Source organism: Dromiciops gliroides, chromosome 5 (assembly GCF_019393635.1).
Source record: "Dromiciops gliroides isolate mDroGli1 chromosome 5, mDroGli1.pri, whole genome shotgun sequence".
Classification (NCBI taxonomy): domain Eukaryota; kingdom Metazoa; phylum Chordata; class Mammalia; order Microbiotheria; family Microbiotheriidae; genus Dromiciops; species Dromiciops gliroides.
The window spans coordinates 216,507,983-216,618,477 of NC_057865.1; the positions used below are offsets into that span (position 1 = coordinate 216,507,983).

At 44.2% G+C, this 110,495-nt stretch overlaps 4 protein-coding genes across 7 annotated transcripts; all 4 read left to right on the forward strand.

The window, feature by feature from the left end:
• The first annotated feature begins 31,798 nt into the window (after positions 1 to 31,798).
• Positions 31,799 to 66,518, forward strand: ASIC1 (acid sensing ion channel subunit 1). Of its 2 annotated transcripts, XM_043967839.1 has the most exons (12): positions 31,799 to 32,446; positions 33,335 to 33,713; positions 34,910 to 35,105; positions 59,125 to 59,275; positions 60,060 to 60,187; positions 60,545 to 60,695; positions 61,264 to 61,320; positions 62,237 to 62,390; positions 62,720 to 62,811; positions 63,324 to 63,403; positions 63,558 to 63,662; positions 64,277 to 66,518. In XM_043967839.1, exons 2-12 carry the CDS (start codon positions 33,352 to 33,354, stop codon positions 64,379 to 64,381), a joined length of 1,581 nt encoding a protein of 526 aa, XP_043823774.1. In that variant the 5' UTR covers positions 31,799 to 32,446; positions 33,335 to 33,351; the 3' UTR covers positions 64,382 to 66,518. The 2 variants fall into 2 exon arrangements, with proteins under 2 accessions (XP_043823774.1, XP_043823773.1); XM_043967838.1 differs by lacking the exons at positions 31,799 to 32,446; positions 33,335 to 33,713; positions 34,910 to 35,105 and adding an exon at positions 53,291 to 55,012.
• A 1,669-nt stretch (positions 66,519 to 68,187) lies between these two features.
• Positions 68,188 to 78,561, forward strand: SMARCD1 (SWI/SNF related, matrix associated, actin dependent regulator of chromatin, subfamily d, member 1). 2 transcript variants are annotated; one of them, XM_043968916.1, is made up of 13 exons: positions 68,188 to 68,384; positions 69,596 to 69,783; positions 70,076 to 70,118; positions 70,227 to 70,349; positions 70,770 to 70,892; positions 72,024 to 72,140; positions 73,797 to 73,898; positions 74,074 to 74,235; positions 74,318 to 74,415; positions 74,853 to 74,988; positions 75,500 to 75,622; positions 76,588 to 76,689; positions 76,830 to 78,561. In XM_043968916.1, exons 1-13 carry the CDS (start codon positions 68,208 to 68,210, stop codon positions 76,881 to 76,883), a joined length of 1,548 nt encoding a protein of 515 aa, XP_043824851.1. In that variant the 5' UTR covers positions 68,188 to 68,207; the 3' UTR covers positions 76,884 to 78,561. The 2 variants fall into 2 exon arrangements, with proteins under 2 accessions (XP_043824851.1, XP_043824852.1); XM_043968917.1 differs by lacking the exon at positions 72,024 to 72,140.
• Positions 78,562 to 81,660: 3,099 nt separating this feature from the next.
• GPD1 (glycerol-3-phosphate dehydrogenase 1) lies at positions 81,661 to 86,869 on the forward strand. The gene is made up of 8 exons (XM_043967924.1): positions 81,661 to 81,803; positions 82,334 to 82,511; positions 83,227 to 83,367; positions 83,658 to 83,796; positions 83,972 to 84,084; positions 85,163 to 85,396; positions 85,698 to 85,804; positions 86,351 to 86,869. The coding sequence occupies exons 1-8, from the start codon at positions 81,691 to 81,693 to the stop codon at positions 86,445 to 86,447; spliced, it is 1,122 nt and encodes a 373-aa protein (XP_043823859.1). The 5' UTR covers positions 81,661 to 81,690; the 3' UTR covers positions 86,448 to 86,869.
• A 2,957-nt stretch (positions 86,870 to 89,826) lies between these two features.
• On the forward strand, positions 89,827 to 108,087 carry LOC122728443 (cytochrome c oxidase assembly protein COX14). 2 transcript variants are annotated; one of them, XM_043967083.1, is made up of 2 exons: positions 89,827 to 90,013; positions 107,573 to 108,087. In XM_043967083.1, exon 2 carries the CDS (start codon positions 107,581 to 107,583, stop codon positions 107,758 to 107,760), a length of 180 nt encoding a protein of 59 aa, XP_043823018.1. In that variant the 5' UTR covers positions 89,827 to 90,013; positions 107,573 to 107,580; the 3' UTR covers positions 107,761 to 108,087. The 2 variants fall into 2 exon arrangements, with proteins under 2 accessions (XP_043823018.1, XP_043823017.1); XM_043967082.1 differs by having other exon boundaries at positions 89,839 to 90,024.
• Positions 108,088 to 110,495: the final 2,408 nt, after the last annotated feature.

Consider the following 110,495-nt stretch of genomic DNA (forward strand, 5'->3'; position numbering starts at 1 on the left):
AATGAGGTCAGAAAGAATAGGACATGACTGAAGCAACTGAACAGCCATAACTACAAGAAAAATAAGGAAATTCAATTAAAGTATCTAGCCCTTAGTCTCCTAGTTCTAATATTCTATGGTTCAATGATTTGTCTATAGCAAAAGTCACTCCTAAGCACAATTATTCAGTCCCCATTCCAAACCAACTTCTAGACAGTCCTATCCTAGGATTCTAGGTACCTCCTGACCTAGGAGTTTCCCAGTCTAATAGAAGAGATACAACAAGTGCCAACATTGACCATGAAATACAAAAAGCAAAAATTAGAAACACAAGTTACAAACAGAAAGAAGCAATGGAGGAAAGGGTTGGGAAGAAAGAAGTAGAGAGGAGTGGAAGTTACTGTAATAAAGGATTAATGGAGTAACCAGGAACCCTCTGATGACAGGCTTCCTCGAAGGGGTGAGTCTTGGGGAAAATGCTGGGTACTGGTAAGGAGATAATTTGACAGAGAGTAGTGGTGTCAGGGAATTAGGGATGAAGTGGGTGAATAATAACCTGTATGAATGGGTAGAGCTTTAAAATGACAATTTAATAATGAATCCAATGAGAAATATTCTTCCACTACCATCCTGCACCCCCCACACCCCCAAAACAAAACATTTGCTTTTGGAACAACTCAGGGGTAGAAAAAAGGAAGATCTTTTCATAAGCAAAACTACTGCATGGACACATCTGAAGTCACCTTTATCCCAGGCAAGTCCCACTTAACTTTCTATACCAACCATTCAGCCTTCTAAGGAAAGAGTCAAGACAAGGGTGGGAGGTTTCTGACATCGTTTCCTCCAAGCCTCCAGATTGATGGGATGGGATCCAGAGGTACAAACCTCCCAACATTTCCAGGAGGAGCTTGGCAGGATGAGGAAAGAAAACCTTGGAAAGAAAACCTCCATCCCGTTATTGTAGTCATCATTTGCCGGGCTTGTGCCCCTACTCATCTCCTCCCCCTCAACCGGACTCTGAGCTTCTGCCAGGAAACTGCTAATGGGATTTATGCTAATGGAGCCGATGCAGGTGATTGCCTGAGTGTGCCAGTGGCTGCCGCTCTGCCTGGCTGCTTCCTGGGCCTCCTAGACCCTTTTGTCTACTAGGCTTTCCTGGTTGCCAGCAGCCTCAGGCTTCACCTTTTGACACGGAGCGACAAACTTCATCTACCCTTTCCTCCAAGGAAAGGATACCAATTAGCACCCAGAGATTTCCTGGCCCACTCTGGGGCCAAATCTCATTTCTTCTGTGGTCTCACCTGCTTCTTCTTTTCTGGTTTCTCTCTTGCTTATTGACTTCTGCAGCTGTTCTTTGCCTTTCTCTGCTTTGTTGTTCTTTTTCTGGTCTCTTACTGTCTTTCTGCCTCCTTCCCTCAATTCACAGAATTATAGGATCATAAATTTAGAAATGGAAGGGACCTTATTGGCCATCAAATCCAACTCTTTTCATTTTACAGATGAGTAAACAGGCTCATGGCCCAGGATCACAGAATTAGTGCGTGAGGCAGGATTTGAATCCGGGGCAGCATTGACTATTCAGCCTCAGATACCAGTTCTTCCTGAAGCCTTAGTCTCCCTCTCCTATCACAGACTCTCTGTGAATCTCCTGGAAATACCTTCAGTATGGGAGCCAAACTAATAGAGTTTAAGTTTGTATTTCATTCGTACTAGGACATGGTGAAGTAGGGGCAAGTAGGCGTATCCAGCAAATGTTTGTTGATTGAGTATTTAGGAGAAATTCCTTTAAAGCTATCCTTGAGGTTCATCTTAGCCAAATGACTCCTGAATATAAATGTCATACTACAGACATGATGAACCATACAGTGTGATTTGCTGTGGTCCTGCACCCTTCCCCTTTCTCTCATCCCCTGCTCTCCCATGGGCCATAATGGAAAGAGTGACAGATTTGGCATCAGGGGGCCTGGGTTTACATCCTGGCTCTGCTACTTAACACCTGTATGAACTGCCTGAGTCACAGTATCCTCATCTGTAAAATGAGGGGGTTGAAACAGCTCTAAATCCTATGATCCTATGAGCTTCCTCCCTCTTTAAGCCCTTGAAGATCCAGTGAGGCTGAGATTGAAACAACATTTTTGGCAGAGCTTTCATCCCCACCCCAGCTTGCAAAATAAACTGGAAACGAGTCTTATTTCACCAAAGGATTTTAGGAGAACTTAAAACCCAGGAGGGTGTTACCCCGGGTTGCATAAAGTATAATATTCCAGCTTTGTTGTCTCCCTTTTTAAATAATGGAATTTTAAAGCTAGAAAAAAAATTTTTTTAGAGATAATCCGGTACAACTGAGGAAACTGAGGTGCAGGAAAGAGAAATAACCTGCTCAGATTCACACAGATAGTAATGCCTGGTAAAGTTGGGACTTAGAGACAGATTATCACTGTCAGAAAACAGACATGAATTGTGCACCTACTTTGTGTATGGAACAGAGTGTAAGAAACAAAGAATTGTAAAATGTAGGTCATGGCCCCTGTCCTAGAGGAACTTACAGTTCCAGTTGGGGGAAGATCATAACAATGCAAAGCAGTATAGGTTAAGTACTACATGAAGACAGATAAGTGCTACAGGAGAAGTTCAGGGAAATGGAAAACAAGTAACCTATTCAGGGTTCTAGTGGTGTGGAATAGGCTTCAACACGCCTTTGCAGATAACTCCCAAATCTTTAACTCCACCTCAAGTCCTATACTTCCAACTAAATGCCGGATGTGTGCATTAGGATGTCCTACTAGCTCTTCAAATTTATCATGTCTAAAACTGGCTCATCGTCTTCCCCTCACAATGTGCCCTCCTCCAACTTCTATTTCTCAGCCTCTCAGATCTTCAGCCTCTCCCTATCTATTGATTCCTTCCTTACTCTCTTCAAACATACCTAAATCCTTAGATATTCTTCATTACCATTCCCTCAGACTATTGTCCTATATCTTTCCTCCCTTAACCAGTCAAACTCCTCAAAAAAGTCTTCTGTATGGCTTCTACTTCCTCTCAGTCCTCAACACTTTGAAATTTGGTTTCTTGGCCTCATTACTCAACTGAACCCACTCTTTCCAAAGGCACTGATGATCTCCTAATGGCCAAATCCAATCATCTTTTCTCAGGCCTTATCCTTCTCAACCTCTCTGCTGTATTAGATACTTATGATCACTCCCTCCTCCTCGTTACTCTTTCCTTTCTCCTCTAGGTTTTCATGACCCTACTTTTTCCTCACTTTCCTCCTACCCATTTAACCATTTTTTCTTAGACTCCTTTATTGGCTCATCCTCTATATCATAACCCCTAACTGTTCATGTTACCCAAAATTCTGTCCTAGGTCCTTTTCCTCTTCCTCCTCCTCCTCCTCTTCCTTCTCCTCCTCTTCCTCCTTCTTCTCTCTCTCTCTCTCCTGAGCTCCTATGGGTTTTTAACTACCATCTCTATGTTGTTTTTCATCCTTCATTCTCAAAAGAGGCCAATGACATCAGGAAGGTGATGACTTTCTTGACTTGGATTTCAGTGAGGCAGGGCTGTGCAAAGTATCACCTTCTCCTCCTGAGCCATTGGAATCCAGTGACAAGACTACTGGTGATGGCCCCCACCATCTCTATGTAGATGATTCACAGATACATAAATATCCAATCCCAGTCTCTGCCCTGAACTTCAGTCCTACATCACCAATTACCTCATGGACATTTCAGATTGGATGTCCCAAAGATATAGTAAACTCAAACATTTCCAGAACTAAACTGAGTATCTTTCCCCCACCTCTCCAAACCTTCCCATCTTTCAAACTGCTCTGTTTATGTTGAAAGCACCAACATGTCTTCAGGTCATAACCTCAGCATTATCCTCAACTCTGTATTCACCCTCTCCCCATATATGAAATCACTTCAGCAAATCTTTTCATTTCTTCCTCCACATCTCTCATATCTGACCCCTTTCCTTCACTCACTTCACACCTCCTTAATTCAAGCCTTATCACTTCTCCCCTAGATTATTGCAACAGCCTCCTAATTGAGCTCCTAACCTGAAGACTCTCTAATCTTTCTAACCACTGCTGCCAAAGTAATTTTCCTTGAGTGCAAATATGACCATGTGATTCCTCACTCCATCAACTCCAGCAGTTCTCTATTGCCACTATAAACTCCTTTGTTTAGCTTTAAAAGCCCTTTATGACCTGGTTCCAACCTATCTGTCCAGCCTCATAGGATATTCCTCACCTTTTTCTCTACCACCACCCTTACTCTGCATATAGCAAAATTGTGCTTGTCTCTCTCTATTCTGCACACAGATATTCTATCTCCTGTCTGTATATTTTTGCACTGACTACTCCCCTTCCTAGAATGAACAACCTCCTCGGAAGCAGCTGTATGGTTTGGTGGATAGAGCTATCGGCTTAGAAAACCTAAATTCAAACCCAGTCTCAGACTCTTAACTAACTGTATGACCCTGGGCAAGTCACTTAACTCTGCTTTCCTTAATCCACTGGATCAGGAAATGGCAAACCATTCTAGTATCTTTGTTAAGAAAACCCCATGGACAGCATTGGCATGCTATAGTCATGGGACATGAAAAGTCAGACATGCCTGAAAAACAACATCCTTATTTCTGCCTCTTAGAGTCCCTCTGCATGAAGCTTTTCCTGATGTCCTCAACTGGAAGTGCCCTTCCTCCCAAACTACCATGTAACTGTGTACTTTGTATTTATTTGTGTTTATTCACTGTATAGTTATTCTGTACAAATTTTAATATGTATTAATTGTAACTCTCATTAGAATGTGAACTCCCCATGAGTAGGGATTATTTCATTTCTTTGTTTTGTATCCCCAGTGCTTAGCACAATGCCAGACACTGCTTAATAAATGCTTTTTTGATTGTCTGTTAATGGTACCACTGTTCTTTGAGTCCCCCAAAGTTGTAACTTTAGAATTGACTCTTTCCCTTTTCCTACATATTATGCAATCATTTGCCGTGTTTTAGTATTTCTTTCTATTAGACCCAGCCTCTCCTCTCTATTCCTACTATATCCATCCTGGTTCAGCCCTTCATTTCTTTTTCTATAAATTATTGTATTAGCCTTCCTAAAAGCCCACCTACCTTTGCTTTTCTCCTCCAATTCATCCTTTGCATTGCTACCTGAGTACTTTTTCCTAATGAGCTGCTATGTTCATGTCACCACTGTACTCAGAAACCTTCAGAGGTGGCATAGTGGATATAGCACCGACTTGGATTCAGGAGGATTTGAGTTCAAATCTGGGCCTCAGACACTTGACACTTACTAGCTGTGTGACCTTGGGCAAGTCACTTAACCCTCATTGCCCCACCAAAAAAAAGAAAGGAAGAAAGAAAGGAAGAAAGAAAGAAAGGAAGGAAGGAAGGAAGGAAGGAAGGAAGGAAGGAAGGAAGGAAGGAAGGAAGGAAGAAGGAAGGAAGGAAGGAAGGAAGGAAGGAAAGAAAGAAAGAAAGAAAGAAAGAAAGAAAGAAAGAAAGAAAGAAAGAAAGAAAGAAAGAAAGAAAGAAAGAAAGAAAGAAGAAAGAGAGAAAGAAAGAAAGAAGAAACCTTCAGAGGCTGCCTATCATCCACCAAACCAAATATAAACCAATGACTCCAGCCTTCAAGGCCCTTCACAATCTGACTCTGACATACTTGACCAGCCTTATGTCATGCTACTTGCTTTTCATATACAGGTATACCTTATTTTGTTGCACTTCATTTTATTGTGCTTCACAGATATAAAGAGGGATTTTTTGTTTTGTTTTTGTTTTTTACAAATTGAAGGTTTGTGGCAACCTTGCATCAAGCAATTCTGTTGGTACCATTTTTCCAATAGCAAGTGCTCACATCTTGTCTCTGTCACATTTTAGTAATTCTTGCAATAGTTCAGACTTTTATTATTATTATTATTATATTTGTTATGTTTATGGTCAGTGATCTTTGATATTACTATTATAATTGTTTTGGTGGGTCATGAACCACACCCATATAAGACAGAAAACTTAATTGATAAATGTATGTGTTCTGACTGCTCCACCAACTGGCAATTCCATCTCTCTGCCTCTCCTCTGGCCTCACTATTCCCTGAGACACAACAGTATTGAAATTAGACCAATTAATAACCCTACAATGGTCTCTAAATGTTCAAGTGAAAGGAAGAGTCAATCGATGCAACAAACTTCACTGTTGTCTTTTTTTTTGTGTGTGTGAGGCAATTGGGGTTAAGTGACTTGCCCAGGGTCACACAGCCAGTAAGTGTTAAGTGTCTGAGGCCGGATTTGAACTCAGGTACTCCTGACTCCAGGGCCAGTGCTCTATCCACAGTGCCATCTAGCTGCCCCTTACTGTTGTCTTATTTTAAGAAATTGCCACAACCACCTCAACCTTCAGCAACCACCACCTTGATCAGTCATCAGTTATTAATATTGAATTTTTATTGAAATTTTATTAATATCGAACCATTTATGAGTTACTAAAGGCATAGGTGATAACATTTTTAGCAATAAAGTATTTTTTAAATTAAGGTATATATAGATATGTTTTTAGACATAATACTATTACACACCTATAGTATAGTATAAATGTAACTCTTACATGCACTGGGAAACCAAAAAGTTCACGTGACTCATTTTATTTTGATATTTGCTTTATTGTGGTGGTCTGGAACCCAAACCGCAATATCTCTGAGGTATACTTATATTCTATATTGCAATCAAACCCACCTATCCCTCATCTCCCATTCTCATTCTGCCCATCCTGTATAGATGTCTAGAATGAAGCCTTTTCCCACCTTCAAGGTCCAATTCTGATGTACAACTCCATGAAGCATTTTCTGACCTTCCCAGGTGAAAATCATCTTTTCTTTCTCAAATTCATCATAAGACTTAACCCAGACCTGTTCATTACACTTATTCCACCTACTTTTCCTTGTATAATATTTACCTGTATACCTATCCTTTCTCTTCTGTGAGAAGGCCTATGTCATGTCTATCTTTGTATCTCTAGAGTCTAGCATAATTCCTTGCACACTTAATTTCCTTGCACTGCATTGAATTTAAGCTGGGAATTGAAGGAAAAGTAAGATGTTAGGTAAATGGAAAGGAGGGTGAGGCAGCGTTCTAGGTAGGGGGACAGTTTGTGCAAAGGTGGGGAAGAGGGAATGTTAATAGTGTGTCTGGGGGGGCAGCTAGGTAGTTCAGTGGATAATGCACTGGCCCTGCATTCAGTTCAAATCTGGCCTCAGACACATGACACTTACTAGCTGTGTGACCCTGGGCAAATCACTTAACCCTCATTACCCCACCAAAAATCTAGGGACCAGTCTGTGGGGAGTGAACATACATTCATTTCAATTAATTTCAGAATATTGCTTTAGGTGAACAGTGGGAATTAGGTTGGAGACAGGTAAATAGGAAACAAAGGAAATGCCTGAGGACCAGGTTCAGTTGACTGATATGATGTACATTGAGATTAAGAAGTGGAGTCTCTGGTTTGTGCCCACAGAGAGACCCAATACCTGGGACAGAAGTCCTCCATCCCTACCCCAAGAAGAATATCTAACCACTCTTGGTTGATCTTTTCAAGGCACGTGGGGACACATCGTTAAGATAAAGCCCCCAAGAGATAGAGTATATTATAAAATGCAAAATGGATGATTTTGATTACATTAAATTAAAAACTTTTTGTACAAACAGAAGCAATACATCCAAAATTAGAAGGGAGGCAGAAAGCTGGGAAACAATTTTTGTGGCCAGTACTTCTGATAAAGGCCTCATATCTAAAATATATAGGGAACTAAATCAAATTTATAAGAATTCAGGTCATTCCCCAATTGAGAAATGGTCAAAGGATATGAACAGGTAGTTTTCTGATGAAGAAACCAAAGCTATCTATTTCCATATGAAAAAATGCTCTAAATCTCTAATGATTAGAGAGATGCAAATTAAAACAACTCTGAGGTACCACCTGACACCTATCAGATTGGCTAAAATGACAAAAAAGGAAAATAATAAATGTTGGAGAAGCTGTGGGAAAATTGGAACACTAATTCATTGTTGGTGGAGCTGTGAACTGATCCAACCATTCTGGGAGCAATTTGGAATTATGCCCAAAGGGCAATAAAGCTGTGCATACCCTTTGACCCAGCACTACCACTTTTAGGTCTTTTTCCCAAAGAAATCATGGAAAGGGGAAAGGGACCCACATGTACAAAAATATTTATAGCTGCTCTTTACGTGGTAGCAAGGAATTGCAAGTTGAGGGGGTGCCCATCAATTGGGGAATGGCTGCACAAGTTGTGGTATATGAATACAATGGAATACTATTGTGCTGTAAGAAATGATGAGCAGGAGGAGTTCAGAGAAACCTGGAGTGTCTTTCGTGGGCTGATGATGAGTGAGATGAGCAGAACCAGAAGAACATTGTACACAGTATCATCAACATTGTGTGTTGATCTACTGTGATGGACTATATTCTTCTCACCAATGCAATGGTACAGAAGAGTTCCAGGGAACTCGTGATGGAAGAGGATCTCCAAATCCAAGAGAAAAAAAAAAAGAACTGTGGAGTATAGATGCTGAATGAACCATACTATTTCTTTTGTTTTTTGGTGCTGTTGTTTTTTTCTATTTTGAGGTTTTTCATCATTGCTCTGATTTTTTCTCTTATAACACGACTAATGCAGAAATAGGATTAATGTTATTATGTGTATATATATATATGTATATCTATCGATCTATCTATCGATCTATCTAGATCGATAGATAGATAGATATAACCTATATCAGATCACCTGCTGTCTAGGGAAGGGGGGAGGGAGGGGAGGCAGGGAGAAAAATCTGAAATTGTAAAGCTTGTATAAACAAAAGTTGAGAACTATCTTTACATGTAATGGGAAAAAAAATAAAATACTTTATTAATTAAAAAAAAAAAGATAAACCCCCAAACCCTGGGGCAGATGCCTCATTGCCCTCTAGGATGCCCTCTGTCCTGTTTCCTCACCTAGCCCAAGATCTGACCTCTCCATTCTTTCTTTTTAATTAGACACACTGGGTCTGGAGAGTTTCTGCCCTTTCTCCTTTTCTGTCCCTTCTTCCCTTTTTTGCACTTTCTCCCCCTGCTGTAGGTTTTGTTAAGAACAATCACTATCACCCAGGCTCAAGACTTGCTTTGTTCCCATTCGCTCTCTCCATCTAACTTGAATAAGTGCCTTTCTGAATCCTGCTAGTGCTGACTGCCTAATCTAGGCAGTGCTTAAAGCCCCCATTGAGCATTAGATTCCCCGATTAATCTAGAGGTTTTTAGAACAACCAGGGAAGCCTAGAAAGGGGGCCAGGGGTTCAGGTGAATGTCCTCTGGGTAGTATTGATGATGGCTAATAGTTGATCCACAGATCTAAGGTCAGGCAGACATCAGAAAGGAAAAATAATTAATCACTTTCCTCATGTACTCTGATTTTCCAGCATAGTAACTCTGTTTCACTGAGGTAACTTGCTGTCTCCATTGTCTGTTTCTCCTTTGTCACATTATCACACAAGTATTCCCCGCTATTGCCCTATGATATGCTTCCTCCTCCTCAACTCCTCTTTGACTTTTTCTGCTTACGAAACTATAAAGCCTCCTCCAAGAAGTTTTCCTCAACTGAACACATGCAGGTTCACTTCCTGCCATCTTTCCCCTGCCTACCCCATCACCACCACACACAGTACTAATGGCAGTTGCGGGTAGGGGTGGGGTGACTGGGCTGTCCAGCTGCCTCTGGTTCTGTCCTCCTTTCTTTGTGTCTCTGTACAGAATGTATATGCCACCTTCCCATTCAGACCTGTAGTTCCCCAAGAACAGGAAACCATATCTATTCCTCCCTCAGGGTGAATTCCCCAGGGAAATACCCGGCCTTAAAGAGAATGGCTGTGAGAGGAACTAGAGATTTTGTCCTCTGGTCTTGTTACCCAGAAAGAGGCAGAGCCATACAGGAGAATGCAGGCACCCCAATTACTCCGAAACACCACCCTCCAGGAAATACAGGGTTCCTCTTTCTAGGTTTCCCTTCTCTGCAGGCCCAAGTTTCTCTTCCCTAGCTTCCTTTGAATCAGTCACCAAACCCTTCACCTCCCTCCTCTTTTCCCCACTACCTCCCTTCTTATCCCTCTTCTGTGCCTCTGTAAAAACCTTTAAAGCTATTAAGGAGGTCAGAATGGAGCCTATCCCAGCAAAATGAGAAAAGATTACAGCAATACATTTACTGTCAATGGCAATAAGGCTGCATGAACAGGGGAGTGGAAATATTTGATTTTAGTCTCTCTGGGTGGGGGCTTGATGGAAGAGAGCTGTCAGTTTGAGGGTCCCAGTCAGCATATGTCGGGAAGACTAAGACTACAGCTATTTGGGGACCCAGGAATCCCAACTCTCAAAACTCCTGCATCCATCATATCTCCTCCAACCTGAATGCCAAACCTATGTTTGCCTAAAAGACTATTTTGTGGAGAACTCACACAAGGCAAGTGCTTACATGGAGGTCACAAGAAGTGATACAAGGACACTCTGAAGGTCTCTCTGAAGAACTCTGGAATCGATTAGGAGACATGGGAGACACTAGCAAAGGACTGTCATCCAGCATGGCATACCCACATCAAAGAAGACACTGTGCTCTATGAGCAAAGCAGAATTGTAGTAGCTCAAAAGAAACATGAGATGAGCAAATTCCAAATTTTCATATGGACTATTTGTATCCAACTTGTGATAGAGCCTTCTGAGCTTGTATTGGTCTGATCAGCCACAGTAGGACACTGAACACTGGCCCTGATAGAGTGATGTCATTTTGATCCTCTGCTATCACGAAGGACGACAATCAACCTCCTTGCAAAAATCATCTCATTAGAGGCTATTTCTACTTCCTTGCTAATCACTATGCTTCTTTACTTCCTCCTCATGCCAAAGTCAATATTGTCTCCACTTATTTGTGTGAATCACAGTGTGGTGAGAGGGAAAGAACAAAAGGGTGAACATAGTGTCCTGTTCCCCTCCCTCATCATATACTTTCTGCATATAATCCACATCTCTATTGAGTTTAGATGGGCTAAGGTTCAATATGAGAGACTTGAGGATAATAATATAATATTCATGGTTCCACCAAAGGTTCTTGTCTCAGAATCTTTAGTTTCCTTGCCAGAACCAAGTCAACAAAGCATGAACAATGAACAATATCTATTATACACAGCAAAGGATACCCAAAGGGTTTGTATCTGAGCCCATAATTATCTATGGGAAATTTTCTCCTTTGGGTGGTTCCACCTTTCCTAGAGGCCAACATAATCCCTCCAAATTTATGGTGCCCCTCAAGTAGGGGAAAACTTTAAGGAGATAATCTGCCCACCTCTGCCTTGTTTGTAATGTAAATGTTTTTCTGTCTCTATTTCTGTTTTGCTATGTATATGTCCTCTCCATATCTGTGTATGTTCATCTCATATTGGGAGCTCCCTGAAAATACCGTGTTTTCCCTTATTTTTATCTCTTTCTTTCCTGCCTCCCATAAACCTGAAAGCAGGGTAAGGCAGGTGGTGAGAGAAAGAAGAGGGGGGGAATGTGGACATAGACTAAACTTGTTAATAGTGCAGTAGATTTTCACTCCCTTCTGACACTCTTGTCCCTCTTCTCTTTTCCTGTGATTTGGGTCATTGTCTTTTATCATTCCCTCTCTTTTTCTTAGCCAGGTTCCTCCACCTACCACAAAATAAATGCACCCCCCACTCAGCTCCTGTCCTCCAAAACTGCTGGACAAAGCTAAAGTCAAAGAAAGCAGAGGGACACTTACTCCAAATTCTTATATGCTCTTATTTCCTAACTTCATCTCATTTTTCAGGAGAGAATAAGGGAAATGGAATGACAAAGTCAGGAGAAGTGAAAAGTGAAGATCAGAGTTACAGGATTATGTTTTGGATATATTATTCCCCTATCCTTTATGTTAGTCCCCAGAATCAGTAATCTCTGCCCAGCCAACTGAGTTAATGTCCAAGGACCAAGTTCACAGAGCTTCTGAGAATGGGCTAGGAATAAGGAGATCTGGGTTCTACTCCTGACTATCACTAACATATTATCCATTCCATTCTAAACCTAGACCCCTGTCCCTTAAACCAAATCTTCTTAAAACTGTGGGTCATGAACCCATATGGGGTCACATAATTGAATGTGGGGGGATCACAAAAATTTTGGCAACAGTAAAAGGTTATGTATACCTATTTTATATACCTATATACCCAGGTCATGTAAAAATTTCTCAGATGAAAAGGGATCTGGAGTGGAAGAAGTTGAAGTCCTGCCTTAAACCACAAGTTACTTTTATTACCAAATAGAGTCAAGCAAAATTCACCTCCTAACCCTAATCCATGAAGATTTGCTTTGCATTTCCTAGGATAATGCCTTTACATATAGTATGTGTTTAATAAATGCTGAATGGATGGATTGTTTTTTTGTTTTCAGGGGGCAATGAGGGTTAAGTCACTTGCCCAGGGTCACACAGCTAGTAAATGTCAAGCTTCTGAGGCTGGATTTGAACTCAGGTCCTCCTGAATCCAAGGCCAGTGCTTTATCCACTACACCACCTAGCTGCCCCCCAATGGATGGATTTAATAAATTCTGGTTTTAATAAATGTTGGACTGAATTAGACTGGAGTACTCCTAAAACACATCATTTGATCCTTTGCATGAACCAATTAAACTAAATAATAAATAATTTCAAATGGTAGGCGATTAGGAGGAAAAAACAAAGGAAAAAAGCAAAGAAGAAAGAATAAGAGAAAGCCCAAGAGATAAAGGGATTTTTTATATGGTGTTTATCTTAGAGAGAAATGAAGTATAAGAAAAAGGGTGTGGAGAGGCAAAGCCAACTTCTCTGAACTCTCCCAACATTCCTCTCCAAACAACTTTAAAACAATGTCTCAAATAAAATTTTGGTATGGCAGACAACAAAGAGTCAGAGGGAGGCATTTTTCTATCCTAAGACAACTTAGTGGGTCCACAGGTGAGATCTGTAACACCAGAGTAGGCACAGGCCAGAAACAAGAGAGGAGCAATTGTGGTGGGCCTTGAAGGTAGTGACAGTAGCAGGATCTTTGGGTATTGTCAGCCCAGAGACAAAAAGGGGGTAAGTAAAACAGGAAGGAGGTCAGGAAGAAATACTGAGGACCCTTTGCTGGCACTGGGTATAGCTGGTACTAACTGGCAACTCTATTGGGTTATGGGTTGCAGTTCCAAGGTGGATAGGAGCTTTTATGGTTTGTCACAAGGGAGCAGGGGACCTGGTCTCAGTTCCAGAGCCAAGAGGAGCTTTAGTACTCCTGGAACCTAATACAGGAGCAGGAAAATTGAAGGCTTAGAAAACAACAATGTGAAAACGGCTATAAGCAAAGCCTGAAAGAAAAATGCTGATTAGATCCTAGGCCAACAAGAATTCCTGGAAGCATTAAAGAAAGATAAGAGTGGTAGAGGAAAAATGGAGAAAAAAATGAAAGTGATGCAAGACAATAATGAAAAGAATTAACAGTTTGGTAAGAGAGGCACAAAAGAAAATACTGAAGGAAATAACACCTTAAAAATAGATATGGTCTAATGATAAATGGGGCTCAAAATTCACTGAAGAAAAGGACTCTTTTTAAAGCATAATAGGCCCAATGGGAAAAGAGGTACAAAAATTCACTGAAGAAAATAATTCCATGGGGCAGCCAGGTGGCACAGTGGATAAAGCACCAGTCCTGGATTCAGGAGGACCCGAGTTCAAATCTGACCTCAGGCACTTGACACTTACTAGCTGTGTAACCCTAGGCAAGTCACTTAACCCTTATTGCCCTGCAAATAAACCCCCCCCAAAAAAAAGAAAGAAAAAGAAAAAAGAAAAACCCATGCAATAAAAATTTAGTATAATTCTTCCAGGGTAAAAATACATACTAAATGAAATAGAGTCCTTCCAATTATTCCTGATGAAAAGACCAGAGTTGAATAGAAAATTTGACATTCAAACCAATGAATCAAGAGAAACAAACAAACAAACAAAAAAGGATAAACATGAAAGAGTAATCATAAAGGACTCAATAAAGTTAAACTATTTATTCCTATAACATTACATTCCTATACGGAAAGATGGTACATCTAACTCCTAAGAACTTTAACATTATTAGGGCAGTTAGAAATAAGGCATGGATGTGATTTGATTATGTTGGGAAACCATCCCTCCCTCAAAAAATAATGTAGGAGTGACGAAGAGGATGTACTGAGAGAAGGGGTAAGGGAGAGGTAGAATAGGGGAAAATTCTTCATGTAAAAGAGGCCCACCAGGAAGAGCTTTTATAGTGGAGAGGAAAATCAGGGGTGGGGGTGGGGGGTAGCAGGCAATGTTTGAACCTCACTGTTTTTTGTGTGTGAGGCAATTGGGGTTAAGCCCAGGGTCACACAGCTAGTAAGTGTCAAGTGTCTGAGGCTGGATTTGAGCTCAGGTCCTCCGGACTCCAGGGTCAGTGCTCTATCCACTGCACCACCTAGCTACCCCTTGAACCTCACTCTTATGAGAATTGGTTCAAAGAGGGAATACACACACACACACACACACACACACACACACACACACACGCTTACACACACTCAGTTGAGCATAGAAATCTATTTTACCCAATAGGCAAATAGGAGGGGAAGGTGATAACAGATAAAGGGGAGTGGGGTTGGGGAGGTGGGGGTGAGGAGAAATGATGAAAGGGAAAGCAGATTAAGGGAGGTAGTGGTCAAAAGCAAAACAGACTTTTGAGGAAGGACGAGATAAAAAGATAAAAGGATAAACACAAGAATATAGGATGAAGGGAAATACACAATTAGTAATCATAACTGTGAATATGAATGGCATGAGCTAACCCATAAAATGGAAGTGGATAGCTGAATGGATTAGAAACCAGAATCCAACAACATGTTTGAAATAAAAAGATACACACAGAGTAAAATAAAGGCTGGAGCAGACTTTATTATGCTTCAGCTGAACTAAAAAAGGCAGGGGTAGGAATCATGATCTCAAACTAAGAAAAACCAAAAATAGACCTCAGGGGCAGCTAGGTGGTGCAGTGGATAGAGCACCGGCCCTGGAGTCAGGAGTACCTTAGTTCAAATCTGGCCTCAGACACTTAACACTTACTAGTTGTGTGACCCAGGGCAAGTCACTTAACCCCAATTGCCTCACTAAAAAAAAAAAAAAAGATATAATCAAAGAAACTTCATTTTGCTAAAAAGGTACCATACACAATAAAGCAATGTCAAAAAATTTTACAGCAAGTTTCTCTAATAAAGACCTCGTTTCTCAAATATATACTGAGTATAGAACTGAGTCAAATTTATAAAAATAAGAGCTAATCCCCAATTGATAAATAGTAAAAGGATATCAACAATCAGTTTTCAGAAGAAGAAACAAAAGCTATCTACTATAGTCATATGAAAAAAATGCTGTAGATCACGATTGATCATATCACTTGAGGCCACACATACTTGATAGATAAGGGTGTATTTGCCACAAAAAAATTTTGAGATAGTTAATTTTCTTATGCAAAAAGCCTTTTTAATTTTATGTAGCTAAAATTTTAAATAATAATTAGCATTTTATAGCACTTAAGCTTTTGAAAAGCACTTTACATATGTTGTATCTCATTTAATTCTTACAATAACCCTGTAAGGTAGGTGCTGTTATTATCCTCACTTTATAGATGAGGAAACTGAGGCTGAGAGAGGTTAAGTGACTTGTTAAAGATTACACATACAGCATGTATCTGGGGCAGAATCTGACTTAAGGTGTTTTATTCCAAATACAGCATAGTAAACACTACACTATCTACTTGCTTTTGTCCATTTTTGTCTTTTATGATCATCTGTATCACTTACTTGATAATTCTTTCCCTTCCATAGTTGTGAAAGGTAGCTCTTTAAAAAAAAAAAAGAATATATTTTTCTCACTTGTTTATGATATGACCTTTTCTAATTTATGTCATGTATTCCTCTAAAGCTTATTGCAGTATATGGTGTGAGATGCTGTTCTAAACTCTAAAACTAATTTCTGCTTTCCAAAAATCTGATTTCCCAAGAAGTTTTTAGCAAGTACAGAGTCCTTACTCCAGTAGTTGCTGGGTATCTTGGAGTATATTGATCACTATGTTACTATGTGCAATTGCTTCAGGATTTTGTTTACCTTACCTGCCCCATTGGTCTACTTTTCTTTTTATTTTTAAAGACATCAAATAGCTTTCATGATTCAGACTTTGTAGTATTGTTCAAGATCTGCTTACACTAGGCTCCCTTCATTCCTACTATTTTTATTTCTCTTGAGATTCATGGCTATTTGTTCTTCCAAATGAACTTTATTATTGGTCTAATTTCATAAAGTAACTCCTTGAATGTTTGATTTTTATGGCACCAAATCTTTACATTAATTTACATAGTATTATCACATTATGTCATTGCCACTAACCAATTATGAGCAATTAATGTCTTACCAATATTTAAGTCATCCTTTATTTCTCTAAATACTATTTTGTAGATAAATTCTTGGTGAGTGGATTTCCAGATATTTTATGTAGATTATGTAGATATTTTGAATGGAATTTTTTTTCTTTCATTCCCAGCTGCATCTTCTTAGTAAAATACAGAAAGACTGATGATTTTTGTGGGTTTATTTTATGTGCTATTACTTTTCTGAAGTTTTAGTCTCAATTAATTTTTAGATGAATCTCTAGGGTTCTCTAAATAGACTATCTTATCACGTGCCAATGGTGATAATTCTGTTTCTTCTTTGCCCATACTTATTCACTCATTTTCTTTATCTTTTCTTATTGCAATATTGCTAGAATTTTATCAGATAATAGTGGTGATAATGGATATCCTTGCTTTACCCTTAATCTCACTGAAAACTCCTCTAGCATTTGTTCATAACAGATAATGCTAGCTCTTAGATTCAGATAGATACTTTTTACCATTTTAAGAAAAGAACCAATTATTCTTATACTTTTTTCTTTGTTTGGTTTGGTTTTGCAGGGCAATAAGGGTTAAGTGATTTGCCCAGGGTCACACAGCTAGTAAATGTCATGTGTCTTAGGCCGCATTTGAACTCAGGTCCTCCTGAATCCAGGGCTGGTGCTTTATCCACTGCACCACCTAGCTACTCCCCTTCCTTTTTCCTTTTTGATTTTTGTAATGTGGTTTTCCTTTCTTTAAAAAAATTAAATGAGCTAATGATTTGTCCATTTTTTGGTTTCCTAGTTTTATTTATCAATTCAGAGTTTTTTGTTTTCAATTTTTATTTTTTATATCTATTCTTTGAGTTTCAGAATTTCTTCTTTTTTTTGCATATACATGTTGTTTTTTGATGTGCTGCTTTTTTAGGTGTTTTTGTTGTTGTTATTGTTGTTGTCATATGTCCATTCCATTCTTTGTCTCTTTTGTTGGTGAAAGTATATATATGTGTATACAACTTACCAGTGTCACACACACACACACACACATATACTTTTTCCTAAAGAGTGATGTTATCCCAAAGGTTTTGACATGTTTCTTACTCATATTTTAAAACAATAAAATGGGGCAGCTAGGTGGCACAGTGGATAGAGCACTGGCCCTGGATTCAGGAGTACCTGAGTTCGAATCTGGCCTCAAACACTTAACACTTACTAGCTGTGTGACCCTGGGCAAGTCACTTAACCCCAATTGCCTCACTAAAACAAACAAACAAAAAAACCAATAAAATTATCTGTTGTTTCTATAATTTGTTCTTTAACCCATCAATTCTTTTTTTTTTTTGCGGGGCAATGAGGGTTAAGTGACTTTCCCAGGGTCACACAGCTAGTAAGTGTCAAGTGTCTGAGGCTGGATTTGAACTCAGGTCCTCCTGAATCCAAGGCCAGTGCTTTATCCTAACCCATCAATTCTTTAGGATTTTTTTTTAGTCTTCATTTAAGTTTGAATCCATTCTTCAAATACCCTTTATTGATTATAATTTTTGCTGTCCTGTGGTCAGTAAAGAATGTGCTTCACTTTTCTACTTTTCTGCATTTGTTTATGTGTTTATTTTTTGCTCTAGAACATTAGTGTCAAACTAAACCTTGCCTAACTGTGCCTGCCACCATATATCAACTTAAAAAACCACATTCACATTATCTACGTTCTATTGTATTATATTTTTATTTATTTTCTAGGTATTTCCTAATTAGATTTTAATCTGGTTCAGGCCATACTGGAGAGTGTTGCTGATTGGTTAATGTGTTTTACATTTCTGTGGTCTTTTTTTGTAAAGATGCTCAAGCAAAGGTAACATATATACTCTTCAATTTGCATTAAGTAACTGCCAGAAATCAAATATATCTAATTTTTTAAAAATGCTATTCAGGTCTTTAACTTCTTTTTTGCTTATTTTTTATCATTCTTTTTTTTTTTTTTTTTTTTTAGGCAATGGGGGTTAAGTGACTTGCCCAGGGTCACACAGCTAGTAAGTGTCAAGTGTCTGAGGCCAGATTTGAACTCAGGTACTCCTGAATCCAGGGCCGGTGCTTTAACCACTGCGCCATCTAGCTGCCCCCTTTTTTGCTTATTTTTTAAAAAAATATTGGGTTATATTTGAAAGGGGGAAGTCTTATAATTTTGTGGTCTATTTCTCCCTTTAGTTCAATTAGCTTTTCCTTTAATTATTTAGATGAAATGCCATTTGGTGTACATGTATTAAGTAATGATATTAGTTCATTATCCATAGTGCCTTTAAGCATAATACAATTTTCTGGCTTAACTCTTTTTACCATGTATATTTTTATTGTTGCTTTTTCATAGATCATGACTGCTACCTCTGCTTTTTTTTTTAAATTCACCTGAGGCATAATAAATTCTGTCCCAGCCCCTCATTTTAACTCTGTCTGAATCTTTATATTTCAAATATATTTCTTGTAAACAATATATTATTGGATTCTGCTTTCTAGTACATTCTGCTATCCTCTATTTAATAGGTTATTTTAATCTTGTTCTTGTTGATGGTTACATTTATTAATTGTGGTTTAATAATATATGTGACCTATAATATCTTATTACAATTTTCTCTTTCTTTGCCTCCTCTTTGAAAATAAAAAGAAGCTGATGAAAGAAAGGGAATGGGAACAACAGTAATCTATAATCCAAATGGTCTGATCCTACTTCTTTAGTCTTTCTCACTTTGTCCAAGACAGACCCAAATTGCTCATTCTCATGCTTCCTTTTCTCCTTTCAATTTCTCCATTATGGTCAGCCCTCCTGAGCCCAAGTTTGTTTTCCTTGTTACTATTCTTTTTTTTTTTTCCGCGGGGCAATAGGGGTTAAGTGACTTGCCCAGGGCCACACAGCTATTAAGTGTCAAGTGTCTGAGGCTGGATTTGAACTCAGGTACTCCTGAATCCAGGGCCAGTGCTTTATCCACTGTGCCACCTAGCTGCCCCCCCTTGTTACTATTCTTTATCCAAATTTACCCTTTCTTTCAGACTCATTTCTTTTCTTTCCCTGCCCCCACATATTTCTCTGTTGTTTAATATCTTTCTATACTAAATTCATTGTGTATGTTTGACTCTCTTTTGCCCAGTTCAAGTAAGATTAAGGTTCATGAAACATGCATTCCTCCCACCTCATCTCTATGTTCATATACTTTTCAACTCTATTCCAATTATGAAAGACAAAGTTACTCCATCATCTTCCTCACTTCTCTTCTAATGCATTCCTTTTTTCTTCTTTTTTCATTCTTCTTTTAAAACCAACAAAATAAAACAAAATTACACCTGAGGCCTGCATTTGTCTTTCTTTACTCCCTCTATCATACCTGAAGACGGTGAAATTATGAAGAGATAATTGTCTCTTCCTTCCCTATTAGAAGATAAGCCTTCAGTTGCCTGGACAAGTTCATCAGTATTGTATGTCAGTTTCAGGACAGCATGCTTGCCTGGGTCCTGGATAATGGATGATGCTATTGCTTTCCCAGTCACCAATGTAGTGAATTAGGGCTGTGTGCCCATGCCCATGCTTTTTAGTGTGATGTTTTCTGAGATGTTGTTGGATGCCTTCAACAAGGATGAAAATGGCATCAAGGTCAGCTACTGTACTTACAGTAAATGATTTAACTTGAAAAGGCTACAAGCTAAGACTAAAGTAGAGGGAGAATTGGTACATAACTTTTTGTTTACAGATTGTATACTCAATGTAGCCTCTGAGGGTGAGATGCTACAAATTATGGATTGAGTGTCTGTTGCTTGTGCTAATTTTGGCCTAACAATTAACACCAAGAAAACACAGATTCAACACCAGACAGCACCATACCATCTGTACATGAAACCACTGATTACAGGAAATGGAGAAATTTTGAATACTTGGATAAGTTCACTTACCTTGGCAGTATCCATTTCAGGGTATACACATAGATGATGAGGTTGACGTGCATTTCCAGAGCTAGCTCATTGTTTGGGAGGCTCCACAGGAAAGTGTGGGACGGAAGAGGTATTAGATTTTCTATCAAACTGGTCTACAGACCCTCACTGTTATATGCTTGTGAAGCCTGGACAGTATCCTAGCACCATACCAAGAAACTGAATAGCTTCCAATTTGAATTGTTTCAGGAAAATTCTGAAGATCATTTAGAAAGATAGGGCACCAGAAACTGATGTCCTTTCTCCTGCTGGACTGCCAAGCATTAAAACTGTACCGCATAGGGGCAGTTAGGTGGCACAGTGGATAAAGCACCAGCCCTGGATTCAGGAGGACCTGAGTTCAAATCTGGCCTCAGACACTTGACACTTACTAGCTGTGTGACCCTGGGCAAGTCACTTAACCGTCATTGCCCTGCAAAACAAAACAAAACAAAAAACATTCTACTGCATAGAGTGCAACTCCAGTGGGCTGGTCATGCTGTTTGAATGCTAAAATTATGTTTGCCTAAAAGATTATTTTGTGGAGAACTCACACAAGGCAAACGCTCACATGGAGGTCAGAAGAAATGATACAATGACACTCTCAAGGTCTCTCTGAAGAACTTTGGAATCAATTGTGAGACAAGGGAGACACCAACAAAGGACCCCCCAGCATGACATACCCGTAGCAAAGAAGACGATGTGCTCTATGAGTAAAGAATTGTAGTAGCTCAAAAGAAATATGAAGGGGTGGCTAGGTGGCACAGTAGATAAAGCATTGGCCCTGGATTCAGGAGGACCTGAGTTCAAATCCAGCCTCAGACACTTGACACTTATGAGCTGTGTGACCCTGGGTAAGTCACCTAACCCTCATTGCCCTGCAGAAGAAGAAGAAGAAGAAGAAGAAGAAGAAGAAGAAGAAGAAGAAGAAGAAGAAGAAGAAGAAGAAGAAGAAGAAGAAGAAGAAGAAGAAGAAGAAGAAGAAGAAGAAAGAAAGAAAGAAAAAGAAGAGGAAAACATAGAAAGAAAAAGAAGAGGAAAACAGCAAAATCAATTGATACCTCCCCAAATCCGACAATAGAGGTACTATTCCATATTCAAGGACATAGGACTTTTCCCCCTCCCCTACTCCTGCAAAATTGTTTAGGGAAGTATCTTATCAGAGTTCTTCTTTGGGACCTTCTCAAATCTCTTCTTGTAGTTTTGTAGCATTCATTTTCAGTTGCTTTGTGTGACTGTTCTTTCATTTACTTTGTTATAATCACTGTGTATATTGTCTTCTTGGCTCTACTTCACTTCACATCAGTTTGCGTAAGTGATTCCATGCTTTTCTGTATTCATTGTTTCTTACAACTCAGTAATATTCCATTCTGTTTATGTACCAGAATTTGTTTAGCTATTCTCCAATTGGTGGCCTGCTATTTTATTTCCAGTTCTTTGCTACCACAAAAAGTGCCGCTATAAATATTTTGGTGTATGTAGGACCTTTCTTTTTTTTACCAATAACTTCCTTGGAGTATATGTTTAGCAGTGGAATCTTTGGCTCAAAGGGTATAGGCATTTTACCCACTTTATTCACATAATTCCAAATTCTTTTCCAGAATGGTTATATTAATTTACAACTTCACCAACCAAGCATTTGTATTCCAGTTTTTTTCCACAACGACTATTCCTGTCTTTTGTCATCTTCTCCAATTTGCTGGGCAGGAGGTGAAATTTAGGGTTGTTTTGATTTGTATTTCTCATTATTATCAACTTGGAACATTCTTTGATATGGTTTTAGTTGTTTGCAAATATCTGTTAGAATTATTTGTTTATATTCTTTGATGATTTGTTCTTAATATGTTCTAATTTTTCAATATTTTAACCTTTTCCCCCTAATATTTCTTGTTTTCTCACTGAATCACTGAGTTCTGCTACTTTTTCTTTTTCCGAATGTCTGCTACTTGGGTAAGGCTATCTACCTTCTGTTCCAATCTGTTTACTATCCTTCAATTTTTTTTCCCTCAAGTACTCTAATTTTATTTTTCATCTTTCTTCATTTATTTCAGTCTTCATCCTTCCTGATGTCTCTGTCTGTGGAAAGGGTAATAATGCTTCTACTCTCACAACTTTGTTACATCCCCTTCTTTTTTCTCACACAGATATCACCGTAGTTAAAAGTCCTCATCCTCTTGCCTGGATCATTGCAATGACCTTCTAATTGGTCTTCCTGCTTCAGGTTTCTCCCCATTCTCCACACAGGTATATAAGTGATTTTCTTTAAACGAAGACATGACCACAGCGCTTATCTCCTCCATAAGGTCTCATGGCTCTCTATTTCCTTTAGGATAAAATATAAAGTCTTCTCTCTGACTTTTAGAGTGGTTCTATCCTATCTTTTCAGCCTCATTATACATTACTCCCTTCCTGAGGCAGCTGGTGGCATCAAGAATAGAGCACTGGGCCTGGAATCAGGAAGACCTGAGTTCAAATTTGGCTTCAGACACTTACTAGCTGTATGACCATGGACAAGTCATTTAACCTGTTTGCCTCAGTTTCCTCAACTGTAAAATGGGGATAATAATAGCAATTATTTTCCAACCCTTCCCTTCTCTCACTTGAAGACCAAGTCAAATTGTCCTACTGCCTGTTCCTCACATAAGTCACTCTATCTCCCATCTCCTTGCCTGTGAACTGGCCATCTCTTCTGCCTGAAATTCAGTCTCTCCTCATCTCTACCCAATAGTCCTTTTCTTCCATTGAGACTTGGCTCAAGTGTCTCCTTCTATGTGAAAACTTTCCTGCAGAAACTGGTCTTTCCAAAGCCTTATGCCTTTCCTCCCCAACCAATTTGTATTTAATTATTTCATGATGATTTTTGTATTTATTCTGGATATATTCATTCTATATATGCATTCACGCACATGCATGTTATCTCTCCCAAAAGGATGCCAGTGATTATTTGCTTCCCCTCCCTCCCTCCCTCCCTCCCTTCCTTCCTTCCTTCCTTCCTTCCTTCCTTCCTTCCTTCCTTTCTCTCTCTCTCTCTTGTCTCTCTATCTCTGTCTCTTTCTGCCTGTCTGTCTGTCTGTCTGTCGCCATCTCTCTGTGTCTCTCTGTCTCTTTCTCACTCTCTCTCTGTCTCTTTCCTCTTGTCTTTGTATCCCCTGATACAAACCTTGCACAGAATCTGGCACATAGTAGGTGCTTACTCTTGGAGTCCTTATATCAAGTCATTCTTGTAATAATCCAGTAAAGAAGTGATAAGTGTTTGAACTGATGTGGGAGCTGTGTGAGTAGAGAGAATGGGTCAGATGGCTGAGATGTTGGAGAGGTAGAAATAACAAGATTTAGCAAGTGACTAGATATGTGGGAAGAAGGACAATAATTTCTTTTTTTATAATTCTTTTTTTAAAACTGTTTTATTTTATTTTATTTTTTTAGGCAATGGGGGTTAAGTGACTTGCCCACAGTCACACAGCTAGTAAGTGTCAAGTGTCTGAGGTCGGATCTGAACTCAGGTACTCCTGAATTCAGGGCTGGTGCTTTAACCACTGCGCCATCTAGCTGCCCCCATTTTATTTTATTTTTGAGGGGCAATGAGGGTCAAGTGACTTGCCCAGGGTCACACAGCCAGTAAGTGTCAAGTATCTGAGGTCAGATTTGAATTCAGGTCCTCCTGAATCCAGGGCTGGTGCTTTATCTGCTGCACCACCTAGCTGCCCCCTCTTTTTTTTTTTTTTAAAGAAAATTAAATCATAGGATTTACTGGGAAGGGATAGAGATAGGAGAGAAACAGAGGCATCACTCTTCAGTATACCAATCAGTATCAAGGCTGGGATAATGGGGGGGGGGGAAGCACTTTTCTTTCTTACAACCCAAACCTACTTTGACTACTGGACTTCTTCAGGTATTGGTTTTCATACCCCTAAATACACCTACACACCCATAATACCCTCCACACCCTCTCCCCACACCAAACACACCCATATGCTCCATCCCCAACATCCTCCACAAGACAATTTAATTCTACTTTAGAAAGCCTCTAGGAAAAAGTGGCTACTTGGTTACAATGATTGAGTCTGAAGATTCAGGCTGGAACCTAAAAGGTTAGAAAAGGATTTTTTCCCTTTTTTTGGGTTTGTTTTTACTTTTATGTTTTGCAGTTAAAAAAAAAAAAGACACAGAACAGAATCTTAATTTCATGCATTTCCAAAAAAAAAATGCATTTTGTCTATCCTGCCAGTTCTTAGAGCATGTAGTTATGGGACAAGAGGAAGAGAAAATTAAATTGGAAGAATCATCTAGAAAATATTAACAACCTTTTTGAAAGAAATATAAAAGTAGAATTTTAGGATTCCAGTTGCCAAGGCAAAGAATAGGGCCTTTTTACTCCTGCCTACAGATGAGTAGTTTTCCAAGGCCAGAGGACCCTAGCACTCATGACCATGGAGTCAAGCTTGTTTCCTCATTCCCAGTCACTCAAAAAAATGCTAAGATCACAAGCCTAGGAGACTGGACATAGCTTGTATTTATTGTGGAATTACTCACTTCTGGATTTGTCTTTTGTGCTTCTCTTACCCCCTAGTATTTCTTCATTGTACTAGGAATTATCTTGTTTACTCATGTTTTCAACCTCATTTCCTCACTGGGACTTTGAGCTAGGAGCAGGCTCTCTCTTCCCACACACTCTTAGATAGGGAGGCTAGACCTTAGTTATACCTGCCCATAGATGGGGGTGTCCAGTTTCTTGTCCTCCTTCCCACTTTCTTTCATCATACTATCCTGGAATCAGGAGCTGAATTCCTAATCTGGGGCCATGCCCTGCCCTCTGCCTTAATCCTTGGCAATCTCTGTCTCCTGGTGGCCTGATGTACCTTCTGTCTTCTGCCCCATATTTTTCTTTTTTTGTAGTCATTGATCAGAACTTTGGCCTCCTGGTGTGGCCCTGACCAGACAGTGGACATTGAGCTGGCTTCAAGCTCCCTGGAGCAATTCAATGGGCTTCTGCTCCATCTCAGTCTCCTTGGGCAATCATCTACTGAGAACTGGCTTTGTCGCCTTCTGTGTCTGGGACCAAAATCCTTTTAACACCAGGCCCCATTAATTGCAGATCATGCTGGCTTCAGATCCTCCTGAAGGGCTTTCCAATCCAAAATACCTGTAGTTCTTCCAGACTCCTTCTTATGTAGTCCTGGACGAAATGAGTTTACTGCGCTCTCTCTCTCTCTCTCTCTCTCTCTCTCTCTCTCTCTCTCTCTCTCTCTCGCTCTCTCGCTCTCTCGCTCTCTCGCTCGCTCTCGCTCTCTCTCTCTCTCTCTCTCTCTCTCTCTCTCTCTCTCGCTCATTTATTTGTTTGTTTGTTTATTATTAAATCCTTGCTTCATCTGGTACACCTTTCTGTCTTTGTTGGGGTGTTTCTCAAAGGAGCTAGACTTACCTACGACCTTTCACATCATCAGACTTGGCAGAAATGTGCCCTCTAATTTGTTCAGACACATGTTCTCCTGTTTTGTTTGAGCATAGGTATCCCACCCAGCAAAACTCCTCCATGGAGCTATGCATCCCCCACTCCTGGATCTGAATAACCCATTTGCTCTACACTGTCACATTTCCATAAGGAGCCATGTGGTGTAGTTGAAAGAACCTCAGGACTAGAGCCAGGACATGTAGGCTTAAAATCTGCTTCTATGGGTACTAGCTTCATGACCTTGGACAAGTTTTAGTTTCTGTCTCTTGTATTTTAGTCTTGATATTTCCCTTTCTCATGCTCTCACCTTGCCCCTACCCCACAGAAACTACTAAAGCCCACGTGAAATGTGAGTCTACAAAATCACAGAATGTGACATGAGAAAGAAAATCATCTGTCCTGGCTAAAGGGGAGGGAGCAGCGTGAATGTGCACACAGAACTAGAGATCACTATATAAATCAAGTAAATTATTATGTACACACAGATGCACTGTTGTGTGTAGAAACATGGCTAACTGCATAAATATGTAGGGCATAATTGGTGATAAAATGATCCTAGCCATCTCTTCTCAGCATGTATAAAAATGCATGCATATTCATGCATGTAAATCTGGACATACCTGTATGTGGGAATGCAAGTCATGTTTAAGATTACATATGGGTTCAGTCCCAAAGACTGCATGCATGATCCTATGCCTGAGTTGAGAGGATCTGGTAGCCCTGTATTCAAGTGCATCTCCCCTACGGAGAAGCATCTAAACAGCCTCTCGTGCCTGTGCAGCCTTCACCTCCCTTCCTCTGTTGGGGCTTCCGTTGATGATGAAATTTGGCTTCAAACACTGTCTTCCTCTCTTTTCTGTAGACCTGGGAAAGGATTAAGCAGCTGAAGTCTGAAATCAGAAAGATCCCAGTTTCTGCAGCCCACCACCTCCCCGTTGCTCCCTTCTCCTTACTTCACTACTCTCCCCCCACCCATCCCATGCAAAACCAGAAAATTAATCTCCCCAACTGCCTGTGATATGGCGGGCTGCATTACAAGCTGGGCTCGGAGATAAAGCATGGAGCCGAGGGAGGCGAGGCGGGGATGGCAGCCTAGCCCAGGGGCCCTGTGTGGGACTCAGCAGAGGAGATAACAGGCCTCCCAGCCCCATGAATTATTCACTGGATGCAGCCTCCTCTGGCTCTAGAGTCTGGCCGAGGGCACTGAGATTGCTTGCCTTCTAAAGAGGGAAGGTAGGGGGTCGGGATGGGGAGAAAACTGGTGAAAGACCAGCAGGTTTCTCAGAGGGTTCACCTTCACATATGTGTTGGCTGGAAGAGATCTAGCTAGTGGAATAGGTTATGAGGTATAGCTAAGCAAAAGACAGGTAGATATGGGTGAATGCTTGGGGTTGGTATGTGAAATAATGTGTATGTATGTCTTAGGGACAGTGAATGTGGGGAGAAGGCAGAATTCTCAGGCCTAAAGGGTTCCCAGGACCAACCATATCCTCCAGGAGTCCTGTCATCATCATCAAATATTGACTTAGTACCTACTATGTTCAAGGAAGGGCCTGTGCAGAGCTAATCCAATCAGTCTATTTGTGGAATATCTTTAACTTCTCTAAATGCAAAATCCTTTCCTCCTATACACTGTCACACGCCCCCCCCCCCATCTCTTGTTCAGAGAGACACAGTTCCTGCAATGGGTAGGCGCTCAGTTTTATAGGGGAGATGGACTATATTTCCAAGAAAGATGCAGACCAGCAGAGAAAAGAGAATTAGGTGGTACTGGATAAAGCTGTAGGTACCTGGGCCATGAACGGAGAAGGGGGTAGTGATGGTGAATAGATGGTATCCAGGGGGACGCAGGGAAAAAATAGTCTGCAGGAAAGACTTCCTGGAGTAGAGTCTGACCCAAATTCTCTGTCTCTGTGTTTCTTGCCCCATCCCTCTCCCTGACCTTATATCTTTCATTTCCCCCTGTATCTCATCCCTTTTCCCTCTTGTTTATTTTCTGTTCTTTTTAGCCTATTTCTCTATCTCTTATTTTCAGACTATTTTTCTTTCTCTTGTTCCTTGCCCCAATCTCTGCCCACTATCTCTTTTGGCCTCTGTCTCTGTATTATAATCTCTCTCTATTCCCTTCTTTGCTGTTCCATCCCCCCACCTTCCCTCTACCCCACCCCAGAAGCTGTTGTAATACAAATGATATGTTGAGGCCACAAATCAGAGAATGTGGCATGAGAAAGATAACCATCTGTCTCCACTTGGTGGTTGGGGAAGAGGACACGACTGCCGTGGATAGACCCTGAAAGAGAGAGACACAGATGCATAAAGAAATACAGACACTGAAACCAGGAGCACAGAAAATAGAGAGAGATTACACAGAAACACAGCAACCAATGGAAACATATGCAAATACATAGAAAGAGCTTCTATAACACAATTAGATGCACAGAGAACATGGACATAACACTGCACAGATACATGCAGGGGTACTGATATATAGTCACCCACTTGTTGACCAATTTGCAAAGCAAATTTACTGAGACCAAAATTAGAGGTAGGGAGGTGTGGGAGGATGTAGGAGATTAGGGAGAAAGAAAAGAGACTGAAGAGGGGCACTAAATGGAAGAGAAAAGGCAGAGAGGGGAAAGGCATATGGAATTTGAAGAGAGAAGAGAAGAAAAGTAGAGTTAGAGAGAGCTGGGGGAGAAGGGAGAGAGGAAAGAACAGGATACAGAAGAAGGAGAAAGGAAGAGCAGCAAATAGAGGATTGAGGGGGGATAGAAAAAGGTTAAGAGTAAAGTTGAAGGGCAACGGGATTCAGAGATTCTAGATGGGGAAATATAGAAAAGGAAAAGATGGATGGAAATGAGAGAAGAGGGAGAGAAGGGTCATAGGCATTAATCTGGTTTTAGTTCACCCAGGCTCGAGGAGAATAACAGAGGCTTCTTCCAGTCCCCATAATCCTGCTTCTACTACCCTTTGTCACTGGAAGGTGGTATATGTGGGATGACTGAGGCAGAACTGGTGTGCCCATCATAACTAATGCTGTTCCTTGATCCTGCAGCCCCCTCCTAACAGCCCACTAATTAACTCCTTAATAGTCTCTGCATTTGCTGAGCTGGCACATTAAGTCATTGCAGACAGATTGGGGAGCCTGTGATTTCACGCTTGGGGGGAGCGGAACCATTGACGAAGGAGGGGGAGGAGAATTAGAAATCAGAACTGGGGAGGGCATATCAAATCTGGGTAACTGGTGTTTCCCTTTCTCCCTGTTTCTGAGGTCCTAAATACCTAATTTCTGGGAAATGTTAGAAGAACTCCTGGGTCCAGAGTAGATGGAGACCTAGGAATGTAGTTTAGAAATAAACCCACCCAATTTTTCAGGAATAATAATAGTAATAGCTCACATTTATGTAATGATTTATTGAATTAAAAAGAACCTGGTGAGGAAGGAAAAAATAGCTGCTTCACATCCCAACTATAATTCCACCTACGAGAAGCCTTTCCTGATTTCCCCTCGTCCTAGCACCTCTCTTCTGTTGATCATTTCCAATTTATCCTGTAAATATCTTATTTGTACATAACTGTTTGCATGTTGTCTCCCATTAGACTGTGAGTTTTTGAGACCAAGGACTGTCTTTTTACCTTTCTTTACATCCCCAGCACTTAGCACAATGCCTTGCACATAGTAGGCATTTAATAAATATATATATTGATTGACTGACTCTAGGTCACCTCTAGGTTCATCCTCCTACCCATAAGGGGATTGGGGTGAAATGGGAACATCAAATTCAAGGGAATGAACTGGCACAGAATTGGGGTGCTGTGGAATGGTAGCAATTAGGGAAGTTCAAGAAGTTAGGGATCCTTCAGCCTGGAAGAGACTTCTTTCTTCTTCTGCCTGGGGCAGAAGGGGAGGGAGGAAGGAGGAAAGGTCCCTGAATAGTCACTTGTTTTTTGTGCTCCAAAAGTCAGGACAGGATTCATTTCAGTGAGGACCGTACAGGAAATTGCCTTAAAATGCTGTATGAGGGATTTAGGTAAGACATAAAAAAGACCTTCGTAAGAGCTGAGGTTATGAAATTGAAAATCTGCCACAGGCCAAGGCCCTGGATTTTTCTCTAGAGATCTCTAGAAGAGACTCTTGCCTGGCTAGAGCGGGTGAGAGGTGGTCTTACTGGGATTCATACTAAGGGTGCTAAGTGCCTTGTGCCTCCTCACACACCCTCACTTCACCATTCCTCTCTCCCATTATTGCTTTCTGGATAATATTAATTGCATTAAAAACAGTTTGCAGCCCATTATTGGAAGTCACTTGAATTGAATTTCACTTATCACTCAGCTCTATTGGGGCTGGGTCTTTGGGGAAAATTACAGATGCTTTGAGACAGGTCCTATCTCCAAGGAATTTTAGGATCCAGGCACCCAGATCTAGGCACTCGGACCTTTGAAAGGACCTCATTCTGCAGATTTCTAACCCGGGAATGCCCCAGTGTATTTCTAAGTCTCCTGGTGGTTGCTGCCATCCAGTGGCTGCCCATAGACCCTATCTACCCAGAGGCCTCACCTGCCAAAGAGCTTCTAGGTATCTCTGGACAACTCCCACGGAGGCATGATCTGTCCAGCTCAGGGTTTCTCTGCCTGACCCTGCACTCTCTAGCCTCTTCCTCCCTCCCCTCTATAGTCCCTTACCTCTCTCTCTCTTCAGTTTCTGAACCATTTCCATGAGTACTTTCCTCCCATCCCCCACCCCTCATGGCCACCTCCCCTGACCCGGCTTTCCCTAAATGACTGTCTTATCCTTCTAATTCTAGCATTCACACTTCTCTGCTCCTTCATTCCTTCATCCCCCATGTGTTCCCTCCTTTTACGGCCTCTCCCATGTTCCAGCTCTAGGTTTTTGCATAGAAATCTAGAAGCTGAATGCCACCTCTGGGATACAGACTGGTTCTCTTCCACCTTCCCCAAACTCTAGCCTCCTCCCTCCGCCCATCACCACCTCCCTTCCCAATAATCTAAAAACATCAAGACCTCAGCAGCCACAGTGCTAAGAGCTCCTAATGAGCATCAGCAAATTAACACCTTCGCCTTGATTGCTCCTTTCCTGTTAATTAGATGGGGAGAGCCCAGCAAGGCAGCTGATGAAGGGAGGAGTGTGAAGGGCAGACCCATAGTGAGTATACCTCACCTTCCACTGCCCCCTGAAGTAGCTCTGAGTTCCTTCACAAAACCCTGTACCCCATCTTCTTCCCAATTCTATCTTCTATAGCTTCTCCACCCTCTTGTTCCTCCTCTAAACTTATTTTCCTCCTTTTCTCTCTTTCCTCCCTTCCCTCCCATCCTTGTGCCCAAGTTCCGTCAACTTCAATCATTTCCTCTCTTCTCTTTTTCCTCCAGCCTTTTCAAAATCTGACACCCAGGGACCTGTCCCCTTCTCCCCTATTTTGCTTCAGCTAGAACAGGGCTAATCTCTTAAAGCAGGGTTAGGACTATGAAATAGGGTCAGAGGAGTTGAGGGCATGTATATTTGTGCATGTCCTGTGTCTGTGTTTAAATGTGTAGAAATGGGTGAATGAATGTACCTATGAGTCCATTTGAACGTATAGTGTCTGGATGAGGACCTTCAGGTGTGCAGAGATACAAACGGGAACGTGTGCATTAAATTGTGTTTGTGTGCTAAGTTTCTGTTAATGCCTGTGTTCATGTATACAAATATGCACATATGTATTTCCTATTGCATTTGTGTGCTTGCATGTGCATTGTAAATGCACATGCACTTGTTTATGTTAGTGTGTGTCTGTGTATTTTTGTCTTTGTTCAATGTGACTGTGTGCTTGTGTGTGTGTGTGTGTCTCTGAGTGTGTCTGTAACTGTGTATGCGTGTGTATGTACAACTGCAGCCACCAGAGGAAGCAGCAGCAAGGAGCAGGACCATCGATCCGAGACAGCTCTGGGAAGCGGACGCTGGGGTGCCGACACTCACACACATAAGCTCACTCCCAGACCCCTTGATGCACAACCTCTGCGCTCCAGCCCTCGCTAGCACTTAGCCATCTGACCTCAGAAAGAGAGAGGCATCAGAGAAATAGAGACATCTGTGAAAGAGGGATAGGAGAAGGGAGGGGGGATGGCAGAGTCAGACTGAGTTCTGTTATCCCCGCTTTCCCAGATCTAGGGTCCCCCGCGCACACAAGCACACCGCACAGAGACACACTCACACACACTCAAGCACGCACGCGCACGCGCCCCCCACCCGACCGCCCGCCTTCTTGCCTCCCTGCCTCCCCGCCTCCCCGCCTCCCAGCCTCCCTGGCCGGACGATGGATCCCTGCAGATCCCTAGGCTGAAAGCACAGCGCGCCGAGCCAAGCCGGACAGAGCTGAACCGAGCTGAGCGGGCGGGCGGGCTGAGCCGGGCCGGGCGGGCCGCTCCCTGCAGGGCTCTGCGAGGCGCGGCGCATCGGCCGGGGGCTCTCCCGCTCTCAGCCATGAGCCCCTCGGTGGTTCGGCGCTGAGCAGGCGTCTGGCCCCAGCCATCCAGGACCCGCCGCCGACCGCTGGGCTCCCGGAACTACCCCAGGTTGGTCCCCAACGCGCGTGTCGCACGCCCTGGGTAGCCTTATCCCCCAGAAGCAGGGGCTCTCCCTCCCTCTCCTCCTGGGCTCATAGGGTGGTGCGGTGGCTGAGGAGATAGCGTGGGGGGGTGTGGGGCAGGCAGAAGACCTCGCTGCGGCGAGAATCTGTGGAGTGGGGGTTTGGGGGCAGGGAAAGCCCACTGTCAGAGGGAACCGCCCCCCCCCCAATCCTTCCACCCGGGCTGCCCTCCAATCTCTCTCTTACACACACACACACACACACACACACACACACACACACACCCCACAGAAAGGTACAGGGACTTGCAGGTAAGAAAACAGCCCCCCTTCCCCTTAGCCTGTAGGATGCCCTGACCCTGAATTAGTCCACGGGGAGAGTATTGGCCCTTGTGACATCCATATTAAAAAGGAGCCCCCAGCACTAGGGTCAGCACATGGGGGATGGGGGAAGCTTTTGCCTAGGAAGGGGGGCGGGGAGGGAGTTGGGGGCCTGTCCCTGAGTGACAGGGAAGAACTCCTCTGCCCTGGTAATATATCCGAGCCAGCTCTCCTGCCCCATATTGCTTCATCTTGGGGATCTCCTGTCCTGGGGTCAGCACATTTGTAGAGAGATCCCTTGTCCTAAGCTGATCACATCAGGAGAGACTCTGTCTCAGGCTACCCCCCATTTGGAGGAACCCTCATTCCGGGAAAAGAAGCTCCAAGCCTTGGGTGAAGGGGTCTGAGAATCTCTCTCTGCACTAGGGTCAGTTCATTCTGGAGGGAGTTTCCAAGGGTAGTAGGAGCCCTCTCCTCTTCCCATCCACGTTCTTCATCTCCTCCCCACCCCCATCCTCCATACAGGAAGATAAACCCTTTTCTCCACTCCCCAGGACATTCCCTGGGCAGGATGGAGCTGAAGGCAGATGAAGAAGAGGTGGGTGGTGTCCAGCCCGTCAGCATTCAGGCCTTTGCCAGCAGTTCCACCTTACATGGCCTGGCCCATATCTTCTCCTACGAGCGACTGTCCCTAAAACGGGCGCTGTGGGCCCTGTGCTTCCTGGGTTCCTTGGCTGTGCTGCTGTGTGTGTGTACGGAGCGTGTACAGTTTTACTTCCACTACCACCATGTCACCAAACTGGATGAAGTGGCAGCCTCACACCTCACTTTTCCTGCCATCACCCTGTGCAACCTTAATGAATTTCGCTTCAGCCGAGTCTCCAAGAATGACCTGTACCATGCTGGGGAGCTGCTGGCCCTACTCAACAACAGGTGGGCACCCTCTAATCCCTCCCCAGCCTGGTCCCCCGTCTTCCTCCAGAGGCACCTATGGATGCACTTGTCTACCCCATTCCAGACATTCCTTGTCTCCAGGCCCTGGCCCTTAGGAATTACCCTCACCTCAGGATTTGTAACTTTAGCTCAGGCAATATCTGAGTACCCTCATCACCACTTCGCTCTATCCTCCTAATTCAGTTTGGATAACACCACTTAGTGGTGTTTACACTTGACACCTTGACTCATTGAGTTGATCCCTCCAAATGCTAAATTCCCTTTGGTGTTGCTTTATCTCTGCTCCCAACTCAGGCTACCCCTGACTCTGCACCACCATGTGACCCCCTTCTTGCCTGCCCCCCACAATGACAGTTGCTGCTCTCTGTGCCTCTGGCTCCATTCCTTTTGATAGAGCCCGGTTCCTTCCCCTGTGACTATGGAATCTAGGAATAATGAAGCACTGGATAAGGCTGGGGACCAGTGTGTCCATAACCCTTCATCCACTGGGGCAAAGAATAGAAGTGAATCACATAGGTGATGTCCCTCCTCTTTGACCCTTCTGCTTTCTTCCCTCTTGGCACTGTCCCCTGAAGTTGTGTGCCTTGCCCTCTAGGGAGACTCTCTTTATGCTCCTCTTTGAGAGCTCTCAACTCACCTAATAGACACAGGTGCCACCCTGGGCACAGTTGCTGAGCAATTGACTGAACCTGAGAATATCACTTTCTGTTGTGTTTCCGAGTGGTCAGGGAGCATTCTGGGTGATCGTGATGGTGCCGGTAGAAACAGTGCTGTATTTAGATTTAGTAGGACTTGCCACGCTTCCAAGCTCTGCCACTTACAACCTGTGTGACCATTGGGCAAGTCTCCTAACTTATCTGGCCCTCATCTGTAAAATGAGGGGGTGGATTAGGTGACTGGATGTCCCTTCCCACTCCAAGCCTATGGCCCTAGAAGGTCTAGCTCCACATTTCATCCCAGAGCAACCATAAAACCTGGGATCCGAATGGGACCCTTACCCCAGTATGTCTTCTGCCCCAGCTACCAGGATCATATCCCACCCCACCCCTTTTACCTGTTGCTTCCCAGGCTTCTGTCTCCATAGTCTGGAGCTTTTTTCCAGTCATGGGAAGGAAAAAGAGGGACAAACCTGGAGTGATTCCTAGACTCAGTTGCAACCCCTCTCTCTGGCCCAGGTATGAGATCCCAGACACACAGATGGCAGATGAAAAACAGTTGGAAATGCTGCAGGACAAGGCCAACTTCCGAAACTTTAAGCCCAAACCCTTCAACATGCTGGAGTTCTATGACCGAGCTGGACATGACATCCATGACATGTTGCTGTCTTGCCACTTTCGGGGTGAAGTCTGCAGTGCTGATGACTTCAAAGTGGTGAGGGAAGTGGTGTTTGCTTGGGAGTGTGTGGGAGTCAGTCAGGTGGGTGACTAGTTGTGGGAAGGGCCAGACTCAGGATTAATCGTGGAAATGATTTGCTTAGACTGGGGAGGGGTGTTCCTTAGCTGCTTTGGGAGCACAGTGTTTGCTCAGCATTTGGAGTGGGAGGGCAGTGTTGCTCAGCACTTAGAGGTTGGTATCTCAGGATGAGTGGGGTGTCCCTAGCCCCTTCAGCTTTTACATTTCTTGACTCTAGGAGCTGCCAGTCCCACGCACCCCTCTCCACCCCCCTCATACTGCCATGGCCCTGCCCAACCCTGACTAGGTCCCAGTCCAATCCCTCCCTCCCATTGCTGTGGCACAGAAATGTCAGAGTAGGGGCTCACCCATACCACAGTGGTACCAGGGTGGTTCTCTCTCTCCCAGGGAGTAGAGAAAACAGGGGAGCAAAAGAACAATAGTCAGACAGGGAACCTCTCTCATCATCCAACTGGGTTATCTCCTTGCTATAGAACCAGGGGTGGAAGTGAGGGCTAAGAGGTTAAAGAGCATGGGGAAGGCCTCTAGAACTATAGTCCAGGTGGATGTTATGGTGTTGCCGACTTTTTCTGTTAGGCTTGAATCAATAATAATGATGACGATAACGATAATGATAATGATAACTAACACTTATATAGCACTTAACGTGGAGTGATGGGAAAACCCAGGCAAACTGGACCAGAAATTTGTAAACCACAGCAAGGCATATTGAGTTTGCCAGTGAGGCTGGCTTTCTGGCTCAGGTAGAGTTACACCTTTCAGGGAGGAAGCAGTGTCTTCTACAGGGCTAGAGAAGAGTCAGCATGGAGTGAACGTTGATCGGTCCAGGTTCTCGTTGCTAGGTTTTAAGGCTAATATGGTGTCATAACCCTTTTACCCACTTGCATGGTTAGGAGTTTCTATGTAACAGGATGTAGGGAGCTACTCCTATTGTACAATAGGGTACCTGGCACATTATGTTTTGGGTCATTTCCATTACAGGCACAAATGGGAGAGTACAGATGTATATGTATGAACAAAATGGAGTAGCTCTGGATCCATAATTCCCCCCTTTTGTGCCGTACAAGTACAACATCCTGACTAAACTAGAGGCGGCAGATCAGATTCTTATAAATGGGCTGGCTTATGTGAGATGCTCAGGGGTGCCCTTGGAGGTTAGAGTTTCCAAGGATTTGATGCTCACAGAATAGTCAGTAATCCAATATCAGTGTCAGTCCTCCATCCGGAGGAGAACACAAGGAACTTTTTGAGTCTCAGGGGGCTGCAATTCAAGAGACTTAAATTTACACTAGGAAACAAGTGTACTGTGTCCATGGATATGACAAAAAAAATCATAATCCCATGTTTCCTTCAATGTCATTAGAAATGAACAAAATGGGGGCAGCTAGGTGATGCAATGGATAAAGCACCAGCCCATGATTCAGGAGGACCTGAGTTCAAATCTGACCTCAGACACTTGACACTTACTAGCTGTGTGACCCTGGGCAAGTCACTTAACCCTCATTGCCCTACCAAAAAAAAAAATTTTTTTTTAAGCTTGCTATAGGGGCAGCTAGGTGGTGCAGTGGATAGAGCACCGGCCCTGGAGTCAGGAGTACCTGAGTTCAAATCCAGCCTCAGACACTTAACACTTACTAGCTGTATGACCCTGGGCAAGTCACTTAACCCCAATTGCCTCACTTAAAAAAAAAAGCTTGCTATAGAATTGAACAAACTTACAGTCATAATCTCATACATCCCTTGAAAAGACAAACCTCATGAAACTGATTTTATATAGTAAACTAAATCAGATTACAGATTAAACTACTAATTTAGAGAGTTCACAATGGATCGATCGAGAGGAGAGATTTACATATCACCAGTTAGCTAGGTAGCTGACAAACAACTAAATTACTTTAGAAAGCTCAAACTTCTCTTTATTTTCTACCTGAGGAATGTCAAATGACTTATTTCCATAAGTTGAGTTTTGATAAGGTGAGGTTAATATAAACAGAAGAGAGGCTTTCAGTTCACCAAAAGTTGCAGGAGGAATGGCCCTAATTCCCAAACAGCAAATAAAAATAATTTGGGCATACCCCTTTTGTAGGCAAACATAAATATCATGAAATGTTAAGGCCAAAATAATACAATAATGATCATTAATATTAAATAACACCAAGTCTCTTTGTTCCTAATCACTTAGCTACATTTTCAGTCCCAACTGTCCCATGTAGTCACTGGTCCCTGGAAACCATCTTCCTTTGGAAATTCTGGAGTAGGCCTCATTCTCATGGTAGCTCTGGAGGAGGCTCCTCCTAGAAGATCCACTTCACTGGTTCCAGGTTACTTGCAGAGATTCCCTATATAATACTGCTAAAAATCTTCTGGTAACAATACTCAATACAATTTAGTTTAACCTCCTAAATTTGGTTTTCTAGTAACTAGTTCAAGTAGTGAAAACAAGTCCAAACCTTATGGAGCTAATCCTATTAACAACAGTACTATAGAACATCAAATTATAAACCCATAGTTCACTTGAAAGTTCAGAGAATTTCAGTTTTTACAAACCACTTGCTTTAACTATCTTTACCTGAACCCTGTACCAGATATGGACAATTCCATCAACAGACTGAAGGAAGAATCTTAAAAATGATCCATGAAGGCCTGACTCAGAAAATGAGTCCTTTTGTCTCATAATATTATCTGAGAGCAACTTCAAAATGGGGAAAAAACATGATTTAATTTTTTTTACAATTACTAATGCAGGGGCAGCTAGGTGGCATAGTGGTTAGAGCACTGGCCCTGGAGTCGGGAGTACCTGAGTTCAAATCCGGCCTCAGACACTTAACACTAGCTGTGTGACCCTGGGCAAGTCACTTAACCCCAATTGCCTCACTAAAAAAAAAAAAAAACCAAAAAAAAAAAAACCAATTACTAATGCAATTTTACATATGAAATCCTTAATCCAATTTTGAGGAATTATTATTAAACCATACTCAAAGCCCTTATACTTCATTTGAAACATTTGGAAGCCAATCATATGTGTATCTTAGTTCTTAGAGAAAATAGTCTAATTTTGTTGTTTTCTCAAAGTTTACTACTTCATTAAAAATTTAAAAAATTTACATCTTTATTTTATTTTCTTCTTTTAAGGATAATCTATCTACCTATCTATCTCCAAATGTGGTTGTTGACAAGGTGCATATATCTATATCTATGTATCTATGTTATATGTACAGACATATGCACACATATAAATGTATATAGTATGTATGTATAAAATCTTCACATCAGGGGCAGCTATGTGATGCAGTGGATAAAGCACTGGCCCTGGATTCAGGAGGACCTGAGTTCAAATCCAGCCTCAGACATTTGACACTTACTAGCTATGTGACCCTGGGCAAGTCACTTAACCCTCATTGCCTGGCCAAAAAAAAAAATCTTCACATCATCCTGAAAGAGTAAGATACTTTAAGTATTTGCAAGGAAATGGCAAGCCCAAGAACTCATTCACCTAGTTGCTTAGGATATGGTGTTGACCACAAATTCATATTGCCTATTGACCCTTAAGGCAAAATAAAATCTTTGAATCTAAGAACCATTGTTACTAAATTGGCTCAAAGATGTAACTTCCAATGCATACTATTTATTAACAGGTTTTTAGGTTGTTTTAGTTGTGTCCAACTCTTTGTGACCCCATTTGGGGTTTTCTTGGCAAAGATATTGGAGTGGTTTGCCATTTCCTTTTCCAGCTCATTTTATAGATGAGGAACTGAGGCAAACAGAGTTAAGTGACTTGGCCAGGCAGCTACGAAGTGTCTGAGACCAGATCTGAACTCAGAAAGATAAGTCTTCCTGACTCCAAGCCAGTGCTCCACTATGCCACCTATTTGATCCAGGTATAATTTCATAATATTCATAAGTGATGGCAAAACAATCTTTCAGATAAAACTCACTCTTTACCATAAGCAAACTTGCAAGTTCTCCCACTTTGGGTTGGGGTGCTCTTAGTTCCTCATCAAACCACTTCATTATTTTTGCAGCTTCTCTTACAGGGATGATAAGATCTTATGACCCTTCCCAAATAGAAAGTTTCAAGGAACCTCACAGATAAGGGCAACCTAGTATTATTTTTCCAAACTGGAAGTTATTATTATCCATTTAAAAGAAAAATATACTAAATTAAATACTTAACAGTCTTAAACTTTCTAACCACATTCTTTACTTGCTCTATTCATAATCTAACAGCATCTAGACGAAGAGAGAAGTTAACTTTTCTAATGCTTTTTGTTGTTTAGTCATTTCAGGCATGTCCTACTCTTCATGAACCCATTTGGAATTTTCTTGGCAGAGATATTGGAGTGATTTGCCATTTCCTTTTCCAGCTCATTTTACAGATGAGAAAACTGAGGCAAATAAGGTTAAGTGTTTTACTCAGGATCACACAACTAGGAAGTGTCTGAGGCCAGATTTGAACTCAGGAAAATAACTCCTCCTTACTCTGGACCTGGTGCTCTATCCACTGTGCCACTTAGCTGTCCCATTTCTAATGTTACAATTGTATTACTCATCAGGTATAATTTTTCTCAAAGTAATAGCAGGTCTTATACAATGGTATCCCTAAAAATACAATACAAGAAAAATTAGAAGCCCAATACTAGCATAAACAATATTATGGATTTAAAAAATATTACACAAAACTTTTTTTTTCTCCAGTCAAATAACATCAATTCAGTTGAATGCATTTCTGAATTCTCTCATATAGAAATCACTCCCTCCATAAATTTGGCATTCTATACCAACTGTATTTAAAAACCAATATAAGGGGCAGCTAGGTGGTGCAGTGGATAGAGCACCGGCCCTGGAGTCAGGAGTACCTGAGTTCAAATCCAGCCTCAGACACTTAACACTTACTAGCTGTGTGACCCTGGGCAAGTCACTTAACCCCAATTGCCTCACTAAAAAACCAAAAAACCAAAAAAAACCAAAACCCCAATATAGAGTAAATAATAATAACCAACACTTATGTTGTATTTACCATGTGCCAGGCACTGTGCTAATAAGCACTTAACAATTACTGTTATTTGGTTCTCACAATAACACTGGGAGGTAGGTGCTATTTTTATACCATGTTACAGACAAGGAAACTGAGGCAAATAGAGATGAAGTGACTTGCTCAGGGTCACACAGCTAGTAAGTTTCTGAGACAAGATTTTAACTCAGGTTTCAGTTTCCAAGCATATTGCTAGTTTGAAATGATTCAACAGAATTTAATCGTTTAGTTAAATTAGTAACTGAGTCACCTAAGTTGAAATAGACTGCAACTTAGAAAGTAAAAGTTTAGCAATTAATTGCTTTTGTAAACAAAATGGAATAATTCTCAAAGTGGAGTAGCTCTGAATTCACACTTTGTGCCAGGCACTGTGCTAAGTGGTTCACAATTATTATCCCATCTGATTTTCACAACAACTCTGGGACATAGGTATATTATTATGCCCATTTTGCATATGGGGAAACTGAGGTAGACAGAGGTGAAATGACTTGACATTGGTCATACAACCAGAAAGTGTCTTGAGAGAAGAGTTGAACTCAAGTCTTCCTGACTCTAAGCCCATTGCTCTAGCCACTGCACCACCTAACTGTCTAATCAGGTATTAAAGGGAGAGAGGTTCCTTACTAGGATTTCAGGTTCTAAGCTGAAAAAGACCTTAGAAGTCCACTAGTTTAACCCCTTCATACTTTGTAATCTGCGGCCTAGAGGGGGAAAGTGACTTGTCCTAAGTAATAGCAACTCCTATTTTAAGATACTCAGTGCTTTCTTCCAGGTACTGTTCCTTATTAACCAGGGCCAATAGTCAATCAAGGTTGAGTCAATCAAGTCAATCAATTGGATTTCTATCCCCATTTTAGAGATAAGGAGCTCTGCTTCAGAGAGGTGACATGATTTACCCAAAGATACACAGCCACTAAGTTTCAGAACCAAGATATGAACCAAATTCTCCTGACTTCAATTTCATCACCCTGTTCGTGACACTGTACTGCTGTCCTGGAGACATTTCTGCCTCAAGGCCAATGTCTCTAGCTGAATGGTTGGGAATCCCAGTCCTGTATTTGATTTGGGGTATATATCATCATCACCACCACCACCACCACCACCATCATCATTACTACTACTACTTACTACTACAATGCACCTTCCCATCTATCATGTCACTGACTCTTTGCGACAACTCTATGAGGTAGGTGGGATAAATAATATTATTTCTGATGCAAATGCAGAAACTGAAACACAAAGACATGCAACTCAATTCCATTTAACGAGCATTTGGGTTGAGCCCCTGCTGGGGACATGTTAATATGATGGTCACTGGGGATAGAAAAACAAAAATTAAACACAGCCTCTGCCTTCAAGCAGCTTACATTCTGCCTGTACACAGATAAGAATTGGAGGAGGGAAGAGTACTAACTAATACTAACTAACTAGTAGGGGGAATCAAAGAAAGGCTCCCCATAGCAAACAGTACACAAGTCGAACCCAGAAGGAGACTTGCCATTCCAAGAGGCAGTAGTGGAGAGGCACAGAAAATGTGCAAAAGTATGGGGTGGGAGATAGAATGCTGAGTTCACAGAAAATCAAACAGTTCTTTTGGCTGGAATGTAGAGTGTGTGTAAAGGGGAGCAATGTGAAATTAGTCTGGGAAGATAGAAACAGATTGTGAAAGTCTTTCAATACCAAGGTAGAGTGTTTGTATTTTATCCCAGAAGAAATAGGGAGACACTCAGGATTCTTGAGCAGGGGAGTTACATGGTCCAAATTATGTGGTCTCGGAAAGAGCATAGATTGAAGAGAGGAAAGACTGAAATCAGACAGATCAATTAGGAAGTTATTGCAATAGTCTAGGGGAGAGATCATGAGGGCCTGAACTAGGATGGTGGCCATGGCAATGACAAGAAAGGAAGTGGATGCAAGAGCTGTTGATAACTGATAAGATTTGGCAACTGACTGAATTTGGGGGGAGGGAAAACATTTATATAGTACTTAAAGGAAAAGTGCTTCGCATATATAATCTTGTCACAGATGAACTGCTTCTTGGATGTCCTCAGTTAAAGAATTAAACTCACATACCAAGATTTTAGATAAAAGTAGTATTTGGTTTATTGCAATAGAGCAACTGACCTGGAGGAGTGCTCCTAAGTCCCAACCTCCCCAAGAGAAGAAACTGGCATTTTATAGGACAGAGTAAACAAAAAGAATCATGCAAAAGGTCTTTCTTACTTCCTGGGGCCCCCCTCTTGTGACACCTCAGTGGAATATTTTGTCTTGGAATGTAATGCTTTATCCTGGGGCTCAGTCATATCCTGGAGCAGATATCAAGATGCTCTGGAGGCTTTAACCACATCCTTATCCCCCCCAGAGGTTTGCATAATTCAGCTAGAGGGCCCCTTTTCTGCCACATAACTGGGAATGTTAGCAAAACAATCAGGACAACACAGCTCTTCCTTATTATCATTCTGCTATTCATGATCCTGTCCCCCACCTCAATCTCACTTTGTCTCCACAACAATTATTACCCCCATTTTACAGATGAGAAAATTGAGACTGAGAAAGGTTAAAATGACATACCAAAGGGGCAGCTAGGTGGCACAGTGGATAAAGCACCGGCCCTGGAGTCAGGAGGACCTGAGTTCAAATCCGGCCTCAGACACTTAACACTTACTAGCTGTGTGACCCTGGGCAAGTCACTTAACCCCAATTGCCTCACTTAAAAAAAAAAATGACTTACCAAAGATTCCACAACTATAAGTGTCTGAGACAGGATTAAAACTCAGGTCTTCCTGGACTCTGAGCCCAGTACTCTATCTATTGAGCCAAAGTGTCACCAAGGAGGAAGACTTGAAAATGACTCCAAATTGCCCAACTAATGGCAAAATCCAGGATTAGAATCTGGATCATCTGACTCCCAGCCTAGCATCCTCTTCACTGGACCTTAATGTTGATGCTGAAATCAATGACTCCACTGCCAGTTGGGGGTATTTTTTCTAAAATTAAGTCTTCCCTGGGACACCCTTGTTTTTTTTTTTTGTTGTTGTTGTTGTTTTTGCGGGGCAATGGGGGTTAAGTGACTTGCCCAGGGTCACACAGCCAGTAAGTGTCAAGTGTCTGAGGCCGGATTTGAACTCAGGTACTCCTGAATCCAGGGCCGGTGCTTTATCCACTGCTCCACCTAGCTGCCCCCTGGGACACCCTTGTTGACTCAAAACTTCTTTGATCCTCTCCTCCCTTTTCCCTGGCTCTTCTGCCTTACCATCAACACTTTCAAGCTCTGATCTTCCCCCCAAGACTTGCCATGTCCAGAGAACTTCTGTAAATATGTTTTTTTGGTTTTGTTTTTTGTGAGGCAATTGGGGTTAAGTGACTTGCTCAGGGTCACACAGCTAGTGTCAAGTGTATGAGACTGGATTTGACCTCCTGACTCCAGGGCTGGTGCTCCATCCACTGTGCCACCTAGCTGCCCCGAATTTCTGTAAATATGAAAACATACAGTGGAAATGGCATTTTTTTACCTATAAGGAGTTAGCAGATTGGGAGTATCTTTCTCCGTCTTGTTTCTAGTCCCAACCCCAGTGATGCTGTACAGAGCCAATCCTTCAAAACTCTTTCCAGTGAGATGTAGCAAAGATGTATGCTCCTTCCCTAACCATATTTATGAGAATCCTGCAATTTGTCCCATACTCAACTTCCTTGTCTCTTTCTTGGATGTCCCTTATCCCAACCTTAAAAACAATAACTTGCATTTGAGAGGCAGAATGGTTTAGTGTTCTGGGAGTTAGCCTCGGCATCACCTGGACTCAACTCCTGTTTCTGACATACATGGCTGTGTCACCCCCGCAGGGCTAGTCTCTTAATTTCTCAGTGCCCCAGGAAACTTTAGCTGGGTTGCCAATCTTCTTTTGTGAAGGGAGCCCACCCACACAGATGAAATGGCAGATCTGAACCAAAAAATGAAATCAACGTAGCACTTATATAAATTTATAAAGCACTTTACATACATGACCTCCTTTGTTCTTACAACAATCCTATGAGGCAGGCAGGGTAACTGTTATCACCTCCATTTTTGCAAATGAGAAGATAAACTCGGAGGAAGTGAGTGAGTGATTTGCGTGAGGTATACAGTTAGTACGTGTGTTGCTAGATCTTGAATATAGGTCTTTTGACCCCAGGTCCAGTTTCCTTTCCACCACCCAAAGGGCACGAGCATCATCGAGGCTCTTCTCCCTGACTGTGTTCTCAGGATTAAGCCACTGGGTATTTGGGGCAAAGAGAGGGTCACCCTTGGATGGCTACAACCGAAGGTTAGAGAGGATTTGAAGGAATGATGGGTTGGTATTATCTGGACAATTATTAAAGCAAAAAGATGAGGTACAAAAACATATAAGAAGTAACACTGAGTTTCAGTTGGTCCAAATGGGGTTTCTCAGTGGTGATGCTAAGAAATAATTGGTTCATGGTAGTGGGAATGCTCCAGTGTAATGAGTTCATATGTTTGAAGAAAATTCTAAGCAGTAGAAACAAGATATAAATGTTTGAGGGAGCTCAGAGCTTCTCTCTTTGCAACAAGATGCTGCTTCAGACTCCAGGGACATTAGTGGGGTGAATAGATTCAAGGTGTGGACCCAAAGAAGGCCACCAGGGATGAAATGGCGCATACAACAGCACTTCCTAGTTTAGAGGTCTCACGGAAAGTTAAGGTTTGCTCGACTCCTAACATTGAATTGAAACTGCAGCCTGTATACTAATCTGACTTAGACCTCCCAGCAACCTCTCTTCCCTTCTTTTGGATTGTCCCAGATGCATGAAACACTAAGTACACAGCCAGAAACTCCCTTCTAGCAACTGGTGCCTTGGGACTCTGAAACAGGCTAGCCCAATGTAGTGGGCTACAAATGTCCTCTAATTCCCTAGCTTTTACACACACACATACACACACACACACACACACACACACACACACACACACACACACGGCTCTTCCTCACTTTCTGGGCTCCCTCTGACTTTAGTGGTGCATAGGATTATTTTCAGTTGTTCAGTCATTTTTCAGTTAGGTCCAACTCTTCATGACCCCTTTTGGGGTTTTTGTGGCAAAGTGGTTTTACCATTTCCTTCTCCAACTCATTTTACAGATGAGGAAACTGAGGCAGGCAGGGTGAAGTGACTTACTCAGGGTTACACAGCTAGTAAGTTTCTGAGGCCAAATTTGAACTCAGGAAGTCTTCCTAACTCCAAGCCTAGTGCTCTATCCACTGTGTCACCTAGCTGTCCACACACCTATTTTCTCCTTGATCCCACCCTTCTTTCTCTATCCCCATTGAGTACAAAGTGTCTTGGGGAGGATTTTGTGTGTGAGAAAATCAGGCCTATCCCCTTGGTAGGACATATCAATTTCTAAGGTCAGATCTTAGAGGGGATACTTCTTTCAGGGTACTGCTTCTCTTAGAGGAAGATGTTAAGGGAAAGAAGGAAACAAACATTTATTAAGTGCCTTCTGTGTGCCCTAAGTATTTTACCAATATTATCTCATTTTATCCTCACAATAACCCTTCGGAATGGGTGCTATTATTGTCCCCATTTCTGAAACTGAGGGAGACAAAAGTTAAGTGACCTTCCCTGGGGTTTCACAACTAATAAGTGTCTGAGGACAGATTTGAACTCAGGTTTTCCTGATTCCATGTCTAGCACTCTATTCAGCATACCACCTAGCTGCCTCTAAAGGCTATCATCGGGGCAGCTAGGTGGCACAGTGGATAAAGCACAGGCCCTGGATTCAGGAGGACCTGAGTTCAAATCCAGCCTCAGACACTTGACACTTACTAGCTGTGTGACCCTAGGCAAATCACATTGCCCAGCAAAAAAATAAAATAAAGGCTATCAGCAGCGCCACCACCACCACCACAGCAATAGTCACATTTGTATAGCGTTTACTATGTGCCTGTCATTGTGCTAAGTACTTTATAATTATTCTCACTTGGTTCTCACAACAACCCCGAGAGCTTGGTAATATTATTACCCCCCTCCCATTTTACAGATTAGAAAACTGAGGCAAACAGCAGCGAAGTGATTTGTCCAGGGTCACACAGTGAGGAAATGTCTGAGGCTTTATTTAAACTCAGGCCTTCCTGACTCCAGGCCCAGTGCTCTGTCCACTTTTGACACCTCTCAAAGCTCCCAACCAGGAATGAATACTCCCAGCTTCCTAGAGTTCTTTGCTTCCAGAGGATGGAGGCTACAGATCCCATATGTAAATAAGCCCCTGCTCCCCTGCTTTTGAAGAGATGATTCATGAGCCCCAGGACACTTGGGTGCTCCCTCTTTGTCTGTGATCATCCCTGGCAGAGGCAGAGCCATCTTGGGAGAGTGGATGATTTCAAAAAGCCTCAGCAGATCTAGAGAAAAATCATGGGCCGGGAGATCCCAAGGGGCAGGCAAGGTCGGGAGTAGGGTAAAGGAAAGGATCCAATGAGACACTCCTCCCTGCCAATGCCCAGAAATCTCACTGATTTCATTCTTAACTTTCCATTCCCAGTTTTCCCAAAGGTGAACTCGAAAGCCTAACTCCAAGTCTCCTAATTCTCCTGACCTCCCTTCCTTATAGAGTGGGTGATCGGTTGCCAGGGCAACAAGGTCTGCGCTCCCTGCCTCTCAGGCTCCCCTTACTCTGGCCAAGGGGCTGGGACCTTGGGCAAAGAAGGGGCATGGAGTGAGGGAGAAGCAGCTGCACGCTGATGCTGGGGGGAGGGGGTGTGGCAGGGAGAGCGGGAGCAGCTGCAGCCAGGGCCTCGGCGCCCAGCTGCACCTTATTTGTCCCTGGCAGTGGGAGAGCCTGATGTGGATGGAATGCTGAACAACACTGGAATGGGGAGGGGGGGAATCATAAATAAGTGCCCAGTTTGTACAGATGCCCTTCCCTTCCCCCCAGCCTCCACCCCTCATCTACTGAAGCTGGGTTCCAAACCTTTCACCATGGGCATGGCAGGAAGGGGATAGTGACCCTTATAGGGACCTTGGGCCAGACAGGGACTAGCAGAAAGACAGAGAAGTAATTGTGAGGGGGAAGAGCTGGGGCAGAAAGAAAAAGGGGTAAATTTTTTAAAAAGATAAAGCATTCGGGCCAGTGAAGAATGAGGTGGGATAGAGTAGCTCGGGTTAGCCAGGGTTTAATGTGGTACTGTGACCTATGGGGCAACCACCACCATGAGGCCCAACCTCCACCATCTTTTATTAATTCCCCTTCCCTACACACACCCACATCCACCACTCTCTTCCGGAGCATCTTGTCCTACCCTTTCCCAGCTTGAAGAGTTCAAGCCGGGCTTGTCTCAGGGCCTGGCCTGTGGTGGTGAATGCCTGACCCATGGGGCCCATGGCAGGCATCTGTTGCCCTCCGGTAGAACTGGGGTGGGTTGAGGGAGAGAGAGAAAGGAGAAGAAACTGAATTCCAAACAGCTGCAGGACAGAGAAGTGGGCCAACCGTCCCTAACCAGAGCCCAGGCTGCAGATGAGGAGCAAGAATGCATGCGGCCACAGTTGTGTGTGCCTGCAGATTGATATCAAGAGTGGACCTCACAGCCCAGCTTCCCACAGAGACTGCCCAGAGTGCCTGAACTTCACGGTCTGGAAAGGATGAGCCATCTGCCCCCGGGGCTCCTGAGCTGTCCCTCACTGATGCAGGAGGAGGGAAGGTTTGGGGCAGGAGGAGCAGCTCTAGTGGGAAGCTAGGAGATCCTGAGGCCAGGCTGTTTTCCCCTTCTTTATCCAGCTCCCTACTTCCCAGGCTGCAGTCTGCTAAGTGGCTGCTCCAAGCTAATTGATCGCCAGACTGTTGGCTAAAGTAATAGGGAATTGATATAAGTAACTAAGTGCCTCTGGGGGCAGGAGCCAGCAAACCAAAGGCTCAGGGAGATGCAGCTTTGGGTCTTGGACGTCTTTTGCTGTTCTAGCCTGGGGCCCAGGGTTATCATCTCTTCAAAGATGTGGCTTATATGGTCAAGACTACAGAAATGGGCTAAGGGCTTAGAGGGGCAAAGAGGGACAGAGCCTAATGGAGTGCCTGGGGATTTTCTACATGTGGGTAGGGATTGCCACTAAGGCTCCCGAAATGATTCTCCCAAAAACATTTTCAAATGTCAGTGATGCAGGGAGAGAGGAATTGTATGCTAAGCATTGGGGCTAGAAATGGGGGGAAGAGAGCTAAGTGCCAAGGATGAGTGAAAGAACCCAAATCCCCAGGATGGGCCTAGGCCCAAGTGTAGAGATCAAGGTGAAATAGCCAGAGTGGCATCTGCATCATGGGAATAAGGGACTCAAACATCTAGTGATGTCAAGGGGCTTTATTTCAGTTACCTCTGCTTTGGCTCCATGAAACCTGCTACCCCATCTCTTCAGTAGACCTCTATAGTACAGAATTCTCAGAAGCCCACTCCCCTTTAACGGCTGTTTATACTCCTCCCTCATCTATCCCTTTCCTCTCTGAGAATGGAGACACATTTGAGGTGCCTCTCTCCTCTTTCTGGGGATTTTCCAGTTCCTTCAGTCCAGGACTCTGGGGGAGGGGGGGTAGTGACCTAAGCAATTGATAAGGTTGGGCAGGTAGTTTTTTTTGTTTTTGTTTTTGTTTTTTTGGTGGGGCAATGGGGGTTAAGTGACTTGCTAGTAAGCTAGTAAGTGTCAAGTGTCTGAGGCCAGATTTGAACTCAGGAACTCCTGAATCCAGGGCCAGTGCTTTATCCACTGTGCCACCTAGCTGCCCTCTGGGCAAGTAGTTTTAACACACACTGAATTCAGGGATGAGTAGGGGATGAAGCTGGGTGTTAGAATTCCTGGGTTCTATTCTTTGCTGCTAACCTCTCCCCCTCTTGCTTTTCATGTCTCATCTCCCTACTCTGTTCTCCAGTATTTCTTGCTCTGATCCCATCTACTTCCTAGTTGGAGTCCTCTTGTGATATTCATTGCCAAGGTTTAGCACCTCCCTCTGCTGCTGGAGCCACTGCAGAAGGGAGAGAAGCCAGCAAGGAACCCCCATCAGTGTATGCAGGGGGCCTCTCTGGGCCTCTGTGTAAAGAAAGATATGATATAAATGCAGTATTTACATTCATGTTTTATGCCCGTCTTCCATTCCCAAGATTTAGGCCCTTCTACCCACTACTTGGCTCTTTTTCCCACATCAGAGACTCCTCCAATAAGTCTTTCATCGCCTTATCATGGCAGGGAGGTGACCCTGGGCCCTTCAAAACAATGCCCACAGAACAAAAGGCCTGGCAGAGGCTCCCAAGCTGGAAAGGCTTTGAGTACAGGCCTGGCCGACCATCGTTAGAAGACCAGCCTACTGAGTTCTAGGAGGCTCATCAACAGAAAACCAGCCACCACCAAGTGCTGAAGATATGTACCAAACTAAACTCCATCTTTATCATTCCAGAACATGCCCAAAGTTGCCATGACTTTTAAGCATTAAAGCCTCAAAGAAGAATCCCCTTGAAAAACCACCAGGGTGTAAACAGGGCTCATTATAGTGACACCATCCCACATGCTACTCCTCAGATTTCCTTTTCTTTGTTTAAGGCTACTCTCTAGGGAATGGGTTAAGGAGTATGACTCACTTCCTTCAGAACCATCAAGGCCTTTAAATGTAAATGTTTTCCAAACCATTGGTGTCTCCTTCCTGGGAGGAGAAGGGAGCTTTGTAGCCACATAAATGTGGTACTTAATGAGTAACCGTGCACCTATCCGTGTGCCTTTAATATGTTTTGACTGCCAGGGTATCAGATTCAGAAGCAACCTTGCCAAGTTAGGAGTGATGTTGCTACCATCTATAGCACAGTCTGGCCGGCACAGGGCTTTGCACGACTTCCTGATAATCACCAGGATGTGTGTGTGTGAGCAATACAAATGTGCCCGGTCTGAGGAGAGACTGTGCCATGCATGAACAGCTGCATACATGACAAGGGAAGCTTGTGAGGATGTATATAACTGGGAGAAAGTATGTGAACATTTGAATATGTCTCTGTGTGTCACTGGGAATATGTGTGTATGTATAGATATGCCTCTATGCATAAAGAAGGATCATGGAATCTATAACTGGAGGAGAACTCAAAGGCCATGTCATCCAACCAACCCCCTCATTTTCCGGATGGGGAAACAGGCCCAGAGAGGTTAAATGACTCGCCTGGTGTTGCATAGGTTTATAAAACTTACATAGGCAGAACCAAAATTTGAACTGAGGTTTTTTGGGCTGAAATCTATCTCTCTATCATGTCCATCCATTACAACATATCTCCACTTACAATTATATACATAAATAATCTTTCAGTTATACTTTCTGTCTCCAAAAGCAGGATTCTTTCCTCAGTACCACATACAAAATTGTGTGTGTGTGTTGTAGTAGTAGTGGAAATATGTGTATGCACACTCCTATGTGTGTAACAATGTATATTTTTTTATAGATATTTGAAGGAGATTTCCTCTCCCTTTAAAAAAAAATTATTTATTTTTGGTGGGGCAATGAGGGTTAAGTGACTTGCCCAGGGTCACACAGCTAGTAAGTGTCAAGTGTCTGAGGCCGGATTTAAACTCAGGTCCTCCTGAATCCAGGGCCAGTGCTTTATCCACTGCGCCATCTAGCTGCCCCGGTATACATTTTAAAATAACCATACACTTATATGTTACTAAGAGAATGTATATGACAATGCATGATTGTGTGTGTAATTGTGGAGGTAGTATGTATGATGGTGCAAGTTACAGAGAGGCAGATTTTAGCTTAATGTAAGGAAGAATTTCCTAATATAGGTATCTGATAACTTAGGTATATGCAAATAGAATTAAGGTTGTGAATTCTTCATCAGTAGAAGTCATTAAGTAAGGGCTGGAAGACCCCTTTTCAGGAATTTTATAAGGGAAAATGGTCTGTAGGACAGAATGTTAAACTAAAAGGACCCTTAAGGTCCCTTCTAATGCTAATTCTATTGTAAAGAAGCCATTCCTGTAAAAAGAATTACTGTACTTTAGACGTTTCAGACATGGGCTGTACTATTATAACTGGGGGGGGGCAGGGTTGAGGAGGTGGAGAGCTCCTCTTTGTATGTAACTGTGAGAAAGCAAGTGTATGTATATAGACTGATGTATATCAATGGACATGTATCCTGGCCCCAGAGCTGCCTGTATTTGATGACTCAAAAACAGAAAAATGGAAAGCAGCAGAGACATTGAAAGGCACACAACTCTAGAGAGATAAGCTCTGGGTGGAGAGTCACACAGGGTGGCAAGACTCCCAGACCTGGAAAGGGGATTGCAAGGAGTCAGTGATAAGGAGCATTATTGAAGTTCAGTGTGTCTATTCACAAGTGCCTCTCTCTGCATGCAATATCGGCATGTCATTTTGTGTGTGCTCTGGACATGAGTCTGTGGACATGTATTCAAGTGAATGTGTGCAGCTCTTCCTTCATCAGTTGCCCATCCATCCCACCCCACGGTTCAGCCTTAGGAGCCTGTATCCCTGAGAAGCTGGGGGAAGATGAGAATGGCTGTTGAGCCCTGAAAAGTTCAGAGCTGTCGGGCCACAGAAGGTCAGAGCCACCACTAGCAGGAGATGGGGGTGTGTCTGGAAGGAAAGAATCTATTACAGAACATAAAGGGCAGCAAGAGAAAAGAGGGAGAAAAGGCTGTGGGTCTCTGCACACAGATGTTGGGGGGATGCAGGAAGAAGACTATATGTTTCTGGTTGGTAGGAAAAGGTTAATATGTAAAAGTGGACAGAAAGGCCGAGAGTGCCTACATGCCCAAGACAGTGGTATTTCTGAGGCGGGGGGTGTGTACAAGAATCTAGCTTCCCCTCCCCTCCATGTATATTCACTGAGCCCTGATTCATAACAATAAAATTCCAGTGCCAAATTCTCCAAACCCCATTCTGTAAACCCAGCAGGTAGGAGTGACTGGGGGGCACAGTGCCCTCTAGTGACCACAGAGGGCATAAGCACTCCCCCCCCCCCCATCTAGATCAGTATTGGACTTTTGATATGCAGAGCACTAGAATGGGAGAGTTGGGGAGAGACAAAAGGCAAAAGAGTCTATGGTTGCCCTCAGGGAGCTTATAGTTTAGTTGAGAAAACATAACACTCTGAAAATCTCTGTACTGTTCATTAATTGTTGTGCAATTAATATGTCTGGGAAGATCAAACCAAATCCCTCAGTGGTGATAGTTTATAGAATATCTGAATGGTGTCTCTCTCTTTCTCTCTCCCCCCAGGAACTTCTTTCTGTCTCTTTTTGTTTGTACTTCTCTAGCTCTTTGTGTTTTGGGGTGTGTGTGACTCTCCATATTTCTGTCTCTAGCTCTGTCTCCATGTGTCAATTTCTGTTTCTCTTTGCATTTCGATGTCTTTCTCCACATCTCTGCATTTATTGCTTCATCTCTGTTTTAATATTTTTGTTTTCTCTTCTATTCTGCCCACCCTTCTCAGAAAACTAAGGCTTACGTTGTTTGTGATAGAACCCAGGCATCCTGAATCCCAGCTACCATCTAGCACAGAAAATCCCTAGGAGTTTGGTTCCTATCCCCCCCAACTTTCCCATCTTCCCTTCAACATGTTGACAAAACTCGGAATGCAGCTGGAAGAAATAAAGGGTTACAAAGGAATGAGGGAGGAGCAGAGGGAAGGGAAGAGCCTGGATTGGAGCTGTGGTATAAACAGTAGGATTACTCGTTTGGCAAAACAGAACTGGGGATTCTTCTGGCATCTGCCACTTTTCACTTTGACACAGCAGAACAAGAGTTAACCCTACTTCTCTTTCCTTCTCTCTCTATTTCCTGCCCCCCCCCAATCACTGTCCCAGCAATGGAGACTGGGTTTGGCACCTCAGGTTCCTCCACACTGGCCTGAAGTAACCAGAGCCCGACTGAGGGACCCCCCAGTCTGGAGGGCTAGAAGAGAGGGGGTGGAGGGCTGATAGGACTGAAGAGCCCCATGGAAGGGGCCTCAGAGGATGAAGGGCTAAAGACCAAAGGAACGAGGAAGGGGCTAAAGGGTGGGATAGAAAGCCAGTAAACAGGAACCCTGAGTAGAACTCGGCCTTGGCTCTCAGATCTCCCAGCCTGACCTTGGCCCCATGGGTTAGGATAAGATTTCTAGAACTGATGCCTGAAAGGCAGTAGGAGTATGTGGGGGGAGGGGGCAGGACGTATTGAGAGGGTAGAAGATGGTGCTGGCAAAGAGAGGTGCAGGAGCGGCCAGGAAGCTTCTTAGGTGATTGAGGGGGTTGTACCCCCCCTCCCCTTTCCGGGAAATAGCTACAAATGAGTCTGTGGTCACTGAAAGACTTCTGCTAATGGATCTTTGGGCTGCCCTAAAAGCCGCAGAGAGAAAGGGGGTGGGGGGAAGGCGTCAATTGGATTTGTTGTGGGATGGGTGAGGAGAGGAGTAAGAGTCCAGTAGAGGCAACTAGAGGGATAAGAGAAATAGGAGGGGACTTAGAGGAAGAGAGATAGCTTAGCTTCCTAGCTATAGGAAGAGGTTAGTTAAGTGCTGTGACTTAAAAGGAACTGGGGCCTATAGGCTCAGAGGATGGACTAGATCAGGATGAGGATCCAGGAAATGACTGGTGTGGGGTTGGAGAGTGATTTAAATCAGAACCCTGGGGGAGGGGAGGAGTGATTTGCTGAGTCTGTTATTGTAGTGAGAGCAAAGATACAGGTGATTACTGGACCAGGCCCTACCTTCTGTATTTCTTGGGGGAGGTAGAAACAAGGAGTATTGATGCCACTAGTTTAAGTGATTGGAATCCTACAGGATTCCTCATCTGTGTGGGAGGATTGGAGTTGTAAGTGGCTTTCTCATATCCCATTCCTCATCCCTTAGCTGAAACTGGTAGATCAGGAGAGGGGCTTTCCTTTTCCACTCAGCACCACCTCCCCCTTCTTATAGGCCATCAATTATTCAGCAGCATAGATGACTGAACGGCTCTGCCTCTTTCCCAGCTCCGCCCCGTGTTCCCTCCCTCTTCTCTCGCTACACTCCATACTAAAGGCTCAGGCACAGACCGCTGGACTGCTCTGGGGCTCGGCTGGCTGGCATTGCCTGCTAGCCCAGGCCTGGGCACCTCACCGCCTTCTCTTCTTGCTCCTCCCCTTTCCTCCTTCCATCCTTTCAGTCCCAGGGACATCATCCCATCGTCTCCCTCCCTTGATCTCCCAAAGATGCCCATCCAGATTTTCTGCTCTCTGTCCTTCTCCTCGGGTGAGGACCCGGGGGCTGTAAGGGACAGCTGGGGCCCCAGACAACAGCAGCAAGGGGAGTCTGAATCTGAGTCAGAAGAGGAGGAAGAGGAAGAAAAAGAGGCAAAGGAAGAAGAAGGCTTAGCTACGGACTTGGTGGCCTTTGCCAATAGCTGTACCCTCCATGGTGCCAGCCATGTTTTTGTGTCAGGAGGCTTAGGGCCACGCCAGGCATTATGGGCTGTGGCCTTTGCCCTGGCCCTGGGCACTTTTTTGTACCAGGTGGGGGATCGGGTGACCTATTACCGAAGCTACCCACATGTGACCCTGCTAGATGAGGTATCCACTTCTGAGCTGGCCTTTCCGGCTGTTACCTTTTGCAACACCAATGCTGTGCGGCTGTCCCAACTCAGCTATCCTGACCTGCTCTACCTGGCCCCCCTGCTCGGGTTGGAGGATGGGGAAGACCCTGGTGTGCCCCTGGCTCCGCCAGGTCCTGATGCCTTCTCTGGGGAGCCCTTCAACTTGCACCGTTTCTATAATCGCTCCTGCCACCGGCTGGAGGACATGCTGCTCTACTGTTCCTATCGCGGGGGCCCCTGTGGCCCCCACGACTTCTCTGTGGTGAGTCAGGGTCAACCCCCTTCATCCCCAATGATCCAGAGAGCATGGGGCCCGCCTGCCCATTAGCTCCGGGGGCATCAGCGTCTTCCCAACGGCTTCTACTCCAGGTGGCATTTGGGCTGTGTCCAACAAAACTCCCCTCTACAATGCCCTTCCCCCAAGAAAGGGCTTGGTTCCTGTAAAAAAAAGGTCTTTGCAAGCTTCACCCTCATTCAGGGGCTTTGGAACAGGGGTTGGAAGTGGGGATCTGAGAAGGGATATAAAAAAGAAAAGAAGAGGGAATCTGAGATTGAGATCAGAGGTTTGGTCAATACCCAGGAATCTGGAGGACAGGAAAGAAGAGGAGTCAGGAACTTCTGCCAGAGTCCATTACAAGGTAGAGGTGGGGAGAGGCACTGGGTAGACAAGTAGTCACAGCCCTCCCTCCATGGCATCAGGACCAGAGACAATGACTTCCAGGACACTCTCATGGCCTATACAGAGATAAGCTCTCCCCTTTCTGCCCCAGGGCTTCCTCAAACTTCGATCTTCTGTTCCCCCCCAGGTTGTGTGTGTGTATGTGTGTGTGTGTGTGTGCACACGCATGCGCGTGCGCCTGCATTCTTGCATCTCACAAGGTCAAAAGTATATGTGAGCAGTAATGGGATATGATCTTCCCATGCTTGGCTTCCCTCCATCTGCAGCTATTTCTGAATCCTTGGGGAAAAGGTGGTTAGTACTAGATCCTGGGAATCATTCAGATTACTGAAGTCTCACTCCCAGGAGGACTCCCAGCCCCAATATTGCCCCAGAGTTCCAGAGTCTACATAACTTCTATGGTCAGAAGTCACCATGCCACTTGTTCTCTCTCCAAGACACTAATTATTTGGCTTCTCGACATTTCTGCTTCTTTTCTCTCAAGTCTAGTTTCAAAACCTTGGCAGGACTAGTGGGGGATGGACAGACTATGTCACATCAGAAAAAACAGAGACCTGGGAGAAATGTAGCCATTGTGCTCCCAAGCCACTAAAAATTCATGAAAGATCCTAGAGAGAGAGAAACATCAAGAGGAGGGAAGAGAGGATTGGGGAGAAAGGCTATGTAAGTGCCCAGGGATAAGCAGGCACTTCTCATCTGGAACCACCAGGTGGCAGCAGTATCTCATAGCAGGACAGCCTAAAGTTTAGGCCCTAAACAGTGCCTTCAGATCTCAAGATTGTCAGGCCAGATCTCCAGTCTTCATCATTCCTGACCTCCACTTAACTCCTTTATTTCCCCAACTAGTGACAGATACTGAATCTTCTAGGTCCTTGAAATCTCCTGTAGGACACATTAGTTATTCAAATGTTGAATGAATGAATTAGTAAATAAGACACTTTTACCAGAATCATAAAAATGGAAACATTTTTAGAAATCATCTAATCCTGAATTTTTATTTTAAAAAATATGCTTTATTGATACCTTTTGTCCTCATATCAGATTTATTTCTCATTTTTCTCTTCAGAATGAATGCTCCCTTGTCATAAAAAAATTAAGCAAAAACATATACAGACTACATATGATATGACATGAGGCTGTATATGATATTCTGCCCTAGTAGTGCCCCACCTCTCTGCTGTAAGGGAGGAGGTATATTTCATTATCTCTTCTCTGGGAACTTCACTGGTTTTTCCATTACTCAGAGTTCAACTTCTTTTTAGTGATCTTAACATGACTGCAGTTGTTCTGCTCATTTTGTACTATACAAATCCATACAAATCTCCACATTTCTCTGGCTTTTTCATATTTGTCATTTCTTACAACACAGGAATATTATATCATATACATGTACCATAGGTTTTTTTTCAGTTATTTCCCAATTGATGGGCATCCCCTTTATTTCTAGTTCCTTGCTACCACAAATAGTACTTACACGAATGTTTTGGTACATATAGGACCTTCATTTCTGTCTTTGACTTCCTTGCCCTCTCCCTGCCCCCCATGCTATAGATGAAGAAACTGGGGCCTAGGAGGAGGAAATGTCATGTCCAAGGTCACACAAATAAATGACAGAACCAAGAGTTGAACTCAGGTCTTCTGACTCCAAATCCTCTAAGATATCACCATGCCTTAGCAATACCTAATAATCTTCCTGACAGAGTGGTCTGACTCCACTCAAAGAGACTTCAGGTTCTACCATGTTTCCTTTGGGTCTGGCTGGGAAGTCAGTGAGCATTCATTTTCGGTTAAGAGGGGAGAATTTAGGAGTCTTGGATGCTATGGATATACTATCTGGACTTTATCCACAAAATAAGGGAAAAAGAGCATTTTTCCTAGTTGTAGGGAGGGTCAGCTAATGTGTCTAATGGCTCACTGGGTTCTGGGGCTCCTGAGGGTGGGGATTAGGGATCAGCAAAGAAATCACATTCTTCCTCTTCTTATCCCTGCCTCTCCTGTACTATATTCTATTTTTTTTTCCTAAGCTCTCTCTTTACATGGGGTTCTTAATCTGGAGTCTATAAACTTTTTTTAAAATGTAACTTGGTAACAGTATTTTAATATTAATTGGTTTCTTTTGCAATCCAGTGTATTTTGTTTTATACATTTAAAAACATTATTCTGAGGAGTCCATAGGCTTCACTAGACTGGCAGAGGGGTAGATCTCTCTCTCTCTCACACACACACACACACACACACACACACACACACACACACACACACACACAAAACCCTTGGTCTATACTATTCTATAATTCCCTTCGGAGAATCAACACTGTTCAAGGATAACAGTACCCATGCCCAAAACCACACAATTTAGTTTGTGGAAAACTACTATTCTATTAGTGCTGTGGGAATGTTGGTTTAATAATTGTGGACACTGGGAAGGGAGGGAGGAAGAGAATTTGGAACACAACATTTTTTTTTTAAATTGATGTCAAAATTTGTTTTTACATGTAATTTGGGAAAATAAAAATCCTAAAAATAAATAAATAAAACATAGAGATGGAAATAAAAAAAAAATTGTGGACATTTATAAGGCACTTAAAGTTTGCAAAATAATTTCCATATGTTATTTCATTTGATCCTCACTACAAACTTGTGAGGTAAGTACTAGGGCCATTATTCTCCCCATTTTTATAGATAAGGAAACTTAGACATAGGGAGATTGTGATTTGCCCATGGTCACACAGCTAGTAAATGTCAGAGGTGGGGTTTGAACCCAGTTTTTTGGGACTCCTAGTCCAGTGATACTCCCTCTAGCACTCTACCCACCAAACTATGCTTCCTCTCTCCTGAGAGGGTCAAAAGGAATGATTAGTGTGGGCCATGGGATAAACACTTGAGAGAGTCAACTGTAGGTCAAGGGCCTGTGTGTGAACAGAGATTTTCTTCTGGGTCCTCAATGGAAATGACTTTTCAAGTGTTCCTTGGTTAGTAGTACTAAGTGCCTGAGGAGGTAGCCAGGAAGGGCTGAGGTGCCAATTATCAATAGGGGGTATTCAAGTAAACCTTGACCAAGATCAGCATATTGATTCTGTTTCTGTCCCTCCCTCCCTCTTTCTGTGATGAGAGAAGCATAAAAATGAGGAGTTACTTGGGAGAGACAGAGCATGGGATGGTTAAGGACCTCTCTCCACCAAAGAGGTCAAGGATTTGGGCCAAAGGCATTGATAGCTTTGGTTTTGGTTGTGACTGGCATATTGCTATAGGACCTGGTGAGTGTGCCTGCTGATTGGGTCCCTAGTGCCCAAGGGACAGTGATGGGCATGACAATATGAAGTGATTTTAGGTGATAAACTTGGTTTGTGCTATAATTGATAATGAGATAAATTGATTAAGGATTATGGGAGAAGACCAGAAAGTTTAGCTACTGGCCAAGAGACACAGGGTTGGGGGGCTATGGAGGGGACATGATCTGAGGCCAAAGGACTGGGACTTGAGGGGAGCCTTATGCCAGAGGGAATGGCAGGGTCACACAGTGGGACAGGGGACAGGCAAAAGGGTTCAGGATCTTGGAAGGAGGGCTAGTTCCAGGAGGATAAAATAGGTCTAGGGGTCAGGAGTCTGGGCACATCCAGGGTAATTTGGGGGACAAGAAGGTTCTAGAGGAGAAGAGTCTTAGGCTCAGGCTTTGTCTCTCTGCCTCCCACCAGGTCTTTACGCGCTATGGAAAATGCTACACATTCAACGCAGGACAGGATGGGCGGCCACTGCTCAAGACTATGAAGGGTGGGACAGGCAACGGGCTAGAGATAATGCTGGACATTCAACAGGATGAGTACCTGCCAGTCTGGGGAGAGACGGGTATGGGCACTCAACTGCCACTGCCATCACTACCCAGGGTACCATCTTCCCAGCCATCCTTCATCATAGCACTCACTCCCCAAAGCCTAAGCCCTGAATATTATGCCTTCCCCAGGTCACGGCCCCAAGTGGATATCTCCTAAGTCCCCTGTCCTCTGGGTTGGGACTATAGCATCCAGAGTAGGAAACTTATTTTTCACTTTGTATGTCTTTCTGTATCTTTGTTTCTTTGACTCCCAGTGTCTTGTCTGCCTGCCTATCTGTCCCTTCTTTCTTTTCTCTCTATCCTGGCTCAGTTCCTCTCCAAGGTAACCAGCCATCATTTTCTATCAGGAACCGCCACTCAGCTCTATAAATAACTCCATCTTCTCTCAGGCTGCCTGCCATCTGCTCTCAGGGGCCTTGGGACAGATAGGCAGAAAGAGAGAGAGAGAAAGGAAGAGGTTGGGGGGGGGGTTGGAGAGAAAAAAGAAAGATAGAGAAAGAGAAAGAGATAATTATAGATGAGTAAAAGAAGATGAGGGTGATGAGTAGGGGTCTTTTTAGACCCAGTGGATCTTTGATTCTAGGAGAGATTGGGGGTCTTAACCCTTACTCCATCCTAGTAGTCACATTTCCCCTCCACCGCTCTTCCCTTATAAGCACTCTAGCCCCAATATTCCCAATCTCAAAGTACTAGCTAGAATGATTTCCAGGATATAGAGGGGTGGAGGCAAACTATGTTAGGAAGTCATGTCAGAAGCAAACACTTTTGCAGGCACTATTCTCGACATTACTGTTACAGATGAAACCTCCTTTGAAGCTGGGATCAAGGTGCAGATCCACAGTCAGGATGAACCTCCTTTCATTGACCAGTTAGGCTTCGGTGTGGCTCCTGGGTTCCAGACCTTTGTGGCTTGCCAGGAGCAACGGGTAAGCCATACATTAGGAAATGAACTATTTAGACATACATAATAGTAAGCCATATAATTGGAAAACAGGATCTGGAACCTAGAAAGGAATTAGAAATTGGGGGAAGAGTAGAAGTCTGGTTGAAAGAAGGAACCAAGTAAAGGAGAGGAGGGGGAGGAATTGGGGTTAAGCAGTTACAATGGAAGCTAGCTATATGGGCCATGGAAAATTAGTAAAGAAAGATCCAGGGTTTAGGGGAATTACCAAAGGGAGGAAAAATAATTGAATTCTGAATTCCCATCAACATTAGTTAGGGAGCTTTGGGGGTGATTTCCCTTCTACCCTCCATTAGCCCCGGTTTCTACACTTTCCCTACAGCTCATCTATCTGCCTCCACCCTGGGGTACTTGTAAAGCTGTTACCATGGACTCAGATTTCTTCGACTCATACAGCATCACAGCCTGTCGAATTGACTGTGAAACACGTTATCTAGTGGAGAACTGCAACTGCCGTATGGTGCACATGCCAGGTCTGCCCCTACCCCTACCTTCCCTCCCTATACCCACTGACTGCACCTAGAAGCATCTGAAAGGTTCCCTCTCCCCAACACTGATTGCCTCATAGCTTCTTCTCCAACTACTCCCTGAAGGCCCATAGATTTCCTCTGACCCTTACACTCTCTCTAATTCCCTATATTATACAGATATAGATACTCCCCAATTGCTCCTGCACACAACAGTGCCCTCAGTATTCTCCATTCCCTTATTCAATAGTACTTTCATTCAACAAACATATATGATTAGTGGTCTTCCCTCACTAACTGGACTCTATGGTCTATACTTCCTTCCCCAGTAATCTCCATTCTAGACTTAGAGAGGCACCATATGGCTTTTCCCCTCCCCCCACATCCCCATTTCTAGATCTGTCTCCATTCCCATTTGACCATTCTCTTGCATCCTTCCAGTTCTACCTAGGATGAAAGAAAGAATGGGAAGGGAACAAAGTTTTGGACCACTTGCATGTAGGAAGGGTCTCCTATCTTCTACCTCTCACTTGTTCTTCCCTCTCCATCCCTCTCCCATTTCTCTCCTTTGTAGGTGATGCCCCATACTGCACACCTGAGCAATATAAGGAGTGTGCAGATCCTGCCCTGGGTAAGCTTACCCCCATTGCTAAGAACTATGGTTCTGCTCTCCCCTCCCCTAGTCATTCTTTCTTTCAAATCTTTCATTCTCAAACAATGTCCTAGGAGAGGTCTTGGACCTCCACTGAAGTCCCAAAGGAAAAATATCTTGAAAAGAAAGCTGGGGGGCAGCTAGGTGGCACAGTGGATAGAGCACTGGCCCTGGATTCAGGAGGACCTGAGTTCAAATGCAGCCTCAGACACTTGATACTTACTAGCTGTGTGACCCTGGGCAAGTCACTTAACCCCAATTGCCTCACCAAAAAAAAACAAAAACAAACAAAAAAAAAAAAAGAAAAGAAAGCTGGGTAGAAAGATTTACCCTTACTTTAAGACAAAACTAAGTTCAGGTCCACTTACCTCCAAATCTCTCCCTACTAAATTTTACCATCCCCCTACTTTCTGGTTTAAAATCCCAAACATCAGGGTCACAAAGAGTTATAAAATATACTTAAAACCTCTGTGAAAATGCACCTTACCCCCTTTTTTACTCTCTCATATTAGAAGGTGTCTGCACCTATAAAATTAGCAAACTAACAACTCGGGCCCTAAGGGGTTGAGACCCAAGACTGGTAAATGTTGTAAATAGACATATACCAGGATTGAAGAACAGGACAGAGTGTTGAATGAGGGAAGACAGGTTTAGAATTAGGGTGATAGAGAAGGGAGGACCTGGGGAGGAGATATGAGGAGTAGGGGATGATGAAGGGCTAAAGACAAATTGCTCCAGTCATAGTTATGCTCAGAAAGAGCCATTAAGTAGTTTGTGCATGTCTTTTTGTTTGTTTGAGGGACAGTGGGGAAAACACTGTTCCTAAAATGGGGTCAGTGGTCTCCAGTGCCCTGGTTCACTCCACTTTCTCCTGTTCCCTGGACCCCTATCCCAGATTTCCTGGTGGAAAAGGACCAGGATTATTGTGTATGTGAAATGCCCTGTAACCTGACTCGCTATGGGAAGGAGCTGTCCATGGTCAAGATTCCCAGCAAAGCCTCAGCCAAGTATCTGGCCAAAAAGTTCAACAAATCGGAGCAGTACATTGGGTGAGAGTCTTGACTGACCTGAGAGGTGGGTGTAGGGCATGAAGATAGACCAGAGTGTGGTGCCTAATGTGCCTGGGCCAACATTAGGCAGAAGGGGGCTTCTTTGGAGAACAGAGCTGAAATATGAGATCCCTCTGTCTGCTGCCATAGGAGGAAACAGCACACACAGGAATGGTCAGAGGAATCCTCTGAGAGTTGGGAAGTTGAGATGATGTGGAGTGAGGGCCAGGCTGGAAAAAGCAGGAAAACTGGAAGGCTATCATTTATGCTAATTCTTCACTCCCTTCTCCATGCTCCTTTCTACTCCTCTCCCACTTTCTCCAATGCAGAGAGAACATCTTGGTGCTGGACATCTTTTTTGAAGTCTTGAACTATGAGACCATTGAACAAAAAAAAGCCTATGAGATTGCAGGACTCCTGGGTGAGCTATTGGGGGAATTGCCATCTGGTTTGTCACCCAAGGCTAGTTTAATTCCCTAGTCCTTAAGGAGGGAGTTCAAATGATCTGGTCCATCCTCACTGGCCTCTCCTGGACCTCAGTGACATCTCCTTATCCCCACTGATTGTACTAATTTCACAAGGAATTTTAATCTTTATGCTCCTAACATGCTGGGTAGAATGTAGATTGTTGGTTATTGTGACAAGAGTAAGGGCAAGCCTGTTCTCATGAGGTGAAACATGTACCTGTAGGGTAGTTACACCAAAAGTTGACTTGAATATTATTTTGAACTTGCATGCTCTTAATTACCAGTCTCTGTCCCAACTCCTGCAGAGTGTCTCTGACACCAGTGACCCTTTCCCAACTCCATGGACCCCTCTCCAATTCCACTGATAGCCTCCTGATTCAACCCACTCTGCCCAACTCCAGTAACCCTGTGCCTTATCCCACTGCTTTGCCATGGACTCTATGGGCCTGGTGGCCTCCCTATTTAGGTGACATTGGGGGTCAGATGGGATTGTTCATTGGCGCAAGCATCCTGACTGTTCTGGAGCTCTTCGACTATGCTTATGAGGTGAGAAGGGAACAACAGATAGGAGAAGGGATGGGCATAGGGATGTTAGAGACTGGGAGGGGGACTTGGTAGAGGAGGATGTGTTTGGGGATCCATGTTGGGTGGTTCTGGCTAGACCCCCATCTCCACTGCAGGCCTTTTCTCTCCCATCCAGGTGATTAAGCACAAGCTGTGCCGTCGGGGCAGGTGCCAGAAGGAGTCTAAAAGGAACAGTGCAGACAAGGGTGTAGCCCTCAGCCTGGATGATGTCAAGCGACATGTGAGAGACCCTGAATAGATGCCCACTCTTTCCCCTCCCCCCAGTACACATCAAAAACTTCCTCTATTCTCTTTTCTTCTTTTATTCCCCATTGGTCTCACTGGGATGCTAGCATTGTCTATCTACTCTTCCCTCCACGTGACCCCAAAGATAATACTATCCCCAAGGCTTCCCTAAAATTATTCCCTGCTTTGATTCTTTAACAATGCACAGCACCTACTATGTGCAAGGCACTGTGGTGGATATTGGGGATACAAAGCCAAAAATCAAAAATAACTTCTTCCTTCAAAGAGCTAATATTATATGAGTATGTAGAATGAATAAGAATGGGCAGATACCAAGGAGACCATCTCAGGGACAGTAATCTAGGAATAAGGTGATAGAGTTATGACTGGGACGGTGGCGGTAGATATATATGTTAGGGCAAAGAAAAACCATTCTGAGGGAAAGATGAATAAGATTCAGTGGATATAGAGAGTGAAGGAAAAGGGAAATTTTAAAAATTACTCCTAGCCTTCCTTTGACATGATTCTTTACCAACCCACATCCAACCCCCTTGGCTCCTTTGTTTGCCTTCCTAGTTATTCTTTCCCTGCTCTTTTCCCCCTCCTCAGAATCCCTGCGAGAGCCTCCGGGGCCATCCTGCTGGGATGACATATGCCGCCAACATCCTACCTCACCATCCGACCCGAGGCACCTTTGAGGACTTTACCTGCTGAGCCCTGCCAGCCATCATACCAAAGGCCTGGGAGGGAAGAGGAGGGCAAGGAAAACCTAGGGGATCAAGCTGCTCACCTGCCCTGGGGCTTACCACAGCCCCTCCAACTCCAAGGGCAGCTCCCAACTCTCTTCAAAGTCTTTCCCTCCTAGAACTGGTGGAAGGGGGTCCTGAGTCCGGTGCCCTTCTCTACTCCCTTGCCCTCCATACCCATACATTTTTAACAAAACAAATAACAACAGAAATAAACTAAAAAGAGAAAGGGCAAGGGATCTCAGGCTGTCCCTGTATGCCCTATGCTGCCTCCCCCTGCTCCTAGCCTGACCTATGTCTGTTCAAATATCCATCCTCATCCTGCTTCCACCATTCACTGAAGCACTCTCCCAGCAGAGAGGACATGAGTAGAAAGACTCCTTATGGGTCTTGAACTGGGCCCCAGACAGAGAATGTACCTTAGGAGGGAGGGCTAATGGGGGAGGAGGGCTTCCCTAGCCTTAAGAGACCCTTTCAGTACAGTGTCCCCCCCCTCCAATTGTAAATCACAAGGGCAGGAACTGAGGCCCCTGGCCCTCCCTCCCTTACACTTATTGGGTGCCCCTCAGAGGTCAAGGAATGGATGGTATTCCCCGAGGGACTTGGGACAGGACAAGGCACAGGTTTCATGCCAACATGCCCTGGTCCTACCCCAAAATCAAAAAAATTTTGAATGGGATCCCTCATCTTCATCCCATGAAAAAAGATGTAGGCACTTGATTCCCAACTCAGGGAGAGGGGAACTGGTACCTATTTCTCTCCTAATTCCCAGTTCCTCCCTCCAGGGGTCCCTTGCATGGGACCACATCCATAAATTTTCTTATGGAACTTCCCCAAGTCTTTGTCCTCTATTCCATTTGTTTCTTTCTATGACTTCATCTGCATTTTCTATTTCTATATGATACAGACTCTATATTGCTATAACTCTGTATATACTCCCTTCCTTAAGCCCCTGTCTGTCTCTGCCCATCCCCATCCCCTGTGTCTCTAAGTCCCATCCCTACTTCCTCCCAAATCTCCTTCTGTGTCTCTCTCTCTGACCACCCTACTACCAAGCCCTCTGAATGCCTTCACCTGTATAAAGTGTTGGACTCTCTCCTCCGGTGTCTGTACTGTGTACACACATCCCCCTGAGAAGCACAAGGAGACGACGTACGCATTGTAACTCTCTCACTGTCTTGGACATAAAGGAAGCTGTGAATCACAAGCTCTGCCTCTTTCTGGCCTGCCCCCCTCCACCCAACCTCCCTATGCTTGGAGCACTCTCTGCCCTCCCTGTCTCCTTAAGGCCTCTTCCTTCCTTCCTTTCCCATCAGTCCCATTATCCCTCTTCTGGCTGGGACTTTCCTCCTGCGGGAAGGGATGGGCACAGAGAATTGGCACCTGGCTCAGAGGATGGATATTCCCTCTTGGCCCCAAGCCAAGGAGAGTTATAGATGATGGAGTCCCTGGAGCATGGCAATGAGGTGGGAAACAACTCATAGCTTCTAAGGGTAGCCACTGAGAAATATAGAGGTGGCTAGGAGATAGTGTCTAAGGCCCTTATCCCCAAGGCTATGTTGGCTAGGGTCAAATTCTCCCCACTACTGACTACCCATTCTATCTTTCCTTAGCTGGGGTCCAAGCCTATACCTCCATTGCTCAGATTTTAGGGGCAAGGCTAGATTTGGTAATGAGATAGGACTAGAGGAAGAGTTGGGAGCTCATGCTGTTACACCATCTCCCCATCCTCCCCCTGAGATAGGGTGAAAATAGGGGTTTGCTCCTTCTATTCATCTTTCTTAGACTATCTCAGATGGTCCAGAAACATCCGTTCCATCCTAAAGCCCTCTTGCTTTAGAGCTCCCTAGGGGAAGGCTACAGCCTCTGATGATGAGGATGAGGCCTCTGACATAATTCCAGGAAGTACTCGTTCTCCCCTCTCCATCCCATTCTTTGGGGGAATGGTAGGGATTGGGGAGGAAGATGTTGGGAGTTCACCAATACTTGGTTGTCACTTGGACAGAGAGCAGACCCCCCTTTAGAGAAAAAGGAGGAAGTATGTTCTAAGCAGCAGTGGTGGCAGCAATCGGGATTGTGGGTGAGACACTCCTCTGGTCTAATAAACTGGGTTTCAACCACCTCTCCTCACAGTTGTTATTAATGGTTCATTAATTGGTTCAACAAGTATGTGTTAAACACCACTTGGCACTAAGCTCAGGGCTTACTTAGAACTTTGGTACCAGTGTGCCAGGAAGGAAAGAACTCTGAGAGGGCCTGGATAGCCCTTTTTAGGCCAAAGATCTTTGTTCTATGGAGTTAGGATTGGCTAATATAGGACCAATAGTGAGCTTGAGTCTCAGGGCATAGAAGAGGGAGAAGAAAGAACAAAGAGATTCCCCAAGAGTGGGTAAAGTAGTCTGGGTCTAGGTTAAATAATAGTATCTTCACGAACCTTTACACACACACACACACACAAAGCTACATGAATTTTCTCATTGGAGCATTACAATAACTTTGGGAGGTAAATTGCAAGTATCAATCTTCCCATTTTGTAGGAAATTGAAGTTAGGAGAGTGATTTTGCCCAGGGTCACATAGCTAGTAAATGTCAGGCCCGAATATAAGCTCAGGTCTTCCAGACTCTCGGTCCACTAAAGTTTGAGAGCACTGCTGACCTAAAGGTTAGTAGTTGGTGGGGAAGACAGGGCCTTTGAAAACAGAAATTAGTAGCTTAGAGTAAAGGGATCTAGTTCAAATCAGGACTCTCCCATTTCTTTGCCCTTAGGCAAATCATGGAATAGCTCCATAAGGTTCCCAAAGCACTTTTTGTTAGCTGCTAATGTGGGTCAGCATACAGGGTCTCATTCAGGGTCTCATTCACGGTCTCGGAAGAGACCTGTCTGTAAGACCTCGGCCAAGTAGAGCACGGGGACCTGTAGTCAGGCTGACCCTAATTCAAATCCAGCCCCAGGCATGTGACCCAGGGCAAGTTCGCTTTGCCTGCCTGCCTCAGTTTATTCATCTGTAAAATGGAAATAATAGCGCCCACGCCCGCAGGGTTGTTGTGAGGATTTAAAAAACCCAACAAAATATTTGTAAAGCGCTTTTCAAACCATAAAGCGCTATATCACGACTAGCGAGCGAAGTCACGGAGCCTCAGTTTCCTTATCTGCAAAAAGGGAGATTGAGAACCTCAACCGACCCCTTCACAGGATGAAATAAGATAACGTGAGGACATCCAAGCGTTTCTAAAAGTTACAAGCACCACACACGGGGGACGCCTTATAAAACTGCTGCCCGGGCCCGTCACCCACCCACCCATCCATCCATCCATCCATCCATCCATCCATCCATCCATCCATCCATCCATCCATCCACCCACCCACCCACTCATCCATCCATCCACCCACCCATCCACCCATCCACCCATCCATCCATCCCAGCAAGGGCGGGGGTACTATAGTAGTACCAGGGTACCCGTTGCATTGGGGACCTAGCGGCTCCGCGCCTGCCCAGCCTCCGGACGCCAGGTGGCGCAACTCGGGGCCTCTCTCCCCCATGGCTTCTTCTCGTTGGCGTGTCTCCTCCCAGGGCGAGGAGGCCAGGAGGAGGGGACCGCCCGTCTCACTTTTTCCACCATCCCCTTCTAGCCCACAGTCTCGTTGCTCGAAGCTTCCCCGTCCATATCCCGGGCAGGCTCTGGAGGTCGGGGGGAAGGAGGGCGGGGGGGCGAGGGGGGAAGGGAGAGCGGTCGAGAGGGGGCAGTTCCGGTTCCGGTTCTTTGTGCGGCGGCGGCAGCGGCTCCGGGGGAAGATGGCGGCCCGGGCTGGTTTCCAGTCAGTGGCTCCGAGCGGCGGCGCCGGAGCTGCGTCAGGGGCGGGCGCAGCGGCCGCTCTGGGCCCGGGTGGGACCCCGGGGCCCCCAGTGCGAATGGGCCCGGCACCCGGCCAAGGGCTCTACCGCTCCCCGATGCCCGGAGCAGCCTATCCGGTGAGTGGGGGCGGGGAAGAGGGGGGGGCAGGAGGAGGGGCGCGCGGACAAGGGGCGGGATCTGCGAGTGAGTGGCAGAAAGGGCTGGGGCGGGGGTGCCGGGGGCGTGGGCTGCGGCGAACAGGGGAGGTGAGGGTGAAAGGATGGAGGAGCAAAGGGCAGTTTGTATTGGTACCCACTGGCGGGAAGGGGGTTGGGGGGAGATCCTCATGGCGGGGCAGCTTTGGGGAGGGGAGCTGCTACTGTCCTGGCTCCAGCTCTCCCTGGATGGGGATAGGGAGGCCTGGAATATGAGAGAAGAGGACCTGGGTTCAGATCCCGACGCTGCCACTTTATACCTGTGTCATCTTGCTCCTTTTGGCCTCAGCTTCCTCGTCTGTAAAACGAGTTCCCATTTAGTCAAAGGTCTAATTTCCTATGTACCTCTGGGTAAACTCCTTGGTGTCTCAGCTTCCTCATTGTTAAACTTAGGGAGTTGGGCAAGATGATCTCTGAGGTCCAGTCCAACTCTTAACAGTCTGTGGTTCCGTTTAATTGGAAGGGGATGGAGGTAGGTAATCAAGGAGAGGGTGAATAGGGAGGCCTGGTATACAGGAGAAGATTAAGCACTCGAGTGGGATGGGGAGGCCATTCAATCATGATAACTCTTGAAGGGTAGTTGTCAAAGAGTTGTCAACTGGGAAAGAAGAATCCCAAGGGAAAGAGGTAACAAGGAAATCCCAGAATAGCAAAGAGGCATCTTCATTCATTGAAGGAGCTGGAAGAGAACCCTGAAATTGCAGTTTGGGCTTAGGCTAGATAAAATTTTATCTTGGTCTCATCCCTTGATCTTTTCTTGGACTTTTGGGCAGTCCTCTTCTCTGGAGCCAGGGTCCTGGGTGAAGGAGGCCTAGCCCATATTCATACAAGGTTCTAGGGTTGTTCTCCTCTCCCCCCCCCAATATCTTTCACCAAAGTAACACTCATATATATATATATATATTTTTTTTTTGGTATGGGGTAATGAAGGTTAAGTGACTTGCCCAGGGTCACACGGCTAGTAAGTGTCAAGTGTCTGAGGCTGGATTTGAACTCAGGTCCTCCTGAATCCAGGGCCAGTGCTTTATCAACTGTGCCACCTAGCTGCCCCCCACAATATTCTTTTTAACATCCCCCTCTCGCTCCCACAGCTTGGACAACCATAACATCCCTGTCTTGTGTCTCATCTACAGCGTCCAGGCATGTTGCCAGGGAGCCGTATGACACCTCAGGGACCTTCTATGGGACCTCCTGGCTATGGGGGGAACCCTTCAGTTCGACCTGGTCTTGCCCAGTCAGGAATAGATCAGTCCCGAAAGAGACCAGCTCCTCAACAAATCCAACAGGTCCAGCAGCAGGCAGTCCAGAACCGAAATCACAAGTAAGACATTTCTGGGGAGGGTAAAAGGAATTCTGTGGAGACACAGGTGGGAAGAGCAGCAGAAACTGGGCAGTGTGTCAATAGATTGGTGTAACATATTCTTTTCATATGAGACTACCCCATCTGAGTTTGTCATGGAATGGGGGGATTTTCTCTGGTCTGAAAGAAGCTTTTCAGTCCCAGGGTTCCCCTTTTCTTCTTTCTTATGAATTCATATGGGGATGCTGCCCTCTCCATTTTCTAGTTCTGGTCAGTTCCATCCCAGCCTAATACCAATGTTTATTCTAAACAGTGCAAAGAAAAAGAAGATGGCTGACAAAATTCTACCTCAAAGGGTGAGTCCAGCACACTTCCCCCTGTCCTCAGTCTCCCCCTAGGGCCCCTAGCACCCATGAGTTTGAAAGTAAATTTTATATACCTGACTACATCTTACTGCCTTTTAGATTCGTGAACTGGTACCAGAATCCCAGGCCTATATGGACCTCTTGGCTTTTGAAAGGAAACTGGATCAGACCATCATGAGGAAACGACTAGATATCCAGGAGGCCTTGAAACGACCTATCAAGGTACAGGAAATTCCTAGGCAAAGAGTCCCAAGAGAGGGATCCAGGAACCTTCAGCAATCCAAGCATGAGAAATTAAAAGCTCAATATAGATCTCCCAGGCATTTGTTTCCCCTTTTCCCTTTCGCCTAATAGCTAATTTTATTATAAGTACCAGAATAGAAAAAGGAGAGGAGGACCCACTGTTTCACCAGAAATCTTTGTGCTTTCTATGTCACTGTTGTAATTGCTTCCTCCACCCAGGAACCCAGTTGGCGCTGTGAATATACTTATTTATGCACTCAGGGCTGGTTGCCCATTCCCTTCTCCTAGTTGGAATCTCTACCCCACCCCAAGGGACTGGGCAGACAGCAATTTGGTTTTGGTTAGAGTGCAGCATTGTTGTCAGAGCCCAATACTAATTTTTGTTTCCATCCCCTTCAGCAAAAACGGAAACTTCGTATTTTCATTTCGAATACTTTCAATCCAGCGAAATCGGATGCTGAAGATGGGGAAGGGACTGTGGCTTCCTGGGAGCTTCGGGTGGAAGGCCGGCTCCTGGAGGATGTGAGTGTGAGGTTCACGCTGGTAGGGACTGGGGGTGGGGGCGTCTAGAGAAGAGCAGTGTCTTTCTGGTCTGGAGGGACCCTGAACGGTGCTCACCACTCCTTTCCAGAGCAGCAGGGAGAGGGACGTTCGGCTCCTTGCGTTGGAAGACAATGGCTCTTTGTGTGCAGCTCCCACAGCTTTGGCCTTCACTGCCATATCGTGTTGAGAACACTATTGTCCTGTGATCTGATTTGCTGTTCACTTCCCCCCTCGGCTCGTTCTGGCCATTAATGGTTTCCCAGGTTTCTGCTGATTACCTTGGTTTGGGCTTATTTATCAAGTGAGTTTGCAGGTTTTTCCCCCATATGGCATTTCAGGCCATGACTTCCTGTCTGAATCCTTAAGATCCTTAATTCCCATTGTGTGATCTCCCTTCTCTCTGCTGTTGCTGAGAACACATCATAATTTAGAAGAGGCAGATTTCTCTGACACGCTATTCATTGTTTCATGCTGAGCACCAAATGGGGGCTTGTACCCCCTAGACCTCCCACCCCCACTCGATCCTTGGGGAAGCTTACTTTTTCCTCATTACCTTCCATTGTTTACCTCTTAGCCTGTTTTCAGCCATGGTGACTGCTTATAGCCAAGCTATTTTGAGTGAATTTTGCACAGAGAACTGGAGCTCTGTAGCAGAGCTTCCTTCCCATACACATAAGTGCATTCCATCTGCTTGTGTTGTCATTCTGTCCCGGTAAAAACCGTTTTTGTTCTTGCTGCTATTGCTCATGATTCATTTTTCCCTCCAGTCAGACTTTATTCCCCTTGAATTTATTCTGTTCCTAAATGTGGATATTAGAATTCCTTGCCTCATTCCCAGAAATATTTTTCCCTTGGGAGTGGGGAGGGTGAATAAATGACCACATATGTGTTACAGATTGTTTTTCCAAGGTTTCAATGTCACTATGACTGGTTTGTTGCCCAAGACATCAACCTGCCATCCCCTGATAAAAATATTTAGAAATCATTTCTGATTCCATTTGGCTTGAACTCGTCCCAGTATCATTGTGGGTTCTTTGGCCATGGGCCTGGTTTGGGGCATTTTCTAGTTTTTCTTCCCTAATACGGCTTTTTTCTTCTGCTCTTCTTCAGTCAGCTCTGTCTAAATACGATGCTACCAAGCAGAAGCGTAAATTCTCCTCCTTCTTTAAGTCTTTGGTGATTGAGCTGGACAAAGATTTATACGGGCCAGACAACCACCTGGTGGAAGTGAGTAGTTCATTTGTCTAGGTTTTGACATGGATGGGGTTGAGGGAACTGGGAGCCAAGTCTGGAACATCTAAGGTAGTGGGAGAAAAATGTAAGTCCAAGAGATTTTTCCAGGTATACCTTACCTCCACACCAGATATTTATCCTTGATAGTTTGTGCATTGGCCTCCAGGGGGCACCATCTGCTTTAGTTCTGAGCTAGGAGCCTTGCTCACTCAAGGCTAGAAGACACCTTTGACATTTTGCCTCTTTGCTATTAGGCCCTCTTGGGCATATACAAGTTCTTCTTTCTCCTTCTCCTGTCCCCTCACCCACCTTCCTTCTCCTCTTTCTTCACCCCCATTCCCTCCTCTTCTCCCAACCCCCCTGAAATCCTAGCTGGGGCCTCTTGATTATGCCTATGTCCTAGGCTCGCTCCCCATCCTGCTTGCCACCTGTGAGATCATGTGTCACTTTAAAACCCAGCTATGTGTCTTTCTGGGGGGAGTTGCTATAGCTCATGATGTCGGTTGGCACAGTAGAAGTTTTTTCTATTGGATACATCTTTCTCAGTTCTAGGCCTTCCACATTAGCCCCTGGCCTTTTCCAGATATTATTGCAGAGGATTTTTCTAACTTTACGGACAGTGAATTATTATGATAAAAGACCATTCATTATGTGCCTACTTATAAGTGTTGCCCTGTTAGTTGCCATATAGATCAAGTTAGAAACACGATTATTCCCTTGGATAGCCACCAAGTCAACATCAGAATGTATGGCTCATCACATCCACAGCTCCAGATGGAGTCTTCTACCACTCCCCTTTTTTTTAAACTGGACCTGTGATTTTATTGCTATAGAGAACTCCTGATGAGGAACCTCCCTCTGCAGTGCAGATCTGGGCAAACTCTGAGACTTTGAGTCTTAAGAGAGTTACTTGGAGCATTGAGAGGTTAAATAACTCACTCAGCATCACACATCTAGTATGTCCCAAAGAGGAGACTTTGACATGGGTCCTAACTGATGCCAGTTCTTTCTCCACTATTTCACTTCATTCTTTGCCAGTACACAGTCAGCTCCCCATTCTCTTCTACCTTGAACTTCTTAGATTGGCTGTCTTTCTTTGGCTCTAATGAGGAGCAGACAGAGCTGGTGTCACTAAGGGTCTTAGGCCCTCTAGCAGTGATTGAAGTTGCAAGGGGTATAGCTAGGCCCCAGAGCTCGGGAAATAGAATGTAAATGGTCCTTGACCTCAATAGCTCACAGTCTAAGAAGAAACAAGGCATGGAATCAACAGAAATCTACATCTCTGTAGCTAATTGATACTTTATGTGTTTTCTATTTGGGAATGAAACTTTCATTTATTTAGCTTTTCTCTCAAACAATATAAGCTAATTTTAATGTCAGCCCAGACCAAATTAAAAGCAAAATATGTTGCCAAGAAAAATTTTTTTTAAAAGCGTTTGTTTTTTACTATCCTCCATTATCATTCCTTTTCAAAAGCACAAAAAGATTGATTTTAATATAATTATTAACAAAAGTAATTTTCTGGGAAATGACTGTGGTATAAAAAAATACCCTAAAAGACATTAATCAGATTTCATTAAAAAGGTGTTCCCTCCCACCACTGCTACTTTTCCTTTGGGAGAGCATCCCCTGATATATTTCTCTCTCTAGTGGCACAGGACTGCTACCACCCAGGAGACAGATGGCTTCCAGGTTAAGCGGCCAGGAGATGTAAATGTTCGTTGCACTGTTTTGCTGATGCTAGATTACCAGGTATTGTCAGGGGGAAGAGTCCTGCTTTCATAGCCCCATCCTATCAACTATTTATTAGTTCTAGCTAAGCTGTGAGTCATCTCTTCCCCACCCATTTCTCCCAAGTCCTTGAAGATGCAGACAGACTTGACTTCCTGCCCCCACACCTTCCCCTGTCACCCTTATGTCTCTGTAGCCTCCTCAGTTTAAATTGGACCCCCGCCTGGCCCGGCTTCTGGGTATCCACACCCAGACACGTCCAGTGATTATCCAAGCACTGTGGCAGTACATCAAGACTCATAAGCTTCAGGACCCCCATGAACGGGAGTTCGTTATCTGTGATAAATACCTCCAGCAGGTGAGTGAGGGTTCTGCTCTTCAGTTAGAGTTGACTTTGTAGGCTCTATATAGTCTCAGCCTTAAATTGCTTCTTCCTGTAGATATTCGAGTCACAACGGATGAAGTTCTCAGAGATCCCCCAGCGGCTCCATGCCTTGCTTATGCCACCAGAACCCATCATCATTAATCACGTCATCAGGTGGGGGCATGGTAGCAACAAGACAACAAGATACGTCTTTGTGGAAGAGCGAGGAACTGGAGGGTGGGAAGACTGGAGCCTTCTTTTTCCTGTAATGAGGAGATGGGAGCTGAAGTTTGGCACTTTATCCATTTCCCCCTTTAACTCCTGGATAAAGGTTGAATAAGGAAGGCACCTCCAGAGCCTCCTAACTTCTGTCTATAGTTGAGCTTGGGATCCTTTTCCAGGTTTCATTGCTTCATTGTTTGTTTGGTTCTATTTTTCTGCCTAGCATGTAACCCAAAGCTCTTCAGGCAGTGCCTGAGTTACGTGAATTGGAGCACTAGAAGCTAGATTATTCTAAACTCGGAGTTAGGGAATTAGGAGCGTCTTTCTGGACCTTGGTAACTGAGTTTTTGGAGGCATTCCCTTCACTACAACACTGATTTCTTCCTCAGTGTTGACCCCAATGACCAGAAGAAGACTGCCTGTTACGACATTGATGTAGAAGTGGATGATACCCTCAAGACCCAGATGAACTCCTTCCTGCTATCTACTGCAAGCCAGCAGGAAATTGCTGCTCTAGATAACAAGGTAGGACTCAGCCAAAAGCCTAGACAAAGGTGCTAGGCCAGTTTTTGCCTCCTTATGGACCTCAAGGACCCACTCTGCAGACTTCTCTGCTCTCAGATTTTGTCAAGACAGTTGTGGGCTGAAGGTTCACTCTGTATATTCCTGTATCTGGGTGATGCTCAGACTTTGCCAGAGCTTGGAGTAGCATGAAGGAGCACGCGTCTTTAACATAGTATATGGAAAAGGGCACTGAGCTGAAGTCAGAAGACCTGGGTTCTAGTCCTTAGTTTGCTACTTCTTGAATGTCTGGCCTCGCATGTGTGAAGTCACTTCAAATATCTGACCCTCGGGTTCCTTAAACTATGAAGTGGGACTAAGACCCTCTGCCCCATTTGCCTGTTGTGGGATCCAAGGCGATACTACATATGAAAGCAAGCTGTTAGGTGCTATACAAATGAAAGGTGGTATTCATAAGAAAAAGTCCTGTGGTTTTCCTAAATTCAGACTGTTTTAAGCATATCCTTATCCTTAGATCCATGAGACGATTGAGACCATCAACCAGCTGAAAACGCAGAGAGAGTTCATGCTGAGTTTTGCAAGAGACCCCCAGGGCTTCATCAATGACTGGCTTCAGTCCCAGTGCCGGGATCTGAAGGTAACACATTCAGACAGGTGTCACAAATTTGCCTCATTTCTTCTGGAATAGGAACAGGAGAGCTAGTTGTGGGAACCAGGTTCCTAAGATTTCATGCTCTTAAATTTTAGGCAGAGAAATGGAGGTTTAAACAATAACAGATACTGTTGAGTTGCCTCCTATGAAGCCAGCACTGTGCTAAGTGGTGTGGTGGATATAGAAGTATTCAGTGTGGTCCTTGCCCTCACTGGAGATGCAAGACCAGTGCATATAAAGCAGTAGTAACAAATGGTGCAAAACAGTATATGATTCAGTGGTAGAGATTGTTATGAGTGAAAAACCTTAATGTTTTTTATAAATGTGAATTGTCCTAGGAATTCAGAGGAGAATGAGATTAAGGAAGATGGTTTTAGTCAGGGAATGCTTCATGGAAAAGATGGAACTTGGACTGGGTCTTAGAGGATGAGTAGAATTTGGATCAGGAGGGTGGAAGAGCATTTTAAAGAGTAGGGACTGTGAGCCAAGTATGGCCCTGTTAGATTTGTGGAATAGTTCATAAGTAAAATAAGCTTGGGCAGGTTATGGAGGAGTCCCTTGGAAATTAGGAAGAGATGTTTAGATGGTAGAATTGCAAGTAAAGAGCCATTGAAGATACTTGAGTAAGAGAACATGATGAATAGCATTTAAGAATACTTAATCTATGGGGGCAGCTGGGTGGCACAGTGGATAAAGCACTGGTCCTGGATTCAGGAGGACCTGAGTTCAAATTCGGCCTCAGACCCTTGACACTTACTAGCTGTGTGACCCTGGGCAAGTCACTTAACCCTCATTGCCCCACCAAAAAAAAAAAAGAAAAAAAAAGGCAAAAACAAGAATACTTAATCTAGTTTGAAGTCAGGAGTACACCTGTGAGGCTATTACAGGTAATCTAGGTGTGGGGTGATTGCTTAGACTAAGAATGAGTCTGCCCTTCCTCACTTCTCTAGACCATGACTGATGTGGTGGGTAACCCTGAGGAGGAGCGCCGAGCTGAGTTCTACTTCCAGCCATGGGCTCAGGAGGCTGTGTGCAGATACTTCTACTCTAAGGTAGGTACCTGAGGGGACCAAAAGAGAACTTACAAAGAGCAAGGGGCCTGGGCCTGTTGCTTCCCAAGTGGAAGTCAGGGACGTCAGATCCCAGCCTGTAGGCCTGCTTGCCCCCAGCCTCCCTTTCCTTTCCCCACCAGGTGCAACAGAGACGGCAGGAACTGGAGCAGGCCTTGGGCATCCGAAATACATAAGGCCTCTCCTCCATCCTCAGCCCGGCCACACCAGTTCTTCATTTAGGCTCTTGTGCCTCCCCATAGCACCTGCCATAGTCTTGCTTGGGGATCCCCCAGGGGAAGCTGCTGGTTGAAGGATGACACCAAGACGAAGAGGGTCCCACATTTCTGTCTCAAGACAAATATTTCTCCTCCCCAATCTCTCCAACTCCCCTTTGCCTCACAAAACTCCCATGTGCCTCTCCCTTTTCCCGGTCTACATAAGACCTCTAGTTAGTATTAGTGAGAGAACTTATAGTGGTAATCAATGCTCTGAATGGATTGGGCCTAAGGCCAAGTGATCTTCAAGGGAAACAACTAAACTCATCTTGCCCTTATGAGACCCAGGATTGAGGGCCATCGTCCCTTTTCCCAGGTCTGGACTTGGGGGCATTCTGTAAGTTAGTTGGTTTTGGTTGTCCCTATACAGAATCCCATTTTCTTTCCTTTCATCAGTTTGGTACAAACTCTTATCTTAATGGGATGTTCTGGGACCCAAGGGAACCTTTAGGCCACTTGACCTAGTTGAGCCCTAGGCCATGTTCCCTAGGATGGCCTGCTGGCTTAGTTCTTCCCTGAGTCCCCCATGTGGGGGTTCACATCAGTATTAGAGTTTGTTCCCTGACTGCTGCTCCTACCTGGCACACTCCCTATAGCTGCTGCTTTTTCTTAGGATTCCTCCTCAGCCAGGGCATTTGGGCTGGGAGCCCTGCCTTTCCCCACATCCATTCCCTTGTGTGTTGTCACTGCCAGCAAAGGCATCCATTCCTTCCAGCTATTGCTTGGAGATGTGGCCACCAACCCTCCCAATCCACTTTTTCCCCAGTAGAGAGAGACCCCCCCAAACCCAATGGGTAAAAGCCCTGGGCCACCTTCCCTGTCCCTTGCCCCTTTAGTTAGTACCCCATAGCGGGTCCAGGGGCATTGGCGAATGAGGCGAGCCGAGGGCTGGAGAGCGGCTCTCTGTTGGGTTTGCGACTCTCTCTACCCCTAATCCCAACTGAAGTCCTTCAGCCCCTCAGGGAAGCAGCAGGGCCAGGAGTCTGGCCCAGTGGAGCTGAGACAGTTTTGCATCCTTCCAGGAAAGCCCCATATTCCTTTTCCAGGTTGAATTTTCCCCTTAAGTTAGTATATCTCAGGCTCGCAGACTCAACACAGCAGGGTGGGTGAGAGCCAGGTGCAGAAGGGGCCTTGGGTTTGGCATCAGCTCCCAAACCCCACAGAACTGACAAGACTCCTGCCTCCCCACCCCTCCTCAGGCTCCTGCGAGTCACCCCTCCTCCGGGCCTGCTCCACCTCCCGTGGCAGCAAAAAGCTTCCTTTACACTACGACAATGACACCTCACAAACCTCTGTTGGGGGAGGGCAGCTGAGCCCTGGCCCCACTCCTGGCCAGGACCATGTGAAGGAAGCTCAGGCACCGGCCTTCCTCCCACCACTTAGGCAGTGTCCCTGTTGCAGATAACTTTTTATTAACTGAATATTATGTTTTTTCATGGACCAAAATTTTTTTTGTACTGTCCCCTTATAGATGTCACCCAGTTTTAATAAAAGCATCTTCTGAAGGATGGGCTTCCCCTTCTTGATAGAGAACTCCTCATCAGTCTAATGCTCTCTGTCGACTACCGATTACCATGTTCACAGCCTCCATTTTTTATGGATTATTCTATAGGGCAAGGGACCCTGGGTACAGTAGGAAGACTAAAATAGCACTGAGGCATTCAGTCCTTACCAGGATTTGTTTTCAGGTATGGAAGGAAATTGGCAGGGCGGGGCAAGGTGAAATTCCTGTGACCTGTGATTGGCTCACAGGGACCCCTCCCTCACACCCCATCTTTCCTGAGGTTCTTTACATCTGCCAAATCCTACAGTTCCAGTCCCTTCTCACAGTTTGCCTTTCTACCTTGCCCTCCCCCAGCTTCACCTGAAGCCTTCGGTTCCCTAGGACACTAGAATCAGAGCTCCTGGAATTATCTGTCCTGGGGGACAACATGGGGGGCAGGGGGAAGGGGTCATGGCTTGATGAGTTTTGCTTGCCAGCTCATTTTAAGGCTCCTGTGTGGCCTCTGCCTATTAGCTTTCCTTGTCTTAAGGATTCCCGTTTTAAAAGCCCAGAGGATACCATTTACATCCAAGGTCTGGAAGTAGTAAGCTGTTAATGTTTTAATCTGTAAAGTGAGCTAACTACTCACGAGCCAGAAGGATTCCTCAGGAGCGATTGGTCCCCAAAGTATATTAATCTACATTGATATTCCCTACAATCAACTCTGATTTGTCTGGCAGACTGTGCCGGGCTTTCCTTCCACCAGTGAGTTGGTCCCAGGCTGCTGAGTTAGGACCCCACTGGAAGGAGAGAGGATTAGGCACAGCAAGTGTGAGTGTATCTGTTAATAAATCACATTCCCAGGGCCAGCTAGGTTGGCTCAGTGAATAAAGCACCGGCCCTGGATTCAGAAGCACTTGAGTTCAAATCCAGCCTCAGACACTTGACACTTACTAGCTGTGACCCTGGGCAAGTCACTTAACCCCAATTGCCTCACAAAAAAACAACAAAAAAAGAGTGAAGCACGGTCCAGTGCCACCTAGCTTCCCCAATAAACTTTCAACTCACGTACCCTCAGGCCTAATAGAAACTAGGGGGGTGATACTGGCCCAGTCCTGACTTTTCTCTAGATCTTAGTTTATCTTTATCCCTCCCTGAAGTGATTCCAGGTGGGAGAAGAAAGGAATCAAATGAGTAGAGAACTTTGGCAATAAAAGCAAGGGACAGGAATAGGTATAGAGCACCTACTATGTGCTAAGCATTTTTACAGTTATCTCATTTGCTCCTCATAACAACCCCATGGAGTAGGTGCTGTTATCTTCATTTTACATTTGAGAAAACTGAGGCAAGTACAGATTAAGTGACTTGTCCAGGGTCACACAGATAAGTATCTGAGACCAGATTTGAACTCGGGCCTTCCTGACTCCTGGCCCAGAGCTCCACCTACTACACCACCAGCTGCCCCTGGTGGCAGGGTAGAAGTAAAATGGATCCAGATGTTGGGCTTCACCTACATTCTGTGGTGCTTCTGTCAAGTGTCTTCTGACCCTGAGAAGGAAATGGAGGCATTTCAGGGACAGAATCACTCTGCCTTTGCCTGTCCGCCAGTGCTTCCAGCTGGTCCTTGAGCTCTTGCTGCCAGCCTGTACGCTCTGTGCCAGGGGGAAGATGGGGGTGGAGCTGTGGGAAAGAAGCTGCCCTTGAGTTTGAAGCAACATCATGTTCTGAGGAGGGAATATAAGCGAGCTTCAGCTTCAGCCACTGCAGAATCTGCACTGGCTTCCATGGGCCCCTCCAGCTCTCTTCTGGAATTTAAAAATAACATGTCTACCATTTGTTGTGAACCTTCACCTCCCATGTGCTCACTTCTCTCCCCCAATTAGATGGGGCTCGCCTCTAGCCCAGTTCTTATCTGGTAGCAGCTGCCAAAGCAGGAGCTAGGCATGTGAATGCAGCCTTAGGCTAGAGTGATGTCTGCCTTTTGGGCCAAAGTGCACAGGCGGCAGTGCCCGAGGCCTCTTACCCTCCTCTCTAATGCAGCTTGGGAACCTTTGCCCTCTCCACCAATCATGACTGGGTGAGCACACAGACTCGGCCTGCAGAATTCGTGTTTGCCATTTCTTCTGACACCCCCCCCCCCCAATACTCTCTAGGAACACAAAGCCTGCCACGTGGGGTTGGGATGAAATTGTAGCACGCACGAAAACTTAAGGGGAAGAGTATCCTGTCTTGACATCACCTCTGCTCTGCTCAGTGAGGAGGTGCATGGGGGAGGGGGAAGCATACATCATGGACTGATTTCCTGGTCAGTCAGGATCTTTCTAACCTGTGATCCCAAAATGAGAGAAGCCACCACCACCCTTCAAAAGTGAGTGTTCCAGGGGCGGCTAGGTGGCCTAGTGGATAAAGCATCCGCCCTGGATTCAGGAGTACCTGAGTTCAAATCCAACCTCAGACACTTGACACCGGCTGTGTGACCCTGGGCAAGTCACTTAACCCCCATTGCCCTGCAAAAAAAAAAAAAAAAGAGTATTCCAAAGGTGAGCTATGTCACATGGGGACTTGGATCAATAAACTTTCTTTTTTTTTTTTTTTTGGTGGGGCAATGAGGGTTAAGTGACTTGTCCAGGGTCACACAGCTAGTAAGTGTCAAGTATCTGATGCCAGATTTGAATTCAGGTCCTCCTGAATCCAGGGCTGGTGTTTTATCCACTGCGCCACCTAGCTTCCCCAATAAACTTTCAACTCACGCACCCTCAGGCCTCAAAAACTCACATACCTGAGGCAGAGGAGGCTGAGGTGGGGACCCATGATGACTGCTTTATTGGAGACTCATTTGGCCTTCGTTGTGTTGGCTGCGGAGCCAAGGCCTCTTGCATCCTCGAGCTCCCTATCTTTGTGCTAGGTTATGTGGGGGTGTGGGGATTCCCTGTCTGTAAAGTCGCAGGATCATAATGAGGTGTTGGTCACTGCTACTGAGAGACAACAACCTGGTGCTTTGAAAAGGTAATAGTTTCCAGGTGTGCTGATGGAAAGGCCAGCCTGCATCCCATATCTATTGAACTCTCCTAGGGAAGCAGCAGACCAGAAGGTGCCAGCCGAGGGTAGAGAAAGACTGAGATTAGTCTCTGTCCTGATTCCCTGTCCCCACCTCTCTCTGTTCCTCCCTGTCCCTACTGGACTCTCCGTCATTCCCACCCCCTCCAGGGGTGGAGCTTGGCTTCCCCAACGTGCCACAGTTAAATGCTCCAAGCTGACAGAGGAGCAGGGCAGTGTGGTACCGAGCAGGCCCAGGCAGGGAGGCAGGACCAAACCATGGCTGGCAAGAAGGTCTGCATCGTGGGCTCGGGGAACTGGTAAGAAGCCCTACTGAGGGCAATGGTGGGGAGAAAGGGAGGGAAATGAGGTGACCAGGAGGTGTCGGGTGTCAAGGGTTGGAGAGGAGAGAGAGCAGGAAATGCCCCCTGCCCTGCACTTGCCCCAACAGCTGCCCCAGTAACCCTATATCCTTACTCTGAAAAGAGGCACGGTGGGGGTCCCTTCCCTTTCCCTTGTACAAATACTCCTGAAGAAGAGAAGCCAACTTGGCATTTCCTCCCTACTCATATCTGATTAAGTTATGTTGGGGTAACAGCAGCTGCCTTTTCTAGCAGCAGGATGGTCTGAATCTGGAACCCGGCTCTGGGCCCTAGTGAGTAGAGCTAAATCTCATTAGTTTCACCAACTAGTTGGAGTCTCAAGTATCCCATTATTTCTTGGGGAGGGGCAAAGGTGGCTATTTAAATTTCAGTGCGTTCAATCTAGCTGACAGGCGCGTTTAGCCATTCCCAGTGGCTGCTTCCTCACCACCAGCCCCACCATCTCCTCTTTTACCCCCATTCCTCAGGGGCTCAGCTATTGCCAAGATCGTGGGTAGCAATGCCGTCCAACTGGCACAGTTTGACCCTCGGGTCACTATGTGGGTGTTTGAGGAGGAAGTTTCGGGCCAAAAGCTAACAGAGATCATCAACACGAAGCATGAAAATGTCAAGTACCTGCCTGGGCACAAGCTGCCCCCCAATGTGGTGAGGTCCCTGGAAAGATGAATGGGGGTAGGGAGAATGAGGGCGGATAATGTGTAAGGTCACCCCAAAAGCCCTAAATTAAGAGACCCTTTGAGGGAAGTCGGACCTAGTCCCAGGTCCGTACTAGCCCCAGAGGACTCAGAGTAGCCCATCTGTCCAGGGGGTGTCAGTCCCTGAACACTGATGCGGGGTTTCCCAGGACCAGAGGAGGAACACTTTCCATAGGGTAGTTCCAGGGCTGGGCTGGGTGAGGAAAGGGGAGGGAGGGTTAGAAGCAAGTCATCTCTGTGGCAACCAAGGACAGGCTTCCAGACTCCGGGGTCCAGGAGAGTGCCCCTGGCTCTCATCCTGTTACTCATTCACCCGATGACTGACCTTGGAGGCTGCTCCATGGACTCTAGGAGCTGAGCCAAACTCATTTGTCTTTCACTTTCCCCCTAAAAGAGGGGAGGGCGAGTTGTCTGGGGCTCATGTTTAGCCCTGAAACTCTGTCTGAAGGGCTCCACGCAGTCCGGTCCATCCTCTCTAGTTACCTGTCACGTCCCATAGACAAGGCTCCAATCATTTGCCCCACAGCATAGCTGAGCTGTTGGGGAAGGGAGGTTGGGAGGCTGACCGGTCTCTTTAAGTCCAACAGCTCCTATGTAACCCAATCCTGCCCCTTCTCCCACCCCCAAGAATAGTCCTGTCACACACCCCTCTGCCACTCCGGTAGGTGGCCGTGCCAGATGTCGTCCAGGCAGCGGCACAGGCGGACATCCTCGTTTTCGTGGTGCCCCACCAGTTCATCGGCAAAATCTGTGACCAGCTGAAGGGTCACCTGAAGGCAAATGCCATTGGGGTGTCTCTTATCAAGGTGCCTAGGGTGGGGGTGGGAGGCGAGAAGCAGAGCAGCAATTCGAAGAATTGCAGAGAAATGGGGGAGGGGAGTGGTGCATGGGGCTTGGGCATCGTGGGGATGGCTACAGAAAGAAATCCATCTGGTTCCTGAGCTGGGATAGGAGGAAGATCTTACGAGGGAGGCGGGCTAGTGAATGATGATTTTAGAGGGGAGACTTGGGATGGGAGACAGAGAGATTGGGGGGGGGGCGGGGATGGCAAGGAAGTCACGGACAAAATCTAGCCTAAGTCCCATTCTATGCCCAGGGTGTAGATGAAGGGCCTGATGGCCTGAAGTTGATCTCCGAGGTGATTCAGGAACGACTGGGCATCCCCATTAGTGTGCTGATGGGGGCCAATATTGCCAATGAGGTGGCTGAGGAGAAGTTCTGTGAAACCACCATTGGTGAGCTCTCCTTGTCCCTCCCCTCCCCAGAGCCCAGCCCATCTCTCTTCCCATCTTTCCCCCCATAAAGACACTGACAAGGGGAAGACCAGAGGGTCACCCTCTCTCAGTCTGGAGCAGAGGGAGGGCATCACTGAATGACGTCTCTTGCTCAGCCTCATCCCTTCCACTTTAGGCTGCAAGGACCTGGCCCACGGCCAGCTGCTGAAGGGGCTGTTGCAAACACCAAATTTCCGAATCACTGTGGTGCAAGAAGTGGAAACAGTGGAGATCTGTGGGGCCCTCAAGGTGAGGGGTGGGGTGGCAGGGGCAGGTGGAAAGGCTTAGAGCCCTGTTGGGCTCCATAGATAGAACTATAGGCTGCCTGGCCTCCAGGCTACATAAATGCCCAGGTGCAAGCTCTGGAGGTAACTTGGGGAAAGAGGTTCAGATCCTCCCTCTACCATGAGATGAAAAACCCCTGCCCTCACCTGGACCAGCCATCTTATCTTAGAGGGGAAAGGAATGGCCAGAGGGAGGGAGAAGAGAGCCCTGCCCTAGTTCTCAGTCTGGTGAGAGACAAGGAGACACGGGAGATGAGAAAAGAACAAGAGGCAGCTAGAAAGAAATAACCCTCAAGGTAGGAATTAATCAGGGAGGTATTTCTAGAGGAAGGAGATATGAAGTAGGATTGGTTAGGGGAGAGGAACAAGCAATGATTGAGTGCCTGCTAGGCACCAGGCTGAGCACCATACAGATAATCTCTCATCTGAGCCTCACAACAACCCTTCAAGGTACCTGCTATTATTGTCTTCATTTTACAAATGAGGAACCTGAGGCAAACAGGTTAAATGACTTGCCCAGGGTCACACAGCTAGTGAGTGTCCGAGGCTGGATTCGAGCAGAGGTCTTCCTGACTCCAGGCCCAGCATTCTATCCACCGCCCCACCTAGGTTAGGTGGCAAAGGCTGTCCCAGGAAAAGAGCAGTCTGTGCTCAGAGGTCAAGGGCCCTGAGTCACAAATCTCCGTGTTGGCCTTGCTATTGAAAAGGCAGAACCCTCTCCTCAGGGGTTACGGTTAGTCAGGGAATTAGTTACAGGTTTTGTCAGGTAATCCTATGGACTCCTTACAGAATAATGTTTTGAATGCATACAATGAAATACAAAAATTAAAAAATTACAAAGAACACCAATAATTGAAATGGAGTTATGAAAAGATTTTTAAAAATACAGGTGACAGACGCCAGGTTAAGAACTCCTGGATATGCTCCTCCACCCCAGCCAGGTCTATAAAGAGGAATATGAGGGTTGGGGAGGGGGGGTGCCACAGCAGCCCTTAAAATGCTGCCCCCGGGACTACATTGCTTCCCTTCTCTCCCCACAAAGAAATGTGGTTGCCGTTGGAGCCGGCTTCTGCGACGGCCTGGGCTTTGGTGACAACACAAAGGCCGCCGTGATCCGGCTAGGACTCATGGAAATGATCGCATTCTCCAAGCTCTTCTGCAAGGGCCCAGTCTCCTCGGCTACCTTCCTGGAGAGCTGTGGGGTTGCTGACCTCATTACCACCTGCTATGGGGGGCGGAACCGAAAAGTGGCTGAAGCCTTTGCCCGAACTGGAAAGGTGGGGGCTCAGGAGCTGGGGTGGAAGATGACGGAATGTTGACAGGGATCATGGGGAAGAGGAGAGGGCTTGGGAAGGCTTCTGGAGGTGGTTGATGGGCGTGGAGCATTAAAAGAGGCTTGATTGAGGCAGGGTACTGGGGAGAGCTACCAGCTAAGCATCTGCTGTGAATGTTCTCACCCCCTCCCAGAATTCCTCCCCAGTTTCCCTATTCCCTACCTGAGATTTCAGGCTCCACCTGACCCCAACTACTGAGACCCTCTGCTCCCTACCTTTCCCCCCAACCCCATCTCCTTCACAGTCTATTGAACAACTGGAAAAAGAGTTGCTGAATGGGCAGAAGCTTCAGGGGCCCCCGACAGCTCGCGAGCTGCACAGTATTCTGAAGCACAAAGGTCTCTTGGACAAGTGAGTGCATTCCCAGAGCAGAACCAGGCCTCCCGTTCCCTGTCCAGCAATGGGGCACCTTGTTTGGCCCTCCCGCTTATTCCAAGCACCCCGAGCCCCTGCAGGGAGTCAGGATCCCTGTTCTCAGGGCTCACTCTAAATGCGCGCGCGCACACACACACACACACACACACACACGTAAGCAGACCCTACCAGGGGGATGCTGGTGTGTGGTGTGAGTAAAGCTGGCTTTGGGAAAGCTTCCCGGAGGCAGGGGATTTTGAAAAGGGTTTGGAGAGGTGGGAGAAACAGCTCTGTCTTCTGGTGGGATCAACTGCCTAGATAAATGGAAGGGGCAAGCCAAGGGAAGGGGAGTGGGGATGAGGCTCCCCTCCCTGCCACCCCTGTGTGCCAAGGATGTGGTGGTAGGAACAACCGGAGGAAAAAGAAGGACCCACTGGGGAGGGGGCCCTTCCCCCAAGAGAGAGGAGAGTGTGTGACCGTGGGGGGGCTTCCCGATTCGGAGGCTGAGCCAGTGAATCCTTCCTTCCCTCCTGCCCTTCCCAGGTTCCCCTTGTTTATGGCGGTGTACCAGGTGTGCTATGAGGGTCACCCGGTCCAGGAATTCATCCGCTGCCTCCAGAACCACCCAGAACACATGTGAGCAGTGCCGGGGCTGGCTGACCCAACGTCCCCAGCTTCTTGAACCCGAGTCCAGGGCAGGAGGAGGCTCTGGGGCATCCTGGGCCCCGAGAACTTTTCCAACACTTCAGGGTCACTCACCCTCAGCTCAGCCCTTTCATTGCCTGGGGTGCATGAAGCCTTGGGGCTTGAGGACCCACGGAAACCTCCCAACTGGAGGCCAACGCAGACCCAAGCAGTTACCTCATCTCAGCTCTGGGGGTCCTGAGTTCTTCCCCTCCAGCCAGCTCTTCTCTTTACTTTCTCTTCGGGGAAGGGGGAAACAAACCTCAGTGCTCTCTGGCTAAAAGGGGGCCAGAATGGCCTACAAAGATGATGGGCACTGTCCTGTGTCAGTGGATTCCAGTGTTTGTAACAAAATACAAAGATCTCAACTCCCCTCCAGCTTCTCCTAGCAACGTCTCTGTCCTGAGAACCCTCTGAGCATGCTCATTCCCCTCCTCCCCTGGCATCAGAATCTGCTTCTCTGGCATCAGAGGCCCTGGGGGCCCCCCTCTCCCCTCCCTGGGGCCTTCCTGGTTCCTGGGCTCACCAGCTCATCTCCTACTCACTGACCTTTCCAGTGACTTTTCTCCCCCCTCCCCCCTCCCTGGGCCCATGCTCGCTAGCTCGCTCTCGCGCTCTCGCCCTCTCTCTCTCTCTCTCTCAGGGTATCAGGAACTTAATCTGCTGACTGAGGCACCTTCTGTACCTTTTCAGAGTGGCTTTGACTGTGACCTTTCCATTTACCACCCCCAGCCTTCCGCTGGGATAGGACCTTCCCAGAGGGACATCACTCTCCCACTGCCACCCCTCCCCTTCCTAAAATACTCCTGCTCCAGTCTCAGCTCTACCAAGCAGCAGCAGGAACTCCTGATCATTATGGGGTTTGGGAAAGGTGCCTCCGGCACCACCGAGGGCTGGTTTCTCCTCCCACTTCTGGGGGAGGGGGCAGGTATTAAAAGTGAAGAAAAAGGCCTCGTGGGGTAGGGGTGGAGAAAAGGATCTTCATATACCACATCCTGGCACCGGCAGAATCGGAGGGAAGGAAGGGGACAGGACTCTTGGTTAGAGAGGGCCCTCTCCAAAAGCCAGGAGTGTTCTCAGAGGAGTACCTGCCTACATTGCCTCAAGAGCCACACCTCCGGGGCCCAGGGAGAGAATGAAACATCCACGCCTATTTCTCTTTTTTTTTTTTTTTTTTTTGCGGGGGAAATTGGGATTAAGTGACTTGCCCAGGGTCACACAGCTAGTAAGAGTTAAGTATCTGAGGTCAAATTTGAACTCAGGGGGGCAGCTAGGTGGCGCAGTGGATAGAGCAACCAGCCCTGGTAGTCAGGAGGACCTGAGTTCTAATCCGGCCTCAGACACTTAACACTTACTAGCTGTGTGACCCTGGGCAAGTCACTTAACCCCAATTGCCTCACTAAAAAAAAATAAATAAATTGAACTCATAAATTGAACTCAGGTCCTCCTGAATCCAGGGTCAGTGCTCTATCTACTGTGCCACCTAGTTGCCACCACACACCTAGTTCTCAAAGACAGGTGACAAAAAGGAACAAAGAAGAAGAGAACCTTAAGTGAAGGGAAGGGAAGGGAATGAGGAGGAGAAGAGAGAGAGACAAGAGAGGAGTATTCTTGGCTCTAGCCTTGATCAAGGATCAAGTGGCAGCAACAGGAATGTTAGCAGGTCATTAGCCTGGGTGCTGGGCTATTAATAGTTTTCTGGGGCTCTGTCCAGCCAGCAGAAGGGACACTAGTCAGTGGATGGCACGTTGTGGTCCACTAACAAGAAATGATATCTCTATAACCCACTTCCATCCCCAAATCAGGGACTAAATACCTCTGACACCAGGGACTGAGGCCTCCAACCAGTCAGGCAGTAAGAACTGTGGGTTTCAGAAAGTCTCATGAAGGGCTGCTAACAAATGACTAGATAACTGAGATGGGAGCTAGGATTGCTAAAGGATCAGAGTCAGCTTTCTGGGTCTTCCTATGTGGCACTGTCATAAGTCTCCCTCCCCAGGAAACTGAGCTGGGAGAAAAACCAGAGAACCCACCTCCAACCCCACCTTAGCACTTAGAAATTGGTCTAAATTTCAGTAATATGACTTATTATTACTGAACAGATTCCAACTCTAATCTGGGTCCTTCCAATCAAACATCCTTGTTTCTACAATAAAGTCAGATTCTTTTCTGAACTGAGTTTGTGTGCATGCGTCCCACTCTGTGCTCTTCACTCCCCCAAAACCTCATTTTTCTGTTTGGTGAGTAAAATTCCATTTTTATTATTCTAACAACACCAAATTTGTCATTCATCCCCGGAGCCTCTTGCCCCTTATTATTTTAGTCATTGGTCTGTGCAGTGGAAAGAATGGTGGATTTGGAATTAGGGGATTTGGGTTCAAATTGCCCTTCTGGGGCCTCTAAGTGGTCCAGTGAATGGTGATAGGAACCTGAGTTCAAACCACCCGGGGAACATTTCCCAGCTGTATTTCCCTAGGCGAGGCTGCCTTGCATCAGTTTTCCCCATCTGGAAAACAGGGATTGGATTGTGTTGGGATAAAAGCAAATAGTATTTGCAAACCTTACAAGCATTATTATTATTATTACCTGCAAAATGAGAGGTTTGGGCTAGATTGCCTGTGGCCTTAAATCTGTGGCCTTAGTGGAGCAATCTGGAGACAAGCCTGCAGAGACTGGCCAGAGTCACTGCGCTGGTCCGCGCTGGTTTTCAGTCACCAGGTCCAGAGTTTCTGTTGCTCCTCTGTATTCTCATTATGATTCTTCCCAACAGATACCCAGGACTTTAGGGAGCTGTGGCAACTTTAAAACTAGGGAAACGATAGACTACCTTTGGTTTGCCAATTCTCACTTGGCGTATGACTGTTGCCAAACTTGGCCATATTTCTCCGTAGGGTCTGGGTCAGCACTTTATTCACCTTAGTTCCCCTTTGGTATTCATCCTTCGGAGATTTAACTCGGCCTGGAAAGTGCAGGATGGAACACCAGGGGGCGCACTGATGGCTTCCCAGGGAATCTTTCCAAAAAAGGATCTGCCTGACGACTAGTGACAAAACTAGATCACGCGTGCGTGGGATTGGCCTTTCGATTACAAGACCTTTCGGACCTTAGCGGCAAGGAGTCCTGATGAGAAATGACTACAAATCCCAGGATTCTGTGCTCTCAAAATGATCTTTGGAGACTTTTAGGGCTCCAATGATTGGTGAGCCGGAAATTCATCGGGTCCAGCCCGCGTTCCTGACGATGCTCTGCCTCAGAGGGCGGAAGTATACTCTAGCTAGCTTCGGGAACTTACACTTCTCCCACCCAACGGAGGCCGGAAGTTAGCTCGGGAGGATAAGAAATCATTTCCGCTCTAAGACTTCTGTCTGGGCGCTTCGCTTAAAGTTCAAGGTCTCGAGTTCTCCCCCGACTCCCACTATCGCATCTCTATGGTTCCGGTCCCACTTTCCCTTGGGGCCGGAAGTGGCGCAGCGTCGACGGCTGAGCGAAGTCGAAGGACTTAGGGAGGCTGCGATCTTAACTGTGAGGGCCAGGTATGAGGGAGGACCTATGGGACAAGGCTGGGGAGGGTGGCGGGGCCGAGTCTTGCTTCCCCGGATCTCAAAGCGCTAAAAGGCCTGGTTCTTTCCCAAACCTTGGGAAAGGATCCGACGGAAGGCTGGAGAAAGAGGGAGGCCCGCGCGGCCGCAGTGTCTGTCAGGGGCCTCGGGAGGTAGGGCTGGGTGTCCAGTGGGCGGGCGCTGAAGCCGATCTGACCTCCCCGCGGTGTGGCCGGCTGCCCTCGCCTGCCTGTGCTTTGGCTGCATCAGCCCGCGGGGGTCAGACCCCAGGAGGCCTGAGCGGAGACCTCACCCCCACCCCCACCCCCACCCCCACCCCCCTTGATTCCTGGACCCTCCCTCCGCCGCCCGGAGTTCGTTAGTTTCCCAAACGCGTGATCTCCGCGTCCTTGCAGCCCTGTTTGTGCTCGCAATCCTTTCTCGAGGAGGTCGCGGGGTCGTTTGAAGACCCTTCATTTTCTGAATCTGGCTTTCAAGGTCTAATGCGTCAGCCAAACTAGGTCACCTTGTAGCCCCCCTCACTTCCCCAAATATGTGTGGACTTGTTGTTATTCTGCCCTTTGCTTTGATCCTGCCCCAGTTATGTTCCTTTTCCTCACTTTCCCATCTTGCCTATTCAGCAAACATTTATTAAGTGCCTACTGTGTGTCAACCACCGTGCTAAGCCTGAGGCGTACAAAAAGAGGCAAAGGACAGCCCCTGTCCTCAACTAGCTTACAATCTAAGGGTGTGTGTGTATGTGGGGGGGGGACAACATGCAAATAAATATTTACGAAACAAACTAGATACAGGATAAATAGGAACTCATTAAAAGAGGGAAGAAGGTGGGATTTTAGTTAGGACTTAAAGGAAGCCAGGGTAAGGTCAGTCAAAATCCTAGTTATCATTCATTGTTCAGACCTTGTTCTTACATGAAGCCTTATGGGACACCCTCCCAAATGGGAATTGAACTTTTCCTTCCTCTGAACTTCTGCTTCTGTCTGAATCCACCTGTCTTATATCACTTTTTCAGATACTGAAATAGATCTTTAACTTAGATCAGTCAATTAACATTTATTAAGGCTTACTCTGTGCCTGGTGGCCCTGTGCTAGGTGCTGGGAATATAAAGAAAGGCAACCCCCTACCTACTCCCACCATCCACCCCCCCCCCCAAAAAAAAAAAAGGAAAGAAAAACGGTTCTTGTTATCAAGGAGCTCACAGTTTAATTTTCACAACTTTGGATAGCCCCTCCAAAGATCTAGGTGTCAACCCATCTCCTTTTTGACTTTTTGTTCATATTCTTGCAGGAATTTATCACAAGGGGCACGCTCTGCTTACTGGGGACCTTTCTCAATGTCCCCTGACATCTTCAGGATAGCAGTAGAGTTCTTGGGTTATTTACTTGTCTCTTCTTACCACCTGACCACCCCATCTTTTCTTTCTCTCATTTCCCCATGTCCTTTTTTACATATACTGCTTGAATCATTTAAAAACAAATTCTGTGGGGCAGCTAGGTGGCGCAGTAGATAGAGCACTGGCCCTGGATTCAGGACCTGAGTTCAAATCCAGCCTCAGACATTTGACACTTACTAGCTGTGTGACCCCGGGCAAGTCACTTAACTCCAATTGTCTCACCCCCAAAACAAAAACAACCCCCCCCCCCAACAAATTCTGTGTCTTATTTTTCTTTTGGGAATAGGGTTGTGTTTTATTCACAGTGCCCAACAAAGTGCCTTGCCCATAATAGGTTTTTTGTTTGTTTGTTTGGTGAGGCAATTGGGGTTAAGTGACTTGCCTGGGGTCACATAGCTAGTAAGTGTCAAATACCTGAGGCCTGATTTGAACTCAGGTCCTCCTGACTTAAGGGCCAGTGCTCTATCCACTGCACCACCTAGCTGCCCCCATAATAGGTTTTTGTTCAAAGGAGAATTCTTTGGGCTTTTTCCTGGCAAAACTCAAGATAAAGAGAATTTAAAAGAGTGTATTAAAAGCATGGTAGCAAAACATTGACAGGTTAGGGTCTGGAGATCATCGAGGGATTCAAGATGAAACCAGATTTTACTGATAACTGAGAGAAAGACAATTAGCATAGGCCCATATCAGTAAAAGGAATTAGTCCATGGCATTCTAGCACCTCCCTAATTGCTGGTATGTGAGGGCTACTTGATGTGTAACAAGTGATCTGATATGTGTCAGACAGCAGGTAATGCAAAAGCTGCAGACTGGGTGATGCCTTCCCTAACCTACTACAACAGGTCTTGAAACAATGGGTCACAGAGTCAGCATAACTTTCAACAATTCCCTCATTTGGTGCTATATAAACAACAAAACAATAGACATACATGCTTCTTTATCACGTTTGGTCTTATATCACTCCTTTATTCTCAACTACATCATCCTAATTTCTGCTGCTTATGACAGGTTAATGGCTCTAAACTAGGGGATTTAAACTCTCAACAGAAAATAAATGTAGTATGCCCATGAGTGTCACAAATCATAATCCCATATTTCTATCAATGTCACAAAGGTGAATAAACTTAGATAACAGAGTCATAATCTCATGTATGCCCTAAGGAGACAAATCTTGTTAAATAGCCCCTGCATATCAAGCCATATAGAGATATCATGCAAACATAGACTACTACGCTTAGAAAGCTCTTTTTTTTTTTTTTTTTTTTGCAGGGCAATGGGGGTTAAGTGACTTGCCCAGGGTCACACAGCTAGTAAGTGTCAAGTGTCTGAAGCCAGATTTGAACTCAGGTCCTCCTGAATTCAGGGCCGGTGCTCTATCCACTGCACCACCTAGCTGCCCCTGCTTAGAAGCCTCTTAAGCAATAGGAACATCTTTAAGCTTATTCTTGAGTAGTTTACTTGCATGTCAGGACATGCTTTACACATGGGTTTTAATCCCATATTAAATAACAAACCTAAGTAAAATCATTTTTCCCACTAATTGAAAACAAAGTGGTTCATAAATTACTGTCCATTAAGATAACTAATTGCACTGAAATTCTATTCCTTAGAAACAAAAATAGAAGTTTTCTGACTTTAACCTTGCGTGGTTAAATTTGTGAAAGAGTAGATTTATATCTTTGTTTCACAAGCTTCTTAATCATTGTCTACTTCCATATCATTCTGAAAGAATGAAATATTTCAGGAACTTAATCTTATACATATGACAAGCTCTGTTGTTTGTCCTTCATTGTCTTTTTTTTTTTTTTTTTTTGGTGAGGCAGTTGGGGTTAAGTGACTTGCCCAAGGTTACACAGCTAGTAAGTGTCAAGTGTCTGAAGTCGGATTTGAACTCAGGTCCTCCTGACTCCAGGGCCAGTGCTCTATCCACTGAGCCACCTAGCTGCCCCCTTTTTAAAAATTTTATTTTATTTTTATTTCTGTCCTTCATTTTCAAAGAGGAACATGACATCTGGAGGGGATGTCATGACTTGAAGTGAATTGAATTTAAGTGAGGGGGAGCTGTGCAGGGCTCCTCCAGAGCCATCTGGGTTCAGTGACTGGAGTTTAAGATTAAGTTGGCTCAGTATATCACTTCAGTATGTACTAGTCCAGGTATAACTTCATTACCTTTACAAGTGATAGGCAAAAAACCTCAGAGGAAACTCTCCTATAATAAGCAAGCTTGAAAACTTACCTCCCATTTTTGCAAGGAGTGGAAAAGGGGGTCTTTTTTTTTTTTTTAAGTAAACCAATTCATTGCTTAGGAATTTTACAATAATGTTAGCAAGCCTTTTCACAGGATCAGTAAGATCTTATGACTAATTTACAAATAAGATTTTACAAGGTCTTTGTACCTTTTCCTTCATAGTAATTCTCAATTTTCCTTTTAAAAATATACCCATGTAGGGGCAGCTAGGTGGCGCCGTGTATAGAGCACCGGCCCTGGAGTCAGGAGGACCTGAGTTCAAATTCGACCTCAGACACTTGACACTTACTAGCTGTGTGACCCTGGGCAAGTCACTTATAACCCCCATTATTGCCCCGCAAGAAAAAAGAAAGAAAAGAAAATATACCCATGTAAATACTTGCCAAGTTTTAACATTATGACAATAACTCCCAATAACTAAATAATTTCATATTTTTCATAAGTGATAGCCAAATGATTTTCACTGAAACTTCCTCTTTATTATAGGTAAGCCTGGAAGTTTCTTCAATTTTAGTATTTCAGAATATTACAACATGTCGACAAGATAAATTTTTAAACATCTTTGCCATCATTTAACAGTTCAGTTCATAATCTAACAGCATCCAAATTAAAAGAGAAGCTGCTTTTCTAACAGCGTACCTGATATAGGGGTTTATGAAATCTAACAATATAAGAAAATTTAGAAACATGATAACAGCATAGATGATATGGATTTGAAACATGAAACAAAGCCTGCTACCAGTCTGGTCCCCTCGGTTCAGTTGAATGTATTTCCAGATTATTTTACCTAGAAAATGATTCGTCTTCATTCCTTTGGCAGTTTATACTAATCATATCCAAAACCCAGTATGAAGTTATCCAGTATGGAAATAAGAAGAAGTAGTTAATCATTCCATCTAGTACTGCCATATGCCAGGCACTATGTTAAGCACTTTACAGTCATGTAATGCTCACAACAACCTCTGGGAAGGGGGTGCTATTGTATTTTCTCCCTTACAGATGGGGAAACTGAGGTAAACAGAGGTGAGGTCATACGGCGAATACACTTCTGAGATGAGAGTTTTTTGACTCAAGTTTTCCTGATCCATGCATTTTCTAGCATTTTTCATGCTTTAATGTCAAATAGCAAATGTGTATCCAAGGGCCATTTATGGTTAGCACTTTAAAAAAAGAGCCCTTTATTATCTTTTTTTTTTGGGGGGGGGTGAGGCAATTGGGGTTAAGTAACTTGTCCAGGGTCACACAGCTAGTAAGTGTCAAGTGTCTAAGGTCAGATTTGAACTCAGGTCCTCCTGACTCCAGGGCCAGTGCTCTATCCACTGCGCCACCTAGCTGCCCCCAGATTCATTTTTGAGAAGTTTGATTACAAATGATAGAAAGAATCTGTGTTGGAAGGGAACTTGAAAATCCTCGGGATTCAATTCGACAAAACACATATTACGCCTTTACTACGTGAAGGGCATTCTGCTAAGCACTAGGCTCCCAAGACAAAAAGTGAAACAGTCCAGCCTCTGCTAGGACACTTCCGGTGACATGAAAATCACCACTTCATGGAGTTGCCTGTTCTGTTTGGGGACAGCTCTAATTATTGCATTCTTTCTTTCATCGAACTGAAAACTGCTCCTCAGTGACATCTCCCCACTATTCCTAGATTCACCATCTGGAGCCTCACAGAATGTTGAATTTAATTTAGACTTGCAGAACACTGCTAGGTGTTGGCAGAGGGACAGATTAAATAATTTAAGCTTCTTGCCCCTAAAAATCTGTTATTTTGAGCCTTCTGAGATTGTGGTAGTCTATATTTCACAGGCATATAGCATTACCAAAAGAATATTGGGAATTTAAATTGTGCCCCTTTGCAACTTATGTTCCTTGCTCCCAATTCTACCTTTTGAAAGGGCCAAGCAAAATAAATGTAATCCTGTTTCTATGACACCGTCCTTCAAACTGATCTTTGTGTGGTATGATTCTCTTCCCATCTTGGTTGCCCTTTTCTGGAGGTATGAGACTTGTCACTGGTATTCTTTTTTTTTCCACTGGTATTCTTAAAATGGGAACTGAGGAGGACAAAAAGCACCCTAGGTCCAAGAATATGCAACCCTGTGGAGCCTCTTAAATGTATATGCTTATGCTAAATTCATTTTTGTCTGCCACAGTATACTGCTTATAAGGTAATCTCTGTAAAAAAGGCCGAGCCTTTAGTATAAACTCTACTAAGCCAAGCTAGATCCTTGTTCAGGGAGTCACTTTTCACATAGTGGTTCCCCCAGATAGCTTGGCATAACTTTACTGTTTCCTTTTCATCTGGTCTCTGAAGTTATTGACCTCCAGTTTATGCACCCAGGTAATGGGTGTGTATTCTCCCAGGGCTCATGAAGACCCCAGGCTGAGAAATATCCCAACAATTTGGTGTCAGAAGTAAGATAACTTGAACTCCTTTGGGGACCCTTGAGACTAGCAACACAGGTGAATTCTCAGGCATGCCACTAAGCTAAGAATTCTTACCCTTCACCAGACTTCCCTGTTCTGTCTCAGTCCTCTTGATCCCTGAAGGTGATGAGTAGTTTTTTTTCCTCTAAAAGTCATGGCTTCTTGAGACCTTCTGGAAACTAACAAAAAGGGTGAATGTAGGATTTTCTCTGTGGACTCATGATCCTGGACTTTATTGAATGTTTAATTAAGACTTAGTGCAGCTAATATTAGTCCATGTGAGAAAGAAAGCCTAGATAACCCGGGAAGATTCTGAAGAAAGAATCTTTCAAGGGAAAATAATTCTCCCTGAGAGTGATGACTGTATAGAGGTCCTTTCTCTTTTCTGTGGATAGACTCAACCAGGAGTAATTAACAGTAAAAACCATCCTTGGGATTCCATTGGTACAAATGGTAAAAATAAAATAAAATTCTAGCCAGCCAATCTTTCTCTTGTCATGTGGAATGGTGGGTATACATACCATAGATGATACAAGTTGACAGTGACCAAATGCAAAATCATTTGACTTAGATAAATTGACTTATTTACAGGGTTTTTTAGAAGATTCTGACCAAAATAGATGGATTATTGGGTTTTTAAAAGAGATCAGATAAATTTTTTGTTTTTTATTTTTTATCATAAAAGTATTTTCCAGTTACATGTAAAGATAGTTTTCAACATTTGTTTTTATAAGATTTTGAGTTCCAAGTTTTTCTCTCTCCCTCCCCTCCCTCCCCCCCTCCCCAAGACAGAAAGTAATCTGATATAGATTATATATGTACAATCACATATATCTACATTAGTTATGTTGTGAAAGAAGAATCAGAACAAAAGGGAAAATCCTCAAAAAAAAAATAAAAACAAAAACAAAAGTGGAAACAGTATGGTTCGGTCTGCATTCAGAATCCACAATTCTTTTTTCTGGATGTGGAGAACATTTTCCAGATCAGATATTTTCATTCATTCATTTATTTATTTATTTTTCAAGAAAGAGATATTAATAGATTTAATAACACATTGTTTTGCTCACACAGATTGCTAAAGTGACTTCAGCAAACCATAGGTCAGGTATACTACAAAGTATAGAGGGGGTGAGGCTGTGTGGATGCCACATATGATATTCTGTGTGTGTGTGTATATACACACACAGGCATACGTCACTTGGGCAGGCCTTTTTTTCTTTTTTAATCACAGCTATCCTTGTAAACATTAAACCTGCAATTAATTGAAATAGGATTGAATGATGCTCTACCACTAAAGTAACACCCTCTCCCCCTCACATGAAGCCATTCAGTGCCACCAGCCAAGCATCTTTTTAGCTGGTGAAATAAAAGAAGACTCCAAGTGCCTCTCACTGTGTTGCTTTGCTCTTCTTGTCTCTGTTCTTTAACCCATCCATATTGGCTTTCAGCAAGTTAGGCCATCTGGAATTTATTCACTTCTTTAGAGCTCACCACAGTGCTGATCTTTTTCCCATCAATAGCTCTTAGCAAACATTTATTGTCTGAAGGCTCAAAGCCTTCCACAGACCCTTTATGTGGAATAGGTTTAGTCTAACCGTTATACTTCTTCAGGATAATGAACACACTCCCTGATGACCAGCACTTGTGGAAGAGCCTGGTCAGTTCTGTTAGGAACTGTTCGCTCTCCAGCAGCACCATCAATACTCCATACATTTTCGGGGGGGGGGGGCCTCGAGGCAATGAGGGTTAAGTGACTTGCTCAGGGTCACACAGTAAGTGTCAAGTGTCTGAGGCCAGATTTGAACTTAGGTCCTCCTGAATTCAGGGCCAATGCTTTATCCACTGTGCTACCTAGCTGCCCCCCAGATACATTTTAAAAGAAGAAAACATTTGTTTGCTGGAAGGACCCCTTAACAAAAGCAGAAAGTCCTCCCTTTTATCAGCCACCCTTCCTTCCCCTTTCCTTCCCTGCTTATGCCCTTTTACTTCCTTAAGAGTAAGCCTAAGTTTCTTTATCCAAATGTGTCTATATGTTATTCCCTCTTTAAATCAAATCTGATGAGAGTAAGGTTGGAACATTGCTCACCCCTCCCTTCTTTCCCTCTATTGTAATAGGTTTTTATGCCTCTTCATATGATGTAATTAACCTCATTCCACCTCCCCTTCCCTCTCCCTATTCTCCTTTTATTCTGCTCCTTAAATTTCTTTATATCATCACATCTAGGGGCAGCTAGGTGGTGCAGTGGATAGAGCACTGGCCCTGGTTTCAGGAGGACCTGAGTTCAAATCCAGCCTCAGACACTTAACACTTACTAGCTGTGTGACCCTGGGCAAGTCACTTAACCTCAATTGCCTCACTAAAAAAACCAAACCAAAACATCACATCTAATAACAAAACCCTCATAGAGATACAGATCTCCAGTTAAAAATATTATCTTCCTCATAGGGATGCAAACAGTTTAACCTTATTAAATAACTGTCCCCTTCCCCCTTTACCTTTTTATACTTCTCATGAATCTCGTATTTGAAGATAACATTTTCTGTTCAGTTCTGGTCTTTTCTTCAGGAAACCTTGGAAGTTGATCTGTTGAACTCTTAACCTTTTCCAGAAATTCTTATTTTCCTTCTGTCGCTCTTACCCCTTTTGACCAGCTCTTAAATACCCCTCTTTATTTTCCCTTCCTGATCCCCCTGAAGATCTCTTGGACCTGTGGCTTCCAATTTCCTCTAGTCCTATAGCACTTGTGCTCCTACCCATACTGCTTACTTCCTTTCACATTACCTCCTTCAGAACTTGCTCCCTCACCATGTCGGGAGGTAACAGATCGAACCCTCCAATAATGATCCAGTCCTCTTTCCTCTTGATTCCTATTGACAGCCTATAGAATAATGGGAGATGATCTATAAGGAGATCAAAATCCTGAACATGCAGATTTATTGTGAAAAGATTATCCTCTGTGTCCCAACCAAAGTTTGGAAGAGGAAACAAGGTGTGGTCGATTATTTTCCCACTTGTTTCTAAGAAAATTGGAGTGACCAGTAAAGCCGAACTGTGCAACTCCCTGTGCGCATCTTTCTGAGACACCCCTCTTTGGATACAAACTGCAAGGGTACGTGTACCTTGCATAGTCAGTGCCCACCCTTTCTGAAGATCCAAAGAAGTTCAGGGAAGAGCCTGGTCAGTGATTAGCAATCCATAATCCTTCTCAAAGGGATTTAACCTGACTCCTGCTTCACCCCCCCAGAAAGGTAACATGTGGCCCAAACATTCGCTAGTGGGCTGCTAACAACTGAAGAGGCAGAACCAAGACCAGATAGTTGCTGATGGACAAGGATTACTGGCTGCCATACTTCAGAGAGCCTACTCTCTAAAAATTATCTGGTTCCAGGTGGAATTATGTAAGACAGTTGGAAGGGGAGCACCTGAAAACATTTGCTGGAAGATATTTGGAAATTAAAAAATATTCCTCCTTACTCAACCCAAAGACTGAAGAGCATAGGAGCCTTCTAATATATATCCTAGTAGGAAACTTCCCATGCATCAGAACTGCCGTGCCGGACACATAAACACTTCCTAACTGCTTTATCTAATCCAATAAAAGCTTTCCTAGTAGGGTGGAAGGTTCATACGTTTTGAGCCAAATAGTAGAAGCAGCCCCTCACTTCTATAAGAATGCTTAGCAAGAGGCTAAGAAAAAGAAGAAACTTCTATGAGCCACACATCTGCTCCGGATTCTGTTTGAAAGGGCATCTCTGAAAGTTACCTGAACTTTATAGCTTTTGTTCAAAACCAGGCCTTTAAAGAAACAAGTGCCAGTAGTGCCTTAAAGATCAAGCCCATAAACCCACCAATGAGTAAAACCAACCTTTCTATAACCTTTTAAGCCCATGATCTGCTGGAGAGTTTCCTCCCATGATGGTCCCAGAAGACCATTACACAGATCCCACAGCCTCATCCAATTTACAGTTGGAGCCAGGGAACTGAATTTTCCTATTCATTCCTGGGATTGCTTTGCTGATCAAGTTGACTTGCTCTAATTGAATGAGATTGTGCACACCATTGAGGTCTTTGGAATTTCTTATTTTGACCCATGCCCTTTTCTGTTGGCTTCTCCGATGAAGATGCCTTTCTACTATTCCTTTTTACGGCTGTAAATTAATGAGAAAGGATTTGTATAAATTACGTGCCAAAATCTACTGCTTTTCACAAGGAGTTTATATTTACTTTCCCCAAAAGGCCATTTCTTAATTGGTTCAAATTTTGTCCACTTAGGGCCTGGCATGGTAATAGAAATACAGGATGCCTCTATTCAATCCAGAACTTGACCCCCCTGAGCCTAGCTGAGTCTCTTCCTCTCCTTGTGGGCATCCACTCTGAATGCAATTGGGTTGCTTACTGGTGCCTCTGTTCCAGATTTGTTCCAGAGCCAACAATCCTTTCAGTCCCTCAATATCCCCTTTCTCAATTTGCCAAAAAAGGAATAATTCCTCATTGAATTTCTTCTTTGATAAAATATTTTGTGCTATGTCATTTCTCTGGGTAATCCCTCCTGGTCAAGAAAGAAGGAAAAATTGGCCATGATGAGAACTCTGTATGCTACTTTGACTAAGATTTCTGTATTATCAACTCCTTTGTAACTTCTTGCCACTTCATTGTTCCCAACCCTGTCACCATACTTGTGTCAGTCTCTTCTGCAACCTGATTTACTGTTGTTCACTTTTCCTTTGCTCTGTTCAGTTCTACCCAGACTCCCAGTTCCTTTTTGTCAGGGACATCAGCTTACCTGGACTTGAATTTCACAGAGAGATCCTCTTCCCTGTTTTCCCAAATATTAAAGACTTATCTTGTGGATCTACCCTTGTCTAATAGATTGATAACTTTTTACTTTGTAGTCAAAGCTGGGAAATTTTTTCTCATAATTTTCTCTTTATTCACCTCATTTTGCACAGCAAGGCCATAAAACATCAAAATCCAAGTTCCAGTTCGTCCAAGGAACTTAACAGGTTATGAGATTTCCCACCTCTCCTGCCAACTTAGGTCAGGTCCACTTAATCACTCTACTTTCTATTCCTGTGCTGGTAACTAAATGGCAAATCAAGAAATTCCTAGGGGTTCCTGGCAATTGTAGTCAGTGAATCCAATAACTTGTAGGCATAGCAAGGTTGATAGAAAGGAGCCAATAGAAAGGGATTCATTGAAAAGTCAGGAAGTGATGATTGATAGAAAAGGATCCCAAAGGGTGTGGGAAAGAGGATCAAGACTAGTAATTATTGAATCCCACATTAGCCTTCTATTTTTCAGATTGAATAGTTTATTAGAGTGGAGACCTAATTAGGAGAGTGTTCTTGGGTAATTATTTTATCTTTGTATCTCCTCCCTGTCCCTAACACAGAAAGTTCTTTAAAATAAATTTTTATTACGTACCTAATTCCTCCCCCATGCACCCTCCAGAAAGTCATCTCTTATAAATATTTTTAAAAGAGAGAAAAAAACTCAAGCAAAACTAACCTAAGATATGAAAAAAAAAAAATCTGACACAGCCAGGATCTGTAGTCATCCCACCTCTGTAAAAGTGCGCTGAAGGGCATTCTCAAAAATCTTTGGCACCAAGCTTGGTCATTATAATTTCACAGCATTCAGTTTGATTGTTTTGTTGTTCTTTCCAGGTATGTTGTTTTAATCTTTGTGTATGTGGTTTTCCTAGTTTTTTCTTATTTCACTTTGTACTGTTTTCATGTAATCTTCCCATGACCTCTCTGTATTGCTATCTTGATCATTTATTAATAGCATAATGATACTCCCATTATATTCATGTCCAGAACCTGTTTAGCTATTTCCCATTGAAATCTATTTTGTTTCAAGTCTTTTTTAAAACACGGAGCTCAACTGTCAATATTTCAGTATATATGAGACCTGTGCTTTTATTATTAACATCCCTGGGGTATTGTGTACCTAAAAATGAACTCTGTAGGTCTGACTATATGGACATTTTAGTCACTCAATTCCAAATCTAGAATTGTGGAATAAGTTCACAGCTCTACCATCAGTGCATTAGTATTTCTTTCTGTAACTTCCCCAAAATTGACTGTTTTTTATCTTTTGTCAATTTTTGGCTGTTTGCTAGGTGTGAGTGAGGTGAAACCTTAAGGTTCATTTGATTTGCATTTTTTTATGTTTTTAAAATAGATTTATATTGATCTTTTGTTTTTATATCCTCTAGATTTTCCCTCCCATAACAACTTCTCAGAGCATCCTTTTTAACAAAGAATTTTTTTAAAAATAAGTTTTTATTAGTGTCTCTATAATACTGTTTTTTCCCCCATTTCCCTCAGTATCCCTCCTGCTCCCCAGAGGGCCATCCCATATAAGAAAAATTTTTAAAGACAAAAAGTCTGAAAATATGTGCCCGGTACACACTTGTGGAATTCCCACCTCTTTAAAAGGGAAGTATGGGGGCAGCTAGGTGGCACAGTGGATTAAGCACTGGTCCTGGATTCAGGAGGACCTGAGTTCAAATTCAGCCTCAGACACTTGACACTTACTAGCTCTGTGACCCTGGGCAAGTCACTTAACCCTCATTGCTCTGCCAAAAAAAAGGTGGCAGTGGTGGTGGTGTGGGAGTATCTTCCCATATCTCTTCTTTGGAGCCATGCTGATTCTTTTTTATTTGTTTTTTCCTCTTTTTTATTTTAAATTTAAAAAAATTTAAACTTAAATAAAAATGAGAAAAGAAAAAACAACACATGTACACAGCAGAACATAAGAGAGGACTTAATATAAAACAAATTTCCATTTCAAGAAAACCTATATATAATAAGTGCTACACTGTTTTCAGAAGTTTCAGCTTTTCTTTGCTTCCTTGTTGGTTTTCTTTTGTTCTCTGCTGTGTACTTTTTAATTTATTATTCCCCCCCCCTCCCTCTTTGAAGGCTGCAATTAAGCAGCCTTATACATAGATATCTATACACATATATGTAAGACCATACTATGCTTATTTCTATTCATCAGCTGTTTCTCTGAAGGTGGATAGCAAATTCCTTCACAAGTCCAAGTCTCTCCATACCTTTTCTTTCTTTCTTTCTTTCTTTTTTTTTTTTGTGAGGCAATTGGGGTTAAGTGACTTGCCCAGGGTCACACAGCTAGTAAGTGTTAAGTGTCTGAGGCTGGATTTGAACTCAGGTACTCCTGACTCCAGGGCCAGTGCTCTATCCCACTGCGCCCACCCTAGCTGCCCCAGTTTTTTTCTTAAAGTGAGACAATTGGGGTTAAGTGACTTGCCCAAGGTCACACAACTAGTGAGTGTCAAGTGTCTGAGGCCGGATTTGAACTCAGGTCCTCCTGACTCCAGGGCCCGTTCTCTATCCACTGCGCCACCTAGCTGTCCCCTCTCCATACCTTTTCAAGTCAAGTTTACACCACAGCAATATTCCAACCCAGTCACATCCTATCGAAGACATTGTTCAGGAAAGTTTTCCCCAGTTTTTTGCATTCTTTCTATTCTTGGCTATATAGGTTTTATTTATACAAGAAAAACTTACTTTAAAATAATTGAAATTATCCAGTTTACATTTCAACAATGCTCTTATAATATAGTTTAAGATCTGATAATGCTGAAATGATTTCCTTTACTTCTCTTTTCCTGGTTTCTTTGAAGTTCTTCCAAATGAAGTTTGTTATTATTTTTGCTAACTCAGTACAATAAATTTTAATCATTTAATTGGAATGCTGATTCTTTATTATTTTGCTGTACTTGCTTGATTTTTTCATATAGTTCTTTCTACAATGTGTTGTATGTAGAAGACTACACAGTAGTAATTGTGTATATTGCTTTCTTGACTCTGCCTACTTCACTCTGCATATAAAGAATTTAAAAAATAAAAAGAGAAAGAAGGAAAAAATTCATCAAAACTGAATAGTATATATAAAAAAAAAAGATGACATTCAGTGCCCCATATCTGTGAACTTTCTTATCTTCGTGAAGAAATGAAGGGCAATGTTGAGGCCAGGCTTATTCTTTGCAGTTTTGCAGCATTTGTTTTTGATTGTTTTGTTGTTCAATTTGCTGAGTATGAGGCGGTTATTGATGTGTATTTTTGTAGTATTAGTGATTTAGAGTATTCTTTCCTCTCTTGTTAATAGTTGGCAATTCAGGGGCAGCTAGGTGGCGCAGTGGATAAAGCACCGGCCCTGGATTCAGGAGTACCCTGAGTTCAAATCTGGCCTCAGACACTTACTAGCTGTGTGACCCTGGGCAAGTCACTTAACCCCCATTGCCCTGCTAAAATTAAAAAAAAAAATTAAATAGTTGGCAATTCATATCCTCTGACCACTTATTTATGAAGGAATAACTTGTCAAATATTTTCTTAGTTGCTATCTTGGACATCAGAACATTATCAGAGATATTCGAAACAAAGGTTTTTCCTCCCATTCATCTTATCTTTGTTGCATTAATTTTTGTCCATACCAAAGCCATTAGTTCACTTAATCAAAAGTATAGAATCATCTCTGTCCCTTATTTGGTTAGAAAAGTACTCAATCTGCTTGTTGTCATTACTATTATTAATTTTAAAAAATATTCACCAAACTTAATAAATATTGAATTGAACACTCTATAGTTCCCTTTTTTTCAGAATTTTCTTAAAATTGGTAGCAGGGTTCAGCAAGATTTGTATAGGAGGAAACAGATTTTGGGCTTTTTTGACCCTACTCTTGTTTGTTTTTTTAAAACAGTATTTTATCTTATTTTTTTCTGAATTACATGTAAAGATAGTTTTCAACATTCATTTTTGTAAGATTTTGAGTTATTTCTCCCTCTTTCCCTTCCCTCCCCTCCCCTCTCCAGAAGCCTGCAAGCAATCTGATATAGGTTATACATTGCAATCATGTTAAACATATTTCTACATTAGTCATGTTGTGAGAGAAGAATCAGAAAGAAGGGGGAAATCACAAAAAAGAAAAAACAACCAAAAAACCTTACTCTTGTTTGGCAGCTGAGTGCTATGCATTGCACTGTTAACTCATTCTCAACCCAGAGTCTTTCAGCCTATAGGTCTCTTAAACATATTCACCTCTTCCCCATCTTAAATTCATTACATTACATTGTAGATAAGTGTTTATTATCTGTAAGTTGCTGGAGATGAAAGAGAAAAAACAGTTCCTGCCCTTAAAGGACTGTAAATCTGTGTCATCTCTTAGTTGACAGATTTGATGACATCACCATTCTTCCAATCTCTCTTCCATTCATAACTGTGACATCATCCTGAACTTCTGCACCTCACATACCCAATCAGTTGCCAAATCTTGCTCCTTCTACCTTTATAGTATCTGTCTTATTTGATCCCCTCTGTCTGTTCACACAGCTGTCAGCTTAGTTCAGGCTCTTCTCAGTGGTCTCCCACTGGTCTCCCTGCCCTAATTTCCTCCCCACTCCACTCCATCTACTCACACACAGCTGCCAAAGTGATTTTCCTGAAGCACAGATCTGACCTTTCCAAATAACTCTTTTGCTTCTGGATAAAATATGAACTCTGATTGCCTTTTAAAGTCCTTCACAACTTGTTACCTTTCCAACTTTGTTATATATTGCTCCTTTTTCTTCACACTATGATCCAGTCAACTTGGTCTTCTCTTTGTTACTCATATATGACACTCCCATATCCTGCCTCTGCCTTTGTACTAGCTATCCCATGACTGGCATTCACTCCTTCCACATGTGTTTCACAGAATTGTTCACTTCAAGCACACATTCATTTCCTGATCCTAATCGATAGTATGTTTCTTTATTAACTATTTTGTATTTGTTCTCTATATATTTATTGTTTAGGAATAGGGGCTAGATTTGTGATTTAATTAGTATAGACAGCTCCCTTTCCGGTGAAGGTTGATACCCTCTCAGTTTAGGTGACTTGCCTGGGATCATATGTGTCAGTAGACAGGACTTGAATCCAGGTTTCCTTTTTTTATATTTTTCCCAAATTCTTTTTATTTATATTTCTTTATTCATTATTTCTTTTTTCCATATATTTAGAATTTTGTTTTCCCCAAATTACATGTAAAAACAATCTCCAACTATTTTTATACTTTTTTTTTTTTTTTTGGTGAGGCAGTTGGGGTTAAGTGACTTGCCCAGGGTCACACAGCTAGTAAGTGTTAAATGTCTGAGGCTGGATTTGAACTCATGTGCTCCTGACTCCAGGGCCAGTGCTCTATCCACTGCGCCACCTAGCTGCCCTGTTTTTTTTATACTTTTTTTTCTCCAATTATTTTTTAAGACGATTTTTAGCATTCATTTTTTTCCATAAAAGTATTTTATTATTTTCCAGTTACATGCAGAGATAGTTTGCAACATTTGTTTTTATAAATTTTCTAGTTTCAAATTTTTCTCCCTCCCTTCCCGCTCCCCAAGACAGCAAGCAATCTGATATAGGTTATATATGTACAATCACATTAAACATATTTCTGCATTAGTCATGCTGCGTAAGAAGAATCAGAGCAAAAAGGAAAAACCTCGAAAAAGAAAAACAAAAAAATAGAAATAGTATGGTTTAGTATGGTTCAATCTGCATCTAGATTCCACAGTTCTTTTTTCTGGATTTGAAGAGCCTTTTCCATGAGTTCTTTGGAACTATCTTGGACCATTGTATTGCTGAGAAGAGTCAAGTCTATCACAGTTGATCAACACATAATGTTGTTGATACTGTGTATCATGTTCTGGTTCTGCTCATCTCACTCAGCATCAGTTCATGTAAATCCTTCCAGGTTTCTCTGAAATCTGCCTGCTCATCGTTTCTTACAGCACAATAGTATTCCATTACATTCATATACCACAACTTGTTTAGCCATTTCCCAATTGATGGACATCCCCTCAATTTCCAATTCTCAGCCACCACAAAAAGAGCAGCTATAAATATTTTTGTACGTGTGGGTCCAAGCCATTGGAACCAATGAGATCTCCAAAATAACACCTTTACAGGAGGGCACAGAATAGAGTTCTAGGTCTTGTAGTTGTGTTCCAGAGGTTCCAATTAGAAGCTGGAATACCTTTTCTTAAAGGAAGCATTTCAAAGGGTGGTTAAGTATAGTTGAAAGTTAACAGTTCATATTATGAAGCATTTATTGATCATATGGCACTTTGGGCCCTATTAATGTGACTCCACAGGCAGTGTCAATCTTTTATACTTATCTTCTAGCCATTTGATCTATGTCTGGAGTTATCATTTCATTATTAGCTTTAGTCAAACAAAACTTAATCCACTACTAAAAATAAAAAAAATCAGATCATGGTGCCCCAAACCAAGTGAAACAATTTTTGGATTCTTTTCTTTGTTCATACTCATTAACAGGGATAATAATTGATTATCAGCTTGTTCTGAGTAGGAAGGTGAGCTCTCAGGAGTCTGTGTATCATATTCAAGGGTTTGGATCTGAATCCTGTCTCTTTGCAGGCGGCAAAATGCCATCATCTAAACAACTGGCTGACTTTGGCTACAAGGCCTTCTCTGCCTCCATGATGTTGCTCACCGTGTATGGCGGCTTCCTGTGTAGTGCCCGGGCCTATCGCTACTTTCAGCATCGTGGTGTCCTACGGCAGGCAGCTGAAGAACAAAAGGCTCAAAGTATTCTGCAGGACTGAAGATATCATCCTACCTCAGAATGGTCTGTGGCCTGAGGCACGCCATAGAACACCTGAAATTATTTGCATGGAAGGGTAATTGCCAGCCCTAGCCTGGGAATCTCTATGGCGTCCATCCTTGGTCGGCGGAATGTATTGACATGTTCCTTGCCCTGAGTTTTGAGTGACATTGGATCATGACAAGAGGGGTGACAGTGAAAAACAATAATATAAAGACATTAAGTTTGGTTTGCCATTTCAGGCTTTTGGTACTTGTTTACTTGTGTTGGGGATTATTCTGTTTGATCAGGGCAGAATCACAGAGATAATAAAAGCTCAGCTTCCTAATGTCCTGGTCAGACTTTACTTCTCACCTCCCTTGAATTTGATTACCTGTAAAGTAACATGGGCAGCTACCTCTCCGAGAAATTTGGGTAGGGTTTATTTTTCATACACTGCTAAAGCAGGAAGTGATTGCAAGAATCATCTATTCATATCTCTGCCCAAAGCATTAATCACTTTATAATATCCGTAACAGATGCTATCTGTCCTTTGCTTCAACTCCTTCACTACTTGGGAACTTGCTAAGCTGCTCAATCAGACTTCTTAAGTGTTAGGAAATTCTTATGTGAAAACAAAATCCATTGTAACTTCCATACAGTATTGCCTCCTAAAACTTAATCCTTTCATCTGACAAAGAGTGATTTATGCTTTCTTCCTCTACCAAGTCTCTTCTAAACTTCAATTCCTTCAACTGATCCTTATGGTTTCCAAAACCCTTCAGTTTAGTGCTCCTTGTTGGTATCATTAATAGGACCCAGAACTGAACACAATACTCTGTAGTCTGATTGACACAATATTCGCTGAGTATATTAGCCCTTATGCTTTTTTGAAATAGCTTTGCTCAGAAGCAAACCTGTTAAGATTTACTTAGAAGCCTAAAGTATTATCTTCAAGGAGAGGTTGATAATCCCACATGTCAAAGATAGAGTTCTTTGGGATTCAATAAGATTAAAATTTCCTTCCTCAAAGTAGGATAGAAATTGCTTGCTTTCAACAACCCAGCACCCTAAGCCTCAGTAATCTGGATAGTTTGACTTTGACTCCTGTTCTTTAGGGATAGATAGGTGTATGTGTTATCACAAGAGTTGGCACCTCAGAGGTCAAATAGTTCACTGGTTCCTGAAATAAGAATCCCTACATAGTTCAGAAAGGGTCATAAAAACTCCTGTGATGGGTGTGGCCTTCGAGGACCTGGGTTGTTGTTTTCAAAGAGGACCAGTGACATCATGGGATGGTGTCTTGCCTGGTGGTGCCTTGGATCTGAGTGCGGCAGAGTTGTCAGCCGCACTTTTTTCCCACAGTCATTGAAGTCCAGGGGCAAGAGAAAAGTTAAGATCACTAGCATTGGCCTGGGATGCATTGCATGACCTTGGCATTTCTGATGCCTGATCAGACTCTAAGAGCTCCACAGCACATGCTTCAGTTGCCTTCATGGCCATTGGAACAAACTTTCCATCCACCCATTCGGCCACAGGGAAGTCTTCACATGCTTGGGGGAGATATCCCCTAATTCACCGCCGGCTTTGAGGCCTGTCAGTTACCCTCAAGCTGGTTTAGCCCATCTGCTGAGACAGTTTTATTGAGGTGTGGCCACTTTGTACTATGAGCCACAGGTGAGAATTGGGTAAAGGTGGACACTAGAGGTGCTAGCCCCCCTGAACACCCCATACACTTTGTGTGGGAGATACAACCACCCCAGACCTTAGCTTCCTCACATGTAAAAGAAGGTTGGGCTAGATGAGCCTTTTCTGACTCAACTCATGATCATATGGGCCTCCCAAGGGAGGCCATTCCAGTTTGGCATAGGTCTAATTATTAGGAAGCTTTTCCGTACATCAAGCCTAAGTTTGCTTCTCTGCAACTACTGCCTGGTGTACGTAGATGGTTTGCCATTCGGACCAAACAGAAAAAGTCGAATCCTTCTTTGGTGTGAAGGCAACGTCTGTCTCTTCCTCCCGGTTTTCTCCAGTTCCTCCAGTCCAGAATGGGGACTGAAGTCCCTTTACCTTTATCCTGGGAGATAACTTCTTACTGACCAAGAAGAGATGAAAGATGGCTTGATGGTAACTTGAGTGTTCTAACTTTGCTTGCCTCCTTTTCATCAACTGTCAGATAGCCTGCTCATACCTGCCTTTAGGCTCTCATTCTCAATCAAGTATTTATTTACTGCCCACTGCGTGCAGTCTCCTACCTTAGGCTTTTTTGGGTAGGTTTACTGTATGCCCTTCAGGAAACCTATCTGATTTGATTGATATTGACTGATGAGAATTCAGATTCTTTATTCTTGGCTAGAGGAAAACAGGGGCAAGGTCATTTGTCTGAAGCCGAATCTACAAGGAAACTACCACTCTGATTATGGTTTGTCCTATCCCTGTTTTCAGAAACAAAAATGGCTTAGTTTGGGATGCTTAGACTTTTAACTGGTCCCTTTTTGTTCTTCTAAGAGTATCTGTGGGGGCAGCTAGATGATGCAGTGGTAAAGCACCGGCTCTGGATTCAGGAGTACCTGAGTTCAAATCCGGCCTCAGACACTTGACACTAGCCATGTGACCCTGGGCAAGTCACTTAACCCTCATTGTCCTGCAAAAAAAAAAAAAGTATCTGTAAAGCCTTGCTTGGCTTGAACCCATTTTATTGTACTAGAAAGTGTTTCCTTTTTATCATTTTAATTCTTATACAAAAGTGTCAATGTA

Coding starts and splice junctions, on each gene's coding strand:
- ASIC1 (XM_043967838.1), top strand. CDS start 54,371: ATGCCCATCCAGATTTTCTGCTCTCTGTCCTTCTCCTCGGGTGAGGAC. Junction 60,696..61,263: donor CCGTATGGTGCACATGCCAG/GTCTGCCCCTAC, acceptor TCTCCTTTGTAG/GTGATGCCCCATACTGCACA. Junction 62,391..62,719: donor AAATCGGAGCAGTACATTGG/GTGAGAGTCTTG, acceptor TCTCCAATGCAG/AGAGAACATCTTGGTGCTGG.
- SMARCD1 (XM_043968916.1), top strand. CDS start 68,208: ATGGCGGCCCGGGCTGGTTTCCAGTCAGTGGCTCCGAGCGGCGGCGCC. Junction 69,784..70,075: donor GTCCAGAACCGAAATCACAA/GTAAGACATTTC, acceptor TATTCTAAACAG/TGCAAAGAAAAAGAAGATGG. Junction 74,989..75,499: donor TTGCTGCTCTAGATAACAAG/GTAGGACTCAGC, acceptor CCTTATCCTTAG/ATCCATGAGACGATTGAGAC.
- GPD1 (XM_043967924.1), top strand. CDS start 81,691: ATGCTCCAAGCTGACAGAGGAGCAGGGCAGTGTGGTACCGAGCAGGCC. Junction 81,804..82,333: donor ATCGTGGGCTCGGGGAACTG/GTAAGAAGCCCT, acceptor CCCATTCCTCAG/GGGCTCAGCTATTGCCAAGA. Junction 85,397..85,697: donor CCTTTGCCCGAACTGGAAAG/GTGGGGGCTCAG, acceptor TCTCCTTCACAG/TCTATTGAACAACTGGAAAA.
- LOC122728443 (XM_043967083.1), top strand. CDS start 107,581: ATGCCATCATCTAAACAACTGGCTGACTTTGGCTACAAGGCCTTCTCT.